Source organism: Lepisma saccharinum, chromosome 8 (assembly GCF_977018435.1).
Source record: "Lepisma saccharinum chromosome 8, izLepSacc3.1, whole genome shotgun sequence".
Classification (NCBI taxonomy): domain Eukaryota; kingdom Metazoa; phylum Arthropoda; class Insecta; order Zygentoma; family Lepismatidae; genus Lepisma; species Lepisma saccharinum.
The window spans coordinates 64,046,146-64,159,180 of record NC_139236.1 but is presented as its reverse complement, the minus strand read 5'-3'; the positions used below and the strand labels follow the sequence as shown (position 1 = coordinate 64,159,180).

Below are 113,035 nucleotides of genomic sequence, written 5' to 3'. Positions count from 1 at the left end.
CCCCCTCTCTGCATACGCCAGTGGTAAGAGATATTCTTTCAGATAATCTGCAATACATGATATTTTAATATCTGGTGTATAATAAGGAAAATAAGATTAAAAAAAAGTTCCTTCAAACAGAAAATAAAGTTTGATAGATACAATGGGATATGGCGAACTTGGAGGATAAAAAATTGTTGATTTACTTGGCAATTTCATAAAAGTACTTTACTGAAACTGGAAATGATTCTGCCCTTCATGGTTATGAATACAAGGATTCTTGAAAAACAATTGAAATTATTCTGTCCTTGGTTATTAATATAAGGATTCTTGAAAAACAATCAGGTAACTGTAACTCTAGTACTGAACGAGCTAATGTGAAAAATCTTGAACCTAGGAAAAAACTTCCTTACTTTACAAAACTGCTCAGAACTTTTAAGTTTGTAATCCAAAAGCATTACACAAAATTCCAAATCATTGTAGATTTATGGCAGTTCAATTTACTCTTATTTCATCTATTCTCACCTGGGCCACGGCCTCCAAGAAGCTATGTTTCTTGACATCAAAGGTTTTATGCACTGGTTAATTTGACATGGAATTACCCACTCACCACTTTAATACTCTCGCCTTCTGTGTAGATGCACTTACGAATTTTCAGAACCGGTCCTTTGATCAACACAGTCTTCACCGCCACCAGCTTTATCAAATTTCGTTCATTTTGAAGTCAGTTGTAGTTTTCAGCGTGAACCTTCTCCTTTCAACTAGACTGTATGTCAATAGGAGAAATAGGCAATGTGATTGGTCACTTGCGGGATTGCCTTTCTTACTTGCCACAGCAGGTGCTCGAAACAGCCAATCAGACAAGCATATTCTTGGAATCTACCTTCACTCCTATACTGTTGGAGGCCGGAACTAATGCCGGCCACACTTTAATAACTGAATGATGAATGCCTCATACAGTGCCATTCACATTTTTCCAATTTCGTGATGCAGGCCAGAAGGTGGCGGAAATTTGCACAGGAGATGCAGAAACCCCTTGCTGATGCATAGCTTTTTTTGCTGCACGGATTAATCAAAGTTTCTTAAACATGTGAAAAAGTTTAAAAGGTGTTTTTCAGGTACAAAAAGAGCTTTTAGGCAATTATAGGAATTTATGGTTCATTTAGGCATTTTAGATCCTATAAAATTTCAGTAGAGGGGTGTTTTGTACATAAAATGCAAAGATCTACAAAGAATTTTATTTCCTAAACAGTATACAAGATATGGTTACATAGAACGATTATTATTATTTTTTTTTTATGTATACGGATAAAAGTAGTCAAGCTACTTTCGGAGGTATGTGCTTATGCCCTGGTACCTGAAAATTAACCCAGGGCGTCAGTTCCGTGAATTTTTTACGGATTCCCCCGCTTTTCTTTGATTCATCCTTGATTTCCATTATTTTTTTAATTACAATAATTCACTGTGACATTGGCAAGAATGTCCCAGTGTGAAGAACCAAATTTGTTCGGTTTTCCTGAACAAAGTTGGTTTCACATCATTCTACAAGGTAAGAAGATTAAGATAAAGGTTAGAAATAGTAGGAAGTAAATAAGTGTTAGTGTTTAACATTAATATTATTTATGATCACAGATACGAAATTACATAAGTGTGTAATTGGGTGGGTAATGTTTTCTTAGGATAAGTTTTATTGTGTGTCGTGTGCATTAGTGTTGATGGATGAGATGAGGAAGGGACATTAACACGATTCTATGAATGTTAAGCAGGGTCTATGTTCTAGTATGTTATGTTTGAGATAGTGAGAGTATTATTGGCTTTGAGATGTACGTATTAATAGTAGGAAGAGATATGAAAGAACGAGTGGTACCTGATGCAAGGAGACTTGCGGGAGACCAGCAAGAGTTGGTCGGACTGGGATGAACATCGGTACGACGGTTGGTACCCGGGACATCATCAGGAAGGGAAGAAGTAGGGAGGGATTTCCTGGGAAGTATCGGGTACATTAGTACGTTCGGTAGTGGAAATATAGAGAATTGTCAAGAATCAGTGAGAGAAGTTTGCAGTGTGTTTAGTAACGAGAATAAAGAAGGGGGTGTAAGATTACAATTTAAGAAAGAAACGAAAAAGAAGAATCTTGGTTAAATTCGGTTGGTTCCTAGGTCGAGTCCTTGCAGTGTTATCCTTTGCCTTTCTCCGGGGAGACGTAACCTTTTTTCGTTTTGGCGTATCACTGTCTTCTGTATTAGTGTCTCCTTCTTGATGTTCCTGTGGGAGGTTCTGCTTCATTATCCTCTTGGTGATCTTAGTCCTAAGGAGGGATGTCCTGTTGTTGAGTTTGTCGAAGGTGGATTCTTTGTGATCTTCTGGGGGGTATATTACATTCCGGAGGTAGGGGTTGAATGGGGAGGTGAGTGATGCCGGATTTGAAGAGGGAATGTTCCTCTTTCGACACCAGGTTTGTTAAGTCGTTTAGTGACGTAAAGTGCTCGGGATTTCTTATTAACTGGTACGTGTTGAAGTTTGGTAGCTTTTGTCTTAAATCTTCGATTTGTTTGTTTGATGTCTGGCAAAAGAAGGCTTTATGTTCCGGTGTGTCCGTCTCGGTTTTACATTTCAGGCATTTATCAGTCTGTCTGAGGTTGTGCTTATTTAGGTGTTGACCGTAGGGACCGTGTCCCGTTAGGAAATGTATGAGACCTCTCGTGGGATGGAAATGGTCCATCGAAAGTCGTTCTTTTATGTTTGGAAGGAAGCTGTGAAGTCTCCTTCCTTGCGTAGCTTGTGTCCATTCCTGTTGCCAGACGCTAAACAAGTGGTTGTAAATTTCTGGTACCGTGGCAGGGCGTATTCCAATTAGTTTATAGATTTCGTCCTCTTGTCCATTTCTAAAGTAATACTTTGATGCTCTAGTTTTAATAACGATTTCAATAGGCTGTAGGCCCGCAATCATGAGAAGAGCCAGGGTTGAGGTTGTTCTGAATGCACCCGTTAGGCGAAGTATCACTTTGCGTTGTGAAGATCTCAATCTGTTTTTAATGTACTGTTTACTGGTTTCCATGGCCCACAGGGGCGAGCCATAGGAAATAATAGAATTATATATGGTAATGAGATATGTTTTTATGTGTGATAGTGGAAGGTTGTAGTTTGCTGAACTCAATGTGGCTAGACTGTTTATAGTTGTTTCGGCCTGGGTTGTTGCCAGGGCTATGTGTCTGTTAAAAAACATCTTCTCTTGAAGAGTAATGCCAAGGTATTTAGCTTCTCTTACTCTTTTTAAATTTCTTTCTCTGAGTTTGATTTGAGGGTTTCTTTGTAACTTCCCCTTAAGGATAATATAATGAGTCTTTTCCGAAGCTATTTTGAGTTTAGCATGATCACACCAATTGGATAGCATATTGATTGCAGTGGATGCTTTATCTTCGATTTCCCTTCTTGAGTTACCGGAAGTGAGCATGATAATGTCATCCGCATAAGCTATGATCTGGTCTATGTCTGGATGGTCTTGTAGTTTCATAAGCGCAGGCTCCAAGTTAGTATTCCAAAGCTCGGGTCCCAGAATGGAACCCTGAGGACAACCTTTTGACGTGATCTTACTCATTTGTAGATCCGGATATTTGATGCTAATTTTTCTGTTAGAGAAATAACTTTTCAGAAGTAGGAAGAGTGTACCTGGGCAGTTCATATTTTTAAGTGTTTGAAAAAGGCTCGGCCACCACAAGTTGTCAAATGCCCCGGCGATGTCCACCATGATTCCAACCATGTACTTGTTTGGAGTGTTTTGTGTTGTAGACGATAGAAGGCGTAATGCATCGTCAGTGCATTTACCTTTCGTGAACCCAAATTGTATCCCTGATATGGGTTTGAGCAGGCGAAATTCTTTGAGTCTTTTTAGGATAAGTTTCTCGAAGAGTTTTCCCAAAACGTTGAGAAGGCATATTGGTCTGTATGAATTGACCCTGGTTTCATCTTTATTTGGATGTTTCTTGATGATTATTAAGTTTGCTTCCTTCCAGGTTTCTGGGAATATCTTCTGAACAAGGCACTCATTAAATAGTTGAGTAATGTAAGGCGTAAGTACTGGGGTGATTTCTTGTATTATTTCCACAGGAATTCCGTCTGGTCCCGGGGACTTCTTCATTTTCATGCTGCTTATTTCATTTTCTACTTCCTGGGTAGTGAAAGGTAATATTGGTGATTCTGGATATGGCTGGTGATAGATTTTTCTTGTATCCTTATTTTCCTCGCTGTCGTTTTCAGGTTTGTCGTCTGGTATGAGATTCTTCATTAAGAAGTTGATGGTTTCTTCCAAGTCCTTTGTCATATTCGTGTTGTTCTCGTCATTAATTAAGGTGGAAATGGTTTGCGGTTTTTTTATTTTGCCGGTAGCGATTTTATACGGGGTGCCCCATTTATTTAATTCCAGACGTTTTTCGATGAAGATATTCCATTGTTGTGTCTTATAATTTAGTAGCTCGGTTTCGTATTGCTTTTTTTTGGCACGGTAAATCTGGAGGTTGGCATTTCTGTATTGTGCGATGATGGATTTTTGATATAGTTTCCTGGCTTTTTGCATTTGTTTCTTAAGGTTGGTTAATTTCTTTGGCCATGGCTTCCTCTTCATTTTCCTTTGGTTATTTCTGGGTGATGAATTTTCAATTGCTTGTCTGATGTTTGCAGAGAGTTCCTCTGCGAGCGTGTTGAGTGATTTTTGTTGGTCCAATTGTTCAGGGATAATGAGCTTTTCTAGGAATTTTTGATGATCGATTTTTCTCCAGTTCAATATGTTCTCCTGGTTTGTCTGTTCAAGCTGATGTTGCCTGTAGATTAAGTCGAATAGTATTAAGTTGTGGTCGCTTGTTGTGGCGAGATCTATAACTTTCCAGTTTTGGACATCGCCCAAGGCCCTTGCATTCGTGAGTGTTAGATCAATGTTGCTTGAGGCGCCCGCCCTTCCCCTGTAGGTGGGGGGATTATCTGGCTGATTTTCGACTTGTAGGTTGTGCTCAGAAATGAATTCCTCCATGGCTACCCCCTTGGTGTCGGTTTCTTGGCTGTACCACCACGGAGAGGAGGAGTTCGTGTCAGCTGTGATTATGATCTTGTAGTTTTTGTACGCATTGCAGATCAGATCGATTTTTTCCAAATATGGGTCTATGTCATGGCTGAATTGAAAATAACTATTTATTAGGATCCAAGAACCATGCTCGGAAGATATTTGAGCGCAATTTATGTGTGTGTCACAAAATTGTGCTATTTTGGTGATTGTTAGATTTCTGTTTAGGTTAATTATTGCTGCCATGGTTTGATTGCGGTCCTGAATTGTGTGAACGTTGAGTGGTATGTAGGGAATTTTGTTTTTGGATGTGTATGGTTCTTGCATGAGAATTATGTCAATGTATTGCTCTTTGCAGTAATTGATTGTTTCAAGTGTTGCAAGCTTGCTTCTTCTGGTGTTGATCTGTGCAACGCGTATCTTGTCGTTATCTATGAGTGCCGTACTAATTGGTGGCATCGGGGCCATTCGTTTGTAGCTATGAACTCCATTCTCCCGTGTGCCCTTACAAAGTCCGCGTAAACATCGTCAAGTACCAGGGACTCTCCGCGACGTCCGAAAGCTGTCTCGGTTAGCCGGAGTAGCTCCTCTGTGTCGGTAGGAAGGTTGTAAGTTTTTAACGTTATCCTGTCCACTGCTTCTGGTATGGGGAAGGTAATAGTTTTGCCCTTGCTATGCTTCTTCCTGACTAGTAGTCTCAGTGCAGTAATGAGAATATCTCTATCTTCTAGGCGTGAAAGTTTCAAGTTGTGTTCGAAGTTTCTATATATTAGGTACGGATCCGAGGGATGGGATGAGTGTTCTGGCGAGGGTGATGGAGGTTCCGAGTCAGTATCGAGATCGGTGTCATATAAGGCAAGTGTGTCTTCTGCAGTGAGTTCAATTTTCTTGAATGTGAGAGGGGTGTGAGATGATGTGTCAGATGTAGGTGTTCGTGTCAGAGCGGGTTTTATTACCTCAATTGGGGCAGAAGGTGTTGGAAAAGGGTTGTTGAGGATGGAATGGGTGTTTGTAGTGAATTTTATATTCTCCGATAGGTTGGACGGTTCAGTAGAGAGGTCGAGAAGGGTTGGGGGATTGAAGTATGTGCTATATGGGTACATGAAGGGGGGAGCTTCTGGGTTTAGCGTGGAAGAGTTTACTAAATCGATTGCTTTTTTTAGTCGGTATGCTGCCGCTCTTTTAGCGTTTCTTTTTCTTCTACTTGGTGGATTTCTTTTCCGTTTTGTTTTAGGGGTGTTCTCCATAGTCTGTCTTGTCCACTAGTCTTTGCCACATGAGGGTGTATGTTGGGCAGTCTTTGTTGTCTTTACTATTGCATGTTTTGTTCCTGTTTTTACATGGAATGCATGTTTTCGGTTGGGTTTTTTTATCACAGTGTTGGCGTTCATGATTCTCATTTCCACAATGGGTGCACAAGGGTTTGTTTTTGCAGTATTTTACTACGTGGCCCAGATCTCCACATTTCAGGCAACGTGCAACCACGATATAATCTTTGATGAAAAGAGATAGGAACGGTAAATATACGTTTTCTGTGTGAAGAAGGATTTTTCTAATTTTACTTGTGGTTTGTACAACTAGATGTACTGTGTTGCTGTTACGGGGTCCTGTTTTAAATCTCACATTGAAATCATTTGTGTATTCTTCATATGGAATTGATTCTTGGAGATTAAGGCTGTAAAATTCTGTGTAAAATTCCTCTGGGTCTTTATTGGCCGGAACGTCATATATGATCAGAAGTGGATCCTTTTTTCGAGGGTTTTCTACTTTGATGTTGTGTTTAGGAAGATCTTTATTATTAATTAATTTCTCGGCTCCTTCTCTGGAAGCTGTTTCCACTATCACCATTTGATTTGTGGTTCTTATGCTTTTGATTTTGATATTTTCCCTCACTGGATTTACTGTGGTGGTCAAGATTTCCTGTATCTTCTTAGCACTCATTTTCCTAACTTTGTCGGACATAAAGACAGTGTGCTTTACGGTAGATGTGGCTTTCTGTATTTGTTGTTGTTTGTCGGTTTTTTTGGTTGATACAACCTGGGAGTATAATACGTCTTCTCTAGGGGTTGCAGATTGGACATGGTGATTTCTATCTTGAAGGATTTTATTTACGGCGTTGAGTGATTTGTTCTCCGACACTGTTTCTTCATGTACTTGTTCTAATTTGCTCATCAGTTCTAAGAGGATGGATTTTCTTTCTTCTGATATGTTTTTATCTTTAGCGACGAGGGTAGTAATTTCTAATACCAGTTTTCTGTGCATCTCTAGCTTGATAGTCTGAGAAACGGGAACACTGTCTATTGAAGATACGCCAGTCGCATTGGAGTTTGATGTCTGAACGTTGGTGCCTGGTGTCTGGGAGGAAGGGGTTGCTGAGGGGCTGAAGGGGTTTGCAGGTGACGGGTTGAATGACTTTTTCCAGTGGTCCTGGGGCTGTTGTAGGGGCGAATCAGGCTTCCTTTTTGTCAGAGGTGAAGGTGGGGGGGAATGACGGACAGGGCCACCCTGTTCGAAACCAAAGTGAGTGTTTTGCTTGGGGGTAGAATTTTTGTTTTTGGGTGTGGCGCCACCGGTAGGAGCCATGAGGAACACCAACAGTAGTCCAAGTTGTGCGCACTGATGAAATCTGGATTAAAGAAGCCAATAGACGGAGAGCGGCCGTTAATGCAAAGATCTCTAAATAGCATACATCTAGGACTCTCCCCCCTCCTTACCACCAAAAAATAAAATAAGACTAGTAACCTAATAGCTAGGTTACCAGCATGGTTAAGTAGCTGCTTACTTCCAACATAATTGATCTTGAAGTGTACAACATAAATACTACTGAATGAAATTATGTTGGTGCGAAACAGGCATTGCCCTCTGCTCATTGACGTCTTTATTTCTATTCATTATCATCATATTGCAGTGGTGGCCAGAAGCTAGTATGATGGGTAGTGCCAACATGATCAAGAAATCGAAAAAAAATCTTCGCTAGCGTATGTCATAGAAATCTAATGAAAGGGGTAATTTAAATGGATTTTTTTTAGTAAAATTGCAGACAAAAATTCAAGAGTTTCTAAGATTGATTTAATTTACCTTGCATTTGTGCTACTTTTGACTAATCGCGAAGATAAGGATGAGTGAATACTCACAAAGAACACCCAGGCCAGGATTCGAACCCGTGATCCCTGGCATCGTAGCATGCATGGAGGTCGGCCAGAGTTTCCAGGAAATAACTGCGACTATTCAAATTTCGACGCCTGTCACCTTTACCACTTTTTTTTTAATAGAAATTATGTTTAAATCTGAAGAGGGACAGCCAAGTTGCGTAACTATTAATTGAATATCGAATGGTACCTTGGAGAACTGTGTGTGTAATAATGCACTAATCTGACTCATCTTCACTCACTACCCTTCCTTTCACACACCATCGGACACTTTCACTTCACTAAAGAGAAAAACCCTGAACAATTAGAGAGACAGAGTCGAACATGGTATTCTCACCTGGCTTTGTTTATAATTTGCAACCCCAGCATGGCAGATGGCACATCAACAATCGGTGTTACTAACAACTTAAATATGATTACACTGGTCGGCAAATTGGAACTTTTCTTTCCTCCCTGGCAAAATTTAAAGTGATTCTTATAGATTTTGAGGTCCTGATTCAGAATCTGAAAACAGTTTTCCTCCATCACCCACCAATTCTGAAATAATGCACTTTCAAACTTTACAAAGCATTCAGTGAGAGTCGAATATGACAAATAGATGGTACTGTACTAAAATTAGGAAAAAGAAGAAATGAGTAAACGTTTTGGGCTTGAAACTCTAATTTTATAAACGGCATACATGAGGGCATTTAATTTTAAACGCAAAACTTACATGTAAAATATCAAATATTTCATACAGTTAATAGCGTGAAAAATTTACATATTCATACTTAATGGTCCAGATTAAATTTCTTCACATCTAGATACATTAAGAGAACATAAAAGTGGCACAAAATGTAAGGTAAAAAAGTGTAACATTTTCACATCTGCAGACATGCTTTATCCACACACATAGGTTCGTAGAATGTTATTTTGTTGTCTTCTGTCTCTTGTATTGCTCCTTTGGCATCTCATGCATAAGAGTCCAACAGTAATCGGCTAACATGTTTCCATTCCATCTCCCACTGTATCGTTTTTCCACTTGGGCCACATCTTGATGGAACCTCTCACCATGTTCGTCTGAAACTGCACCCATATTTTCCGGGGAAAAATCTAAATGGGAATGCAAGAAATGCAGCTTCAGTGACATGTTACATCCGAAACTGTAGTAAGAGAATATCAGTTCTTCCACTATTTCCACATAATTTTCAGACTTTTATTTCCTAGAAAGTTCTTGCACGCATTTTCAAAAGCATCCCATGCCCTTCTCTGTGTCATTCAAAACTTGTCTAAAATTGGGATCCTGAAATAGCTGTCTTACTTGTGGACCAATGAAGATACCTTCCTTTATTTTGGCATCACTTATGCATGAAAACTTTTCTTTTAGATAAAGAAACCCTTGTTCCTGTTTATCCATTGCCTTCACAAACAGTTTCATCAGGCCAAGCTTGATATGGAGAGGTGGTAACAAAATTTTTGATTTCTCGACTAAAGCTGGCAGTGATACATTTTTCTCTCCTGGAATGTTTTCTTCACGAAGTGGCCATTCTTTTACAGTATGTCTGTCCTTTGCTCAGCTGTCCCACTCACAAATAAAACAGCAAAATTTTGTGTAATCCCCTTGTAACCCAGTCAACAATGCAACAACTTTTAAGTCTGCACATACGTATGTTCCACTGATGTTCTTCGTAACATATTTTCTGCAACATTTGTTCAAGGTTTGCATACGTCTCTTTCATGTAAAATGCATAAGCCAGCGGTATTGATGGCAACTTGTTCCCATTATGAGTAAAACAGCCTTCAAACTAACCTTTGATGAATCTATAATCACTCTTCTCCGCTCCTAGTTTCTACAATGAACTCTTCTCTTCTTTATATGACGCGCTGCCATCTATCGTTGCTCTCGGGAAACATTTCTTCCTTGCATTTTTCATTGTGTCGTCGGAACTGGCACGTGACACAATATCCCCCTCCCTGAGGATGAAAAAATTCTCTATTGGAAAAATATTTTGGAAATAGATAATTTTTTCCACTTTCTCTACATCTCGTTTGACTCTTCTCATTGACTCTCATTTCTACTGCTTATATTCCTTTTAACTTTTTCTGTGCAATTATATCTCCTGGCATGCAGCTTTTTCCCTCATCTCTCTATTTCTCTCTTCTTTCTATTTTGGTTTCTAGATATCTTATCACCACGTTCCGGAAATATTCGGGACACCTCAAGTTATTTTCAAATACAAAATATAATTTGTCAATAGTTCATCTCCTGCAAGTCTGCTCGTCTAATCTCTCCAAGATAGTCTTTACCTGACGATGTCCTGCCAAAATAGTAATTTTCGTTTCACCCTTTTCTTCTTTCAGCAATCTCTCTACAGATTATCAGTTAGCTCAGATTTTCCGATTCAAAGAACTCTCTTTCTTCTCTAAGTTGACCATCTACGTGTTTTTATCAGCTACAATAATTCTTCACATCAGCCTTAACTTCGTAATTAACTCCCTTCTGTGCCTAACTGTTCTATCTTCTTCATTCTTCTGTTCGTACAATTGAAAGGTTGATTTCCATTTTCCATATTACTTTCATTGGCATCTTTCCTTTTACAGGTTTGATCTTTTACTATCAGTCTCATTGTTCAATGGGGTGGTGATATAAATTAGCACTTATTATTCTTTCCTAAGATATAATTTGCTGAATAGATTTTCTTCCAACGATGGGTATTATATATCTTTTTACAGGAACTAACATTAAAGAACTAAAATTTTCTTCTTTCAAATAGATCAACAATATTTGCCCAAACTAATAATTCCACGAATTTTTCTTCTGGTGAACTGGAAATTTTTCAGACAACTTTAATAATTCTAGAACCGTACGCTTGCCAGTCTGTAAATCATAACATCTCCTTCCTTTGCACTATTCAGTCTTCTTTGTTTCTTCCGTATCTTTCAAATACTCGTTGCTTGTCATTATCTTGTTTTCTTTTTCTCTTCCTCTTTTTCTTCTCTTTCTTCTATTTTCTTTTCTATTCTTCTCAAGATCCTTCTTCCTCCTCTTCCAACTTTCTTCCAGTAAAGAAATTACTTTCATTTCTCTCTTCTTCCAAAATGGTTTCTGCCAAGACTTCATCTTACGTTCTACATCTTCATCAAATGCATGCTCTCCTTTATTTTCCGTCTCGTCTTCTTCTTCCTTCTCTTTGGCAAAGTAGCATCAAAATCCATTTGATCTATGTCGACCCTTTTTAGCATATTATTAACTTTCTTCAGGTTCTTTTCTATTTTTAATTTATTATCTTATTCTTCTTCCATGTCTTTACGTGAATATATATAAATTTCATTTTACTTTTCTTTCTTCTTTGTTTACATCTTCTGCTAGGCTTGTACTTCTTTTCTTCCTCCGGCAGAGACTCGTCACCGGAACTTTCTTCTTTTATCTTCATTTCGACATTGATCTCTTCATCATTACATTGACAACTAAATTTTTCATCCCTTTCTATTCCTCTTTCTTATTCTTCTATTTTCTCATCTTCCTCTTCTTTGACCTCTTTAAGTTCCTGGGTGTTTTCTTCTCGTAACTTTATAGCTACTTCTTCTATCTTGCTGTCATGCTCGTCATTGGAACTTTCCTCTTTCATCTTCCAGCTTCTATCTTCTATAAGGACCTTCGCTTCTTCAATCTTGTTTTCGTTTTCTTCTATTCTGGAAACATCTACTTCTGTCTTGCTGTCATTTTCTTCTAATTGAACACGGCGGCACCGAGGGACGGACAAATACAAAAGCTGACGATGTTCTCCTCGTCAGAGGTATTAAATCAAATTTTGATCACTAGGATCAAAAATTAGAATACATTTCTGAATTCATTTACTCACTTATTAACTTTCCTAATTATTTCATATACGAGCATATTCTTAATTAACTTAATTAGCTATATACAACATTTTATTCACTCCTTCTATAATTTTTATACTCTTCCTTTATATATTTTGCATTTACTATAATATATATATAATCGCTCTTCTCCGCTCCTAATTTCTACAATGAGCTCTGCTCTTCTTTATATGACGCTCTGCCATCTATCGTTGCTCTCGGGAAACAGTTCTTCCTTGCATTTTTCATTGTGTCGTCGGAACTGGCACGTGACAAGTTTGGTGTGTAATTTTTACTTACACATCTTCAGTGCATTTGTGAATCAGCTGGACGATGAAGAACTGCGTCGCGGTTATTTCCAACAAGACGGAGCGACATGCCATACTTCCAACGTGTCCATGGCAGAAATTGAGTCCTTTTTTGGTGACAGAATCATCTCCAAAGGATTGTGACCGCGAAGATCCCCAGATTTACTCCAGACACCTCCGGATTACTTTTTATGGGGTTTCCTTAAAGGTTGTGTCTACAGAAACAAACTACATCACTGCAAGACTTGCGAAACAACATCGAGAATGCGATTCACGAGATCACACCGGAGACTCTACATCGGACTTTTCACAATATGGAACGCCGTGTACAAACATGTCTGGACGTTCAGAAAAGACACTTCCAGCACCTGCTGTGACGATCATGTATTCAGCATGAAACAAGGTACGTGTATTGTGAATTTCATTTTCCTATGTATGTTTGTTCGGAAATTATAACGTTTTTTTCGGGTTCGAAAGCTAGTGGGACACCCTGTAGTAACCTGCTTACTAATAAAGAGTCAGTGCTTGGGTGCCTATCTGTTCAGTCCGCAGTTTTCAAACAAAGTTCCCACACAATGTGTGATATAAATGACAATTATGTTGTACATGCATACAACCTTATCGGGCCAGCCCCCCACCCACACTCCCCCACCCGGTCCCTAACAAGCTACCGGTCAGTAGTGTCCCGGATTTTAACTTATGAAATATAGGAACCCTAATTGAACCAAAAGTTGACCTCCCCCTCCCCTTTACGTGAGCTATATATACCCCCATGGGGCGATGGAATAACCGCGAAAGCGATTAAGCGCGAAAGAGCACAACCGCGAAACGTATTACAGGATTAAACGCGAAAGGAATAAGAGCGAAACGGAACAAGCGCGAACGAAATAAACACGATGGAACAAGCGCGAAAAGTTTAACCGCGAAACGGATTAAACGTGAACAGAATAAACGCGAAGGAATAAGCGTGAAATGGAATAAGAGCGAAAGGCACAACCGCGAAACGGATTAATCGCGAAACCAAAATTGAACACCGGAATATGCGAAAGGAACAACTGCAAAACGGATTAAGCGCGAAACCAAAATTCAAAACAGGAATAGCCCGAAAGGAACAACCGCGAAACGGATTAATCGCGAAACCAAAATTAAAAACCGGATTAAGCGCGAAAGGAACAACCACGAAATAAAAGTTGAACACCGGAATAAGCGCGAGAGAAATAACCGGGAAACGGATTAATCGCGAAAACAAAATTCAACCCCGGAATAACCGCGAAAGGGATTAAGCGCGAAACGAAAATTGAACACCGGAATAAGCGCGAAAGGAACAACCATGAAACGGATTATTCGCGAAACCAAAATTGAACACCGGAATAAGCGAGGAAGGAATTAAGAGCGAAACTAAAATTCAAAACGGAAATAAGTGCGAAAGGAACAACCGCGAAACCAAAATTGAACACCGGAATAAGCGCGAAAGGAACAACCGCGAAATGGATTAAGCGCGAAACCAAAATTAAACACCGGTATAACCGCGAAAGGGATTAATCGCGAAACCAAAATTGAGCACCGGAATAAGCGCGAGATGAAAATTGATCCTCGGAACTAGCGCGAAAGGAACAACTGCGAAATGGATTAATCGCGAAACCAAAATTGAACACCGGAATAAGCGCGAAGGAATAATAGCGAATAGATTGAACGCGAACGGAATAACCGCAAAGGAATAATCGCGAAAGGAACAACCGCGAAACAGATTAAGTGCTTAATCTCTTTCGTGGTTGTTCAGGCGACCCCTTTTCTGGATCCCGAACATTCGGGAAATTCCCATTAATTGTGGAAAGAATCGTTTTTGAACGATTGCCTTTGCCTTTTGGGTGGATTGGAACTTATTATTCTATAAAGAAGGAAGAAAATATTTATCGTTTACTCTGTGGCGTGGTGTTTAAAAACATGGCTGCACCCACAAAGAAACGTGTAACAAGCACCGTGCCTAGTAATTTGGATAATCAACAGGATTCCGAATCCGATTCAGATATTAGCGAAGCCAGCGAAGAAGGGAATGAATACAATGGGCAACAGGTAATATCCAAATGCAAATGAAACATGCTTTTACAAAAACAAAGAATCGCTGTTGCGATGTGACTGGACTATTTCACAATATGATGACAGGTACACAAATGTATTTTAAGGAATAATTGATGATGACTAAAATTATGGTATGACTGATGATGATGACATGTACACAAATGTATTTTAAGGAATATTTGATGATGACAATGGTATAACGGAAGATGACCGGACACCCCTCCGATTTTTCGGTATAATTTAACAATGCAGGGAATTTCTCCAATTTGTTTGAAATTTCGGAAACTTACAAATTTGGGTCTCCTAATCACGAATCTGCACTTAAAATTTGGCGCTCACGTATAGAAATTCCTGAATTATGGCTAGCCCCACAGACCATTGGCGCTAGCCCCACTAACCATTGGGGCGTGGTTAGGTTAGGCTAGGAAACATAGTGAAAAAAATTTAGGGTCGTAGTAATTTCAGGAATATATATATTTCGTTCTTTAAGTATTCGAAACGGAAAATCTTGCGATAAATAATGAGCAATTGTGCATTGTCGGTTGCGATGACTGACCCTCTTATTTTGCAAGTTTGACACGTGAGCGCCAAATTTTAACTTCAGATTCGTGATTAGGAGCCCTAATTTAGTGAGTATGCCAAATTTCAAACAAAATGAAGAAATTCCCAGTATTGTAAAATCGCTCAGTTAGCCCCAAAATCCACCATGGGTAGCCTCACAAACCATTGACTTTAGCCCCAAAAACCATCCACGGATAGCCCCACAAACCATTCACACAAGGTTAGGTTATGCCTGTTAGGTTAGGTTCCATTAGCACTCATTTCACCCCTAAATTCATCGAAAAAAGAAAGTGAGGCGAACATGGTTAAAAATAGACATTTCCGTAAAAAGAAGGCACGTTTGGAAACACTGCAGAGATCGCGTGACTTTCAACGCTCTCGCCATCTGCACGCACACAATGGAAACGACGGCATAATGTGGCAAGCAATGCCAATTTCGTACGTAAAAAGTGATTAATTCTTGTTCGGCAGCATTAAACTACGAAATTTTTACTTTCCGTGAAAGAAAATACCTCCAAGAATGTCCAGAATGCTAAACAAACTCATTTCAGTAAGTACTTTCTCCTGTAAATTTGAAGAAATCAGTCCGGGTGATATCGCATATTTACCAAAATTACTTACCGAATGCAGTTTCTTTATACTTCAGGAAGTTCGGGGAAGTGTTTTCTCGCATCGTTCATTGAATTTTGCTGGTAAATCATCTATTTTTCGATATAAATGTGTGACCGATGCACGAAAGCTCTTGCATCCATTTACTTCCAGATGGATGTAGCCTGTGTGTGATGACGTAATCCTGGTCAGTGTTTCCAAACATGTGTTTTTGTAACTGAAGAAGGTACGTTTGTGGGGCTGTGTGTCAATGGTTCGTGCGGCTATGCGAGAATGGTGTGTGGGGCTACGCATATTTTTTTCGAAACCAATTTCTAACTATTTTAACCTATACGTTACCCTACCTAACCTAACCTTACCAGAAATGGTTCGTGGGGCTTTGTATGAATGGTTCATGGGGCTATGCGTCAATGGTTTGTGGGGCTATGTAGGTATTTTTGGGTGCAGTGGGATGGAAACACTGCATGCCGAGTACGGTAGTGAAACTGTGGCCGCCATTTTGTTTGTTACCAAAGGCAAATAGAAACGAAGAAAACTTACTCGATATGTCGCAAATGGAGCTTATTTCCGTGAAATAAGCGAAATGCCACCTTCAGCAATGTTTCTCAATGCAGAATACGTAAGTTTGAATATTCAAATTAAATGAACTAGCAAATTTCAGCTGTGTACCTTACGAGAAATTTACCATCTCCGATTGCTTTCAAATTCGTCATACTGACTAATTTTGGCATCCTAATCACGAATGGACAATGTATTTTCCTTTGACAAACGACTGTAAGTATTGTAGACTAGTAGGAATTAATGCAGAAATAAATTGGAACCTTAGTAGAATACATTTAGGGACTTTATTTTAATGCTAAGAGAGCCAAACCTGACGTACCTAACCTAACTACGAGAACATATATTGAACATTATCTTAAGTAATCACTATAACTCTGCAGTATGTGTTAACAGAAATAAATCGAAAACGAACCATGTTAAAATTGCTTTCGTAGCATGATGAAATCGCAATAAAACAAAACTAACTTGGGCCCAATAGAGAATGTAGGGTTTTGTATATTCTGTGTACATTGAGCTCAATAGTATACCTACCTGGTGTGTGAGTTTACAAGATGATTTTATGAATATGAACAGTTATGTGGTCGGTAATTATTACTGTGACACTTCTGTATGCAGGCTCTATGCCAATATCTTACACCCTCGAGTTCGCAAACGTTTAAAATATTTTCGTCAAATAAATAAGTTTCTTGTAACAAAGGGTGTTTCGAAATAGCGCGGAAGGTATTTTTTTTACATCTACGGCTACGAAACTTATGTTTTTTTGATATTGAAGTTCCTTACGTACGTAGCGTCTATATGGCTTTTCAAGGCTTCCATATGGATTCATGTCACAGGCGCACGTCTACACATTTTCTTTTTCTCGTTATGATTGACTTGTGCAATAATTTGCGATATGTTATTTGTATGACATATTGGCGGGTTTGAGATTTCAGACATTAGAATTGATAGCGTGTGTAAATACGTTATTTTGTGGAACATCATGCACATTTCTCTTCGCAACTATGGGCCAGAAAAGGGGAGGGTTGTTTTTATGACTTGTGGGATGGGATAATTTGCAACTTCTTATTTGTATGATGGTACGGAAAGGGGAGAGTAGTTTTCTGTGGAAATGGACAACAAAGACATTTGACATATGACTTACTTCTCTTTTGGACTTTCAAATTAACTTCGACCCGCAATTCAGCCTGCACTTGGGATAAAGAGGTAAGTTACCTTTTGAGGTTTAATTTGAGCCTTATTTCTTTGGTACCTAAATGTGTCAGTGCGAAAAATAGTGGCTCCGGCCAGTTTCTAACATACCATCAAAAGGGACTCTATATAGAAAGGCGGAGCCACGGTAGCGGTAGGTTGCGGTAGCACTGGCAGAGAAGATTCCACGCATGTAAAAGAGAGAGAGAGAAAAATCGGGCGAGGCCAGGCTGGCTCAGTGGTTAGAGCAATGGCTCGGTATATCAGAGACCCATGTTCAAGTCCTGGTCGAACCTGCATTTTTCGCTGAAAATTTCTACGTTGGTATATATCGTTGAAAATCAATTCTCAGATGTTTTCAGCAAATTAACAATATTTTTTAAAATAATGCAAATGCTTTTATTTGGATACATGCTAACATAAATTTATTAACCCAGTGATAACGTATATGATTAGTTTAGTGCAGAAAACCTGGTGTAAATACCTCTTACGGTTTTCACGGTATACATTTTCAAAGTTTGGGTTGTGCGACTTTTGAAACATGCTCTAGTATGCACAATTGCTAGTAGGTAGTTTCCTGGCACCTGATTTTCAGAGCTGGCACCTAGCTTTGAAGAAAATTTTTCGAGCACTGGTCATGTGTGGTCTTTTTTAGACACCTGACTATGCTCTCCTTAAATATGCCAGGAAAAAAAATCCATGTCTTATTATGTGGTATTGAAAGTTCTCAATGTTTTGCTGCATTTAGTGTCTCATTATCATTAATGATGTACTCTTTTTGCAGGAAATACAGGTAGAGTTTGAAGGGAGAGTTCCTAATGATGCAGACTTCCATGGCATAAAACAGCTTCTACAGCAGCTCTTGCTCAGGGCACATATAAACATCTCGGAACTCACTGATATTATCATTGGCCAAAACTATATTGGCAGTGTCGTTAAGGTACGTCGTGAAGTATTAATTTTATCATTATTTAAACTGTACCTCCATGGTTGACCTTCCCAATGATGTTTTGCTACTGCTGTTACCTTGTAATCAAGGGGCCTGTGTTCCATCCTTGGTGAAAGCATATTGCACATTTATTTAAGTCCCACTTTAAACTGTAGGTCCAATCTCAATTCGCCTGTCAGAGCATAAAGTGGACTTTAAATAAAAGCTCTGCTTGTTGCATTCAGGTCTGATAGTTGACTGGCCCATCTAAATAATTTGACATTTAATTGTGTACTAGAAATTAGGATTTAAAGTGCAGAAAGTAACATTTGCAGTGATAAATAAGCAGGGAAAGTCAAAGATTTTCTAGAAGATTATGGAGGTCCCAAGTTCTCATTGTGATTTTCACAAGGTTTACAGGAAATAATAGAACTGAATGTGAAAATAAGTTTGAATGTTTAAGAAAATAATTACTTCATTTAAAATTTGTACCATTTTGTTAGAAATTTTGTCGTAAAAATTAGAAGTAACCTCTATTACAATCTCATCCAGTGATTGGAACCTGCCACCAAACTAAGTAAAATAAAGAAATGAATATTCTCGTATACATTTTGTCAGAATATTGCAGATGATATTCAATATCCAACTGAACAGAAAAATATTGTTTCTAAAAACAGTCTTTAGAACAGCAACCTATTCCTCTAATTAACCCATCCGCATACGTAGACGTCGAATCGACGGGCTCCCGATTTTCATCACGTAGTTTCTTCTTTTGCCAATATATGGCAGGGATTGTATGATCTGTTGAATCTGTGACGTGTATGTTTGTGCTGCTAAATTTTTCATACCGATTCAAGCTTTCTTTCTTCAGTAATTTCTCATATAAACAAACCTTCGTTTGTTACATCTTGGAAACATGTCACGAAGAAGATTTGTTGAAGATTCGTTGATAGAAGATTTGCTTTTTGATAGTGACGAAGATGAAAATGTGGATTTTGATGACGGGAAGGAAGAGAGTGATTCGTGTAGCATTAGTGGACGTGAAAGTGAAAGTTGCACTGCACATGCCAGAATGTTTCAAGCTATATCACACAAAGCACAACTATTAGGTAATTTATGTTAGTTATTCTAACATGTACTAATGGTCTTCCACTGTAACAATCTAAAATTTCATGTAAATTAGTTGAATAGTTTTTAAGAAATTTAAAGTTCCGTACAACTTCTGTGGCCAGAGGCCGGAATTAAATTGTATTTCACAGGAAAAATATTGAAATGAAATGGTATTCAGATGGGTTAAATGAAAATACACTTTTAAGCACTAATCCAAGAATTAATTCGATTCACATCACTGAATTCATTGCTTTTTTTGTTTTGAGAAAATATTTTGCATCAATATTTAAGCATTTTTCCAAACATTTTTATATCATCTGGACATCCTGCAAGTAATAGAACTGGCTGGTAACACTTTCAAGGAGTATTGTGCTATCTTGGAAGTTATGAAAAAAAGTTATCATCATTTCTGCTCCAAAGTTGTGGCTGTAGTGTAAAACTCACTTGCTTTAGTTTTATCTAGCTAAGGGAAAAGTTAAAATTTTGCATAGTCTGTAATGATGGACGTAATTGCATGCATCTTCTTTTCAGCAAAGTGAAGTTGATGAAGAGAGTGATTCTGATGATAGCGACACAGATGCCGTGTTTGGAATTACATCGGTAATAAATATGACAGACAAACAGGTAAGCTATTGAATGAATCATTTCAATTTCAAACTAGCTACTTAGATCAATTAGGAATATTGATGCCTTAAATTAAAAATACAAGGCAATTAGATAAATATCATCTGGTACAGTTTTGTCTGTGAATATATTTTTTTAAAAAAATACAGATTGTTAGGCAAATAATTTCTCAATCTACAATCTGTGTTAATAATTTGTATGCTAAAATTGATCAATGGACCACCACAAAAATAAATCCTAGCTTTGCCAATGGTTTAGTTCATGGATGCACTGAGACTTATAACTTCCAATTGAAAGTTAGTCTGTGTTAGTGGCTGACCGACTGTGTTAAAGATGTGGCTCAGAATCTTCTTCTTGAAGGTTCCGGGTACGACATCCATCCTGGTCATGAGTATTCCTGTGTGAAACTGTACATCAGTTTCATCTAATCAACATTCATCCTCCTCGTAGGCCGAAGTAACAGAAAAGATATGCTTAATAAGAAAAAATAAACGACAAAACAAAAATTCAAATTAATAACTGCCAGTGATAGGAGAATTGAAAATAACGATTTCAGGTTCAATGTCACGTTTTTTAAAATTATCGTGCCTGTTTTAGAGATTTTTAGTGCCTTATAGATCATCTGTCTTGCAAAGATTTGTGAACTTTTGTACCAAAGATACATGTGTGTGTTTGTAATTGAGTATATAAACAGTATATGGTGTGAGCATATAAATGTTAAGTAATATATTCTTCATCGTCATGCAATTATGTGTTCATTTCCTGTATTACCTCAGAATCTGGAAAGTGTACAGCAACTACGTACTCTGTTGGTTGAACTTAGCAGTAAGCATGCCACAGATGAAACCAACCAGATAATACGCAACATCTTGGGGAATGATGCTCGGCCTGTTGGACTCCTCATCAATGAACGATTCATCAACATACCTGCACAGATATCAGTACCTCTCCTGCAGAATTTACAGTAAGTATTTACACGTCTTCTTTCAACAAGAATATGTTGATTGTTTTTAGAATATTAAATTACCTAATGTGTATGACCATAAACTAGTAAGTTGGTAATTAAGTGGTTTTAGCATGAGGACCAAATGCTGCAATCAAATTTTAATTTAAAAAAAAATAATAAGTGCTGAATTCTTTTACAATTAGCACCTTTTGAATAATATTCTACATTAATCTTTTCCCCTTGAAAATCAAAATTTGTTTGTAAAAAGATCTATGTCACTTTTACATATGATTATTTTTCATATCTTGTGAATATATTTTGTAACTGTATACTACTTATAGTGTAATCAGGTTGATGCATCAATAAAATGTAATTGCAGATATTGAGTATCAGCTGATTAAGTGGTCTTATTCATATTAATTATGTGATGTTATACCATGTTGGGTATTTATTCACCATTGTTGTGATTAACACGGGGGTAAAAAAACAACATAAAACAAACTACAAAGAAAGAAAGAATGTGATTTATGTGAACATTTCTGGCAGAGTTACAGTCAACCCAAATTATAATTACAGATCACATAATTTAAATCATCTGATGACGATGATACAGTTAAAATATTAGAAAAACATTGTTGTTACTAGTCCCGTCAAATTGATTTTTCAAACTTTCAGTTGGGTATGTAAGATGTTATCAGAATTTTGAGAACTGATTCTGCCAGCTGTACTGCAATAGTGCAATGCAATGTTAGATGGTAGTACTAGCATATCTTGGGAGTCAGTGTACATAATTTCATGCAGGCGGGTGAATGTGCTTAGTGCTTTATGTTAGTTCATTTGGAGTTTTGGATGTGGTGTGAGGTGATTTTGTAATGATGTGCATCAGATTTTGTTCAAATCTGAGGCAAAGGCAGTGGAGACCCGCATGAGCTGTACACTGGTATATAAATGGCATGTTTGTTTCAGGGCCAGTCAGACATCCATTGAGAACAACACACAGCTCCTGGCATTGTTGCCAAAGGTCAACAGATCCTTTGTGAGGATCAACGATGAACCATTCATTACCCTTGCTGATGAGGTGGAAATTGGTTTATGAGACATGCCAACAGATTCTGTCAACTGATCAGATGCAATCTCGTTGTTCAGGGTTATCACTAGTGTTGGGTGATATATTGTCCAGATGATATATCGTGATATTGAAAAATATCATCCAGGCAATATCAACTAGATAATATTTTGGCAATATACGAGGGCTATCCAGAAAGTCACTCACGTTTCGGCGGGGTGTGTCTAGGGGCGGGGCGAGTGCCGACATTTTGTGCAGGGAGTTCCGCCCGTTCAGTGCGCATCCAGCTCTGGGCGTGTGAAGTTCGTGTTGCTTTTGCTCTGTTCATAATACATCGATAACATGAGTGCTCCGATTGAAAATCCTGTCAGTTGTGAAGTGAGGTCGGTCATACGATTTTTGTTGGCTAAAGACACTAAACCGATTGACATTCAACTGTGTGAAGTTTACGGTAAAGATGTGATGAAAGTGGAGTGAGGCATTGGTGCCTCATGTTTAAAGATGGCCGCACAAACGTTCACGATGAAGACCAAAGTGAGCGACCGAGCATTGTGACAGATGAACTGGTCGCAAAAATCAATGACAAGATTCGTGAAAATCGCCGTTTTACGATAACAGAGCTCTTGTTTGAGTTTCCGCAAATTTACAGCTCTTTCATTGGGAGGTTTTCGACCATCCGCCATATAGCCCAGATCCCACGACCTGGCTAGCAATGCAGCACTTTGATGACTATGCAGACCTTCAGGCTGGTGTGCAGAAATGGTTGAAGTCACAGGCGGCAACTTTTTATGACAATTGACTTTGTAAGCTTGTTCATCGCTATGATAAGTGCCTAAACTTGTACAGCAGCTATGTCGAAAAGTTGTGTAAGGGTGTCGCTTCAAAATTTATATTATAAAAAGTGTATACTGTCACTTGTCTTCTTTTTATTCCAAAACGTGAGTTACTTTCTGGATAGCCCTCGTATATCATGTCTGTCTTCTTTTTATTCCAAAACGTGAGTTACTTTCTGGATAGCCCTCGTATATCATGTCTGTGATATATCGTCACAATATTGTAGATATATATATTGTGTCAGCGATATATCGTCACGATATTTGGCGATATATATCATGAAGACAATATATAACAATATCACGATACCAAAATAATATTGTATCATCTGTGATGATATTTTCGATGATATATCGTGATATCAAATTTCCGATATCTTCCATCCCTAGTTGTCACTGGTGATGGATGGGATCTGAGTTGACAGTTACGACCCTGAGACAAAGCAACAATTACTTCTCCCAGTGGAAAAGTCCAGTCACCAAGATCAAAAAGATAAAAAGCAACACAGGTGAAGAGCAAAGTCACCAGAATGCTCATCTCTTTATGAAACTTCAAGGGAATTGCTGCTACTATGACATTATGAAGCAGCTGCATGAAAATTTGTGAAGATGTTACCCCAAACTTTAGGAACAAAAGAAATGTCATTTTCATCATGCCAACATGCTGTCTCACACTTTTCCTTGTGCATCAGAAATTTTTTAACAAAAGTAACATGACTTTGACCCTTGCCCACCCTACATGCCTGAATTACCCCATGTGACTTTTCTCTTCTCCAAAATGAAGTTGAAGTGCTGCTGGTTTGACACGACTTCCAGGAAGTATTTAAAAAATGGCAGAATCTCTAGAAGTGTGTACGTGTGGAAGGGGACTATTTCAAAGATGAATTCTTAACTAGATGGCAGCACCAGTCCTGAAAATTTTGGATATCACCTTGTAATTTCCTTATTAATTTCAATATATTTGCACATATTATTTTGCTATGGTATAAAGTAATTATGTAATGTATTACAGGTTTGAAGAGGCACATTCATCTTTAGTGAACACACACACCCTGCAGTTATCCTCTAGTTTCAATCAGCTTGCGGGGAAAATGAAAAACAGATTATGTTATTCTCTTTTCTTTTCTTTCAGCAAGGAAATCAAGAAAGCCAAAGAAAAGAAAATGGCTTTTGACTTCACTTACTACATACTGATATGCAAAATATATAAGATGGATCCCAAAGTAAAGAAGAAAAAGAAGAACAGAAGAGGTGGAAATGTTCCTCAACCGGAGATATTATGGTCTAATCAGGAGGAAGAGGTGTTTAATGAGGTACGTTGCATGTAACTTATTACTCAATAAGTTTGTGTGGCCTAAAGATGCAGATTGACTTGTTTTGCCTATCGCTTCATAAGTGGTATTTTCTCAGGGTTTGAAGGATGTTGTGTAAACCCACAACAAAGTAGACACTGCCGGTATGTGGGCTGGAGATTTAATAGTGGCAACATTTATTTACAAATGATACAAAAGAGATATCTCTTGTGAAACTTTAACAGCCCTCGATGTAGTCACCAGCATAGTGTACAACCCGTTGCCAGCGATGTGGAAGTCGTAGTATACCTATAGCAGTGCCTTTTCTGTTGATGGTTCTAATGGACCGGTCTATTGCCTGAAGAATCTCTGGGACAGTTTGGAAGCGAGTGTCCTTCGTCTTGGGGATCAAATCAAAGTCACAGCCACCTAAGTATGTGGGATGGTAGAGCACTTGCGAGTTACATCAAGCTAACAGCCCCAGGTTGCACTACATGCGCTCGAGCATTGTCCTGCAAAATGATGGGAGGATCCAGCAGAAAGTGTCGCCTCTTCTTTCGTCACGCAGGTTATGTTCCAAAAATGAACAATACTGCACATTGACGATCTGTCCTTGAGGTACTGTGTGCGTTAATGTAACACAGTCACAGTTGTACATGAGAATCACCATAATTTTCACATTAGTGGGGTTCTGAATACATAACTTTAGATCGCCAACTCCAATGATGCTGTATTCCACTCACTGTCACTGCACATGCGCCTAGTGTTGGAAGGAAGAGTCCATTTACTGGGAGGCAGGTTAAGTATCAAACTAATGTGTGGTACGAGGCGCATCCAGAAAGTAAGTTTCCCTATTTTTTCCCCGTGAAAGTAAACATAATGAGCCGTCTAAATTGCGCATGCGCAGCAGAGCTAAGACGTATCAAAAATATGCCAGGCAGACAGATCCCGCCCGGCGCCAGTAGCGAGGCAGCAGTGGTCCGAAGTGGAAGCTCGTATTCCTTCTCTCGCCGTATGCCAGTAGCGAGGCAGCAGTGGTCCAAAATGGAAGCTCGTATTCCTTCTCCCGCCGCATGCGAGGTTCGGTCGGTGATAAATTTCCTGAATGCACAAAGCATTGCGCCAATTGACATTCATCGTCAGCTCTGTGAGGTCTATGGGCCGAACATTATGAGTAAGCAGATGGTGCGTCGCTGCTGTCGGCAGTTTTCGGAAGGTCGTCAAAGTGTCCATGATGAAGAGCGCAGTGGGCATCCGTCCCTCATCACTGATGATCTGGTTGAGCTGGTGCGGCAGCGCATCGTAGAGAACCGTCGCTTCACGATTACGGAGTTGAGTAGCCTTTTTCCGCAGATATCGCGATCCGTGTTGCATGAGATTGTCACGCAGCGCCTGCTGTTCAAAAAATTGTGTGCCAGTTGGGTGCCGAAAAACCTGACACCCGAACACAAAATGAAACGTTCAGGAGCAGCACTGACATTCCTCCAACGGTACCATGATGACGGCGATGATTTCCTCGACAGGATCGTCACGGACGATGAGACGTGGATTTCGCACTTCACCCCGGAAACCAAGCAGCAGTCAATGCATTGGCGGCATAGTGGATCTCCGGTCAAGAAGAAATTCAAACAGACGCTGTCGGTACAGAAAGTGATGTGCACTGTGTTTTGGGACAGGAAGGGCATTTTGCTCATTGACTTCCTCCCCAGATGTGAAACGGTGAACGCTGACCATTACTGTGAAACACTAAGGAAATTGTGACGTGCCATTGAAAACAAGAGGCGTGGCATGCTTACTGCAGGTGTTGTGCTCCTCCATGACAATGCTCGTCCACATACGGCTCGGCGCACAGCAGCTGTTTTGACGGAATTTGGCTGGGAGTTGTTTGATCATCCACCTTACAGTCCTGATCTGGCTCCCAGCGATTTTCACGTTTTCTTGCACCTCAAGAAATTCCTGTCCTCCGGTGAGCGTTTTGGCAACGACGAAGAGCTGAAGACGTCTGTCACACGCTGGTTCCATTCACAGGCGGCAGAGTTCTACGACAGTGGGATCCAAAAGTTGATACTACGATACGACAAGTGCTTCAATGCTGGTGGTTGCTATGTTGAAAAATAGCTGAACCTTTGCTGTACCTGTTGCCAATAAATGGTTTCCTGAAACTGTGTTGGTTTTTTTTTTTTAAAAATAGGGAAACTTACTTTCTGGATGCGCCTCGTATAAGTGAGAAGCACTGTTTCCGTTTCATGGCAGTGTTGCCACTATTAAATCTCCAACCCACGTACATCTTTGTGCCAAGGAGCATCAAGACACGACATGTGATATTTTCGACATACTGTGATTTGGGTATTGTTCAGAGATGAATGATTTTTGTGTGTGTGTATCATTAACATTAGTAATTGGTGAACCTTACTTTGATTCTGGCTATATTTCTGGGTAAGGAGGAGGAGGAGTGCTAGATTAAATGATTTTTTTTCATGGATTTTCAGATCATTGCTTGTGATTTTCAATTCTATGAGTTTGCCAAGGTAAAGTGATGTTTTAATGTGTGGAGATGAATGCCGAGTGTTTCCTTTGTGCAGAAGAGTGCCAATGAAATGGGGAGGGCCATTCTTATAGACCAGTTAACAAATTGCATGTTTTCACAGGCAATTCTTGTTGACCAAGTAGAAGCCAACGACTAATGGAAGGCTGCTGGGGGGGGGGGGGGGAGGATAAGACCTGAATTAGTGGTGCTACTGTATTGATATTGTTTCAAAGATATATTTTTTTTAATACCTTGTTGTAAGTTTTGGATATATATGAGGTATGTTCCTTTGGAAAACATTTTTTGCACCACATTAATAACCAATCCATAATTTTTGCAATGACAGTGTCACATATATAAAGGGTGTTTTTTTAAGAGTGATAGAACTTTCGATAGGGATAGCTGTCATTTGTTTTGTTTTGATGACATCTTGTTTTGTCATTTCATAGCATTGAGCCTTGGCAAATGATCATGGAAAGACTGACGCCACAACAACGTTTACAAATTGTGGAAATATATTTCCAAAATCAATGTTCTGTTCGCCAACCGTATAGACCACTTCGGAAATATCGGTGCTGTCAGTGAATTGGCCTCCCAAGATCATGTGACCTAACACCACTGGATTATTTTCTTTGGGATATCTAAAGTCTCTGGTTTATGCTGATAAACCAGAAACAATTGATGCTTTGGAAGCCAACATAACTCGTGTTATTAACGACATACGTCCCCAATTACTTGAAACAGTGGTTCAAAATTGGACTGATCGAATCCGGGTCATCACAGCTAGTCGTGGTGGACATATGCCGGAAATTATTTTAAAAAAGTAAATGTCAGAAAGTTATCTTTCAAATAAAAACAAAATTGGCTTCAAACTTATTTTTTTATGTGTTTTATTTCAATTCCAAGTTCTATCACTCTAAAAAAACACCCTATATATATCACGCACTATATAGTACCATTTTCAAGCACCATGTCATGGCATTGGCTCCATGGGGCCCAGTCATACTTGAGAAAGTTTTTGCCCATAGACTTGATACGTTCTAAGCACAATTACTTCACGCGTCGTATTATTTTACTATTAATATTAACTTAATAATACTCAGCGGTGAACGATGAGACTCGGTGAAGTACACAGACTCCTCTCAGGTACAGGGATAGTGTTAGGCAAAGACAATATTCACAGCACAGAGAAATAAAACCACATTACTGCCGTATGTATAAACTGAAAAGTTTTATTCTTTATTTATTGCAATTATAATGCAACTATACTTGAGACGAAGGCGAGGATTTCGCTTTGTCGATGAATTGACTCAATTAAAACGCATAAACTCAATGCGTGGCTATCGGCAAGCCTATGATCACATAGACCTAGCTTGCGCCCCGAACTACCACACGAAGAGATATGCAATGATAACTGAGCCAATATTTGCTCTTTAGCCTTTTATTTCCAAATTAATCCTTAGGCTAACTTTATTATTTGACGTAGAATGGTTGCAGTATTGTGCATATCATCAATGCATGGCTATCGGCGTACCTATGATCACATAGGCCTAGCTTGCACCCCGAACTACCATACCAAGATGTATGCACAACACCGAGGAGTTCTTTTTAAGTTTAAAAGCTTCGTCGATCCGTGGCGAAAAAGTGTGATGATTTCTTACATGACATCCTCGCTTTTATACTATTTTCGAGAACACAGATTAAAGTACAGATGAATCACTCACTATCTACAAAAGGATACTATCAACAAAACTGACATCTATACATCTTTAGAAATACAATTTCGTATAGTGCACTCTTGCAAACAAAGATACATTAAACTACTCATAACAGAGCATAAAATACAATAAACATTAAACAAAAGATATATATTACAAACAGGGTGCATTATTACATATAATAACAAAGAAATTACGCTTTCTTTTACAAAGATAAATACATTAGTGACATATCTTCTACTGGTGACGTCACATAAAAATATGGATCATATCATCTGCCCCTTCCTTTCGGAAACTAAGTTTCAGGAAGGAAGTTATCTACCTGGAGGAAACTTAGTTTTAAAGTACAAATTCTTTCTTTTTATCCTCCCAAAAACGCACCAGTTTTAGGTTATCCAAGTTAACCTTATCATATAATTATTTAGTCCTTGGAATTAGCAATGTCACAACATTATTTTCCACTTTGTCCACTAGATAAGGTCCTATCCACAACATAAATAACTTTTGAATGGTCCTATCTAGTGAGGAGCTTAAGGAATGGTTTTTAACCATCACGAAGTCTCCAACTGTCACTGTCTTGGCGTTTCCCTTCTGTTTTAAATCCTTCGACAACTTCTTCTTCTCCCTGACTTGGGCTAAGAATAATTTGGACTTCCAATCCGGTTGGGCTTCTTCCCGTTCGGGCCAATTGAAATGGGTTAGGATCTCTCTGGGTATGGGATGGTTGAAGAATAGTTCAGCAGGTGAATATCCAGTAGTCTCAGAAATGGAATAATTAATTAACCAAACAACTTTTGATATGTATCGAGACCAAGTCTGATGTTCTCGATAACAAAATAAACGAAGTAATCTGACTATCTCTTGATTTGCTCGTTCTACCATGTTCCCCTTTGGATTGTAAGCTGTTGTGCAAACGTGATGGATACCAAGCTTTTTGGTAAATTCGTGCCACTGCTTAGAGGTAAACTGAGCTCCTCTGTCGCTCAGGGTAAACGTAACGTGTGGATAGTGAGCAAAATATCCTCTCTGAAGCGTGTTTATAATTTCTGTGGTGCTGGCAGTCCGTAAAGCATATGCGGAGACAAAACGTGTACCCACATCAATAAGGCTCAAGATGTACTGGTATCCATTAGACCGAGGAAGCTTCCCAATCAAGTCCACAGAAAGCATCTCATGAGGTTGCTTGGGACTGATATGAAGGGTCTCTTTGAGTATCCCCAATTTGTCTGGTTTACTCTGGGCACAAGTTTCACAATCTCGGATGTACTGTATCACGTCATCCTTCATGCCTTTCCAGAGGTATCGTACCGCAAGTCGCTTCAATGTCTTGGATACTCCAAAATGTCCAGCTTCATCATGAATTACTTTCAAGAGAGGTTGCTTCATTACCACCGGAACACAATTTCCAAAGGGACTGATTGTCTGATCTTTTCTTAAATAAAATTCCTTCTTGAATGCGATAGGAACGATGCAATCTGAGGTTAGGTTCCTGAGAATTTAGAGATTGGAGTAAATTTTTGCAGAATTCATCTTCAGATTGTGCCTCTCTCCACTTGTTGACGTCATCTATTTCTCCTCTTTCGGCCCACAGGTAGTTTATTCTGAATGTCTGCTGGCTATTTTCAGGATGAATCTGGGGTATATCATTAGCAGGATACCGAGATAAAATATCTGCCAGATCGTTTTGGCGACCAGAGACGTATACTATTTTATACTGGTACTGTTGGAGTTTTAAAGACCAGCGAGTCAAACGACTGTTCCAGTTACGGGCGTTTTGTAACCATACCAACCCTTTATGATCACTGTAGATAGTGAAGGGTCTACCTTTCAAATAAACAGCATACTTCTCAACTCCAAAGATTATGGCCAAACATTCTAACTCATGGATGGAGTAATGGCGTTCGTTCTCCTTCAGTTTTCGGCTTTCATACTGAATGACCTTTCTCTCTTCACCATCCATTTGGAAAAGAATACTACTTAATCCTTTCCCAGAAGCATCGCATTGGATACAGAATTCCTGTTCAAAATCGGGCTGTGCTAATTCAGCATCTCTTACAAGTTCATTCTTCAGTAGCTGGAAACTTTGTTCTTCCTCGTCTCCCCAAATCCAACGTTGATTTTTACCTAACAGCTTGGTGAGCAGTTCAGATTTAGCTGCAAAATTTTCAATGAACTTCCGCCTCCAGCTATGAAAATTGACACAGCACTAGAGATACCAAAAGGCATTCGAGCAAACATCCACTGACGTCCTTTATAGGAGAAGGCAGTACATGGTTGGCAGTCAGTTTTTACAGGGATCTGTAAATATCCAGAAGCCAGATCCAGATTTGTAAAATAACTAGCACCTTTAAATTTTTGTAAGGCATCCGAAATGGGCTCAACTGAATTTCGTGGAACACGTACAATTTTATTCAAATTTCTGAAGTCAATGCATGGGCGTACTGTACCGTCAGGCTTGTCGACTACAATTAAAGGGTTCAAGTAAGGGGAATTACAAGGCATTATAACACCCCATTGTCTCCACTTTTCTAATTCTTCCTCCAGGAGTTTCCTTTTTGCTATAGGTATGGGATATGGAGATCGATACACAGGTTCTGTGGTGGTGAGTTCAATCTCACACTGGAAGTTTTTAATAGTACCTGGTCTCTCGGAAAATACATCTCTATGCTTCAATAAGACTTCTTTCAATTGGCTTTTACCCCATTCGCATAAAATCTCATTCGCATTGACCTTCTGAAGAATGTCGTCAGGACTAGCCGTCCACTGATCGACATGGGAATCTTCACGGACATTTCTTACATACGTCCCTCTCGAAGATCCATTATTCTTGAAGTCCTGCTCTACCGGAACTCCGTCTATGGTGAGGGATAACTTCTCGCGCTGTAGGTCAATTCCTGCTTCATATTTCCTGAGGAATGGGTAGCCCAAAATAAAGTCAGCTTCGAGACCTTTCAAGACAAACATGTCCTCCAATAAATTTCTTCCAGCAATCTCCAGATATACTTGTCTACATCCCACAACTCTAGTTTTGTTTCTCCCAGTGAAATCAGTCAGCCTAACATCTGGACATGTTTGTAACTGCAATGACGGCAGCTTCTCTTTAATCTTCTTCCAAATGGCGTAGCTCATGAGATTACATTCGCTGCCAGTGTCCAGAACACAAATAGAATCGACGGCTGTTACAGTTGCTTTAATTAACGGAGCCCTGGGTAAATTTTCCTTTCTAACTGCCTGTTGTAGTGCTCTATCTAAACTTTGTTCTTCTTCATTGAGAGTCAGCACAAGAAAAAGATGATTATCTTCACTATTTATAACGCTGTCATCGGTTCCCAGAGAAGTCCAAGATTTTAGCCCAACCGTGATCGGGAATGAAGAATTCACGTTGGGCGACTGGCTAAATGCGACTGCATACCACTCGGATTAGCACTAGTCGATGGTGCCCAACAAAAATCTCTTGTCATGTCGACGCTTTGTCGTTGCTCGTTCGTCAAACGTGAAGCAGAAGGTTCAAACGGAGGCGCCGTCGCTCTGAAGTTACTGGGTTCGGAGGCGTTACGTGAGGAGTCACGGGAATGGTCTTCTGGATCAGATCTGGAACGACGCGGACCACGTGCGTAGTTGTTCCTGCCATCCCTTCTAGGAGGATTACGTCGTCTGTTGTAATTGGAATATCCATTCCTCTGGTTCTGCATAACTTGTCTGACTCTGGGTTGCTGGTTTCCAATTCTATTTTGTCTGGGAGCATTTCCCGGGCCTGCACCTTCCCTATTCCACACAGGCTTCCAACTGTCCTGCTCTTCAAGCACCTCGAATCTTTTCAAAAAATCAGCAAGCTGTCGTACAATTCGAGGAGAATTAGCCAAACTCAGGCTGCGGGCTCTATATGGAAGCTGAGAGATTATTAAGTTCACTATCTCTGGTTCTACATAACGGGCAGACAGATTGCGGTAGGCTGAGTAAATGGACCAGGCATATTCCTCCATGCTCATACCGGACTGCTTTAAGTATCGGCGAGATCTCACTGCTGTCAGCTGCCTCTCTTTGGCCTCTTCTGAAGCATATTGTTTGTGAAAACGACGGCAGAAATCAGAATAGGACTTGAACTCTAACTGGTTTGCTCGAAACTAATGCTCAGCCTGGCCCTTGAAGAGCCGAGGAATAATTTCCAATCGGTATTCGTATGGAATCTGCATTAAATCAAAATTGATATTAAGTTCTTTTAAGTATTGCTCAGCATTCTGGGCTTCCAGGTCTCCCTTGAACTTCGACAAGGAATTAAGGTCTGCCATCCTTGGAGTTCCAGTCATTGCTGATTGCTGAGTTGTTGGCGGTGACTCATCTGGCCCGCTCCTTGAATTTCCATGCCTTCGTGTTCGCTTCCTGATTTTTGCTTGATACTGAGAGTCAGAGCTGGTGCTGGAAGAGGAGGAACTGCGATCTTTCTTCCTTTCTAGACGTTTCCTCTTTGTCCTTTCTTCATAAAGACTGTGCCGGGCCCTGCCAGATTCATGCTCTCTGTAACCTCTGTCATCGCTCGAAAGACTAAAGGTAGGTGGAACAGCAGACGCCACTTCATTAGCTCTTGAATCAGCAGTAACTCGTGGGCGACAGACTTGTTTGTCTTCTCTAGTTCTCTCTCCACCGGCTCTGTCCATCGCTTCATTTAGTTCAATGTTTATGGTTGGCAACGCTGCACTCTCAGCAACTGCAGACGGATGACCAGCTGTTCGAGATCCAGTTTCTGTTTCCGTTTGGCGGGTAACGTGCATGGTCTCTAACTGATTCGTAAGTTGTTCTACTTGAGTTTTTATTTTTTCAACGTCCTTGCTTCTTTGAGACATAACTACTGAAATCTGACTAATATTTTCTTGGACCTCAGCCCGGAACTGTATTTTGTCAGTCTCGGCCTCGGCCAAAATCTGTTCCATCGTCAGCTGTTTTTCAATAATCTTATTACACTCCTCAGTGAATCTCAAATTAATATCCTCTACATCTATGCGAACACTTTCCGTGGCTTTATTAACATCGGCTGCCAAGCTACGCCGGAAGTCATCAAAGTCTATCTCTCTAGCCTGCCGGATTTCTTCAGAGTCGCGCCCTAGATTCCTCGTTCTCAGACTTCAGTTGTTGAATCTCACAGGCCATCTCGCCTATTTCAGCTCTTAATACTTTTATAGATTCATCGTGCTGCTTACCGATATCATCCTTTAGCAACGCACATTGTCTGAGGATATCTTCCTTTAATATGTCAGATTGTCTACAGATATCAGCCTTCAGTGCTTCAGACTGTTTACACATATCGGCCTGCAATGTTTCAGACTCTTTGCAGATATCAGCTTTCAGTGCTTCAGACTGTTTACACATATCAGCCTGCAATGTTTCAGACTGTTTGCAGATATCAGCTTTCAAGCTGGTAATGGAATCAGCTTGCTGTTTAATATCAGGCTGCAGTGTTTCAGACTGTTTGCTAATATCTTTGCTAATATCAGCCTGTAATTTTTCCATACTTTCGACTTATTGCTTGCTAATCCCTTCAATCATGGCTTTTAATGCTTTGAACATATTTAATGGATCAGATGAACTATCCGTAGACAATAATTCACAATCTTTACAAACCAAATCGGTAGACTCGTGGCTTTCAGTTCGAATATCTAAGCCACAACATTCATAATGTAGAAGCTTTGTACATTTCTTGCATACAAATGTGGTTCTTTCTTTATCAATAGCCCGACAACAATCGGGAGTATTAAGCTCTGAACTTGAAGCAAGATTTTTATTTGCGCTACGCAAATGTTTTCTTTCCATTTCGAACGAAGTAGTTCTGTGCTTTTCTACAAATATAAAAGTTTAGTGCACAATGAATCTCAACTTTAAACAATTGTCTTGCCCTTGTACACTACAAAATCGAGCCAACACGTTGAGCTGCCACTTGATACGTTCTAAGCACAATTACTTCACGCGTCGTATTATTTTACTATTAATATTAACTTAATAATACTCAGCGGTAAACGATGAGACTCGGTGAAGTACACAGACTCCTCTCAGGTACAGGGATAGTGTTAGGCAAAGACAATATTCACAGCACAGAGAAATAAAACCACATTACTGCCGTATGTATAAACTGAAAAGTTTTATTCTTTATTTATTGCAATTATAATGCAACTATACTTGAGACGAAGGCGAGGATTTCGCTTTGTCGATGAATTGACTCAATTAAAATGCATAAACTCAATGCGTGGCTATCGGCAAGCTTATGATCACATAGACCTAGCTTGCGCCCCGAACTACCACACCAAGAGATATGCAATGATAACTGAGCCAATATTTGCTCTTTAGCCTTTTATTTCCAAATTAATCCTTAGGCTAACTTTATTATTTGACGTAGAATGGTTGCAGTATTGTGCATATCATCAATGCATGGCTATCGGCATACCTATGATCACATAGGCCTAGCTTGCGCCCCGAACTACCATACCAAGATGTATGCACAACACCGAGGAGTTCTTTTTAAGTTTAAAAGCTTCGTCGATCCGTGGCGAAAAAGTGTGATGATTTCTTACACGACATCCTCGCTTTTATACTATTTTCGAGAACACAGATTAAAGTACAGATGAATCACTCACTATCTACAAAAGGATACTATCAACAAAACTGACATCTATACATCTTTAGAAATACAATTTCGTATAGTGCACTCTTGCAAACAAAGATACATTAAACTACTCATAACAGAGCATAAAATACAATAAACATTAAACAAAAGATATATATTACAAACAGGGTGCATTATTACATATAATAACAAAGAAATTACGCTTTCTTTTACAAAGATAAATACATTAGTGACATATCTTCTACTGGTGACGTCACATAAAAATATGGATCATATCAGACTTATACTGTACTGAACAAAATGAGGTATGAGTTGAAACTACCAAATTCTTCATCTTTCCAGGAAGCTGAATGCTGGTTCGAATTTTCAGTGAAGGATGACTCCAGTGCAGGGATTAGTGGGCAGTGGCTGGAAAGTGATGACGAGATGATTCCATACAGAAGAGTTCTGTTATTGCATGCAGATAAATTGGAAAGCATCATCCAACGCATTATTACATTTGTTAACTAGCAGCCAGTGTTTTCATCATGCAATGTTATGTACAGACTGGAAAAAAAGTAAATAAATTTTGTAAATTGTATTTTTTGTGTGACTAGTTTCTGCGACTCATATATTTAGCCAGAAATTCACTGATAGAGTGGGATATATGAAGTTATAAGATAGCTTTTCAATCGCCATCTTCATCAAGAGTTGGAAGCAGAGGGAAATGACCATTGCCTGCACGAGCACTCACTGGTCCAGTCATGGACACTTCTGGATTGTAACAATCTCATTGACTTGTGGGATCATTACAACTCAGAAGTGTCCGTGACTGTACAAGCAATTCTTCAAAAGACTGCCATCTCATTGAAATGTTGACTTAGAACTTACATGTCTACTTCCAGGCCTGGACATTCCTTTGCAGGTGTCCCTTCATCAGTTTCATGAACCATAATTTCAAAAAATACAAATTGCAGGCAGTAAGAGGAAGCCAGCATAGTGATGGGCAATTTGCCTGTTAACATTAATGCATCCCACTGTACAGTTCGCAGAAAATTGCTATTGCTGTAGTCATTCAAACACCCTAAAATTTCAATAACTTAATTCCTATTTGATAGATAGATTGTTTTCAAGAATAGAGAAAGTTGTAAGAATTTAAGTTTATCAACTAGTCCATAACAATGGCAATTTACTTCTGGGTGTACAGTGCCTGCAACAGTTGTTAAATGTACACCTGATGGCAAAAGAAATAAGTGGATTGCCAATCACAAAGTTTAATCACCCTGTTTTCCACAATGTGAGAGTAATAAATTGAAATAAGAATGTTAATAAACAGCAGACTTCTGCATCAGCAGGCTTGTTGTTTAAAACAACAAGTAATGCAAATAATAATAATAAAAAAAATAGCAGTGTTCAACTTTCATGTTGTTCTAGATGCCAATAGTAGTGATCCTCATTTTGTGGTTGCATAAAAGGATATGGAATCCGGTGAGTTATCTGAAGTAACAATTCAAACTCAAATAGCTGCACGTAATAATTCGTCAAATATTTTTGTCCCAGGTCATCTTGTGTTCGCGACTATTTTCAGAGCCTTATGTTTTTTAGCGCGAAATAACTCCTGTGGGGAATCAAGTGTGATATCATTGAATAGCTTTCTTTCAGTTATACTTTGTACTTGATACAGAGTCTGCTAGAAGTTGCTAGAAGGTTGAAACGTTACGTTTGTTTTTAATAAAATAAATTACTGCCTTGGTCAGCATATTTATATTTTTTCATAATCATGGAAACAAGGCTTAATGGTGTTATTAAACATGTATTTTTTAGTTTTCAGATTCGGTGTGTATTTCTCACGATGTGTGACCGTTCCGGGACTTTTGGACCACCTGGTATATAATTAAAATCCGTAATAAAAAGTTTTTTTTGTTTTTTTCATGAAAAATTAATTTATTTCATGGGCTACCTGAAATAAAAACTTTAATTTTGATCTAAATTTATGGGAATTCTGCTACAGGCTTAGAGGGGTGTCTTGGTGACTCAGTGGTAAAGCATTGACATTATACCAAAGACGTACGCAAAAAATTATTATACAGAAACTACTTACCGTACACAACTGTTCCACATATTTCGCCATACCCATTCAAGCACTTATCGGTGTGATACCAGTTTGTTTATACCGTTATTTTACTCAGTTGCCACAAACGTATTCAACCATGGTAAAGTGCTTTCCAAAAAATTCTCGGTTGCAACATGCGATGTGACATGCGTCGCCTATTCAACACCTGAAATCAAGCACCATACCAGATTACCTTCCAAGCCAAAAAAAGGCCAAACACTCGTATGTGAAAGGTTCTGGCAACTGTCTTTTTGGACATTGATTTTGATTTTTCTGCCACGGGGAGCAACAATAAATGCTGAGGACTACTGTCAAATGCTTCAAAGGCTCTGTCCTGCCATACAAAAACTGAACGGTTTAATACATTGGCGGCAACAGAGTACAATGTATCAACAAACTATATAAAAAAGTGCTTGAATGAAAATGGCGAATATGTGGAAAAGTAGAGTAAGGTATGTACTTTTTGTGCCATAAATGTCTTGCACTGTTTTTTACACTAGAACGTTCCTTTCTTTCTGGATGACCCTCGTATATTAGATTCCTGCTTGAAGCTGCACTGTACTTGCTTTTTAACTTGTGAAATGTGTTTTTCACAATGAGGTATTCTAGGGCTAGAGGGAGAGAAATATGTGTTAGTGTACTAGTTTCTTGCTGGATCAGGAAGAAGAAGGACCTTTGGAGGAGAAAGGACTCTGAAATATTAACAGAGAAATGTATATTTACCTAAGATTGCTTGATAACCTATGGTTTTCATTGATTGATTTGGTGTGTTAGGTCCACTTTATGCACAGTAAGGCTAATCGGGACTGGACCTACAGTTTAAATTGGGTTCCAAACCACTATGTGCCTCCATCAGGTATCAAACCCGGGACCCTTTGATTACAAGGCGACGACGTGATACCTATGGCTTCAAACACCATGTCGTCTTCAAGTATGTGTGGTATGTGCCAACAAATTGACATTTTGTATCCTGTGCACAAAAAAGGGATATTCTAATTTAAGACACAATGATCCAACTAATGAAATGAATGAAGTTAAGGATGCACTATTGTAGTTCATACTAGCGATGAAAATGTTTTCTTCTGATGTCAAACAGGTAGGTTCTGGTAAGACATCAAAGCTTTTGGAAACTCGAAAACATTTCCAAAACATAAAAGGTCAATATTACAAGAAAATCTCTTCACGATTCATTACCAGGAAAGCTACGAGACATATTTTTACTCCATATTATTTGTATAATGTCACAGTCCATAAACAGCATCTCTCAAGTTTGAAATGATTCTTATTAACTAGGGAGTAAGGATAGAAGCAACATATTGGAAATATATTTAATTCAAAATAATAATACATGTTAACATATAACAGAACACACTATTAACAAAAGACACTTTAAACAATACTTGTGGCCACCATTATCCAAGTTTTGGTTTTTTCTTCTTTACTTTCATTGGCAAATGACCTGGTGTCTTGAAGACAGTGCTGAAAAATCAGAGAAAAGTAATTAATACTGGTATCACCCAGCTAGCATTTTTTTTTTTGCAAAGCATCCCCTCCCTCCAATAGTCTCATTGTCACCATGTTAAACTATATTATCATCCCCAGCTAATCCCAAGGCTTGACCAAACATCCCCCAGGTAACATTTTCCACTTCAGGCACTGGCAACAGGCACCGAACAGTACTCAATATTCCATTGTAGTCCCCTTATAGTCTCAGATTTTACAAGGAAACAATGAAGGAGATTTATGCTCCCTACTTTCAAGAAATTAACGCATTCAACTGAAAAACAAATTAAGATATCTTGAATAAATATGTGCTTTTTTCTATTGGGACATACTTTTCCACTCATGTGGATATCTATCGAGTAAAAGTATTTAGACTGGGAACTGAGCTACGGATAGGCATTAGATTCTTTATTAGAATCTTAGATCCAATATCCAAATCGAAAGAGATTCGAGTCTCCTTATTCCTAATGGGAGCATGCTTCTTCTCACATGTGATTTCATCCATTTGGGAGGGGAAAACATACACGCACACAGTTCTGCAGCAGCCATACAATTACTGTTTCGAATGTTACTGTTACTGTTAACGTTGCGAAAACCCACATTTTCTTTGTCAATGTTGAAGTATGTTGATATGCAGTTAATGTCATCTAGGATGTGAAATTAAAGTTTTGAAATTTATGTTAAAACTACTAAAAATCTTTCTTTGGCCCAGTTAATGAAACACCACCATGCATGATGTGTCACCACAGTACTCATTTCTCAATTTGGTCCAATGACATGGTACATAAATTGCAACATCTGCCAGGCTACACTTAGATGATGTGGGTTTTTAGAACAATCAAAAAAAACATGGGTCAATCCAGAATTTGGACTGTTCTTCAACTCTATTGGTATATTGGATGCTGATCCTGTAGTTTCTAGAACATGACTTGAATTTTCAAGTCTGTAATATACTCATTCATGCTCATTACCAGGGAACAGTTTCATATGTAAATACATATTTATGTATAAAGCTGAAATCAGTTATATTCTATATTATCTTTGCACATCATGGCATGTCGACTCGAAAAATTCCATTTTTATTTTCCATATTTGTACATATATTAGGTTTTGGCTCATATTTTAGTTATTTTTACATATAATTTCCATATTTCAGAACATTTCTCAACATATACTCCATATTCATGCAATAACTACATGTCTCCGTGTGACCAAAAGAGTTGGGTGGATTTATTACGAATAACTGACAAATTTGAAATACATTCCCATTACTTCTTGCAATATTGAACGTACTTTTAGTGTATATAAATTCATCTCAAGAGACAAGACAAGGAAATTCACGTTCGAACACTTGCAACAAAATCTTGTTCTTCATTGTTTTGGAAACGGAAAATGAAAACACATTTTGTGTTGTTTTACAATTAATGTCGATGTATGCATACTGTATTTTATGTATGTAGCTTCTATAGTGTCTTATAATTATTAAAAAGGTAATTTTTTACAATTTTAACTCCATATTTTGGTGAAAATAACTACTAAATATGTATTTACACATCTAGCCCATTTTTCCTATATATAAATCCCGTCCCTGCTCATTACCACCGTTATCACACTTTCATACACAGAAATTGCATTAAAGCTTCATGAATACCAGAACTGGTTGATATTTTTATTTGGTTTTATAAAAAAAAAATCAAAGTTCATAAATACTTTATAAAACAAGGACATGAATTATTCCTTTTTACTCAAAAATAATAAACTAATGGCACAATTTTGCACATAGAAACATTGCATCAGTAAAATTATTGTCAATTTTTCCCATGGAACAAATTTCCTAATTAATCTGTCTCATCTTCACTAAGTATATATGTTTGCAACTGGTTAGGTTGTCTTCGAGTATCAACAGCATGTTCAAATAATATAGGGAATTCCTAATGCACCATTTCTAAATTATATAACATTACTATTAATAAATAACAATACTTACTGGCATGTTGTACAAATTGGACTAAACTTGCAGAATACTGCAAATAAAAAAAAATACAATTAGTTAACTACATCATCATGCTTTTGTATTTGAACTGGAACACTTTAAATTGCAATTGAAATGAATATAATAATTACAGTAACTGTTTACCCCTAATCACATAAAAGGGTCCTTAGCAGAATTCTATCAAAAGTAACCTGGTCTAATACAGCCTTAATAAAACAAAACCTGAAATTATGTGAGGCAATTTCTTCTAAGGAAAGTTGTAGTATGTCTAAGCTAAGGAAAATTACATTTCCTAATGCTCGTTTATTACTACCCTTGAAATATACAAAGTATTCCTAAGAGTAACTATATAGTTTACAAATAACTTAAAAGTGTTCAAATTATAGAGGAACTATAATTTTACTTTCCAAAATTATCACAAATGCACATATGTATAAGGTACAAAACAATGAATAATATATTACATGATTTTCGTAGTTGTATACCTCAACAAGGTCTGCTCACATGCCGGTCAAGTACGCTTTCCAATTGAACATCACCAGACCGCACCGGAGAACTAGGTGTAAATGCTTCTATTTAAGAATCATTTAATAGTATTTGACCGGACTGTGAGTGGAGCATGACCTGAGCACTAATGTGAATCATGCCTTACGGTAAATAAACACAAAGAAAGCTTCAAAACATGTTCACAGAAAGGAAGAGACTGTGTGGGCAATATGGGACAACTAGCAAACTCTATGCTTGCATTCCTGACATGTCAAATCAGACGAGGGCTAAATTAAATCCTATGAGCATGAGACATCAAAGAGAGAAGTGGATTAAGCTTATGTTTGGAAGCAACGTAACATATTTTATTCACACTAAGAAAGATAAATGCATCATACAGAGCAAAGTAAAAGCTGGAAAAATTTGATACAAAAGTATTTGTTGTTTTTGTAGCACATTGGTAATTTTTAGAAGCAGTACTTTATTAATAATGAGATTGATAGCAGATACTTACTTGATAAGCAAACTGAACATACATATCCAATATCGATAAGCTCCCGGTGACAAAAACAAGCTGCTCTGTAGTCTACTTTCACAGGTGGTGGAAGAACCAACTTTTTCCGTATTGGGGGTTCTGGTAAGAATACCCACTGAAAAATAGAAAATCAAACCCATTTCCAAATGTTTCTAAATATTATAAACAGATTATCCTAAAGACTGTTTTTTTATACTGACCAAACACTGCATGTTGCTTATTGTAACAATTAATCCTTGCAGTAGTTAATGAAAGTGTCAAGTGTGGATACCATCCGATATGTACCAACTAACAGTTTGTGGACTCCCAATATCCTTTGAATCATGCAAAATGTATTTTGTAATTAAAATTTTGTTAAATGCAGGTAAAAATTATGTGGCAAAATAGCAGATTTTTGTCATTCAGTGACACTGATTTTCTACAAATATTTTTTATGCTGCAAAACAGTTAAGCTGATTTGAAATGCTTGAAATGTAAAATCTGTACATTTTAGCATTTAGAATTATTCTGGACTATTTCAATTTCTTCAATGTTCAAGCACTGACATGGTGAAGTATCAATACAAGTATTGAATATATTGCCACCTCAGTGGATGTGTTGAATGCTGTACTCATAATCTCACCACTGAAGAGCCTGGATTCAAATCCTGTTGAAGAGATGGTTGTTTAATTGTGCTTGCCTTTTCAGTTTATTTTACCCAATCAACACTCATCTGCATTGTCACAATCAACTTAATAATGGAGAAAAGTGACAAACAACAGAAATAGCTATATACAGGGTGAGGCAAAAATATAACACTGTATGGGAGACTAAATATTTTTTTTTGTTTTTTGCAGATTAAACTATGGCGGCCTGATATTCCGTTGAGGAACGAAGGAAGATAGCTGCCTGGATGGAGGTCTTCCAGTCCCCACGGATCGTACAAGAAAAATTCAATTCCTGGACCAGACGGGATGCACCATCGTGCCTGACAATTGGTAGGATTTATGAGAAGTCTGTCCGGACAGGGTCCGTTCAAGATGATTGCAAGGGGAACAGCGGTAGAAAGAGATCTGTCCGAACGGAAGAGAATATCATCTGCGTCCAGGAAGCGATGTTAGCCAGTCCAACCAAGTCCACGTGCAGACTTTCTCTAGAAACTAACATTTCAAAAATGTCACTGATTAGAATTTTGCATTGCGACTTAGGAATGAAGCCATACCACTTGCAGATTGTGCAGCAGCTCACAAACGCGGACAAGCAAGCACGTGTGAAGGCTGCAGAAATTCTCTTGGAAATGGTGAACATTGAGCCTGACATTCTGTTCATGTTTTCTGATGAAGCAACATTCCACATCAGCGGTCGTGTGAACAAGCACAACTGTATCATATGGGCGACTGAGCACCCGAAGGAAGTTCAAGAGCACATGCGGGATTCCCCTAAGGTGAACGTTTGGTGTCCCGTGAGCAAATTTGGAGTGATTGGACCGTTCTTTTTTGAAGAACAGATCGTCAGGGGAGAGAATTACCTTGCCATTCTCAGCATGTTCATGGAGGAGAACGTACCACTTGCCATTCTCCAGCGAGGGTACTTTCAGCAAGACGGCACCCCTGCCCATTACAGTCTGCTGGTTCGGGATTACCTGAACGACACATTCGGTAAACGCTGGATTGGTAGAGGTGGTCCTCTCCCGTGGCCAGCATGTTCACCCGAACTGACACCATGCGATTTTTGGCTGTGGGGCATGGTCATGGATCGGGTCTACGCCAGCAAACCTCGCAACCTAGATGACCTGAAACACCACATCACTCACGTCATCACTGGAATTCCTGCCCAAATGGCCCAGAAGGCCTTACAAACAACAATGAACAGAATGAGTGCATTGATAGGGATGGATGCCAAATTGAAACCCTGTTGTCACGGACACAATGACGGGATCGCCAATTGTCACGAATGCAATGGCAGTGCCAATTGCCAAGGACGACGTGACTTCCGGTCGGACGTAAGTTTGTATACCCAAATATACTGTAGACAAATGAGGCACAGGCGAAGAAAAACACACAACCACTGATCGGTCGCACGGCAGCTGCTTTACTGGACGCGACGAACGTCTCGACGCTACTGTCAACTCGACCTCTTTCACAGCGAGCGCGGCTCTGCTCATCTTACCTACCTGCGAGACTTACTATGGCCGTTACGTGCGCTTATTCACGCATGAGGGTTGACCTTAGCTTTATGTAAGATGCAATTCATCTGCGTAATATATATATGTATGTTCATATAACTATAACTGTGTGTTATTTCACTCTCCACTATAGATAGCCGTTCAGTAACACACACACAGAGAGCTGCAAATTATGGTAATCCTAGCCTGCCTCAATCTTCCAAATACCTTATGTTCTAATTTCACCTCGGCTAAAACTCAGACGGCTAAATGGGATACTCTGACCCCTCTCAGGTACGGGTTTGGTGAGTAAAGCATTGAGAACTTAAGGGAGGTGTTGGTGAATCATGAAATAAATGAACGACTTCTCTCAAATTTTAAGATTGGCAACTGCATCTTCTGGGAGGTTACTTTGACCTTTCTTTTCATTCATTTTTATCCAGGAGATGGTTTATTTCAAATACATACGAAAGCTTACATTACACTCAGTTACAATTTACAATCCATGAATATCCTTAAATTTAAAATAAATACAGAATCCCCTGTTCGTTAATATTAGATTCGATGAATCCAGAATTCTAATTTGCTGCATGTCTCCATGGGAAAAATCCAAATATGTATATGTGTGTATGTGCGTCGCTAGGAGGAAGCCGTACCAGGGAAAGAGAACCCTGTCGTTTTTGCAACCCTAGACGAAGCTTACGGCCTACCAATCAGTAACAGACAAAAACTTTCGTACGTGCCCCTTCCTACAGTATTGCGACCAAAATGTGTCATGAGTATCGATGTTAATACAGGCAGGATTTAAGCAGAATAGAATCTACGGGCTCCACTGAGTACTTGGGATCGAGAAACGTTAATAGGCAGAGCTTGCATCAAGATACACGCCAATGATGACATGTCCATTGAAAAACGAGAGACATTGCATTACATGTCTAGTCTTGCTTCCTTGCCCAAATAAGTCTACGTTGAATAAATTTTGAAGAAGTTCTAAGATCTGAAATTCCATCATTTATCCGTAAGAATGAGAATATATGGGTCGACAGTGACAAATACATGTCCAATAGGCAGGCGTCATTAACCTCAAAGGATTTCGGCCGATCCTAACCTGTCGTCCCATAACATTATAAATTTTGAAGTATAAATTGTGCTTGGCGAAATACAGGTATCTTTATTACCAAGTGTCATTACATGTTCATATCGTAGAGTCGACGCTGATGGAATGCGTGCAAACTAAGCTCTGCATTTACTTATATACCTTTCAAATCGATGCTCACTTGTTAAGCATTACGTAATTTGCACAGCGCGACTTGCGACATTTCCAAAAACTAAAGACTCATCAATGTCTATATTCACAATCTCAATATCAAAGTTTAACTAATTTCCACGTTGCAGCAAAACCAAATAAAATTGTATAAGGGGAACGATTCACCTCTGATAATAAAGACTAAACTCGAATCATTCCTCGTTGCAACTTGAACCTTATTGAATACATTAAACTTAAAAGAACATATTCTATCTTCCCATTGTTGCTAAACGAAATCTATGTCGATCTAAATCATAAACATTTTCTACCGTGAAAGAACACAGATTTACATATCCAATATTAAAGATTCGGTCAGAAAATTAACATATAGATTATTACATTAGGCCGCGTTTACACTTTTGTTACAATAAAGGAAATATTAGTGGATTATATAAGTCTAGTAATAATCTTTCTATTTATCAAAAATTATGAAATATAAAAGATTACAAATACGGAATATTAACAATCAAGTAATAAGAACCAACTAATATATAAAATAACCAAGAATAATTAACGGCACATGGATATGAGCCGTGAGGTTCATATCACTGTAACCAAATCCCTGCTTGTAATTGAAAGTGATTAAACACCCATTTATTGTTAACATCTTTTTGCCTCACCCTGTATAGAATGATGCTAAATATACGTGAACATTTACTGTGTGTTTTATTACTCCTGGCATATATTACTTTTTTAACATAATATTTCACATTTTTACATATTTCATATACACATATATTTATATATTTGCATTATTCAGATCATGTCTAGTTATTAGGCATTACGGTATGTAAAAACTTACCAGAAGATACTGAAGAAGACCTTGCAACTGTGGCACTCTAAGGTAAATTCCCCCAGTGATGTCACAGCCTTGTTGTAGCAACCCAGAGTCCTCATCTAAGCAGCAGGTGTCTATTACAACATTCTGGAAAAGAAGAAAAAGTTAATTATTAAATTAAATTGTACCAACATCAGTAAGAGTCACATATTTATGGTGAATAAAAGATCAAAATTTCAGTCAAAAATTGGGCACATTTCAGGATCAAAAGCCATACACATAATGACATTTTGGTGTTAAACTGGTGAATATAATCCTAAATTTTATTTAGAAACTATACTTATTACACAAAATAAATATTTCCTTCTAATAGCACATTTATGCAGTTATCAGAGTATTAAATTTATTTCTGCGTAAAGGAGTCCATTTTTGCTTCTCAAATATTTACAGTTGAATTAACACACTTTTCATGATTTGCATAATTCCAAAAGTGTTGCGTTGGTCAATAAACTCTTTATCTCGTGTTTAGGAATTAATTTTGCATCATTTCGAGGACACAACACGTTAGGAAAATATACCTCACACCTCTCAAAAACATGAAAATGAACATTACAGCATGTTATTTCTTCACGTTTCTTGTTTCCGTCAAAAACAAAATATGAATGTCTCTATATATTACCATATTTTCCGTTCCCTGAAACATCAAATTAATAGAACTATTGAAAATTAGTTTTGTTGAAATAAGTACTTGTTTCAGGTTAGGTTAGATGTTGTCAAACAAAATAATGCTCAATGAATTAGCAATAAAATGATATTATATTAACTGGCTTTTGGCCAAATATGCTACGAGGTCAATTTTTGTTTTAAGTTAATTTTATGCACAGATAGGCTAACCAGAACTGTACCTACAGTTTGAAGTGGGATCTCCACTACTGTGTGCCTTCCTTGGGTATCGAGCTTGGGACACTTTCATTACAAGGCAATGACATTAATCACTATGCCCTTCTCGAATTTTGATCCCTATACCACTTAGTTCAAGTCCAAGCTTGGGCATTGGTATTCTTTGTAAGTTATCCCTTCATCAATTTTATCTAATATCACTCATCCTCATCACTGCAATTAGACAAAAGTGGTAGAAAAGTGAAATAAAATAACAAATAGCATGATATTTTTATTAGTTATTAAATTAACTGTGAACATTTCTATTGTCAATTTCAAATGCTTTTTTTTAAAAAAAAAAATTGCGGCATTATTCTGGAAAACATACATCAATATTACTTACGTGAAATGTAGAAAATTTCGCACTTCCGCATTGCACAACTTAATGGTTAAATCCTATTAATTTCAAAGATCCACTGTCTTCATTCACAAAAGGGTACGGCGTTTGAAGCAAGATGGTACTGCGTCACTGCATTGTTTGTTCCCGGGCGGCGGTAGTTGCAATTTCTCCCGTTCAGCGGCGCTGGCCATATGTATCCTGGTTTGCGTCGTCTGCTTCCTGTTGTCAGGTGGCGTTGCCGGGGGGCCTGGGCTGTGTTGCTCGGCATGGTGCAGTTCGTGTTCCCCATGGGGCTGGAGGTGGGTCAAGTATGTGCACCGCATCTTTTCTTTTTCAGGTCGGGGATCTTTCTGAAGTCAGGGTGCCAAGTCGGGTGTGCCTATCCATTGTCCAGGTTCAGTGCTGGTTTCTGTTGGATGATAGGATGGGTTTCTTTGACAGTGTTTTCTATGACAGAGCCCGTTGGGTGAAGTATGGATATGGAGGAGATGGTGTGGTTAGTGGAATGGAGGTGTTGAGAGAGGCCTGATTTTGGTGTATTTTACGTGTTCGTTAATCCGTTCTTGGACAGGGCGAATGGTTCTGTCAATGTAGGTGTTGTGGCATTGGCATGTGGTCTTGTAGACACCAGGGGATGCAAGTTTGGGTATGTAGTCAGGGTGTTCCAAAATGATCTTTACAACTTTCATCACGTATATTTCAGAAATGGGGATTGGTAGAAAGGTGCTGTTTGCGGCAGAATGTTCACACATAACTGAAGTTATATTGTTTTTTTTTTTGTTTTTGCAGGTTAGTTATTGACGAAATGGCCACCCCCAGCAAATGGCACAGTGTGTGGAATGGTGGATAGAGACCAAATCTGACACCCAGGTCCAACGGAACTTCCGGACACGTTACAGAAGCACACCACCATCACGTCCTACCATCAGACAGTGGTACACAAGGTTCAAGGAATCCAGAAGTTTCATAAAGAGGACGAGTTCTGGGCATCCAAGCATCCAAGTGATGCAGATGTGGAACGGGTGCAACAGGCATTTACCCGGAGCCCAACCAAATCAATCCATCAAGCATCTCGCCAGTTGCAGCTACCAACACCCACGGTGCACAGGGTGCTACACAAGAGACTGAAGCTTCATGCCTACAAGGTGCAGCTGCTGCATGCGATTCAACCTAATGGCAGACCAAATCGCAAAGACTTTGCAATTGAGATTCTGAGTCGCATCGACGATGACTCAGACTTTCTGAAAAAGATTATGTTCACGGACGAAGCTTGCTTTCATGTGTCCGGGAAGGTAAACTGACACAATGTACGGATCTGGGGCTCTGAGAATCCCCACTTTAGCATGGAAATTGTGCACGACAGCCCAAAGGTCAACGTGTGGTGTGGTCTGCTTCATGATCGTGTGGTGGGACCGTTTTTCTTTGCAGAGTCATCAATAACCTCGACTGTGTATCTGGACATATTGGAACAGTGTGCATTTCTACAGGTCGAGGAACTGCAACCTGACATCATGCTGCAGCAGGATGGCACGCCTCCTCACTGGGCCTTGATCGTTAGGCAGGCTTTGAATGACACATTTCCAGGTCGCTGGATTGGCAGAGAAGGACACATTCCCTGGCCCCCAAGGTCTCCAGACATAACCCCATTAGATTTTTTTCTTTGGGGCTTTGTTAAGGATATTGTCTACCAGACCCTGGTGTCGGACCTGCAGGAACTGCGAGCTCGCATCAGAGCAACAATTGTACACGTTAATGAGGACATGCTAAGCCGGACATGGGTGGAACTGGAATATCGCTTATATATCCTGCATGCTACAGATGGCGCACACATCAAACTCTGTTAAACGGCTACTAAAACTTTAGGTGTGTGTGAACATTCTGCCGCAAACCGCACCTTTCTACCAATCTCCATTTCTGAAATATACGTGATCAAAGTTGTAAAGATCATTTTGGAACACCCTGTATCTCTTGAAGTTGGGTAGTGCTCTTCCGATTTGGGATATAGGTTTGTGTGCCACTCAGATGTTGAAAGGAAATCGCAACTACCGCTGCCCGGGAACAAACAATGCAGTGACAGTACCATTTGCGCTTCAAACGCCGTCCCCTTTTGTGAATGAAGACAGTGGATCTTCGAAATTAATAGGATTTAACCAATAAATTGTGCAATGCAGAAGTGCGAAATTTTCTGAATTTCACGTAAGTAATTTTAAACCATGTTTACTGCATCCATCATGAATACATCAATATGTAGTGAAAGTACCATTTGAAACATACCACATAAAATGCCTGGACTAATTAAGAATATACAAGATCCTAACCTGTTTCTGAGCAGTGAAAAACACGTTCATAAAGTTCATGTACTGAGATGCACTGTCACTGCTCCCTGTCACAACCAGGATCCTGGAATTCATCTTCTCCCCTGATGGCAGCTCTCGTTCTAGTCTTATTTCAGACAATAAAGAAAAATAGCAAAATTTAGTAATCAAGCAGATATTTATAGGTGAGACACTTCAGATATTTATAGGTGAGACACTTGAAGACTCCTACTGCATGCTTTTCTCTTGTAAATCATCACAAATTAGAAGTCAAACCGTAAAAGGGTACATAGAGAAACATCAACCTGATTTTCACGAGAAAAGATTTTTGGTAATGACACAGCTCAGCATCATGATGCAAATTGGGGGTGCCTTGAATAGGAAACAGTAGCAAACTAGATGCTAGCTAAATACTGAAGAACGAAGATAAAAACTGGAAAAGCAATCATAATTAATACACTAGGAAGACATTATTTTGTCCTGCAAGCAAGTATAGTTATTGTTATTATGTGCTTGCTACGATGATGGAGCAGTTAAAACCATGCAAAGGACAGAACTAGATTATCTGGCTCCAAATGAAAGAGGTCTATACCTAGGTACAGTGTTGTTGACTTGTTTCTTTACCTTGTAATAATAAACCATGTTTTGATCACTCACTTTCTGGTGTACCTTTGCAGTTTAACCAAGAAGGTCGAAATGACCAGAGACATACCATACACCATGTGGCTAAGCCATTGCAGTTGTTGTTTGGCAGTGCAGTATAAAACAGAAACAAATTATCTTGATTGGTTCACCGGCCAACACACCCTCTTTCTACATGCCTATGAAAAGTAACCAATGTTCAATAACAGCTCAAAACTCTTGTTGCTCAGAGAATAACAACAAATTGAGGAAATCTGGGTGAGGTATGGATGTTTCTATGCGTGTATTTCCTCATCTATTATTCATTCTAATTATAATAATTTTAGACATAAAAATATCCTTTTCCTGCCAAATGCTGGAGATATACCTTATTTACTTATGTATAATGCACACTTTTCTCCAAAAAATTTTCACCCAAAAACTGTGGTGCGTATTATGCATGGAATAATTCAGACAGCCAACATCAAAACTATGCACGTTTTCACTATGTCACTGTATATAACAAGGTGCAAATACAAATTACCAGGTTGGATTACGTTAGTAATAAAAAATATAATAAAATAAATAAATAAATAAAAAATACTATAAATGTGAAATGGCCACTCTGATGGTTTTTCCCTTTGTAACAAAACATTTTGTGACACCGTGCCATTCCAGCAGAATTCGAGCATGCACCTCCCATCACACAGGGTGTGTATCAGCGGTATTTGACGGGTGAGAAATAATGAAAATAACTTCCCAATAGCTGCAAACCCATAACATAATTTTGATCTTGCTTTCTTCTACTACAGAATAAACAAGGTGGTTACAGAAGCGAAAGCTTTGGGATGCAAAGTGGACGGAGAGGAGATTGCATTGGTTGGTGACGCATTGTATACACAAGATGATATTCTCCTCTTGGTCCACATAGCAACAGGTGACTCATTGAATAGGTATGATGTCATTCACTCTTGATCATCATAGCAACAGCTTTATGACCTACAAGTAAGAAAGGTTTTTCTTAAACCCGAATTGCACTGTGCATTGTGTACGAGATATAATTGTTTGTTGTCTTTCACCATCAAAACTCAGTGTGTACATTATACACACCTGTAATAACAGTATTGTTAGTATCAGACATCTCAGGGAAGGCGATTGTTTAATTTTGGTTGCCAACGGGAGATGGGTAATCACCAATTATACCTGCATTAATTGATGATTTTTTTTAGTCAGGTTCCTTTGGTGGAGAACTATCGTCAATTCCACCACTTTGACATATCACCCCATGTTATGATTAAATGCTGCATGCTATATTTTAGCAATGAAAATTGTGTGATAAATACACAAAAGCAACTAACTTTTTTTCATGCAACTTACAAATAAAGGTTCTATTAATTTCGGTGGCCACCATTACCATCCATACGAGAACTTGTCATTTCAGCGCCAGGCTTGTTTCCAGTTCACGTTTCTTCCATGTGTGCCACTAAGGATGCTGGTGTAGTCTGTTTGTCTGCTGTGTTCACTGCTAACATTGCGTTTCAGTTGCTGCAGCCAAATGTGATGTTTAACTTATATGGAAAATACATAATTGCATGTCTCTCTTTGATCTTGGTGTCAATTAGTGTGTGTGTGTGGCAGATGAATCTAAGGTGTTTGGTCATTATTTTTTTTTCATCTATCAGGTGCTGTTGCATCCATTAACTGATCAATCTGCCAATGTAATGTGCACTGCGCTCACATTTCACATCATATACTCCTGGTTATTAAGGAGTAAGAGGACATATCTTGTGTTTGTGGAGTACACTGTCTCTTTTGGTCATTGTTTTGTGGGCTAGTTTAATATCATACTGTCTCAGGGTCTTGGCAAGGCAGTTGGATGTGGTGGGTGGTAAGGAAAGGTCATCTATTTCATTTTATTACCGGTAGCTTCTATGTTGGATCTCACCTTTACTGCATCATGTTGAGAGTTGACAGATATAGAACTGAAGAATGGTTACACTGATCATCAACCCTTATAAGTAGGGAGACAAATTTATGGTAAATAAAAACTGAGGAGAGCGGTAAATAAAATGTTAGATCAGTGGTATATACCAGCGGTGGGAAAAAAAATGGCGCACACTTTTTCATCATGAGAGGTTTGAGTTGCTGTTTTAAGTCCACTTTATGCACAGTAAGGCTAATCCGGACTGGACCTACAGTTTAAAGTGGGATCCGAACCACTTGTGCCTCCACCGGGTATCGAACCCGGGACCCCTTGATTACAAGGCAATGACGCTACCACTGCGCCATGGGGGAGGCCCTCATCATGAGAGGAAACAACATACAAAAGAGCTATAAATTGATAAACTACTTCATTTGTATATACTGTACACATACACAAGTACCTAGCTGTCCAACCAAAAAGAAAACATCAACACAAAATCAATTCATTTCTAAATTGCATATCTCAAGTGATTTATTGATTGTATGTATTTAAAGGACATATTGCTGTCCAACAAATAAAATAATCACTACTGCACATACACAAACACATGTTGAAAATCACATGAATATAAACAAAATTCATTCATGACTGAACACAAATGACACTATTGTTTAGGAACCTTTAGGCAAACGTTTCGTTACAAATCGACAGTTTGCACGCACAACCTCGATTGGCGGTTTTTGTGTGTTTTCTACTTAATTTGATGATATTTCACAGATATTTCGCGAAAAAGCGTTCATTTCGTGGAAAAGCACACATTTCACATTACTTCGCGAATAAAACTCATGCATATTTCATCATTGAGGGTATAGTTACGTGCAGAATGTTCAAAATTACATCTTTTTTTCACATTTCGCGCATCGCGAAAATTCAATGTCCCTACTTATAAGTAAGTTACAGGAAAAAGGTTAGTTGCTTCTGTATATTATATTATCATATCTTACATTACCAAAAACATGAAAAAAAAAAAAAAAAAAAAAAATGTCCGACACATATTTTGTTTACAAAAGCATGGTGGATTAAAAACTAATTTCTGCTCGAATAATCATCACATGAGTGCTTTTAGCAGGCCATGAAGAATACCAAGATTCTATTTTCTGTTCACTTTTGGGTTCTTAGTGACCTTTCAACAGCTGTATCTTTTCTGAACTCGGCCATGCCACCTAGTAATGAATTCTTGCATACTACATTTACTTTAACATACAGAGCAAAGTTAAAATATGAGCATCTTCATTCATAAACCCCTAAAACAACTTTTTTTTTATTTGATTTGTTTTATTTTACTTCGCTTTTTGTGACACTTTTGGCTAATTTACGAAGATGGGGATGAGTGATGATATGATGAAACTGATGAATGGACACTCACAAATATCCATGCTCAGACCAGGATTCGAACCCAGGATCCCTGGCATCGATGTGCTAACCACTCCGCCACAGGGGCCGGCCCTAAAACAACTTACCTATGTATATAACAAAGGGACATTGCCAGAGCTCCTGCCAAAAGAGATTCTGTTCCCAGAGGAGTCTGCCCAGAGCAATCCTCGTCCATAATAACCTTCTGAATGTTCCCACGCACAGTCTTTTCTACGTGTGTGAAGAGCTCATACTGGCCATCTTGTTGATGAACAATATTCTCTTTGTCGCCATCTGGTGGGGGATACAAGAACTGGCTGTAAAATGGAGAACATATATAAGTTTTCTCAAAACCATAGATGGTTGCGATTGTTGTGAAAAATGTATACAGCGAGTTATTTTTGGCTCTTTTGACATTTGACTTAAAAATATACGTATATATATTTTCACATTTGCAAGGAGTGGAAATTAAAAATGAGTGTTATATCATTGCACAAAGTACACATCACGAATGTGTTCCAACAAATGTATGTTGGGACAAAAATGCAATTTATTTTTGTATAAAATTTCTTCTGCCCAAATAATTTCTCTAAAATAATTCACATTTCAGTCATTTTGCATGCTGACTCAAAAAGAGTAGAATTATTTTAGCAACGTTACCCAAACTACTACAAGTTAACCTTAAAGAACATATAATTTAACTATTTACATTAAAATTTATGAGCTAATGGGAAGAAATCATAACTTGTTGATTGGGTTACTAGATCTTGCACAGAACCTTATCTGCATTAAAATCTGGAATCTCATCTGCAACACGGCAGATTAACTTCTAGAATACTGAGATTAGCAAATGGAATACAAATAAGTGTGTATGAATATTACCATTATGCTGAGCAAGCATTACTCTTACCTTGTCCTTGAATGGCAAGCAACAACTGCTAATTTATTTTTTGATTTTAGCATCAGGTGTGAATTGGCAAATGCTATCACAGATTCCAAACTGTGTGTCAGAATACGACATTCTCTCTGAATGATTTTTTGTCTTGGATTTGTGTCTATCACTACTACTAACAGGCTTGTTTCAATATCTGAAAGGAAAGTAAATGTAAAATTTAAACAAACCAATAATGCACAAGGATAAAAAAAAACAATAATACAATAACTGGCTGTTGGAAATTAACACATCTTACACTGCACATAACATGCTAATTTAAACTGTTCAAAATTCAAACAAATACAATGGAAATTCCGATTTGCATGGTACTGAACAAATCATCATATTTGCTACACAAGAAGTAATTGTGTAACTCTGTCCCTCAAGTTCACATAATAAAAAACAACTTAGCACCAGTATGAAGACATAAGTTCAGAATTATAAACCAGATATTGTACTAGATATTAGAAAATGCCTCATGTCTCAAAATTTCCTGTTAACACACTGACATTATTATGCTGATATTATCCTGCTGAAAAACAGCTGACGAACCTTAGTTCAGCAGTATGAATACAAGTAAAGATATATAAGTTACAAATTTATAATACAAGATTGGATGATAAAAATGTAAATGTAAAAGAGAACTACTAAATCCATTAAAATATACCTGATGAATGCATTAAAATACAATTGATCTTTAGGATCTGTGAAAATCATTATAATTGTCGACTATAGAGTTTAGAAAAGTATTCTATTTATAATCTTTACACGTTGTAAATAACAACCCTTGTTCATACACGAATCGGCGTAGCTCACATAGATATTCTGGATAAAAGCATATAATATAAATGTACACATATAAATAAAAGAAGGTGAAAGTTGTTCAGACCATGCCATTTGTTTATGACCCGACCTGTCATTTTTCTACTTGCTGACACCATGTGATGAAGATGCACCTTAAAGCTAATTCTACTTGTTGACACCATATGATGAAGATGCACCTTAAAGCTAAGTTTCGTGTCAAGAAAAACTCCAAGATCCTTAACATTTTCTACATAGCTTAGATTTACATTGTCTATGTTATAATTGTAGCAGTAGTGCTGTCTCTTGCATGAGAAGGTTATTGCGGCTGACTTAGACAAGTTAATAGAAAGTTGATTATCATCTAAACACTTCTTAATTGCATATTAATTCATTATTAATAAAAGCATATTTTGCCACAAAATTGTACCTGTCATTTAATTTTAAAAATGACATATTTCATACATTAAAAACAGCCTTAAGATGAAGGAAACAGTCAGAGTGCCCAACTGAAAAGCTTGTTGTTGTATGAATAAAATGTTTTGAGTGTTTTTGATTGCTTATGTTAAAAAAGTTTCAAATCCAATGATGGCACTTCTCAAACTTGAGCAATTTTGAGTAAATCCAGATGGGTCAGGTTTAGCGTTAAATGCTTCCAACACCTGATATCCGGTCTGAGATCACGAAAAACCTTTCTACCCTTGAGTGAAAATCCGGCAGTACTTCGTGTCCGAGATGACAGCAGGCCAAGATCAGCTGCTCGTTGATAAGCACGGATACGCGAAAACTACTCTTCAAATCATAATTTATGCAGTAACTAATTAGTTTCTCCAAGCTTCAAAATTACTTCCACAATCGCTTACAATATTCGAAAACACTTCCTAATACTTCTATAAATTTGCAAAAATCATGCAAATTTCAGGACCAATGAGAAATAATAAAGTATTGTCGTCAAAATCGAGTGAACTGAATACATGATTTACAGATAAACAGTTTAAAGTGGATCCCAAATACTGTGCGGTGCCCTAACCGGAACTGCTTCAAAGAAATTTTAAAAAGAAATAAAGCTATCGCTTTTATACACATAACGTGATATTTGCTACAATACATTTACACAAAATATATCGAATAAACATTAATTCGGCTTCTCTTACCTTCCGCCATGTTTGAGACACAGACTAGGCACGACAATCTTTTATCAGTATTTTAGAATTAATCCTGCACCGAACTGCAAATAATATAGCATGTATGCCTTTCGTTCTGCATTACAGTATACACGATCTTATATTATTACTGTTAGTATTATCTGTAAGGAATATTAATAGTTCTATAGAAGCTGATTTTATATATTTACATGGTGGTGGATGATTAGTAGAACCTCTTTGCCAACATTACACACGTTTGTCTGCTCACACCAATATGTAACACAAATCTTCCGCCCCGCCCCCCTTTTTGCCGTTTCGAAAAAAGCGCACACATAGAAAAATCCAACCTGACCTACCTACTCACATATTTTGCGTGTAAAAATTAATTCCAAGTTTCCAACGGATGTTTTGTTGGTTTGGCAGTACATTAGTGTGAGCAGGGAGACTCATAAGTCACAGGCTATATCAGTAGTATGTCTATGATGATGCTGATGTACGGACGAGGTTGAACCACTGGAATGGAATCATCAGAAAAGTTGTATATGAAAATCTCATAAATCACAGCCCTGTTTTTGTGTACGTCGTTTTTTATCTTCTAATAACCTATATACCTTTATTGGTAACAGTTCGTTATGTCGGAGACTCATTAAAATCGGATATTTTGTGTTTTGCATGGTTCGTACTTACCAATTGTGTATTGCGAAACATAGTTCAAGGTGCCAGTATGCTTTTTACACGAAAAGAAACACAATTTTTCAGAGTAGTTGTCGTTCTTCCTTTTTTCGCTTCCGTAACACACAATATGGCGGCAGAGGTTTACTAGTGTTATAGGTATGCAGTGTTTCCAACCTTCACCGAAAAATATCTACTATCGTGTTCGTCACGTGTGCAAATTGTACATTATGTACTGGTAGCTAACAGATAGCCCCACGAACCATTTCCGAGAAGGTTAGGTTAGTTTTGGAGAACGAGTTTACAATACCGGACCACTCTCCAATTTCTATCAAATTTCACCTACTCGCTAATTGTGAACTAATCACGAATCTGCATGTAATAATTGGCGGTCAATTATGGAAATCGAGAAAAAAACGAAATAAACTATGTTTTCTTAACGTAACGTAACCCTACCATAAGAATAATACTTCCACGTAAGACGCCATTTTCCCAACATGAAGAAATCGGCAGGTAAGACAAGATATAGTTCTCTTAGCTAAAATATTAATTTTTCTTTGTATTTATGCTAATGGAACCTAACCTAACAGGCCTAACCTAACCTTGTAGGCATTCCTCATCTGATGTCAGCAAGATTGCTGTGCGTAAAGGAAGACCATTAACGAATTGTGAAAGAAAGATGGTTCTGAATTGCTGTGTATGGACAATCACCGTGGTAAATCACAAGGTTATTTTACAAGTTCTACACGTAAGTGTATAATTTTAACAAGTGACCACCAAATATGAACTACAGATACGTCATCAGGACACTGAAATTAGTAAGTAGGTGAAATTTTAAAGAAATTGGAGAGTGGTCCGGTATTGTAAACTCATGCCACGTTGGGTTAGGTTAGGCAAGCATAGTTAAAAAAAGGGGGGGTTGGAACACTGACAGGGGGTTACGTCATCAAACGTATGCAGCATCCGGCAGTGGCGTCTCGTCCCTTGGGGCTTCCAGGGCTTAGCCCCTAAAGAAAAACTGACGTATTCACGTAATTATCAATCACCATAACGCATAACTATCACACAGTAATTTAAAAGGCGATTTTTACCCACGTAAATTCATCGTCTGTTGCAATGGATACGACAGCGCTCCTAGCGGCATTGATGTCAATTATCGTTTTCCGGAGCACGTCGCAAAGGAAGGCGTGGCCTACACCCACCTATGCTACAGTGAAGGTCACATGCTAGCAGAGAGAGGAGGGAGAGTGCAATGGATTTGAGTGCTGATTCGGGGCTACTTCCGTTGCGTCGCGTTCGATCTCGCGTGTTGTTCTGTAGTGTTTTGGTGGCTTTCATTCGCTATGTTTGAGTGAGTTTGGCAGGTTTGATGTTCGAACACAAATTGATGAAGGACATAGGCTGTCAATTACAAGACACAATTAATTTGTCCGGAAAAATAGGCATATATTAAATAGAATTATCTATTTATTAACCCTTCATAGAAGAGGGAAAACTAAAAGGAACTTCGTGTTCTTTATTGTAGTGAAGAGTTGAAAAACATAAACTCTATCAGTAGATTGCATTCATTTTTTATTTAAAATTATTTAGAGAGTACCTTTTCAGAAACAGTAAAAATGGCAAACATAGTTTTAATAACTCCAGTGGCAACAGCTGAATCTGAACGATGTTTCAGCACATTGAAGTGTATTAAAACTTGCTTAAGAAATGCAATGGGACAAGACAGACCAAATGCCTTGGCACTTGCTTACAATAGAGATAGAATACATTTCAAACATAGAGGGCTTCAACGGAAAAGTAATAACAAACTTTGCTGAGCAGAAGAACAGGAGTCAACGTTCGTAGAAAGGTATGTTTCACAACAATACCTGTTTATTTTGTAATCATGTGAATTGCCATTATATTTTAAATTCTTTAAAAAAATAAGTCCAGTTTTGTAGTTTAGAAGAAGATAAATACCCATTTTTTTGTAATTCATGTAATTTGTCATTACATTTTAAATTCTTTCAAAAAAGTAAGTCCAGTTTTGTAGTCTAGAAGAAAAAAATACATTTTTTTGTAATTCATGTGAATTGTCATTATATTTTAAATTCTTTGAAAAATAAGCCCCGGCCAAATTTGAGGCCACAAGACGCCACTGGCATAAGGTTCACGTAGCGAAAGCAATGGCACTTGTGCGTCGGTGAGATATTTCTCTTGAAAAATACATGATTTCCCAGTCAAATAGATTCTACGATGAAAGAAAATACCTCTACGAATGTTGGAAACCTTAGAGAAAGTCATTTCCGTAAGTAGTTTCGGTAACAGTATCCTATACACCAAACAGATTTCTTCATTTTTACAGAAGAAAGTACTTACCGAAATGAGTTTCTGTAGCATTTTGAAAGTTCATAGAGGTGTTTTCTTTCATCTTTGAATCTGTTTGACTGGGAATTCTTGCATTTTTGAAGAGAAATATCTCTCCGATGCCCAATTGCCATGGCTTCCATTTGCTTTCTTTAAATGAACCGGATGTTGCACATGTTTCATGACGTAATCTCCTGTCACTGTTTCCAACCACGCTGTTGTTTTACAAGAAAATGACGTCCCTTTTTTTTTTTTTAACTATGTATGCCTAACCTAACCTAACCTTACCGTGAATGGTTTGGGGACTATTTGTGAATGGTGTGTGGGGTATTTTCTGGTTATAACCCCAAATTTTAACTATGTTTGCCTAACCTAACTGAACCTAACCTAACCTTACCGTGAATGGTTTTTGGGGCTATGCGTGAATGGTGTGTGGGGCATTTTTCGGTTAGTAAGGTTGGAAACATTGCATATCCACTATGCAAGTCAAGCTGCGCAGCCAAGTGCGCGACCATATAGTGTTGCGGAAGCGAAAAAACGAAGAACAATATTAACTGTTAATGTCAGAAATTGAAGTTATTTTCGTGAAAAAAGCAAAGTAACACCTAAAAGAATGTTTCCCAATGCACAATAGGTAAGTACCAATGTAAGAAGTGACTAAATAAACAAGTGAGACGTGTTCGGCAGATAGGGTATAGGTACCATTGTTTCTTCTGTAAAAATGAAGAAATGTGTCTCCGATATAACAAACTGTTACCCCTTTATTTACCTGGACCATGAATTATGTGTCAAGCTAACACATCAGCTGGTGTGTTGATATTTTGTTTTTCATGGCAAGTTAATTTCTATGTGTATTGTATACTAATATATTTTGATTGTTATTATACTTACAGAGCAAGTAAGTTTAAATGATATTATGTAAATTATATTTACAGAGTAGAAACCTTTAGTTTTGCTGTAGTTCGTGTAATTTACTCTTTTATATGATCTATCATCATGCACCCTGGTAGAAAATTATCCTAGAGGCAGATCTGTGTGAAGTAAGAAAAATACCAACACATTGCAATTTACATTTATGCAAGACTATTTTTTTTTTCAAACACTGCTATAAGGATAGGTTTTATTGTTTGATATTTTCTTTATGAAGGTACGGGAGATCATAATATGAGCTGTCCTGTCTTAGACAAGACAGATTGTATCAGGTGTATATTCTTATTAGTTTATATTATATATTATTCCATGTAAGCTGTATGTGATACAGTACTTTATAGATAACCAAAGATAATTAAGTTAGTCATATTGGCCTCCCTCTCAAACTATATATTTACACTTCACCCATTTTTTATTACAAAGCAACAGTGTGCAAATTAGGAAATATGTTGTATTATTCAAAATTAATGTACAGTCATGGAAAAAAGTACTTCCCCCATAGAGCGTTAATACCAGGTGTGCCGGTTAATAATTCTTAATTTCGTCGCTGGATGGCGCTGGAAGCAAGGGTTGGGGCACAGTCTCAACTGTTACGTCAGTGTGATCGTGATATTGGGTTTGTGGGAAACATGTTGACCTTCAAACCAAATAAGGAACATGTGTGGCCCGTCCTGCTTTTCTTGTTCAATCAAAAGAAAAACGCGAGTGAAAGTCATCGTATCCTTGTGGAAACGTACGGTGACAATGTCCTAACGCAAGATGCGTGTGTGCGTTGGTTTCGACGATTCAAAAGTGGTGATTTTGACTTGAAAGACAAAGATCGCCCGGGCCAGCCGAAAAAATTCCAAGACTCCGAATTGCAAGCGCTGTTGGACGAAGACGATACGCAAATGCAACAACAACAACTGACAGAGAAGTTAAATGTTGGTCGCCAAACCATATATGATCGTCGTCTTGCCATGGGAAAGATCCAGATGGCAGGTAAATGGGTCCCACATCATCTGAACGACAGACAAATGAAAAAGCGAAAAACGTTGTGTGAAGTGTTGCTTTCTCGGCATGAAAGAAAGTCTTTCTTGCATCGGATAGTGAAGGGACGAAAAATGGATCTACTTCGAGAACCCAAAATGCAAAAAGTCATGGGTTGACCTAGGACAACCTTCAACATCGACACAAAACTGAATCGCTTCGGAAGGAAGACAATGCTGTGCATTTGGTGGGATCAGAAGGGTGTGGTGTACCATGAGCTTCTGAAACTATGTTAAACAGTGAATGCCGTTCGCTACCGTCAACAACTCATCAATTTGAACCATGCATTAATTGAAAAGTGCCCAGATTGGGCGACAAGACACGTAAAAGTGATTTTGCAGCACGAAAATGCCTCATCACACACAGCGAAAGGCGTCAGACACACCATTTCTGCACTTTACTGGGAATTCTTGCCCCACCTGCCATACTCACCTTACTTAGCCCCTTCAGACTACCACTTGTTTTCATTGATGTCTCACTCACTTTCCCATCAACACTTCAACCATTACGAAGATGTCGAACAATGGCTTGCTGACTGGATCACCTCAAAATGTGAACAATTTTTCTGGAAGGGCATCCACAATTTGATGGACAGATGGCACAATGTATAGTTAGCGATGGCGCATACTTTGAATAAAGCATTTGTTACCTTTCTCCCTAGCTACACTTGTTTTCTTTGGAATCAATTAAGAATTATTAACCGGCACACCTGGTACCAGTAATCTTATGGGGGATGTATTTCTTTCTATGATTGTACCTCTTTTATTCCCCATAACTTAGTATTTAAAAACATTTCTTCATTTGAAAATTATATTGGCACTACTTCAAAGCACCTATCACAAAAAATTGAGAAGTGCCAATAATTGAAGGGGACTAAAATATCGTATAACATAAGAAGAGTGCAAAACATTACCTATGTCTTATTGTAATTTGTCTACAGGTTCCGTGCTGAATGTCTTTTTGCATCATTGATTTCAGTTCAGATCCCCTGAGAAGATGGTGAGATCTGATGATGGTGGAGATGGTGCATTTACACTGCGGCAACGAAAGAGTAAACAGCAAGTTGCTGAAGAGGTTCTATCAACTCATGCAGAACTGAAGGAAGGTGGTGATGACAAGTCAAAGGAAAGGGAAGCAGCCTTTAAAATCAATCCTGGTTCATACTGGTTTACTAGGATTCTATTTCTCAGAAGCCTGAGTTTCATTTATGGTAATTGGGTTTTATTATTATCATCGTTATCACATGTATATATATATATATATATATTTTATTTTCTCTTTCATTATGTAAACTAGTTTTGTAAATGAAATTCCTAAGTATGCAGTTCATTTTGCTATAACAAATCTCGGGGCCCTTTACCTACTATCCTCCATCAAGATTTACATTGATTCTTTTTTAATCGACAGATTTTGATGTTTTGCATAATATAAAATTGGTTCCAGCAAGTGGAAAACACAAATAATGGAGATATTTGATCTCAAAGTATAGCCTGCGCAAAAAAGAATCTGCCATCTCTGAGTATTTGGCTGCTTTTTATTAGTAAAAAAACAGTTGTATGCCCACCCACATAGCTAGAGAACATGTGCAAAATAACACACCATCAAATTTGGCACTCCCAAATTAACAAGAAAATTGAAAATTGCTATCAGCGCCAAAAACTAACACTCCTAATCTAATGATGTAAAATTATAAACACCAATAAAGCCAATACTCCTAACAAATATTTCGCTTCTATTTTGGTTTCATTAGTGTTCAGTTCTTCATGTTTGATTTACTTTATTTTGTAATACATGTCTGAAACGATAGGCAATGTCATGTCTGCTGCAGTTGTGGAATATCATGTTGGGTGCCATATTCACTTGTGCAAAGCCTTTGGGTTGTTCTGATTCACACTAAGATAACAGCCGTACTTTACTTCACAATAGCAGACTTCCGTGAGCTAAAAACAACTGAAAACGTTCATAAACAATATAATTTTCATAAACCATGCAAAATATTTCACTTTCTCAAGGGGGTGCAGAGGGTCAAGGGTACTCAAATCTCATTAAAGTTACCTTATTACATACCTTAATTCAGGTTTATCATGGGACATTTTCTATTTTATAGAAATAGTAGAATACTAGTTTTCAGTATTGGCAAAAAAATTCACATTGGTCTGTCCATAACAAAAACTTGGAAAAGTGAGGTGATATTAAATATGGCTGTTATGTATTTGCAGACATACATTCACAGTAAAAATATATTCTTAAAAATATGGTATTTCTTAGTCGTGTTCTTTGTCATGCATTAATTTCATGAAATCATCACTCACTGTCATCTTCGCAACCGGCCAAAAGAGGCACAAAAGTGATGCTAAATGACAAAAATAAAAGAAAGTAAGGGATGGGCCAAAATAAAATTTTGCTTACAAATGTAATCTGAATGGTTTGTTCACGACCTTAAGACATGTAAGTTGGTGATTGCAATAGGTTTTGTGTTAGAACAATTTCCTGCAGTACCAAAATGATAAGACCTTTATACAGACTGTTAGTGCATGTCAATATTTGCATTTATAAGACATGGATTGTACCTTGATAATCATTAAAAATATCAAAATAGCAGAAATCTAGACTATTTTAGAAGCTATTTATAGAAATATCAGATCAGTTGATATGAAAGTACCAATTATTCTGTCCCATCCATAGTAAAGTGATTTAAGAAAAATGTGTTAGTATCAGTGGTAACTGTTAAAAGAGTATCCATTCAATGTGGTATTAACTGAAATGTAGTAAATTGTTTGAAACAAAATAGAAGTTCACAATATCACAGTGACGTTCTGATGGTGAATTTTGGGAATAATTACCATCTTTGTTTATTTTAGGAATTGCCTTTTTGATCGCTTACCACCAAAACAAGGAACTTGTTGGAGACAATGGGCTGCTACCTCAGAAACTACATATGGATATGCTTTCCAGATAGTAAGTGTTTATATATTACATTAAATTTGGTACACAATGGATAGATTGCTTCATTGTAGAAAATTTGAGATTGGAGTTCGACATGCATTGAATCTAGGCTTTAACTTAGTCCTGGTTAAAATATATTTTTCACTCTACATTTCTTCAAGTAATGTTTTATATATATAGATCTGTGTTCCATCTTGTTCAACTGATCTTCACTAGAATACAAGTCAGTACTTCATTAGTATCAGCTGATAAAAGCATGTGATCATGTGAGATTCATTTTCGCTGACTTCCATAGCGGAATGCTCAGCACAGCATGCTACAGTGTCAGGGATCCCAGGTTCGAATCCTGGGCTGAGCATGGATATTCTTTATGAGTGCCTATCTACCTCCATGGCAGAGTGGTTATTCACACTGCGTTATGATTCTAGGGGTCCCAGGTTCGAGTCCTGGTCTGGGAGTGGGTGTTCTTTGTGTGTTCCGTCATCAATTTCATCACTCATACCTGTACCCTGTAACCTGAACCTGTATCTTTTCATACAGGTTTTAGAAATTCTGTTCTTTCCTTTCAGCTTTCCTGACTGGAGGTTTCTACAAAGTCCAAGCCTTCTGTGGTTTGCTGAACCCTGGACTAACATTGATGGATGGTTAGATGCTATGGCTATCATTGGACTTGTTATTTCTGCAGTGATCGTCATAACCGGTGCTGCAAACGCCCTAGCCCTGACTGTGTTATGGATTTTGTACCAGTCTCTAGTCAATTCAGGTATGTTGTTACTGTTCGTGTAATTAACGTATGTATTTTTGAAGCTTACTGTAAAATAGGGCCCTGAAATGTGTGTTATGGGCATGTACACATAACTCTGTGACCATCTGAGATTCAATACTTGAATACTATAGAACTTCAATGCATATTGAACTTATTTGTAATGAAGGGATCGCTGATTCAATACCTGGTGCAGTTAACATAGTGGTTCCAATCCTATTTTAAACTGTAGGTTCAGTCCCGATTAGCCTATATGTGCATGCATGAAGTGGACTTAAAAATAAACTCAAATAGAAGCTCTTAAGTTTTGAAGCAATCAAGTATTAACATTTATAATATAATTGGAAAATCTCTCTGATAATCAATAGAGTAATTTGGACATGGAATTTTTGCACATAGTACAAGAGAAAGATTCAAATGGACTACCCGATCACCACACTCTACCGCAATCCACCAACACCTCAGTACTTATATACTGGAGGGGGGGATGACATATCAGCCACAAGTGCAACCATACCCCACCAAACCCCATCCTCAACCAACTTCTGTAACCATCTCTCCCACCTGTCCTTTGCATTACTTATCCCCATGCTGACCTCTGTGGCGGAGTGGCTAGTGTATCATGCTACAACACCAGGGGTGCCTGCATGTGTTGTTTTTGAGAGTGTCACTTCATCAATTTCATCATATCATCACTCACCCTCATCTTCACAGTTAACCACTTTTTTTTTCATGCCAACTTTATCTTTGTTCTTGACCTTGCAATGTCTCGGGTCCAACATGTACGTCTGTTTCCACCATCTTTTACTTATGTGTGAAGATGCAGTCTGTGGTTGCAAAAATTTTACAATTTCAAGTGTATGTGTGGTTAGTGTCAATATCGTCTAATATAATTCTTCTATTATTGTAATGAATTGTTTAAGGGTTGCCCAAATGAAAGTGAGACTCTTGTTTTTTTTTCTGTAATGATTTATTGGTTGGAATATATGAACATACAGGAAGTAAAAGTGATCCATAGGTGACATATCCTCTATGCATAGTCACCTTGTCTGTTCGAGCAAGTGTCTCTGCGTCACAAGGGTATGGATACCCTGAGCGAAGAACGTCCCTTTTGACTGAAGGGCCCATTGCTGTTGGATTGGCTGGACCAAGGTGCGACTGTCAACTCAACCACACACTGCACTACCCTAAACAAACTGAAATCGGCCCTCAATAGTAAGCGACCTGGCATATTGTCCAATGGGGTTCTTCTGTTACAAACGCACACCCTCATGTTGCACAGGTGTGCCGTGATCTGCTGTGGCGTTTCCGCTGGGAAGTCCTCGACCATCTGCCCTACGGTCCCGATCTCTCGCCCTGCGACTACCACATCTTTTGGCCACTAAATAAACACCTGAAGGGCCGCCGTTTCGCCAACGATGTTGAGGTCCGTGAAGCGCTGCGACATTTGCTTGAACAGACAAGGTGACTATGTGTACAGGATATGTCACCCATGGATCACTTTTACTTCCTGTGTGTTCATATATTCCAACCAATATATCATTACAGAAAAAAACAAAACAAGAGTCTCACTTTCATTTGGCCAATCCTTATATATTGTAATTGATTTGGTACTACATTGGAATGACGATGTTCTCAGCATTTAAATTGAATTATATCATCATATTTTTATTATAGGTCAACGTTTCTATGGCTTTGGGTGGGAATCACAACTGCTGGAAACAGGATTCCTGGCTATATGGATTGTACCAGCTTTGTCATGGAAAGCTCTACCACCGGAACTCCCTTCTCCATCTGTTGCAGTGTGGGGATACAGGTGACTTAATCTTTACTTGCATAATATTAGACGAGTAGTTGTTCCTTCAGACATGGCAGTAAGTTGTATGCTGTGTAATATAAAATTACTGCTTACATTTCTGATATTTTGTTGTTATTCTCATGAAAATAAAAGGGAAATTCACATATGTCTTTTTTAAAAAAGAAAAAAACATCGAAATTCATCTGTATGCTTTCATTGATTTAGACATTCAAACCCAGTGTATCATTCTGAACTAAATGTTTCCTATTTTGTATTGGATTATTTGTACTGGTATATCTTTGATGGTTACATAATGCTGCAGTTATGTGCAAATATAATAGTAAGCAAATTTCCAATTGCTATTTTCATACATATTTTTTATATATTTATTTTGATGGTTTGGAACTTGTACTATTGCTGTGTAACTTCTGATTCGTTTGAAATTTTACTTCACATGGCATAAAATGAAGTGAGAGAACAAGAACAACTTCCTAACTATTATCATTACATATGACTGTACATGCCTATTATATAGTAGTAATAATGATACTTGTATATTTTTATTTAAAAATATTTTTTTTTCTGACAAAAGGGTTCAATGTTTTTGTAATACAGCTTATTACAAACCACATATGCTATTGATGAATAGATCTTTCGAGATATCGACCAGGTGAGTTTTGGGAAGGTTTCCATACTTTTGAGAGCTAACGTCCATCTCATCTACAGGGTACCTCAAAAGCTTGGATATCTTTCTAGTACTCACCTAGTTGAATCTGTTCATCACTCATCACCAGGAAACCATGAAGACTTGCTCTGGACATGTTATTGTATTGGAGTTCTTAATAAAATACATTTTTATATGAATTACATAATTGTGAAGTATAATAAAGCTTCAGAAAAAAAGAAAGTGTTTCCAAGACATAAAACACATGAAATTGGGGTATGTTTCCTCGCCCCACTGAGGAAAGTCACGAGACAAACATAATTGGAATGCCCATCTGTACATTGTAACTTTTCTTCTTTCTTGTCAGTTGAAAATAAAGTAACTGTGTATTCACATTTACGATTAAATTTTTCTCGGTGGATCTTACTGGGAATTCTCTGTCGCAGGTGGCTGATTTTTCGCATCATGATCGGAGCTGGTTTGATTAAGATACGTGGGGATGTTTGTTGGCGGCGACTTACTTGCATGAATTACCACTATGAGGTTAGCTTCTAAAAGTTGCTTTTAGTCACAAATATAATTCTGAATTCACTTCTAGCATAGCAATGTTTTCTTTTTTTTTAACACATTAGTCAAGAGCATGACACAATAGCACACAGATTTTTTTTTAATGAATTCAGTGCGCTGCATGACGGTTATATTCCACAGGTAAACTTGACTGATATGGCACCACACAGCATGTTTCACATTATTGTTTCTGTTTATTCTCATATCCCCACTGTCTATGTTTGTCCATAATTTTTTAGCTCTAAGTTTATATTATGTAAATGCACTGTGATTTAAATTACTATTCTCGGATCAAGTAGAGAAACATGTTGTAGAATATATTATATTCTTTGAATAATCATAATAAATTTTTCCCAATTAGAATAGACTAAAGACATGAGTTGAAAGTCTCGGTTTGTTATAAAGGGTATTTCGATTACAAACCACAAATATAGCTTGTATTTCTATAATTGGATTACAATGGAGCCACGATTTTACATTTTTCAGCCTGTGAGAGCCAGGGCCTACATACAGACTGCCATCCTCGCTCCCACCTACCGAAGTGGGAGATCATCCAATCAGTTACAGGGTGACATTGGGTGTAGGTTGTAGGTTTCCATGACTGGGTTAAGCTACTCATTCATAGCTCCCCAATTTCCTCACGATGGTAAGTGGCCACCGGTACAATACACAGGATGAAATCTCAGGAGAAAAGCTGTTATGCTTCCCCCAGGAGACTCGATGCCTTAGACAGCATGGCCACGATCTGGGACAAATGTATAATGTGGGAAAATGTGAAATCGAAGTTCCATTCTAGAAATCCTGAAAAAATGCTGACGAGCTCACCACACATCATCTAGTAAAAGGCTTTGATAGATCTTGACTGCAAAATATCTGTTAGCCCCTGTATTTTTAATACAGTGTGTTTTTCCGCCACCTGTTGGCATCCGGTCAAACGGCAACTCCCATCAAATCGCATGTGAAACACAGTCTGTCCAGTGGGAAAGGTGACTGATTTTTTTTGCCACGGAACTACCAGTGCCATCTATGGAGAAGTATATGTACTACATAGCGACACATTTCGAGTTTCTTCCGACAAAGTTGCAAAGCGCTAGCATCGACGGTCGACGCGTAATCTTGTGACTGACAGTACCTGCTGAACGTTGGTCGGAAACAGAGCAATAGACCAACGTGCCAACATTAAATGCTAATTATAACTCCATTAAGCCTTGTTTCCATGATTATGAAAAACTAAATATGCTGACCAAGGCAGTAATTTATTTTATTAAAAACATAAACTAACGTAACGTTTCAACCTTCTAGCAAGGTCTTCTTCAGACTCTGTATCAAGTACAAAAGTAACCAGATACAACAAGAAGGGTAATATATATACACAAACTCCCTCCAGACTATTTAGAAAGTTGTTTGGAACTTTCTAGCAGATGACTTTCACTTTCCAACTTTACTTTCACCTAAAAGGCTAAACACAATTACTTCCATATAGAATGTGGTTGGACTTTTTTAATCTCACGCTCTTTTCCCTTCATTTTTCTTCCTTCTCCTCTCCTCTTTTTCTCTTGTCCTTTCCACTCTTTCCAACATCTTCTTCCATTCTTTGTTTAACTTCAGTCCCCCATTCCAGTTCATTGTGTCTTCTTCCCCTTTCTTCTCTATTTCCTTGGCTTCCTTCCATTTTCTCACTAGCATTCTCTTCTCTTCTCAGCTTGACATTTTTGCCAAAGAAATTCAAGATGAAGAAAGAGGGATATTATTGGAACTTGAAATAGAAGAAGAAGACAAGTTAAGCTATCTAGATATATTGATGAAAAGGAAAAGAGGACAAGAAATTGAAACCGCTTGGCATCAGAAGAAGTGTGCAGCAGGGGTATTCTGCCACAAAAGAAGTGATGTAAGTGAGGTGACAAAAATAAATTTTATAAAGAATATGGAGGACAGAATCAAGAAAATATGCATGAAAGAATGTGAAAAAGAAGGCAAAATAAATAGCCTATGGAAACAGCTGGAAAAGAATGGCTATGAGAAGCAGGATAGACTGGACATAAACAGAAGAAGTAAGAAAACGGGCAGGGGAGAATTGGAAGAGAAAGAAAAAGAGGAGAGAAGGTTTGGAATAAGGAGTATGGGGAAGACCACAGAAAAGATATGCAAAGTGCTTAGGAAAGCAGGAATTAAAACTTACAGGAAGGGAGGGAGAAGCATCTTAGGAATAGCGAGGAATGCTAACAAGAAAAAGGAAAACAGAGAAGAGGAAGAAGAAGGGATTATCTACGAAGTAAAATGTAAAGAATGTCAGAGTGTGTACATAGGAGAAACGAAAAAAAGGTTGAAAGACAGGTTGAAACAACATAGGGATGATGTACGACTTAAGAGAGAGAGAAATGCAATATTTAAACACACGAGAGAAACAGGACATGACATAGAGTGGGATGAGGCTAAGCAAATAGGAAGGGAGAAGAGAATGCTAGTGAGAAAATGGAAGGAAGCCAAGGAAATAGAGAAGAAAGGGGAAGAAGACACAATGAACTGGAATGGGGGACTGAAGTTAAACAAAGAATGGAAGAAGATGTTGGAAAGAGTGGAAAGGACAAGAGAAAAAGAGGAGAGGAGAAGGAAGAAAAATGAAGGGAAAAGAGCGTGAGATTAAAAAAGTCCAACCACATTCTATATGGAAGTAATTGTGTTTAGCCTTTTAGGTGAAAGTAAAGTTGGAAAGTGAAAGTCATCTGCTAGAAAGTTCCAAACAACTTTCTAAATAGTCTGGAGGGAGTTTGTGTATATATATTACCCTTCTTGTTGTATCTGGTTACTTTTGTACTTGATACAGAGTCTGAAGAAGACCTTGCTAGAAGGTTGAAACGTTACGTTAGTTTATGTTTTTAATAAAATAAATTACTGCCTTGGTCAGCATATTTAGTTTTTCATTAAATGCTATTTCAAATTGGGTAAAAGTGCAACAGAGACGTTTCAAATGATTCAAACTGTTTACAGTAGTGAGGCATTGAGCTGTAAGAACGTGTTTAAGTGGTATGCAAGATATCTTGATGGTCGGGAGAGCATTGAAAACGATCTGTGACCAGGACCATCAGTGACTGTGCGAACTGACAAAAACGTTCAATAGGTGGCGGAGATTGTACACAAGGATCGTTGTACATCTTCAAGGCTCATCGATGATCTCACTGGAATTCCTAAGTCCACAGTCCATGTCATTCTAACCGAAAATTTGGGCAAACGGAAGGTCTGTGCGCAGTTTGTGTCACACACACTCAGTGATAAACAAAAACATTGCAGAGTGGAACACTGCAAAGACATGAAACAAGCAACTGACGTGGATCCAGGATTCATGTCAAGCATTGTAACAGGTGACGAAACATGGTGCTTTCAGTACGAACCACTCACAAAGCGTCAGAGCTCTGAATGGAAGGGTCCAGGCTCTCCAAAACCAAAGAAAGTGCACATGCAGAAAAGCCAAATTAAACTCTGCTAACTGTTTTCTTCGATTTCAAAGGCACCATCCACAAGAAATTCACTCCAGAGGGTCACACTGTGAAAGCTGAGTATTACGTGGGTGTTTTGCATCGTCTATTGGCCAGGATTCATGGAGTTCGACCTGAATATTGGGAACAAGGCTCATGGTCTCTGTTGCATGACAATGCACCCGTGCACAGGAGCAGGTTGGTATGTCAGTTTTTGGCCATAAAAGGGATAGTCAAGCTTAATCACCCCCCATATTCTCCAGAGTTAGCTCCATGCGACTTCTGGCTATTTCCAAAACTGAAATTGGCGTTGAAAGGAGGGCGTTTCGACACCATTCCAGACATCCAAAAGTGCTTTGACCGTGATTTTGGAGGCAATTTCGAAACAGGAGTACCAAGACTGCTTCACAAAGTTCTACAACCGCTTCAGTGCGTGTATTGACTCACAAGGTGTCTATTTTGAATAAACGTTATCGTAAACTACCAGTCCACAACGTCTTATCTTTCATTTCTCATTAGTCACCTTTCCCACTGGACTGTATATCTCCAATATGGAAACCACTAGCTTCAACATGACTGCAAGTTCTCAGAATTACAGTTACAATCAAAATGAGCACGTCAATTGTCACAGGGATGTTGGAAATGTCCTCGTACTCGCACCATACTTTGAACAACTAACTGATATGTGTCTTATTAGATCTCCACGAAATTTCCTAAAAACATGCCAGAAATGTGTGGATGCATGAGGACAATATTTCCAACACCCCCTGTGACAATTAACGTGCTTATTTTGATTCTTATTGTAACTGTAATTCTGAGAACTTGAAGTCATTTTGAAGCTAGTGGTTTCCATAGCGAAGATATCACATGCGATTTAACAGGAGTTGCCGTCTGGCCGGCTGCCCGGCATCACAAGCGATGGAAAAATACACTGTAGTAGTAGTTTAGGATTCTGAACTCCTGGGCCAACTGGCCAGGGCTCTCATTTGGTTTGAGTGCTCTCTGGTTCGATTCCTGCACTGTGAGCTCCAAAATTTCAGTGTTTACCCAGCATTGTAAGGACAACTGGAGAACTACTTGAAAACAATAGTATACAAGAATTAGAAAACAACAGCTGTGAGAGACAATGAACTGACCATGTATCACTTTGCAGGCCCAGACCCTTAAAGGGTTGCTCCACCATAGATAGAGTGTAGTAATTGTAGTAGTTTAGGATTATGTGCAACTTATTTTACACAATTTTATGTGAATTCCATTTGAAGCACTGATGTACTGTATTTTTTTAAACACATTATTTTTAAAAGAAATATCAACCTTGATGCAAGATCCCATTGGCGTCCCATTTTTAAATTTTGTATACTTGTTGAGTAATAGTGTATGTATGACATGAACTTTTTGAAAAAAATTGAAAGACCCGTTTTTGAGATAATGGCTAGCAAAGGTTTCCTTACACCACCTTCAATTGTTTCTTTACCCTGGCCTCGTTTGAAAGAGCCATTCAAGACCTTTCCAACGTCGTCCGAATAACTTCTATAGGTGCCCTGGTTGCCAAAATATTGCAATTTAAAGTTAACAAGATGTTGGAAATAATGGTCAAAATCGCACAGTTTGCAACACTAATTTCGGAAATACAAAAGATATGGATCTGCAAAGTTGCATATTTTCCTACTTCAAGTGACTCTTCCAGTGTGCCAAATTTCAAATTAATCAAAATATGTGAGGTTGAAAAGTGCCTCTTCAGTTGTTGATTTCACATGGAATGCCCCTTGAGTAAACCAGCTTACCTTGAAATGCGTAATATTACTAACAAAAATACAGACTTTTGCACTAAGCTACAGGATATTTAGAAATATATTGAGTCACTTGGACCAGTAATTTTACCAATAAACCAATACCCAGCTTATATCTGATAATTATGAGTACCAATTACTTTGTTCCATTTGTAGTAAGCACTGTTATTTCTTTAACCCATTACGTTCATTTGCTTTTATGAATTTAATTATTTTCTCCCATGCATGTCATGAGAAAGAAACTGGTATTTCCCTAATTCCTTATATCTGACTGCGATGATTTCTTTAGATTGTCTTGTCGCTTAATTTCTTCATAGTATGGACGAGGGTAAATTTCTGAAATGCTGCACGTGAATGGGGTCCTAACCTGTTATATTCTTGCTACAAAGATATGTGAATGAATAACATTTTTTAGATGTTAACATACCATGAACACATTTTTCTGCCATTACAATTTGTGAACTGTTACATATCCTTTTTTTTATTGACATACATTGTCTCTTTCACAGACCCAGCCGGTTCCAAACCCAGTGGCGTACTACCTGCACCAAATGCCTGTGTGGTGGCACATGACTGAAACCATGGGGAACCACATCGTGGAGCTTGTTGTGCCTTGGTTCATGTTGTTAAACAGACCGTTCCAGATTGTTTGTGGCGTAATCCAAATCATGTTTCAGGTATAAAGTGTTCTCTGATTTTGCATTTTCCCACATTTTAAGTTCATAGCTTTTTCTCCTGTAAATCATATACCATATTTACGCGTGTATAGTGCACGTGTGTGTGTATAATGTGCACCGTGGTTTTTGATGGGAAAAGTGACAAACAATTATATCTCGTATATAATGCGCAGTACAATTGAGGTTCAAGAAGTGGCTCTCTTAGTTGTAGGTCGTAAAGCTGTTGCTTTGCCAAATCAAGAGTGAATGACACCTGAGTAACGTGTTTATATGTGAACCAAGGGGAGAATATCGTCTTGTGTATACAATGAGTCACCAAACCATGGACCTCCTCCTTCTCCCTCCACTGTCTTTATCTTCCCAAAGCTTTTAATCTTTAACCACTTTATTTATTCTGTAGTAGCAGAAAGCGAGATCAAAATTACTTGATGGATTTGCAGTGCTCAGGAAGTTATTTTCTGTTATTACTTGCCCAACAAATACCACTGATATGCATCTCATGTGACAGGAGGCACATGCTCGAATTCCGTCAGAAGTGCAGCAGTTAGCAGCACAAGATTTCGTCCATTACGGCATTTACACACTCCATATGTATCATATTATTTGGCCAGTAATACATTTTAATTATTATTTTCTTTTTTTCAACCGCATTGCACATTAGCGTCACCATCTTGAATGGAATATTGTTGCCATATTCAGAAACTGTAGAATTTAAGCTTTATAACGATATATAACATGATAGGGTTCCTTAGACATGAAAAATCAATGCAAGTGTCACAAAATCATGGAATAGCCTTGTACAGGTTCAGGTTGGCTGTCCAAATTATTCCGTGCATACTACGCACCACAGTTTTGGGGGGCCAAAAATTTTGGAAAAAGTGCGCATTACATGAGTAAATACAGTAATGAAATATGATTTTTTATTTAGCATCACATCTCTGCCACTTTTGGCTAATTGCCACAATGATCATGAGTGATGAAATTGATGAAGTGCACTCGTAAAGAACACCCATGTCCAGGCTGGCATTTAAACCTGGGACCTCTAGAGTTGTAGCATGCTTTGCTAGCCACTCCACCATAGAGGTCAGCGAAAGATATAATCAAAGTTGCGCTGTAGATGTGTACAGTACTATCACTAAACTGCACACTACAATTCCTACAGTTTATACACCATTTGGAATGCAAGTCATGTAATGGTAAAAATCAACAGGTAATGTGCGAAGCAAGGTTGTTTTGGGTTCACCAACAAAAATTACTAGCATCTGTATCCTACATGCTTCACAGTCAAATGAAGTCAAATTTTGCTGCAGTTTTAAATCATCACACACGTAACCCATTTTCGTTGATGCTTTTCATGCATTCAAGCTGTCATCATACCCAAGTTGTTTTTTTTTTCATTTGTTAACAGACACCACAAAGTACTTCATATGTATGAAATCAGTTAATTATGAATATTTTAATTCAATCTTATACCTAGAACCTTACATTTTGTATGTGAAATGTCAGACATGTAACGCTGAAGTGCCCCTTTTGTAAAAAATTTAGCATGCTTTTTAAGAAGTCCATAAGAATATATATATTCTTCTGACTGGGAGAATATTATGGGAGTTTTTAAATATAATTTTGAAAGTAAAACCCTCAAAATGCTGTATATTTGGAGTATATTATATTATTCTAGAGACTTATTACAATTGTACTATTAATTGGAGCAGCACTGGCCCAGTCAGTAGGGCATTGGACTCTCATACCGGAGACCCAGGTTTGATTCCCAGAGTGGATGATTTCAAGTGGAAATGTTTCCAGCAATGTCTCTACATAGAGTTCCTCTGAGGTCCACCCAGCCTCTAATAAATGAGTACCTGGTCTGTTAAAGTGGCCAAAGCATGGTGCTGATCACATCAATTCTCAAAATTACCAAGATTGTGAACGTGTGGGGCTTTGCCTCCACATCCTCACATAGTTCCGACTGGCATATTGCAATTTGCAGGAGGTAGAAAAAATACTATTCATTACACTTAATATTTGTTTACAGGTTATATTGATCATCAGTGGAAATCTGAGTTTTCTAAATTGGCTGACAATTATTCCATCAATCTGGTTCTTCGATGATGCTTTCTTGTGTAAGTTGTTTGGTAAAAGCTCAAGAAGGAAAGTTATCCAGTTCCAACGGGAGGACAAAGCCAGACCAGCAAGTGAATTCAGGGAAGGTAAGTGGTGGTAGACATGCCTCAAACATGTATATTTTTTTCCTGATGACACCTGTTGCCTTTTCAAGTTGCTAGGTTGATAAATCCAGATTCGAGTACTGCATGGGACCACTTTCACTCGCCCGTACTTGTCCGAGCCTCCCACACTAGCATTTACAATGCAATATCATTTTAATGTGACAATAATCGTAGACACATACATGTACAATATCCATCCTGGCAGTTTTGGCCCACAATCATCTGCTTCATTTGCATATTTCACTGTATTAGTAAGGTAGACTAAACTACATTATAACATGGAGATAATAAGTATGTTTACTAAGTTTCAATTTTACTGCATCTTTCATCTCGCAATCCATATTTGAGGGCCCACTACAACAGATAAATTACGGTTATACGTGTACTACTGGGCTTCGAGCGTATACCGAGCTTTATTCGCTCTAGCGAAGAAGCTGTCAATTCCGTACGCTATCTAGCATCATCTGTGTAGAGCGAAATGCTCTTCCTGAAGCACTCTAATCCAGAACCATCCATCCAGTAATAAGTGTGATGTTGCCATTGAGAGATTATGATGCAATTTGGAAACTAAATATGAAGTGCAGTGAATCTTCCTTCTTAAACTGGTGTCTGGGTTAAACTAGGTTAAAGAAGCAATATATTCTACTATAGTGTAATGCTCAGGACAGAAAAACACTCTTTACAATGATGGAAAAGGGATTAGTTTATAGATTGCCTGTTATCATCACCTATAATGGGCCAGAGTAGTTACTTGGAATACTAGAATTATCCTCAGCAACTAGGTAAGAACAAGCCATTGCTGTATACCATATAAAATACTGGAGGTTTGAAATGAGACTGCATTTGCCTTCAACAATTATTGGAATGTGTATCTATCATGAATACACTACATTCATGAACTTGATGAAAAATTCTGTACATGCCAGTATTTGTATAAAATTCAAAGCGTGTATTGCTAATCAGTTTGTTTTCTACTTACAGGTTACTTTCGGAAGTCCCTTAGCAGTGCTATTGGCATTTTGATTGCAGTTCTTAGTGTTCCCGTGATTGTAAACCTTTTGTCAACACGACAAGCTATGAATACATCATTTGAGCCATTCCGGCTTGTGAACACATATGGGGCTTTTGGAAGGTATTGTTGTGTCTTGATCACATTGAATTTCATCATAAAACACCTCTTGACATCAACATTCCCCACATATATATTAAAAATCTTCATGTTCCTGAATTTTTTTGAAGACTTCAATTTTTTGTTAATATCGCTTGTTGATAACCAATAATATGTATTACCAATTTGATATGTCCATATTTAACCTTCTATATAAAATTTTAAATTGTGTGACTGATTTTGTGTGAGGGGTATTCAGAAAGTGATTTCTAATAGCCTGTTAAAAACAAGGACACACACATTTATCATATATTTATTATTGTCAGAATCCTTAATCTGCACATGGTGGGAATAAAAGTTCATACCCATGGCATAGAATATGTGGCTTTGTGTGACAATGGTCTACAAAAGCTTGTTTTCCAGTACAACAATGGTGCGGATTAGAGTGCAAGAATTCTCATTGTAATACATTTATTATTGATATGTGTGTTTTTTTTTTTTTTGTTTAAACTACCTAGTGAAACTTACACTCTGAATTCCCCTTGTACATTAAATTTCTGATGTGTAGCTATTTCTGTTATGGCTGAATCCAACAGACTCATACATTTATTAATTAGGTGAATGAATCATTGAGTATCTTTATGAAATGCTTACTATTTTATATCTTATAGATACAAAATCATTCGTATCAGTAAATTTATATTTTTCTATCTTTAAAATATGAGTTATCTAGAAATCAACCTCTGGTGGGTTGGTAAAATGGAACAAAAAGGAAAGGTGAAAAAATTGGAATATACATGCATTACGTACATACATATGTACACTATTTTGATATCCAGATAATGCTTGTGTAAACATGAAACGAAGATACACTATTAATAATATGGTAAATGTCGTGGTTTTTTAATAAAGATTTATCTATTGCAGTGTGACAAAGAAACGTTCAGAGGTGATATTGCAGGGGACTTATGACGAAGTAATCAATGCAGATACTGAGTGGCTGGAGTATGAATTCAAGTGTAAGCCAGGGGACTTGAAGCGGAGACCTTGTGCAATTTCTCCATATCACTACAGATTAGATTGGCTGATGTGGTTTGCTGCATTCCAAGTAAGTACAGTTTTTTATATCTTATTCTTACATACGTTCAGGTCAGCAATTACGAATAGTATATTTCTATAGTCTAACATCTTGTTGTTTTTTATTATAAAGGCATAATTCATATAATTTTTTTTTTTTTGCAGAAGTTAGTCTCTATATATATAAATCGAGACTCATCAAAATAATAGTTAATTTAATAACTGAGGAGATGAATGAATTCTGCATGTACTCCATGAAGTGTGCACTTTTGTATGGCATAGGTGAAGTATTGGTTCTTAGTACATCTAAGAACATAGTGGCTTGGATCGCACTTTAAACTGGAGGTCCAGTCCAGATTAGCCTATCAGTGAATAAAATGGACTTAAAATAATAACTAACTCAAACCAATTTACAAAGTTAACAAACATAAATTGAGCCAACTCAGTGGCTGAGCACATTAAATGGTCAACCTCCGATCAGACAACTGAAGTTCTCAGGTTCAAGCCTCGGACTGGGTATTGGTAATTTACCTTGATAAGCTTACTTATCGTTTCTCCGTGCAAATTTTCCTCGCGATCGATTTCGCCACCCGTCTGTGGCTTCGTCAGGCATGTACTGTCTTGCTTCGGACGATGTGGTTCCTCCTCCTTCCACTTGTGCTCGTGGCAGCACTAGTTGACACGGTCCTTTCAAAGAAGAAGTAACCACGTTGCCAGCAGCAAGACAGTACACACCTGACGAAGCCACCATATGGGTGGCAATCGTGAGGAAAATTTGCATGGAAAAATGAAAAGTAAGCTTATCAGAGTAAATTACCTATCTCCGCGTAACCGCCAAACAGATATCTTGAGATACAACGGGTATTGGTGTTCTTTATGACAGTTCCTTCAACTTCATCTAATTTTCACTTAACCTCATTGTCGCGATTGGCCAAAAGTGGCAGAAAAGCAATGTAATAATAAGAAAAATATGAATAAAACATAAATTATAGCAGAACATATGGTTTGTTGAAAATAAATTTGTCACAGTAATGTTCAATAAAGCAAAAATGTATTTTCTTCCAGGATTATCAATCTAACCCATGGCTTGTACATTTAATTGGAAAACTTCTGGTGAATGACAAAAATGTCACATCACTCATAGAGAGAAATCCATTTGAGGATGATGAACCACCAATGTAAATATTTTTTCTACTTTTTCCAGTTCAAAAATATCATTGTAGTGCATTTTTAAACTGTCAAGAATGTTACTAAATATTTCAGTTAATAGTTTATATATTGTTCAGTTATTAAGTTTGTCAGTGAAGGGTATGAACACAGTTGATATTGCAGCATTTTACAGTGTGTTTTCATATAGACCCCCATTATAAACTAAAAGCACAGATTTGTTAAAAGAAATACTAAAATTTGTATTTTGGCAACAATTCACTACAGTGTTTTAGTGAAATGACGAAAGGAAATATAGTATTTGTTTTACTTTAATCAGCATGCTTTTATTTATTACACAGAGGCTGTTCAGCGTATATTTGACCAAATGCGATTCCTTCCCCCTGCACTCAGAATGAACTCACCCAACCTTGGTCAGGCATGTTTGTCAGTGTAGTGTGTGAGCTGTAAAAGAGTGGTTGTGTTTTCTCACTGGGCCGAAAATCCTGCTCAAACTGAGCCACTTTTGGGAGGAGTACGTTGTATAACTTTTCCAAGTGTTTTGTGTTTTCTCACTTGGCCGAAAATGTGGCCAAAACTGAGTCGCTTTTGGGAGAGTTATGTTGTAGCTCTTTGTGACACAAAATTCAGTGTGTCAATCATCAGGAAGTAGTGTAAGAGCAAGGATTGTGACGTTAGTTTGACTTTATTCAAGAATGTGATCGGCAAGTATAAGGATTGCATGGCCCCAGCGTTTGGTTCTCCAACAAAGGGGACGAGAACACAGCCGTGCACACAAGCCACCACCAGCATGCAGGCGAAACTTCGCAGAATGGCCATGCAAGAGAATCCACTGACCCAAAGATAGATGACGAATCATCTAAATATGTCTTTGGAAACTGTTAACCGCACCTTGCACCAGCATACTGGTGGTGGCTTGTGTGCACGGCCGTGTTCTCGTCCCCTTTGTTGGAGAACCGAACGCTGGGGCCATGCAATCCTTATACTTGCCGATCACATTCTTGAATAAAGTCAAACTAACGTCACAATCCTTGCTCTTACACTACTTCCTGATCATTGACACACTGAACTTTGTGTCATAAAGGGCTACAACATAACCCTCCCAAAAGCGACTCAGTTTTGGCAGCATTTTCAGCCAAGTGAGAAAACACAAAACACTTGGAAAAGTTATACAATGTACTCCTCCCAAAAGTGGCTCAGTTTGAGCAGGATTTTTGGCCCAGCGAGAAAACACAAGCACTCTTTTACAGCTCACACACTACACTGACAAACATGCCTGACCAAGGTTGGGTGAGTTCATTCTGAGTGCAGGGGGAAGGAATCGCGTTTGGTCAAACATACGCTGAACCGCCTCTGTAGTAGATATCAACAAGGAATGCACCTAATTTTAAGATACATAATTCTACCAAGGGAGCCTGACTTATATTCCTTTTCAGTGACGTGAGAAACTAGCTCATATTCCATTTTAAACTGAAGGTCTAGTCTCGTTTAGAGTGAGTGAGTGAGTGAGAGAGTGAGTGAGTGAGTGAGTGAGTGAGTGAGAGTGAGTGAGTGAGTGAGTGAGTGAGTGAGTGAGTGAGGAGTGAGAGAGAGAGAGAGAGAGAGAGAGAGAGAGAGAGAGAGAGAGAGAGAGAGAGAGAGAGAGAGAGAGAGAGAGAGAGAGAGAGAGAGAGAGAGAGAGAGAGAGAGAGAGATAAAAACACACACACACTCACACTCACTCACTCACTCACTCACTCTCTCTCTCTCTCTCACTCACTCACTCACTCTCTCTCCCTCCCCCCCCCTGAGACTATAGTTAAGAATTAGTTGAAGAACAAACTAGAAAATTAGCCTGCTTGGAGGTCAAGGATAGCAACTCTATCACCAAGATCAAGATCAGGTGCTGTAGGCTAATAACCTACATACCTTAAAGTTCATTGTGAAAGAAATATCTGCAAAACATAGCCAGACTAAAATAGCTTTTCAGACCAAGGAGATAAAGGACAAGTGACACATGTCACTTGGAAACAAACCCTCTAGAAAGAATTACAACTTTTTGTACCAAAGTGACATGACAAGCTACATATGTCACATGGCCCTCGTATTAGATTATTTTTTCAATGTCTACATCATGTTGCTTCAGTCTATCGGTCGCTCATGGACAATGAATTATTATTTTTTACGGACTGGTTTTAAACCCATGCCACTGGTTGCTTGCCATTTGTAGTTTGTCATATGTTGCTTTGGTCTGAAAGTTCAGTAACTTATCATTCTATTTCCTGATAATAAGGTTAGGGAGGTAAATAATTCAATTCCTGGTCTAAATGTTCAGTATTTTATATTGATTTATAAATTTTCACATGTGAGTATGAATAAATGGTATTTCTGTTTTTAAAATGTGAAAGTAACTACTGACAGTAGTTAAGGCTTTTGGTGAATACAGAGAAATGCATATTTAAGTTATCAATAGGAACTTCATAAAAAGGGAAAACATTGTTCTTATGTGTAAAAGTTGACCTTCATTAATTCTTCATTATATGTGGGTTGGAAATTTAGTAGTGACTACACTGCTGTATATACACCATGAAACGGAACCGGTGCTTTTCACTTATACCACATGTTAGTTTGATACCTAAGCTACCTCCCAATAAATGGATTCTTCCTTCCAACACTAGGTGCATGCGCAATGACGATAGGAATTGAGTATCATTGAAGTTGGCGTCTAAAGCTGGGTAGTCAGAACCCCACTAATGTAAAAGTTCTGGTGATTCTCACCGTACCTCCAGGACAGACCGTCAGTGTGCAGTATTACTGTTCATTTTTGGAACATAACCTGCGACCTGCATTGCAAAAGAAGAAGGAACACTTTCTGCTCAATCCTCCCATCTTTTTGCAGGATAATGCTCGGGCACATGAAAAGTTTTATCTGACGTTGGCATTAACGGCATGCCAAATGCAAGTAAATCGAAATTTTTAACTCGCTGTTCAAATGCAGATACAAAAGTAGATGATTATCTATTCACCACGATACGACCCGAAGCATCCGAGATCAACTGTTTTCACTCTAGAAGAGGAAACTGTAATCGTTGCATTTCGTAAGCATTCTCTATTGCCATTAGAGGACTGCCTCTACGCTTTGCAAACCTCGATCCCACACTTGATAACCCAACCTGTGACTGATTTGTTGGCTCGATGGGGCTGGCAGATGCTCTATCAGCCCCATCTAATTCGATTTGATCTCTAAGATGAAGCTTCCAAACTGTTACAGAGATTCTTCAGGCATAGACCACTCCATTCGAACCATCAACAGAACAGGCGCTGCTAGAGGTATACTACGACTTCCAAATTGATGGCAATTGTTGTACACAATGCTGGTGACTACATCGAAGGACTAAAAGTTTCACAGATGTATCTCTTTCGTATCATTTGAGAATAAATAGTTGCCACTATTAAATTTCCAACCCACGTATTTAACTTACATATGTCAATTTAAAACTTCAATTAGTTATGCATGTAGAATAATTAGTTGGTTGAATTTCACACGTATTTGGTTTTAATATATTAGTTTCTCTGTTGTAGATATATCCGAGCCCAGCACTACCTGTACACTTTCAGTAAAATTGGAAGTAAAGAAGCTAGACAAGGTGTTTGGTGGAATAGAAGACTAATTGGAGAATTTATGCCTCCTCAGAGTTTGACAACAATTAAGCAATACTTTAGGCGATTTGGATGGAAAGTGCCAAAGAGTCAGTGATCCTTGAAGAAGGAAGATTCATGTGCCACCACCATACAGTATACCTCTTTCTACAGTGATTTTTTTCTTAAATCAAGATTTTTTCACTTCATGTTTGAACAATGTGTTAAATGTGTATGATTGTAACATATTGTGGAAAGTAGGAAAAGTCATTGAATTTCCAAGTCGGGGAACTAGAGGATTTCAGTGATTGAAAAGCCAGGGAAATATTTGAATGTAGAATGTTTTAAGACATGGAAAAAGTCAGAGAAATATTGAAATAGTGAAGTTATGTGATGGTATATGTCATGGAAATGCTGAAATAAGAAATTTAATTGATAGGAAATATGAGGGAAATGTTGAAATAGGCAACTTCAATGATGGATAAAATCAGCAAAACATTGAAATAGAGATAAAGTCAGTGAAATGTGAGGGAATTCCAATGATGATAGTTGTTGAAATGTTATGCAAGTTCAGTAATTGTGAAAGTCAACGATATCAGTAATGAGGAATGGGCATGAAATGATCAGCATGCTTTCAAGAAACTTATACTAATCATCACAAGAATGATAGTGTTTAATGGCATGTACGTGCTGTTTTATTTCATTTACTTATTCGAAAATTGCATTTCAATAGGATATTATTTTTAAGTAATCCACACCCACAATTTTTCCCATTATCAAGTATTGGATGACTAAAGAGAGAAATAGGTAGCGGACAGCCATTATCATTTTAAACTCGTATTGATATCAATATTCTTAACATTCCTGATTAAAAATAATCTTCAATTCAAGTATGAGCTAGAATATTGAGATAATCATTTAATCAGTAAATCCTTTCCTTACAGTTTTGGTGTAGAAGTAATTGGGACTTGTGCACATATTGCATAATACACAGGATATTCTCCAATACTGATATATTGCTATCAGCTCAGCCTAATTCTTCCCCCCCCCCTCACCCCCAAGCTGAATGTAGGGGTACCAGGTAATGTCTCCTTTCTATACACATTCCTGTGTATAGTGGGGCCACAGTTCAGTGGTTCGGATCTCACTTCAAACTAGTCCTATATCTAATCAAAAGTGGGTTTAAACTTCACATTCCCAAGACCTGCACATTTTAACCTACACCCCCTGCAAAATGACTTCAGACCTCATAACAAAAGCACAAAAAGTTACATCTTTATCACAGGCCGGAGGCAAAGTCCAGAATCATTGACTTGTTAATAGAAGCAAGAGACTTGGTAGTATTAATTGTTCTATCATTAAAGATATATTCAGTCGAGTAGCCAATCGATATCTGCACTCTGATGGCCGCCATCTTGAAAATAATCCGCCATATTTGATTTTTTTTGATTTGATGTATCTTGGGAATGGTGTCTCCTATCAACGTCTGGTTTTCTCAGAAATGTTCCAAATAGTGCAAACTTTCATAATAAATCAATAAATCTATTTTTGAAAAATAAGAAATAGAAGTTTTTCAGAAAAACTACAAAACATTTTATGAGAATAACTGCGAGTTGAAAGTCTTAACAATGATTCTTTTTTCAAAAATTATGTTGGCATGTTTGTAAATTGTATTTCTCTTAAAATGTTATTTAAGGTAACTTTATAAATCTAGAAAAAATAGGGGTTCAGTTCGTTTAAAGACTTCTAACAAACACTAAGTAATCTTACAAAATAGAAAATTCCATTGTTTGGTTTAAGAATTATTAATTAAGACTTTCTGAAAAAACTTCTATTTCATATTTTTCAAAAATAGATTTATTGATTTATTATGAAAGTTTACACTATTTGGAACATTTCTGAGAAAATTGGATGTTGATAGGAGACACCATTCCCGAGATACATTCCCGAGATATATCAAATCAAAAAATATAAAATATGGCGGATCAGTTTCAAGATGGCGGCCGTCGGAGCGTAGATATCGATTGGCTACTCGACTAAATATATATTTAATGATAGAACAATTAATCCTACCAAGTCTCTTGGTTTTATCAACAAGTCAGTGATTCGGTACTTAGCCTCCGGCCTGTGATAAAGATGTAATTTTTTGTGATTTTGTTATGAGGTCTGAAGTCATTTTGCAGCGGGTGTATTATGAGAGAAGTTAACAATCATTTTTCATGTTTTTGCAATATTTTAAAGGGAATATTTTATTGATAAAACTGAATTGTACCTTTGCATCTCGAATGTCATTAAAACACAAGTTTATTTCTCAGTATTCTTGTTTCTGTGTAAACTATCATTTGTTGCTGCAATATGTGCATGGTTACTACAAATGTGATCAACAGGATCAGTTGTCATATATAATAAAAGTTGAAGATATTGAAAATAAAATGCTTTCAATATTGCATTAAGTAGCACAATATAATATATATAAATATTTATCTTCCTCATACTTTGGTGCACACACGTTAATTTAAGTGAAAAATGCATGCCAGAGTCTCAGGTTCAAGTCCTAGTCGAGCATTAGGGGCTGTTTCTACTTTTATGACTGGATTGCATGTAAAGTGGAAAATATGGCTAATGGTACTTTTCATTTTATTATAATACAACTCTGATTTATTGTAGAAAAGACTCCTGTTTTTCCAGTGGCTAGTGCAGTATTGCTGCTAATCATTATATCCATATACTACTGAAGATATGTAGTTTAAATTTCAAACTTATTTGTGAAGGCTGCACAAGAAGAATGTTCAAGAATTCTAAATAGTAATATTCTGCATGCTGAAGCATTACAGTATATTCGAGGTTTAGCCCAAGTCAGTTGTTAAGGAGATTTTACGAGGTTCTCATGCTGTAACAAAAAGATCCACAGAATAATTTTCTTAGCATCAGTGATAAATCCCATCTGGTTCTGGAAAACTCATGAAATTTCCGGAGCCATTTTGATTGAAAAACTACTCACAGGTAGCATAATTTTTTGCACCCAGTGATTTTTAATGTTTAAAGCAGAACCTTGTGAGCAAGATAAATGCAAGATACTAATTCTCTTTGTGATATAATTTCAGCATGTATTTGTGACAGTACACAGGTGACTTGACTACAATTAAGTTCCTGTTGATTTTAACTAATATAAGTAAATATTTTCCTTTGCATAATGAAGCAGGTTTAAAGCTCCCAGCTTTCAGTCACAAGTTAGTTTAAGAAATCTGATTACTTTATATAAGGTGATAAGTTATTTCTTACTTGTAAGCAGTGTTATGACTTCGTGCATACTAGCATTTGTAGCAGTACTTAGAAACTTGTTTGTTTAAGGGAACTTTCAGATTGATGGGACAGGCAACAAGTGACATGTGTTGTTTGGAACTGAACCCTCAAATAATAAATGCAACCTTTTGAACTGAAACAACATGACAAGCTGCACGTGCCACTTGTATGTCACTCTGGCTGAGTGGTTTCCTCAATGGCATGCATTATGTCACCCTGGTCTGTTACTTGAGCATTCATGGTAAATGCTTGCTTATAGACTGAAGATGCCCATGTTGCTTGTCACTTCGGTGCAAACCCACACTGTTGCATTTGCCACTTGTCACCTGTTGCTGTCTGAAATCTCCCTAAAGAAGTTTAAGTCAAACAAGTAAGGGAGATTTCACACAAAAGTGGCAAGGGACGTGCCATATATGTCACTTGATAATGACCCAATCAACAGCAGTGTTTCACACCACAGCAGCATGACATGCTGCACAAGCCTACATTCGGTTAGTGAAATCCCCCATCAGCACATGATGTGAAATCTCCCAAAGTGTTTGATGCACCCTCTGCACCACGTTCAAGAATTGTAGACACACAGATTACAAACAGACTTCACTTTTGCATCTCAGTTTTCACAATATATGAATCTCTGTTGATCACAATCTTAACATGATCTCAAACTGCAGGTTGTCTTTTAATATGGTAATGCATTGAATGTGACAAAGAATTGAGCAAAGGAACTTTCTTGAAGGGTAAAGCTGAATGTTTGCACATAATTGACATTATTGTATTGTATTGCTTGTAATTGCATAAAAGCAATAAAATTTATTGTATACACTGGTCTTATTGTAAATAAACAAAACAATTTCCTAATCTGACACAAGAGACTATTTTATACCTTTCACTGCATAAAATACATTCAATCTTGGTGGTCCCAGGAAAATATTATAAAATTTTCCTCGATTTTACATTTTTTTCAACTTTGTCCCCTGAAAAATGTAAACCCCAGGTTCCACTGTATAAACAGCATGTTTATTATTTTTCAACAGGTAATGTTTCACAAACTTTCCATTCGCATCATCCAGTGATAAATGTCATAAAAATATTGGAAGACCTGGCAACTGTGAAATTATACATTTTGTCAACAACAACCATCTTCGAAATGATACAACAAACTATGTAATATACAATTGTTTTTCTCCCGATTTCATTGGGTCTGATGATGCAAACAAGAAGTTTTATGAAAAACTACCTGTTATAAAATGATCAATATGCTATTTATAAATGTACAATTTATATTCATAATAGTTTGTTGCTATAATATAGAGGTTTGATTGATTGATTATGATTTTTTTTACTTTATGTTTCTACCGCTTTTGGCTAATTGCAAATGTAATATATAGAGGTACCCTGATGTTACATTCTTTCTTGCTTAACCTTCCTTATAGCAACATGCTACAGTGTAGTCTAATTTTATGAGTTTTTAAGCTATGGCCTCACTCATTGTTCACATCCAGCAACATAACTTGGAATGCAGGGTGGCAGGGGCAGAACATGAACCTCAGGGTCCAGTAGGTTAACAAAAATACATGTAACGTGTAAATTTTATTAATCCTGAAAATTTTGGGGTTCCGGGGACAAGTCCCCTTTTCCTGATTACGCCTATGTAATACATGTAATCATTTACCTGCCAATCACTTGTGGTAAGATACAACAATATAGTGTTTAGGGTCATTTCAGTAAACTTTAGCTAGGAATGTTGTATGAAGTGTGATTCCGTATCATATTTCCTAGTAGAATATTGGAAACACATTTGTCAGTTCAGTTTTTTGAGCATGTAAAAGGTGACCTGAACAGGCACTCAAAAGTTGACCTCTCAAACCATGTAGTGCACATAAGTAATTGCATTTTTGCAGGCTAACGAGGCTCTGGCACCTGGACCCACAGCCGGTATAATCCTCCATGGAGCCACGGTCAAGGTCCAGTATTTGTCTTGGTATTGGTTTACAAAATAAGTGAGTGAGGATATTTTATATTTTTTGTTAAGGTCCCTGGCTTAAATTTTGTTTCTGTTAAGTTGCTAGTCCTCTTATTATATGATGGTTGTAGATTGCAGACATGCTGCAGACATTGATTGAAAAATCAATTGATCAACCAGTTCAGTTTCTTTTCTTGCATAATATTCACAATGTATGTGAATAATTAACAAACAAATGTAAAAGAAAAAAGGTAAAGTGCTCCCCTGTGCTTAGCACCATGCCATGAAGGCATATAGGGGTGTGGGGGTAATGCCCCGCACTTTCTTGATCCGGTTGTGAGTGGGGGTGGTGTGATCAGCATCATGCCCCTGACCACCTTTACACCCCCAGGGTTTTTCCCAGGTACCCATGTTATTCGACGCTGGGTGGGCACTGGGGCCGCTTCCAACGTTAGAAAAGTTCTTGGATTTGAACCGGCTGGGGATGAAACCCGGGACCTTTAGCATGGTAGTCGGATGCGTTACCGACTGAGCCACCATGGCCACAAACAATTGTAGGTATGTAAAAAGTATAAACAATTCAATAAACACTAAAGTTTGTATGAAATATATAGTAAAATCTCAATTTTACATCCTGCATTTTACTTTTTCATGCTTTATATATTTCATCTTCCTGTCAAAAATAAAGCAAATTGTTATAAAATTTTCCACATATTTTAATTTTTCTATCCATAATCCCCGAATAACATATAATTGAAGGCCCAAGAAGAGAGAGAGAAGACAATGATTTCATAATATAGCATTCGGAAGTTAATATCCCTTCCTCCTCGTGAAGCATCTACATTGCCGCTGCATTTAACGTGGTTGTAACATCTATATCTACTAAATCTGTGGTTTCGTTTAGTCAATGCTATGGAAAATGACACGAGAATAGTAAGTTTTGTGATTCTCTTTAATCCTGTAAAACCTCTAAATGTACTCTAGGAGAAAAGTTGGTGGTGCGGAAAAGCTAGTCTGTGGCTGAGTGCTTAGCATAGCATATTATGAAGTCTGGATCCCTAATTTTGAATCCTGATTGTTTTACTGTGTTTGTTGCTTCATTTATTTTATCAGTTCTTCCTTATCATTTTGATTAACCTAGAGGAGTAAAAAAAACCTGATATAAACTTATAAAAAATTAATAATAATACATGGAAAATGACAAAATTCAACCCCTTTGTTGCTTTATTACCTAATAAATAATTACTATACTAATTATTCCAAAAGATTTTTCACAATAACCAACTACAATAGCAGCACAGTATTGCCATTGTGAACTTGGAAATTGAATACTGGTTTCCAGAGAAACGCAATAATTAAGTAATTATTGAGAGCTCAACATCCATGAGTACTAAATTAGCTTCAATAAACTGTTTGGTAGAAAATGATATGAGACTGAAATTCTTCACTTTTGGGTTGCCTAGAAATATTAAGGTAAGTTATGAATTCCTTATAATAGCACTACATAAAAACCTAAGCCTTGATAACAACAATAAAAGTGAAGATTTTGTAATGGTGAACACACAGCTTCAAAGCAACCATTTGTATTCTGTTTGGGAGAAGTTTTATGCCTTTAGCTACAGCTGGGCTACAAGCATTTGATGTACTTCACTTCTTCTGATGAGTATTAAACTGTTTTTATTATCCAGATTTTTTGAGTAAAACTACAAGTCTGCCTCTGTGGTGGCAAAATTTACCATCTCAATGAATGAAAAACATAGCATTTTGGACTACATTCTAACACCCATACTGTGAAGAATATGTGTTTCACACCCTAAAAATCTTCCATAATACTTCATGAAATTCTAATGTTTCCCAAGGTAAATAACAGTTTTAAAAAAATCAAGAGTGAATGTACCCTACTCCCCAAAAATGTAAATGCAGTCAGTGCAATGACTCACGTCTTCTTCCAGAATAATGGGAAAGCACATTCCAAGCATCAGTGTCGGAGTCCAAGTGAACATTCCCGATGAAGCATCGCTTCAGATGCCAGTGCTAGTTGACAACTTGAACTGTCAAGTGCAGAATCTGCAGAAGAAGTTGGACACCGTTCAGACTAAACTGGAGTTCCTACAGTCGCAGTATGAAGCCAAGGATGAAGCTCTGAGGTGGCTGTCGGATGAAAATGACAGGCTTAGTTCTCATCTTAAAAGAGAACAGCATGTTGGCATCAACTCTAAAGGTAATATTGGATAACGATGTTGTCTGATCTTTTATTGCCATTTACTTCATCATCATTATCACCAAAAGACAACAGTACCTTCAGAGCCCCCTCTTCATCAGTTCCGGAAAGTCTTCTTGTGCGAGTTCAGAAATTTGGAACAGACTGGAAATGTGTGTTGTAGTGTTAATCCATATTTTGGCTTTGTTGAGATGGATTATCAGAAATGTGGTTCTTATAAACTTCTCTGTGAAAAAATATAGAAAATATCTGCACTAGAAGCCTAGCTTTGTAAGTGCAGCACTAAATGTAGGGCCATGAAATTAGGCCAGTGGCAGAAGTTTGCGCTGTTGCCACGTCGGAGCACAACCCCGGGTGTTCGGAGGTTTAAGAGAATGAAAGATCTCGTTGTAAAGATGTAGAGTTGGTATCTGTAAGCCATGTGATACAAACTGACAATATTTGCTCGAAAGGTCAGCGATGACACAAAAGTGCCCCGGAGAGAGGTTGGTCCGACACTCGAACTAGGCAACGCAGCCAGTTTGACATTGCCACACAGCATGTGGGAACCACCAACTTTTGTTCCGCTCTCGTTTTGCTTTCTCATATGTTGAACCAGCACAATTCTGCCCAGCTGCCTATTTTCATGGCACTGATAGTAGTAATAAACTGTACAAATCACAATGCCCATACATAAATTTAAACCAGAGAAAAGAGGGACGAAATCCTTTCATTTTAAAATGTGTTGCAATGTTATCTTTCAGTATGTTACTTGACATCCTAGACATGCTTGAATAATTTTAAGTACGAGGTCAAATCAAAAAGTCTTTGCACCTAATTTTTTTCTAGTTTGTTAGAAGTGTTATTACAAAAGCGAAATATACGAGCAATGCAGTAGGCTTTTCTTGGAACGGCCCTATTGTAACTTCCGATTTCTTACACGGCACGGTGCTGTTATCAGTTGGCAAAGATGCCGGAGTGCTCAGGAAGTCCACGCACTTATAACAAACTAGAAAAAAATTAGGTGCAAAGACTTTTCAATTTGCCCTTGTACTTGCTGTAGATGCATGAATGGCCTAATTGTTAGAATTCTTGAGTTTGATGGAGAATCATTTTTTGTTGCTTAACCACACATGTTACTCAATGAACTGCTGCCTGTCAATCTGTGTTGCACCATCATACCTTGGTTCTCAAATATATGTATGTATGTATTCTATTTTTTCCTCCCCAGAAGCAAGAAATATCAAGAAATTTGAACTCCCGTCTAATGAACAGTGTTACCAGTACATCAATGATTATGATGAGAAACTGGGTACCACCATGGTACTTCCTTCTAAAGTTCCCGAGACACTTCCACAGCTCTCTAACCAGTGTGCAAGGCTGTACTATGCTCTTGCAGACTACCAGAAGTTAATTAACGAACATCAGGACGAGACTGACAATATAAAATCTGTAATTTACTTGCAGTACAAGACCATCGACGACTTGTGGGTCAAGTTCTTGGAAGTGAAAAACGCTAAGGATCACATTCAAATTCAGTTTGCAGAAAAAGAAGACAACTTCATGAGAACAATCGCAGATGCAAGGGAAAAGATGGGAGATATTCATCAGGAATTAGACCAGCTGGTGAACATTAATGAAAATTCGCATGAAAGAATCAACGACACTTTGCTCCTGCAAATCGCAAGAGAAAACATTAAGCTTATTCATGATAACTTAATTCTTCAAATGGAAACTTACTTATTGAAGAACACCATATTCGATCTTAAACAAAAGATTCAGACGTGCTGCATGCTGGTAACTACTGGAGACAACATGTCTAACAACACAAGTGGTATTTCTCAGGCATCAGGAAGCAATTTAAAAAGCTCATATTGTCAGTGCAAGAAGAATGTTGGTAGTGACAAACATGTTGGTTGCGAGTTTCGAGAATTTGGCAAGTCTCATTCTGATCCACTGCTACATTCCCATTCCACACATTCAGCTGTGTAATCACATTTAAAAAGAAATAAATCTGATTTGCAATTGAAGCCAAATCTTTGATAATAAAATACGTTAATTCAAGTGCTTATAAAAGTAAAGGCAGAAATATCATTCCTTAGAAGTTTCCTGTACCATTTTACCAGTGTTTTAGTTCTCCAAATATTTTGGGGGCTTTCACGTAGCCAAGTGGTTAACATCTTCACCTTTGATGCACAGTCCCAGGTTTGATTCCTGGTGGGAGCCCCCAAAATGTCAGTGTTGGCCCAACACTGCGAGAATAATGGATGATATTCAGCGAACAACTTCCCCCACAATTCATTGTGCTATATTTTGGGCAAACATATCAGATCCTGCATTGAAAACATGCTGGGTAAGCATTGCGAATGATCTTTGTCTTGAAGTGATTCAAGGTAGATTGTGATCATGTGTACTTTTTACCTTTTCCGAAGCCCTACAGAAACTATGAAAAGTGTGTAAAGTGGTAAAATGCAAATTTTCTCACTAAGAAGGCTTCTCATATGCTTTCCTTAACACATGAATTTATTTGCCCAATTTCTTCCCAAAGTACTCTGCATGCATAAGCGCAGACTCCATGGGGCTTGGGTGGACTCGAGGCCCCCCCACCAATGTTATCGATGTGGGGGCAGAGCCCCCTAAATAATTTTGCTTAAGAGAATCTAATGTATTATTTTGCTTCTCTTGTAAAGTTTACTCTGAATTGTGCCACATGAACTCAACTTTAAATACACATTTGAAATGTTCTAGACAGTGACGTGCGGTGAAGTCGACACTAGGGGTAGCAGTCAGTGACGTGATCAAGGGGGGGGGGTTGGTGTGGGTCACACCCCTCCTCCCTTTAGGGCCAGTTTTCCTACAAAAAAGAAGAATGTAAATAACAGGAAAAGATTGCAAAATTATGAATGAGTACTAGAAAAAAGTACACGTAACCCACACCCACATTCGAAAATAAAAAAACTATTTGATTTGACTCTAAGCCAGAGATCCTGGGTTCGAATCTCGGATTGGCCATTTGTGTTCTTTGTGTGTGTCCCTTCATCAATTTTGTCGTACCAAAGGTGGCGGAAAAGCGAAGTAAAATAAACCAAATTGAGCAATCAATCAATGATTTGATTTCATTTTTGTTACTTTCATTTTTGTCACATTTGGTTAATTGCGAAGACGATATGATGAAATTGATGAAGGGACGAGCACAGGGAATGCCCATGCCCGGGTCGGGGTTCGAACCCGGAACTCCTGGTGTCGTAGCGTGCTGTGATAACCACTCCCCCACGCTTGGTTGATTTGGTGACAGGTAACAAAACACAACACACTTTTTTGTAGTTTCTTCAATGATATTCATTTGACTTTTTTGAGTTCTGAGATACTTTTTTCATTCCAAATTATTTCATTATTCACTGCAACACATAGGACAAGAATGCGACACGGGTTCGAATCCTGGCCTGGATTGTTCATATGAGGTCCCTTCACCAATTTCATCATATCATCACTCAATCCTCATTTTTGCGATAACCAAATGTGACAGAAAAGCGAAGTAAAATAAACCAAACCAACAACAATATGAACACGCGTTCTCTTGCCCAAATAAATACATCCGCATTTATGACTGTTAGAGACCAAGAGTAGTATATTTAAATAAAACACTACTAAAACGAGAGTCAGAGAGAGCCTGAGCACATATTTGTAATTTAATCATTATATATTCCATATTTGAAAAAGAAAAAAAAGAAAGAAAGCATAACATTATTGTCTGCACATAACACGTTCCCATACATACATACACACATATTGTACAACGTGTAAAAGGTTGTGTAAATACAGAGAACATAAGTACTGCAGAAAATTTTACCCTGTGTTCTTTAGAGGATTTACAAAAAAAATATGAGAAACCAATCCCCTATCTGTCCTATAGGAGATAGACTGGGGGACCTGAAAGCACGGGCTTTCAACCATTGCAGCAGGGGGCGAGGGGACAAGGGAGGTAGAGAGAAATCTTCCTTTTCCTTGGGCCGGCCGTTTCTACCTGGAAACTGGTCTGGCGGAAGAAGAGTGAGCTAGGGTGTCCAGCCAGCTTTGCCCGCGGAGAACACCGATGGACGAGAAGCGCGTGGAAAAGAAAGTGTTGCGTATAAGCTGTGGTGGCTTTAACAAGACAATAAATATTGTGATTTGAATATAATTCGAGATGTGAGATTGATTGATCTATCTCTGCTAGACTAGCTACTCCTCAGTGCACGTCACTGGTTCTAGACCATCAACTTTGGGGGGCCGAGACCGCTAAACCATCAACTTTGGGGAGGCTATGACCAGAGACAGCAAAACACATGACTTATTACTATATACTAAGTATATAATTATGAGTATTGTTAACATTTTTACTAAAAAAGAGTTTCAAAAGAAGATGTACATGAACTAGGAGAGTGGATGGGACGTTCGGGCTACAAATGGCTCTCTCATTACATTCAGAAGGAGATCATGAATATATTAGGGAGATCCGTTTTGCTCTCCGTGGTAGCAGATATTAAAAGTCGGGACTATTTTGCTATTATGGTTGACGAAACTTGCGACATCCATCCGTGAACAATTGACATTTTGCATTTGAACTGTAAATGAAAATTGTAATATTTTTGAGGAATTCATGGGCCTTTACGAGATTCCGAACACTGAGGCCAAAACTTAAAAAAGCGAGTGAGTAAGTCATTTATTAATTTATTTCAGTGATCGGAGCCCCCCAATAATTTTGACAAGTCGGCACCTCTGTCTGCATGATGACATCAAGTTGAATATCTTCCATTGAGACGAAAAGAAGTATGCTGGTCTCAAAAGCTAGAAAACTGTAGTGATGAGACAATGCTCTTACCACACATTACCAATGAAAAAGTCACTTGGCAGGGCCTAGTTCTCATAGGGCTGTTGAACCATGAAGTTTTAGGTTTTTTTTATTTTATTAGAAATATTTTAAAAAAATATATATTTGTTGAAAAATGTTTAAAAAAGTTGCAGGTCAACAGGCTCTCAACGATGGAAACTGAAATTAAGGGAAGAATCCATTCTTACATTATACATTAAGAAACAATTCCTAATTTACTGATAAAATACAAATTAGGTATATTATAAAATTATGATTCTTGAATGTATCAAAGTAAATCATCGTAAAATATATACTTTACTGAACGTGTCGAGGTAGTGGGACATCATTAGCTTCGATCGCATGAGCGCAGTCAGTTGCTTAAAAATGGCTAACAGTGATGTTTAGTTTCGACAACATGCTTGTGATTGAATTCCTTGTTAAAGATGGAATTCCTTCTGCTGAAATTCAGAATCAACTTCAGCATGCATATGGAGATGTATGCATGGGTGCTAGCAGTGTTAGAAGATGGATAAAACATTTTAAAGAAGGAAACACTAGCATCTAAGATCAGCTTCGGAGCAGTCACCCATGAACTGCCTCCACAGAATGCAACATTGAAAGCAGAGGGGTGCATTCTGGTTGAATTTCTTGAACCTGGGTTAGCCATAAATGCTCGCAGTTATATCTAAACACTTCACAAGCTCCATTATTTATTGCAGGATAAACATCCTGGAAAGAGAATCATCCTTCAACACTCTGCTCAGTTCACCAGGGAGGAAATTTGGAAAATTGGGTGGGAATTTCTGCCTTACCCTCCTTAGAGTCCCGACATTACATCCTCAGACTATCATCAGTTTGGTTTTCTGAAGGAACAGTTACGAGGCCAACGCTACCAGACAACGGAGGACACAGAAAGCAAGGCATCAGTGTCTGCAAGCAGCTGGAACAGAATTCAACCGTAAGGGTATTTTCAAACTTCCAGAAAGGTTGGGAAAATGCATGCAAAGAAATTGAGACTGTCGAAAAGTAAAGAAAAGTCTGTAGATTACGAACATGTTTTTCTTTAATAAAACCAAAACTTTGTTCATGAAAAATTGTTGCTCATTACTTTCAATATGACCCTCGTACTAATGTCAACAAAAGAATAGCATAGTGGATAGACAAATAAACATTGAATCTCCGATATAAAAATTGCCAATATTTCTATTAATAATTTTAAACTGCAGTGTAGTTTGGTACCTTGTATTGTTTGTGCTTTATCATTATTATTAGGACCTCCCGATGGCATAGTGATAATGTTACCTTGTAATCTAGGGATTCCAGTTCAATACCCAGTGGAGGCTCATGCCACAGCGATTTGGGCCCCACTTTAAAGTGTAGGTCCAGTCCCAATTAGCCTTTGTGCATAAAGCTGAGTTAATTCAAATTCATTATTGTCAGTACATGAATATTAAAGTGCTCCCCTGTGCTTAGCACCACTCCATGGAGACACATAGGGGGTGTGGTGGTAATGCCCCACACTTTCTTGATCACCGAGTGGCCACGGTGGCTCATTCGGTAAAGCATCAAACTACCATGTTAAAGGTCCCAGGTTTGATCCCAGGCTGGTTCAAATCTTGGAACTTTTCCAAGAGAAGTGGCCCTGGCTCCCACCCAGCGTTGAATGACATTGCTACACTGGAAATCTAAGGAAACGCCCCCCCTTACGGTTATGCAACCCAGAATTTTATATCATCTAGTTTCGCCAGGAAGAGCAGCTCGCGAGAAGCGTAGTGTTTCCAACTCTTGAATCTAGCCACAGATTCAGGCGACCGGGTGGAGATCTTGCTTTCCTCTTGATTTGATTTCAAAACAAGTTTATTTTGAGAATGTCTCTGGTAATAATAACAAGTGTTGTTAACATTTATGCTTGAGTTTTTTATTATTATGTTACCACTTCCGAATGAATATGTGAAGAAAGGAGGTATTATTGATTTCATTATCGCTCGGATACTTGACACCTCCGATGAGAGAGTCCTGCAGCGGAAAGATAGCATTATGACTAATTCTGTTATCTATTTCAGAAAAAAAAGCCCCTTGCGATAGCCTACAGTCGCCTTGTAATCAAGCGGTCCTAGATACAATTCCCACTGGTGGCCCACCACTCTAGATCATAAGTTCCGTTTCCATTAATGTATCTGTGCATAAATTGAAATCAAAAATTTTCTTAAAAATTTACGTGTGCTCGGAACAACCATTGAAATTGAAAGGCAAAAGTAAAATGACGAGGAAGTTGTGAATGGTTTTTACATCACTCGCGCTAATGCGGACCCCCGAACTCCATTCTTTCCGAGATTTTTTTCTCGTTGGTCCTGCCACCATAGGTAAGTCCAAAGAGAGGATTCTGACCCCCATAATCATCCCCTCCCTGTTCAGTGTGCTTATTCCTGTCACGCTTGTCTTTTCCCACTGTATCCTATTTGCACACATTACACATTTTTTTTTTCATTTTGCAATAACGCTTTCGGCATTTTTCTTCAGAGTTATTCTTTTTGTTTTTAAATGTTTGGCAACATCTGTTTTGGAAAAAGTTCCACGAAGTTTGTTTTAAGTGTAAATGCATCTGGACATACAGTGTAGAGTGGGATTCGAACAACAAATATGAGCTTCCGTCGCGAATCGAACCAACGCTCCTTTGATTATGTTTTCTTTCCACGTTTATTAAAATTTGCTTCCTTCAGCCTACTTCCGATTGTCGTATATTTCAATTCGTATTAGTTCTTTTCTCGTTTTTTTTTTCATTTGCATTGTTCGAGCCGTGATAACTTTCTCTCTTAATCTGGTTATTCGAATACTTTTATACTTTTTCTTTCCTTTTCTCGATTTTCCCTTCGCACTCATTACAGAATTCGGTATCGCGCTTTTCCATATTTTCAGTAATTTAATTCTCTTGTGTATAATTCCTTTGACTATTTTTAAATTGCCCTTAGTCCGAATCAAGAAAATATGTTACGAAATGTTTCCCGTGTAAATCTTATTGTATGGTGGTGTAAAATTGATGCCAGCTTTTTCTTGCGATAAGGGTTTTGAAAGTGCAAGGGTCTCATGTATTAACCATGGTGTGAAGGGGGGGGGGGCGGAGGGGTGCCATAAACCTTCCAGACGGAATATGCTTGAAACGAAAAGTAGGTGCAGCTTTTGACCATACTCTTCCATCAGCAGGTGGGGTGCTGAGAAGGCTACCTCCGAGCGAGGGGAAGGGGGTGGCAAGTAACACTGCCACAGCGAGTCGCTGTAAATGATTTCATCGTCTGTGCTGGGTGAAACCGGTTCCTGGTGCTCCTATACTTTTCCGATACATTTCTGCCAGCCTTTTTAGCGAAGCGAGGTCATATGTTCCAGATTCGAAATCTGGTCAGGCATGAATGTATCACTGAGTTTGTCCCGTCACAATTTTATAAATTGATAATTCATCCGTATTATCGCGATTAACTCAAGAGGCAGAAGAGTGATGTAAAATAACCGAAATAGAAATTGATGCATTTGTGCCTGGTGCTAGTGTAACGACGAAGATAACTCTTTATAAATGATGAAATAGGTAGCCCTTGCGCTCAAATACACTTATACCTTGGGGGGAAAAAACCAACTTTTATCGCCGATTTCTTACTACATTTGGAATAGAGCCAAGAGCAATGTAAAGCAATGCAATTACATTGTGAATGTTTCACATCCTATAGTCTTTCTTTTTCTCGTAGCGGGGGCGGGGGTTCATTCATTACAAATATCTAGGAATGGATTTAGCAGCAATCCGTGATATACTTAAATATCACAACATGCTGCGTAGCCAGGGTTCTTGGATCCTAGCCTCTGATAATTATGAGTTTTTCTTTTTCGTTGTTTCTTCAATCTCCATCAATTTCCCTGAAGCATCAGTCATCCTCTGTCGCCATTGGCTATATGTAAAAGTTGACATAAAAATGAGTAAAATTCGAAAAGAAAACACAAGGATATACTTTTCTCATAGGTCGTTAAACATGCACATTTCCGTATTTTATGCTTTCAGCGCTATCATTATTCTTGGCAGCTAATGGAAGCAACTCTCACAACTAACGTAAACTACATGTCACTCACGCATGACAATTCTCGTGGGCAAAGTGGATTTTTTTTGTGTTGGCACATGGTAGCGCAATAACTATCTTCTGGCCTCCTAGATTTAAATCCGTACTTTTTATTCCAGTTGAGTGATTGACTCACAATTTCGCCATTGAAGGTTTGGGTTGTATTTGGGTTATGCGTATTGTGTTTTTGGTGCGCTAGAAAAAAGCAATCCCAAAGGTTCGCACTGAACAGAAAATTGTGTGCTTTCTCTGTCTCTCTCTTCCAACTCCGTCCCTATCTCTCACGCCACGTCCCCACTATTTAGGTAAACTGTTGTTAGAAACATATTTTCCGAAGAATATCCACATTGAAAATAATATTCCCCAATTGTTTTGATAGGGCATTTCTATTCCTCCGAACGAATTATCTCCGTCAGAGGACTAGGGCCTCCCCGATGGCGCAGTCGTAGAGTCGTCACGTTTTAATCAAGGGGTCCCGGGTTCGATACCCAGTGGAGGCACATAGTGGTGCGGAACCCACTATAAACTGTAGGTCCAGTCCCAATTAGCCTTTCTGTGCACAAAGTGGACTTAAAAATCAACAATTCAATTCAATTCAATTCAATCATCTTATCAATATTTTTAAATCTGCATGCACCTGCTTAATTTAATAGATTATACATTTATATTCATTGCGGGCAGAAATGTGAGAGAAAACAATGCATTTTTTTTAGGGGATGCATGAGTCAAAAATAATGTATATTTTACGGTATATACTCTTTTATATTGCATTGATTCAATAGTATCCTTATTTCTTAAAGCAAGCGTGAGTTTCTTTGCAGACACCACGCAGGCCCTGCTTGAAGTAAATCTCAGATGCAGTAACTTCACGGTTGCCTTTTGCCACCACGCTTTGGCTTTAGTTCGAGCCCCGGTGGGTGCTTCGTTCGAGATCCTGCAGCAGTTTTTCTCGTATCTATGCCTTGAGCATGTCACTTGCAACGGAACCAATAAAATGAAACTTTCTGCACCGGAATGGGCGTGAAACTCTACATGCACCAATGATAAGGTGTTTTCAAGAGGCATGTGCCACGTGCAGTATGTCCCTTCGGTCCGAATGTTCCTTTACGATATCATTTCATCATGCCTTACACTTCGGAATTTACAAGAGAGAAGATAGTCCGCATTTTTTTGTGCGGCGGATCTCCTGCACTTCAGATTGCTACGACCGTTGGTGTGGACGATTCATGCGTCAGGCGTTGGATTCGGTGTTACGAGGAAGAAGGGGACCAAGGAATGAAGTCAAGACCCAACAAAGGCCGGCCGAGGAAGTCAACCAGGGAAGAAGATGCAGAAATCATTGAGATGAGCAAGGGCAATCCCTTCATGGCTGCAACGAAGATTCGCCAAGAGTTGAAACTGGAGTGCCATGCTGCAACAGTTCGGCACCGTCGAGCGGCAAAGAAAGAAGCAATGATGCATTTCCATCACGAAGCACGGATCAGTTTTGCTTTACAATATTTACCAGCTCCTCAAGAATTTTGGCACAACAGTAGTCCAATCAAGCCGGTTCTGCGCCATCAAGTGAGGAGCTGAAGTGAGGAGCTCCTTATGGATTTCTGTCGTAAGGCATGATCTTCACTTGATGGCGCAGTGTTGCCAGCTCCTCACTCGAAAAAATCACCAAGGTTTTTGGTCTAACCTAACCTAAAGCAAGGAGCTGGCAACCTTTTTCTCGCAGTGTTGCCAGCTCCTCACTCGAAAAAATCACCAAGGTTTTTGGTCTAACCTAACCTAAAGCAAGGAGCTGGCAACTTTTTTCTCGCAGTGTTGCCAACACTACACCCGAAAGTAAAGCTTGGTGGGGCTTGCTTTAATGGTTTGCTCTTGTATGGCATAAACCCCCCCCCTATTTTCGGACACAGTATTACCAACATCTTACTCGAAAAAATCACCAAGGTTTTTGGTCTAACCTAACCTAAAGCAAGAAGCTGGCAACCTTGCTTGAGGCTTGCCTTACAGTGCATAAAGCAAGGTTGCCAACCTACTGGTACTTTTGCCATGGCCTTTTACAAAAAAAAGAGAGGGGAGAGAGAGAGGGAAGAGTTAAACAGCCGACAGCCTACCTACAGCTTTTTTTTGTCTAACCTAACCTAAAACAAGGGACTGGCAACTTTGCTTGAGGTTTGCTTTACAGTGCATAAAGCAATTTTTGCCAACCTACATATACTAAACAAGGAGAGCCGGCACTGCCGTAAAAGAGAGAGAGATGGATGGATGGATGGGAACACTACACGGGTTCAACGTCATCAAATAAAAATCGCCTTAATGGTTTTTTCTTGTAAGGCATGATCTCTATTTTCTCGCAGTGTTGCCAACTCCTACCTACACCTTTTTTTTACTTGGCAAGGGCTAGAGAGAGAGAAAAACTTATAGCTGGGAACAGTAATGAGCGAATGCGCCATATCGTAATTTTCCAACTCCGGCAATGTTTGTATATCGTGACTTTTGTAAACCTCTCTCTTGCAAAAAAAAAAAAAATAGCTTGAGATTTTTATTTACCACGTAAACAAAATGGCTGACATGCCAAATATGAACAGGCTATATAGATTTGAGAGAGAGATGGATAAAAAAAAAGTTAATTAAAATTTAATTTCATGATTGCAACACGGAACTTAATGATTGATTTAGTTTATTTTATTTTACGTTTTGTACCTCTTGGCTAATTTGCGAAGATTGGGGATGAGTGATGAAATGGACATTCACAAACAACCAAGCCCGACCAGGATTCGAACCCGGGACCCTTGGCGTCGCAGCGCGATGTGCTAACCACTCGGCCACAGGGTTGGGCAAGTGCTGGTATATACATAGATCAAAGTTACATGGTTCTCGGCTCCTAATTGAGCTAGGATGATGATTTTAGGTTTGTTGGATAGGATTCGACGAGAACTATTCGACTAGCAAATAAAATCGATTCTACCCCCTCAAGTTTCGGAAATACAGACAATTTTTTATTTTTTTGAGAAACTTGATTTGCCGGCTTAGTTTTTCCTCTAATTCGAAAATTTTAATAGCATTCGATACAAAATTAGAAGTACTCTACAACTTATTGGAGGGGTGATGACTACTACCTGCTGTTTTCGAGTTATTTTGGATTAAAATTTCAAGATGTAATTTCTAAGATGTTTTGTAATTCATCAACTATGGGTTGTAGGAAAACGATTCTTGCTCTATCTGCTATTGCTCGACGAATACTATAAACATAAATAATGCTTATGGTTTGATTTTTAAAATGGCGAGCGGAAAATAACTATGTTTTCTGAAATTATGATTTATACTTCATACGCCAAGAGGGCTGAGGGTTAGAAAAAAAAAAGATTGTTTGGTAGAATTATGCACACATAATATTTTTGTGTTTTCTATACACAAGCTTAATTATTTTTTTTCAATTATTTACAGGATTCATTTAGAAGCAAGAAGTAGCATAAATAACACACTCCCACCAAACCCAACACCATTGTGAATTATTGCACAGTATTTATTTTGTGGCACTCCACTATATATATATAATAACATACCCACAAATATTTTCAACAAGATGCAATCTGAGAAAAGTTGCCCTGTGTGCAAGATAACCATATCAAGCCAAAATTTTGCAAGACATCGTCGCACCTGCGCACCTGGTAAGCGTGTAACCGCTAAAAAATCATGTCCCAGGTGCGGTATACATATTACCATTAATAATTTAAAGAGGCATATAACATCATGCAAAGTTGTTGTTGGAGCACCTGTTCCACAACCGTCGACCAGCTCGACCAAGAGGAAAGCGGAAGCCGACTCGCCACCATCCGCCAAACGCGTCAAGCCTGTGGCGAAAGCGAACCAGTCTGCTTTCCAGCGTTTGTTAGAGGACTTTGTCCTCACTTCGGAGGGCTCATGCGACGTGCGTAGCTTTTTGGAGAACGTGCAAGCCAAAATCATTTCCATCCTCGGCGATGCACTGGCTACGTACTCCACCAAATTCTACGCATCGCTACGTTGCCAGTACAAGAAGCCGTCTGATGAAATTTACAGCTTCTGCCACAACACCAAGGCGAAGACGCTGCATCTGGCGGATGTCGACAACCTCGAGGTCATCTACAACCAGTTTGCCGAGGAGCTGGTGGCGAAACAAGAAGAACATGAAGCTAAAGGCTCGGGGGGTTCGCTGTGTGGCGAGCCTCACGAACTGTGCGTCAAACTTTGCAAGTTCATACCTCTCTCCGCCTCCAGCTACGTCCCCTTACCACCTACTATTGCGGCAAAGAAGGCTGTCCTGAACATTCAGAACAGTGACGCCAAGTGCTTTCTCTGGTCGGTGCTTGCAGCGTTGCACCCTGTCGACAGGAAAAACCATCCACACCGAGTTAACCACTACCTACCCTACGAGTCAGAGCTGGAAGTTGCGATGGCTGGGATCGACTACCCGGTGGCGCTTTCGGACATTCAAAAATTCGAGGCTCGTGTGCGGTTGGCTATCAACGTTTACGGTCTCACTGACAAAAATGCGGTGTACCCTATTCGCGTGAGCGACGTAGACAACAATAATGCTCGAGAAATCCATCTCCTACTTATCAAGAACGAGACCCATCACCACTACACCCTTATCCGTTCTCTCTCCCGGTTGGTGTCGAGCCAAAAAAGCAAACACGAACACCACATAGAAGTTTGTCGAAGGTGCTTGTCAACTTTTGACAATCAAGAACAGCAGGATTATCAGCACATCAGAGGTCCCAACATCGCTGTCGAGAAGCTCGCTCGCCACAAGTTCTACTGTAGTAACAACGAGCCGGGTGTGGCAGTCTTGCCCGAACCTGGTGCCGTGGAGCGTTTCCACATGCACGGTGCTATGGTAGAGCATCCCGCTATCATCATCGCGGATTTCGAAGCCTTCCTCAAACCCCTGTCCACTTGCGATCCCGACCCCGAAGTTTCTTCCACCACCTCTTACCAACTCCACGAGGCCTCGAGTTATGCCTACGTTGTGGTGCGACGAGACCAGCACATCGCCCCCGAGCCCTACGTGTACCGTGGCCCCGACGCGGCCAAACACTTCCTCGAGAGGATGGTTGTCGAGGCCAACGAGATAGGGAAGGTACTGTTGGCCCCCAAGTCTATGCTCCCACTGTCCCCCGACGATCAACGTAGACACGACGAGTCCATCGCTTGCCCTGTCTGCGTCAAGGAGTACACCGCCATCAACCGTAAAGTCCAACACCATGATCACTTTAACGGTAGGTATGTTGGTCCATGGTGCAACGGATGCAACCTCATGGCCCGGGACCCGCGATTTATCCCTGTGTTTTTTCATAATGGCTCGGGATACGACTTCCACCACCTCGTCAAGCATCTTGGGTACGACGACATGCGAATCAACGTCCTGGCGCAGAACGAGGAGCGTTACATTAGCTTGAGCAAGTGGGTGCGAATCTCAGGATCACACTCTACCGTCGAGCTTCGCTTCCTCGACTCCCTGAGGTTCCTCCCGGCCAGCCTCGATGCTCTCGCAGGGAAGCTTAGCGACGAGCAAATGCTCATTACCTCCGGAAACTTTCCGAACTTGGACGCCGGCCTCTTCAAGCGTAAGGGGATCTATCCCTACGAATACATCACAGACCCTTCCAAGTTCGCAGAGACGTCGCTACCTCCCCAGGCGAAGTTCTACAGTCAGCTACGCGGCTCGAACATCACCGACGAGGAATATCACCACGCCCAGTCCATGTGGCGCGAGCTGGGCTGTCGAACTCTCGGGGACTACCACGACGCCTACCTCAGACTTGATGTGACGCTCCTCGCCGACGTGTTCCAGACGTTCCGTGCGACCGCAATGAAGATCTACCAGCTGGACCCTGCCTACTTCTACAGTCTCCCCGGACTGGCGTGGTCAGCCATGTTTCTGGTGACGAAGATCGAGCTGGAGCTTCTTTCGGACGTGGACATGGTGCTGTTTGTGGAACGTGCCGTGCGGGGTGGAATGGTCCAGGTGTCGCAGCGACACTCGCACGCCAACAATCACCACATGGCCACCGGCTACGACCCCTCACAACCGTCCAGCTACATCATGTACACGGACGTCAATAACCTCTACGGGCACTCCATGATGCAGCCACTCCCCTTTAGAGGCTTCGAGTGGGCTGACCCCTCCAACTTTGACGTTGAAGGTTTCGACGATTCGGAACATGGGTTCTTCGCCGAGGTGGACCTTGAGTTCTCCGAGAAGCTGCAGGATTTGTTCAGCGATCTTCCCCCTGCACCCGAGTTGAAGTGTCCACCCGATTCCAACCAGAAGAAGCTCGTCATGGATTTCGAGCCCAAGAAGAATTACGTCCTGCACTACCAGAATCTCCGGTGGCTGATGCAGCGAGGGGTCGCGGTCCACGCAGTTCACTGCATCCTCAAGTTCGAGCATTCTCCGTGGTTGCGTCCATATATTGAAGTCAACACGAAACACCGCACCGCAGCCACGTCCGAGCTTGATAAGGATTTCTTCAAGCTTATGAACAATGCGGTGTTCGGGAAAACCATGGAGAATGTACGGAATCGTGTAGATGTGAGGCTAATATCAAACAAAGCACAATGTCGCAGGCTCGTAGCAAACCCGTTATTCAAATCGAGGACCATTTATAACGAACAGCTTGCTCTGGTGCATATGAGGAGGAGCGAGGTGAAGCTCAACAAGCCAATTTATGTTGGCGCCTCAGTATTAGACCTGAGCAAGCTGCACATGTTTCAAATATATTATGGGAAACTACGCCAGCACTATAACGACAATATTAGCCTACTCTACACGGACACGGACAGCTTGGTGTACCACGTTCGCACGGACGACGCGTACGGGGATATAGCCACAGTTCCATCTTTGGTTAACCTCTTCGACACCTCGGGCTATGCCCAGCAAAACAAGTATGGTATCCTGCCCCGCAACAAGAAGGTGCCTGGCAAACTCAAAGACGAGAAGGACGGTGATGTAATTCTCGAGTTTGCAGGTCTTCGCGCCAAGGCCTATGCCATCAAAGCCGAGGGCAGCGTTACCAAGAAGGCCAAGGGTGTCGGCAGACAGGTGGTTCGGGAGCATCTCACATTCGAGGACTTCGTCGATTGCCTCAAGACCAGGTCGTCGGTTCTAAGAGCAGAACAGCGCATCCAGAGCGTCGACCATGTGTTGACCACAAACAAAGTTAGAAAAATTGCGCTGGATCCCGATGACGATAAGAGGTGCGTCCTCGAGTGTGGTATTCACACATTGCCGTGGGGGCACTATCGCTTAGCAGAAAGCAAAACCTGCAACATATGTCCATCTTCAACAGAAGATTCATAAAAACAAAAAAACACTTTGACTGTCATTACAAAAAAAAAAACTTTGACCGTATTCTTAAATAACCAGCATGCCTATGAATTTGTTCGGTTTCAAAAAACAGATCATTATGGAAACCATACCAGATCATGAAGTCTTACCTTCCGTGTTACCTAAACTCAACGGTCTGTTGATCATTCACCTCAACAGCATTTGGACGAAACTGAATGACGATGTGGGCAAGATGTTTTATGTTTTTAATAACAATTTACATTTCTACGAAATTCCGATCGATGGGAAACTTCGAATCACCGTGAATCCGGAAAACGCAGGCGAAATCAAAATTTCTACCGGCAAGAACATTTTTCGAATTAAGCACGACAAGATGCTTTCTAACATTACGTACGATGTGTCTGCAGGAGATTATCTTTACATGGAACTCCTCGGAGATTACGACAAACTTATTCCTCTCTTCGTAGAATTACGAATCGTCTATCCTATTATAAATAACCGTTAACCAAAAATGCCTAACGACATTTTCGGCAACACCAAGCGTGTAGACCATGCAGAAGAGATTCTCATGTTGGACATTCGAGTTAAGAAGTTGAGGACCGATTTGATCGCTTTGCAGGAAACCTTAAACAAAAGTTTAGAGTCGGAAATCGCTACGCTCCAAACGCAATGTCTCGACCCCATTCTGAAAATCGATTCCGAACTGAAGACGCTGATAAAAAATTATGTCGACGTACCTTCTTACGACAGCGTTCAAAATATACAGTTGAGCGTGGATTCGCTTCAAAATGATTTGGCCAAATTACAGCAATTTCAATCGAAAAATGAAGATTTGGAAAAATTGAAACTCGAAATCGAAGAACGAACTTCCGCAATCGAAAAGAATTTCTCCGAACTTCAAACCGTGGTGAACGATATAGACGCAGAACGCTTGCATGTCGTTGTTTCCAAATTACAAGAAGAATTCACCAGCACGTTGGAAGAAATTAAATCCAAGTTGCAGACTTTGGAAGATACAATGACGAACCTACCATCGTCGGACGAACTGCAGGTCATCGGTAAAAGCGTCGCGAACATAAAAATTCAATTGGAGGCCTATCAAGATTTCGAACACATTCAAACCACCATCGCTACGCTTCAGGCGTCCTTGGAGTTGATCAACGAAGAAATTAAAAATATTCACGCTGAAGCGAGCGCGCTGACGAGCATTCAAGACACGTTGAGCACGGTTCAGCAGAAGATCGAATATTTAGAAAATTTGAACGTCGAATCCAATCTCGCTCATTTTCATCACGTACTGGACAACATACAGGGTGACTTGGAATCGTTACGGACGAGCGTGCCTTCGAGCGAAGATTTGGAGAAATTGAAAACGGCGGTGACGGCACTATCCGAATCGAGCGACATCAAAAGTTCATTGAGCGATCTCGAGAGTAGGGTGGCCAATCTCCCCACCTCCAAAGAATTGCACGCTTTGAAAAGAAACATATCTCGAATGCTGAAACGACTAGAAACGGAAACGGCGAACGTGGAACAGATTCGGGACGAAATTAGTTCGCTGGTGTCGACGCTGCCCACTTCCCAGAGCGTCGCCGACCTTCACACGCAGTTTACAGAGATGCGAAGCATCGTGAACGATCTTACCGAGAAGAGCTCGAAATTGAATCAAGTCGAGAACCTTCAGAACATTGTCGTCAACATCAGAGATCAAGTTGGAGTGCTGGAATCCACGCAGGAATCGACGCTGGCTTCTTTCGGTGCCAAGTTGCAAGAACTCAACGAAAACTACAAGCAGTTGAACGTAGAAGTGAAAATCAAACCGTCGTTTTCTGCCGTAACGGATACCATAGTCGAGCATTTGCTGCCCATCGAAAATAAACTCGGACAAGTTCACAGTAATCTGCTCGGCGTCGACACTAAATTCGCTAAACTGCATTTTCTGCAAGCCATCGAAATCAACAGCGTACCCAATCAACAAAGAATCTCCACGTTCGTCGAAGGTAACAAACTGTACATGTTACATCCTTATCATCCGTACTACAAGTTTCTCCTCGATGGCACGATTCAGATAAACGAATTTTCGTACTGGTCTCACGGTAGAAAAGCTAGCGTTCCCACCATGACCTTGATATCGAATCGTGGTGTCCAGAAAGCAGGAAACATTCCTCTGGCACGTTGGAACGAAACGCGCAACATATATGAAATACACGAAGACGAAGATCTTACCGTTTTCGACGTGAGTGCCGGCGATAAGCTGATCATTCAAAACACGAGCGAAGTGCCACCCTCTTTGAATCCCATCACGCTTGTGCTTCTCTTGAAACGTAATCTCTAAAAAAATGTCTAGGCAAGCCATCGTCGAAGAATTGCATAAACCTGCACGCCGTAACTACGAACGTTTGGCTGTGGTAACCAAGGGCATCGACGACCTCTGGCAAAGCGACCTCGTGGAGATGAGTAGCGGCAATTTGAAAAACGTGCATAAATTGAACAAGGGCAACAAGTACCTTCTCACCGTCATAGACACGTTTTCGAAATTCGCATGGGCTCTACCTTTGAAGGCGAAAACGGGAACATGCGTCACGGAAGCATTCAAATTAATTTTTCGCGAAAGCGGCGGCAGACGACCACGGTTTCTGCAAACAGACAAGGGGAAGGAATTTTACAACGCTGTATTCCAAAAGTTTATTCAAAAACACAAGATTCAACATTATTCGACCTTCAGTCACATCAAAGCCAGCATCGTGGAAAGATTCAATCGAACCTTGAAAACACACATGTGGAAACGATTCACGCTTCGGGGAAATTACAAATGGGTCGACATCCTGCCGGAACTCGTCTACACCTATAATGATACGGTACACAGAACGATAGGCATGAAGCCAGCTGACGTTACCAAGTCCGACGAGCAGCGTTTAATTTCTACAGTTTACTGTCCAAAGTACACACCCACGACAAAAAAAGCTAAATACAAAATTGGAGACCGGGTGAGGATCAGCAAATTCAAACGCACCTTCGAGAAGGGATTCACAAAAAATTGGAGCACGGAACTCTTTACGGTGGTTCGAGTTCTACCCGGAAACCGACACACGTATATAATAAAAGATAGTAGCGGCGAGATTTTGAAAGGAAGATTTTACGAAGAGGAAATCTCTAAAACAAAACACCCCGACACGTACCTCATCGAGAAAGTATTGCGTAGAAAAGGTGACAAACTGTTTGTCAAATGGCTGGGACTTCCGGAAAAGAGTTGGATCGACGCGAACGAAGTGATCTTGTGAGTACGTGGAACGTGGTGAAGCGTCTACCGGATCCGGAAAGTCAAACGAGAAAAAAAAAGAACGGCGAGTTGCTTCCCGACAGCATCCGCTGTCTGATCGTAGGTCCTTCGGGGTGTGGGAAAACGACACTGCTCGTGGACAATTTTCTCCTCGCACCGAATTGGTTAGATTGGAAGAACAGGCACCTGTACGTGTTCTCGAAAAGTTTGGAGCAATCCAAATACCAGCAACTGATGAAACTGTACGATGGTCTGGACATTGCAACGTTCGCCTCGGAAATAAAACCACTCGACGATTGTCGTGAAAATTCAGTCGTCGTGTTCGACGACGCCATCCTGGAAAATCAAAATGAAATTCGCAACTTTTTCACGCAAGGTCGTCACAAAGAAATGGATTGTTTTTACCTAGCTCAAACGTTTTCCAAAATTCCAAAACAGTTAGTACGCGACAACGCTAATTTCATATGTTTGTTTCGTCAAGATCACACCAACCTCAAGCACGCGTACGATGACTACGTAGGCGGAGACATGAACTACAATCAATTTTCGGAAGGCTGCTGCTCTACTTGCTGGAACGGTGACGATTTCGGATTCGCGACGATCGACATGACGAGGAAACCCAACGACGGAAAATACAGAAACAAAATCAACGATTTTCTAAACGTTGCAACGTTGTGAGAAACGACGTGTATAAATAACGTCATGACGAAACGAAAAATTGAAGACGAAAATCTCAAGCTTCGCGATTACCTCGCGAAACGCTTCAAAGGTTGGAAATCCGAGAATCGCGGATTCTACGAAGAGAAGAAACGTCAGGATCAACCTGTGATCGATGCCATCAGCGGTCTAGGTAAAGAAATTAAAAGTGTCACGGAACAAAATAAAAATTTGATCAACGAACTCGTACCGCTCGCAGCTAAAAGTTACGCCGTACCCACGCCTATTTCGAGCATTCCTTCGACGCCGTTCGAACTGAAGGACGCACCGGCACGACGTCGAGCCATAGGTAGCATGTCGTCTTCGGATAAGATCGAGTTGGGACCTTTGGCACGAGACTACCTGAGCACGGGGAAATTCGACAAGGATGAAGTGTTCGGATTGTATCCCAGCATGGAAACCAGCGAAGGCGGCGGTGTGGTGTGGAAGATTGGGAAATCGAAGGTAACCTTCGAAGGCAACGACATTAAAATCAATTTAGGCGACAAGGATAGTTGGAACAGGTATCCCGGTACGGTGGGACTGTGGGAACTCGTTGCCAAAAAGCAGCCGAAAGATTACACCGACGAAGATTACCAAAGTTACAAGGAAATTCTGATCATGACGGATGCCTTGTACCAGAACAACGACGCCTCGCAGAATAGGGTGAAATCGAGCAGCGGCGAGAAGTACAGGAATCTCATCAAACCGATTTGGAACCAGGTCAAAACAGGCAGCGGCGTCAAACGCTACAACACGTTACCCAAAGAATTCGTTTGGGTGGACGACGTGAGGAAACTCGTGGACCGATTGTTGGTGATAGCCGGCGAAGAGAATGCAGGCAACCGTAATTTCTACAACGAGAAGGTTGGCATCGTGGACATGATCAGCACGAAACTTTCCAACTTCATCGTGAACGACGACAAGGGCATAGGTTACCTGATCAAAATCATCAACACGCTGCCTCCGAAATTTTGGAACGTGGCCGAAGGAAAAGGACTCGTGAACGACATCATCAACAAGTTACCTTTCGAGATGCATCTACCTGGCTACCAGTACTGCGGACCGGGTACCAAACTCGAGAAAAGATTGGAGAGAGGAGACAAGGGTGTGAATCCGTTGGACGCGGCATGCAAAGATCACGACATCGCCTACAACACCACGCAGACGGATCTGGACGCACGTCACGAAGCAGACAAAAAATTGGAACATGCAGCTTTCGAAAGGTTCGTGAGCAGAGACGCATCGTTGGGTGAACGGGTCGCCGCACTGGGTACCACCATCGCCATGAACACGAAACAAAAATTGGGGTGGGGTATATAAATAACATACCGTAAAAATACTACACAAGAAAAAATCTCAGAATATATATATAAATAACATACCGTGAAAATAACACATAGAGCATCAACATGAAGCCCAAGGGTGTCGTGTACCAGATACCATACTCCAATCTTAAAAATCTAGGTGCCCTCGATGGGTTACTCACCAAGAAACAACGCGAGAAGAAACGTTCTTGCTTGTCGAAAGGACACGGAATGAAATTGCTGCTCAGCACACCTCAATTGAAAAGATTGCAGCGTTCGCGGAAACAGCAAAAGATCGGAGGTTTCATATTCAGCATCCCGGCCATCCTGGCAGCATTGGGGGCCGTTGGAAGTTTGGCCGGCGGAAGTGCCGCCATCGCGAAAACCGTCATCGACTCGAAGAAGAACAAGGCCGAGTTGGAAGAACAGAAACGTCACAACCTGGCCATGGAGAAGAAAGGGAAGGGCATGATGAAGAAGTTTAAAAAAAAGAAACAACAGCACTCACAAACCGAGACATTGAATCTCTGATCGAACCGTTACAAATCAAACACTTCAGAGGAGTTTTCATGTCCGACTCGTTACCTTCAAGCGTCAAAAGAAGAGAATGCGGAGTAGTCAACTTGGACGGTCAAGAAAATCCAGGCACGCATTGGATATGTTACCACAAAAACGACAATGATAAAGCATTCGTTTTCGATTCTTTCGGAGGTGTTCCACCTACAAATTTAATTCATTATCTGAAAACGAACAAAACCTCTATATACTACAATGACGAACGCATTCAAAATTTCGGAGACTTGAACTGCGGTCATCTCTGCCTCTCCGTGCTCGCGTTTCTCTCTAAAATAAATAACCCTACGATCGAAGATTTCCAGAAAGCATTGTGGAATCTTAAACAGCATCACTAG

At 39.0% G+C, this 113,035-nt stretch overlaps 4 protein-coding genes across 6 annotated transcripts; 3 read left to right on the top strand and 1 right to left on the bottom strand.

Annotated features, from left to right (window-relative positions):
• Positions 1 to 14,240: 14,240 nt before the first annotated feature.
• LOC145991512 (protein BCCIP homolog) lies at positions 14,241 to 35,564 on the top strand. Its single transcript, XM_083127534.1, has 6 exons — positions 14,241 to 14,402; positions 18,112 to 18,267; positions 19,897 to 19,989; positions 20,766 to 20,953; positions 23,967 to 24,147; positions 35,327 to 35,564. Exons 1-6 carry the CDS (start codon positions 14,274 to 14,276, stop codon positions 35,492 to 35,494), a joined length of 915 nt encoding a protein of 304 aa, XP_082983660.1. The 5' UTR covers positions 14,241 to 14,273; the 3' UTR covers positions 35,495 to 35,564.
• A 2,826-nt stretch (positions 35,565 to 38,390) lies between these two features.
• On the bottom strand, positions 38,391 to 56,287 carry Tfb4 (transcription factor B4). 2 transcript variants are annotated; one of them, XM_083127532.1, is made up of 8 exons: positions 56,262 to 56,287; positions 54,283 to 54,460; positions 53,480 to 53,689; positions 49,418 to 49,541; positions 45,845 to 45,967; positions 41,573 to 41,708; positions 40,567 to 40,603; positions 38,391 to 38,555 (listed from the first exon to the last, which is right to left on the bottom strand). In XM_083127532.1, the coding sequence occupies exons 1-8, from the start codon at positions 56,269 to 56,271 to the stop codon at positions 38,489 to 38,491; spliced, it is 885 nt and encodes a 294-aa protein (XP_082983658.1). In that variant the 5' UTR covers positions 56,272 to 56,287; the 3' UTR covers positions 38,391 to 38,488. The 2 variants fall into 2 exon arrangements, with proteins under 2 accessions (XP_082983658.1, XP_082983659.1); XM_083127533.1 differs by lacking the exon at positions 56,262 to 56,287 and adding an exon at positions 55,538 to 55,800.
• Positions 56,288 to 56,629: 342 nt separating this feature from the next.
• Positions 56,630 to 84,692, top strand: LOC145991065 (lipase maturation factor 1-like). Of its 2 annotated transcripts, none has more exons than XM_083126780.1 (12): positions 56,630 to 56,828; positions 62,208 to 62,439; positions 64,091 to 64,187; positions 64,745 to 64,938; positions 66,616 to 66,754; positions 67,847 to 67,943; positions 73,740 to 73,907; positions 75,940 to 76,114; positions 77,114 to 77,264; positions 78,168 to 78,348; positions 79,383 to 79,495; positions 83,046 to 84,692. In XM_083126780.1, the coding sequence occupies exons 2-12, from the start codon at positions 62,226 to 62,228 to the stop codon at positions 83,218 to 83,220; spliced, it is 1,704 nt and encodes a 567-aa protein (XP_082982906.1). In that variant the 5' UTR covers positions 56,630 to 56,828; positions 62,208 to 62,225; the 3' UTR covers positions 83,221 to 84,692. The 2 variants fall into 2 exon arrangements, with proteins under 2 accessions (XP_082982906.1, XP_082982907.1); XM_083126781.1 differs by lacking the exon at positions 56,630 to 56,828 and adding an exon at positions 58,680 to 58,773.
• Positions 84,693 to 89,740: 5,048 nt separating this feature from the next.
• On the top strand, positions 89,741 to 92,560 carry LOC145991822 (uncharacterized). The gene is made up of 3 exons (XM_083127867.1): positions 89,741 to 89,841; positions 90,321 to 90,589; positions 91,800 to 92,560. Exons 2-3 carry the CDS (start codon positions 90,325 to 90,327, stop codon positions 92,558 to 92,560), a joined length of 1,026 nt encoding a protein of 341 aa, XP_082983993.1. The 5' UTR covers positions 89,741 to 89,841; positions 90,321 to 90,324.
• The last annotated feature ends 20,475 nt before the right edge of the window (positions 92,561 to 113,035 follow it).

What these genes read in the sequence shown, in the direction of transcription:
- LOC145991065 (XM_083126780.1), top strand. Translation starts at nt 62,226, where the DNA reads ATGGTGAGATCTGATGATGGTGGAGATGGTGCATTTACACTGCGGCAA. An exon ending in GCATGAATTACCACTATGAG is followed by an intron (nt 67,944 to 73,739) that starts GTTAGCTTCTAA and finishes TCTCTTTCACAG; the next exon opens with ACCCAGCCGGTTCCAAACCC. An exon ending in ACATATGGGGCTTTTGGAAG is followed by an intron (nt 77,265 to 78,167) that starts GTATTGTTGTGT and finishes TATCTATTGCAG; the next exon opens with TGTGACAAAGAAACGTTCAG.
- LOC145991822 (XM_083127867.1), top strand. Translation starts at nt 90,325, where the DNA reads ATGGGAAAGCACATTCCAAGCATCAGTGTCGGAGTCCAAGTGAACATT. An exon ending in TGTTGGCATCAACTCTAAAG is followed by an intron (nt 90,590 to 91,799) that starts GTAATATTGGAT and finishes TTTCCTCCCCAG; the next exon opens with AAGCAAGAAATATCAAGAAA.
- Tfb4 (XM_083127532.1), bottom strand. An exon ending in TCCCTTTGTTATATACATAG is followed by an intron (nt 49,542 to 53,479) that starts GTAAGTTGTTTT and finishes GTCTGAAATAAG; the next exon opens with ACTAGAACGAGAGCTGCCAT. An exon ending in TTTTCACTGCTCAGAAACAG is followed by an intron (nt 45,968 to 49,417) that starts GTTAGGATCTTG and finishes CTTCTTTTCCAG; the next exon opens with AATGTTGTAATAGACACCTG.
- LOC145991512 (XM_083127534.1), top strand. Translation starts at nt 14,274, where the DNA reads ATGGCTGCACCCACAAAGAAACGTGTAACAAGCACCGTGCCTAGTAAT. An exon ending in ATATTGGCAGTGTCGTTAAG is followed by an intron (nt 18,268 to 19,896) that starts GTACGTCGTGAA and finishes TCTTCTTTTCAG; the next exon opens with CAAAGTGAAGTTGATGAAGA. An exon ending in CCTCTCCTGCAGAATTTACA is followed by an intron (nt 20,954 to 23,966) that starts GTAAGTATTTAC and finishes CTTTTCTTTCAG; the next exon opens with CAAGGAAATCAAGAAAGCCA.